At 42.4% G+C, this 121,896-nt stretch overlaps 1 protein-coding gene across 12 annotated transcripts; it reads right to left on the bottom strand.

Moving 5' to 3' along the window:
• Window positions 1-317: 317 nt before the first annotated feature.
• TRIM67 (tripartite motif containing 67) lies at window positions 318-74,319 on the bottom strand. 12 transcript variants are annotated; one of them, XM_048486573.1, is made up of 13 exons: window positions 73,952-74,218; window positions 73,206-73,894; window positions 46,682-46,777; window positions 44,393-44,515; window positions 35,536-35,646; window positions 30,084-30,237; window positions 22,699-22,856; window positions 21,189-21,327; window positions 19,802-19,811; window positions 19,131-19,144; window positions 18,148-18,451; window positions 13,359-13,521; window positions 318-10,513 (listed from the first exon to the last, which is right to left on the bottom strand). In XM_048486573.1, exons 1-13 carry the CDS (start codon window positions 74,166-74,168, stop codon window positions 10,448-10,450), a joined length of 2,244 nt encoding a protein of 747 aa, XP_048342530.1. In that variant the 5' UTR covers window positions 74,169-74,218; the 3' UTR covers window positions 318-10,447. The 12 variants fall into 12 exon arrangements, with proteins under 12 accessions (XP_048342530.1, XP_048342515.1, XP_048342548.1 ...); XM_048486558.1 differs by lacking the exons at window positions 19,131-19,144; window positions 19,802-19,811; XM_048486591.1 differs by lacking the exons at window positions 19,131-19,144; window positions 19,802-19,811 and having other exon boundaries at window positions 18,202-18,451.
• Window positions 74,320-121,896: the final 47,577 nt, after the last annotated feature.

Genomic DNA, 121,896 nt, shown 5'->3' with positions numbered 1-121,896 from the left:
TGACAGCAAAAATATGTAACTGATATAATAGGGGTTGCTTAGATTCCAAGTTAAGGGCTCCTGCACTTTCCAAATTACATAGAAAAAGGAATTTCAGGCAGCTTGCCATTATGTTGCTGAACTTTGACTACCTACAGCTGCCAAATTTGTTGGTCACCTTCCATTCATGGATATTCTTACCAGAGGATTGAGTCCATTATCCTTAACAAGAATCAGTGCCATTCAGTAAATTCTACCATTGACTAAACCCATTTGCAGAAGACACAAACATCACTGCATTTTAACAGGAAAAAAAGTGAGGCAACATCACTGAATTTGTTGGCAGTGTAGTAAGAATTTATTTAAAATCTGCAAAACATCATAAACTCAGACTTTATGTTTTCCAAAAGGGGAATACACAAAAGTTTGACTTGGAGACAATAAGACAAAAACATTTTGATTCCAATTCAAAAAATACAAACTTTGCTACAGGTAGAAAATTAGAAAAAGTTCATTTTTTTCCATCCCTGCTTGATCTGGTGACAAAGAGATGTACATTCCACCAGACATAAGGATACAAATGATGATACATGAGGGGGGAAATCCTAAAGTGTCATGATTAAGGAAGGAAAACTGAGAAAATAATATTTTTCTCTTACATAATCAGACATGAACATAACCTGTGAATATCTTTCCAAGGGTTTTTTTGCCAACAATTATTGTCTTTCATGCTTTTTATAATAACTCGAGAAAAAACAGCAGTTCTACTTCATGCATTAAATTCTATAACATTTTCATCATACTGTGTCTCCTGGCTGTGCTTCCATTCACTGTTTTTAACAGCTTGGTATTTTTATTGACAGCATTTATACGATGCAGGATAATCAATTCCTGCAACACCCTAAAGGGTTCCTCTGTCTTTAGTAGCTGCATGGCGGTAAAAAATTCCACTGGCTTTCCTTCCCTGTCAGAGAATCCATGCCCAGTGACCTCATCCCCACTATCCTTAAATGCAAAAGTTTATCTTTCAGCTGTTGGCAAAGCTAAGGAAACAGTCATGTTCCTGCATTACTTTTTAGGGAGTAATCGCAACCAGTATAAATATCACTTAACACACATCCCTTCTTCTCAAGGAATGAACCTGGCTTTATTTGGACGTGCTATCTTCCTGATCACATGTACATACCTGTTCTTTCCTGGAAAAGACTGGGTGGTCAAAGGGAGAGAGAGGTACAAGTCTGGGATTTCTGTTTAAAATGTAATAAGTGCATGAGCCTGTTTCTGAGGCTAAGACCGGATACTCTTAAAGAGTTAGTACAGTCATAAAATCATTCATAATGTGTTGCAGGTTGTTGTTTTTTCTTTTTCAAAAAAGGTGCTTGAAGCCTTCCATGGAGGAAGGACTTTCATTTTGAAGCTTGGTCTGCTCATGGTGATTTATGATGTCATGGTCAACACCAGATTGGATGTTATTTAAAAGCCAGCTGACCACCTCCATGTGAAAATGTTAAGATGCAACAAAAGACTGCAGTCCCTAGGTAACACATTTCCACTGGAAGACAATTTTATAATTGCTCTAAAAGCATCTGAAAATGTTTCCTCAGAAAATGGTCCTCTGTTCAGTTGGTAGAAGTAGTTATTCACTGTAATTTCTTCCAGTTAATGTGAAATGCTACTTGGTAAATAAGGCTGGATCAGAGGATTATGGGTGCCATATGCAGAAACTTATTTTAGAACACTTCCCTTGATATGTATGTCACAGACTCTCCTTGACTACACTGAAATAGGCACATGGAAGTCATTGTATAAATACATACAAATAGCAAGATATTTAATAGCAGGTATTTTCTAAACTTCAGATTTTAAAAGGTGTCCTGTGTATTGGAAAGTTGTAGACTCCTTTGCTTGAACAATTTGGTCACAATCTGTACTACTCTATAGTACACTGATTTGACTATATAATTCCTCTACTGGGTCCACTGAAAAGGTTTTTTTCAGGGTAGTGCTCCATAGCAGAGTGCAAATTTTGAAATTTAGTTACCATATGGATGATGCTAATTATATGGAGAAGCTCTGCATGAGAAGTATATGGTATGGGAATGAAAACTGTCCACACAATTGGGCCATCCTGGAAGATGGATATGGCCAATCATGTGACTCTTTCCCACCTGACTGTTGCCCTCCTTCTCAACAGGGTTTTGATCATGTGAAATTAATGAGAACCTTAGCGACCACCTCCTCCCAATTTGGGATTGTTCTGTTAGGATAAAAACTGTGTGTACACAGGCTAATCCAGCCCCAAAGTAAATCCTTTTAGATAAAACCTGTCTCGATCTGTCCATATTGTGTGAGAATGCAGAACCCTTGGTTATATGCTCTCTGGAGTTTTGCATGGATTTCTGGCTTGAAGAAGCCTGAATACATTTATTGCATTGTAACAAATTTGAGCTTGAATTTCCTGTTCTTTTTTTATTATCAAATAAATATTGTCAATAAAAATAGGCAACTGCCTTTTAAAAATAAAATAGGTTAAATGTGAGCAATAATGAGCTGTCCTTTCACCTCCCACCTCTTCTGTTATTTGTTGGAGTTGGTACTTAAACTTTGGAAAGACTCACTGAAATTACAAAAAGACTGCATTACTACATTCATCATACTTCCTCTGTTTCCCACTGAGGGCTACTTGACATGTAGTAAAGGCCACAGTAAGGCTACACCACAGCTCTGCCCCACCTGCATGTTTCAGTCTCCCCAAGTGATCCCCTCTGCATGCTAAAAGGAAATTGTGCCTTGCATCATTCCTTTGCTCCATGTGGAGACCTCTGCCTTAAAACTTTTAAAAAAGAAGAGTGAAAGTCATGCCCGTTTATGCCTCAGGGTGGCAGGTGTTAATGCTAAATTATGTGTCCACCGCACAGAGGATTGCCTGTCTGATAAATGCACAAACCCGGTTTGAGTGTTGCAGGTGAAGAAGAGCTGTGGTTTTATGTGTCTGCAATACCCTAAACTGCAAGAGCAAGCAAGTGACAGGGCCTTGCATTCCAATAGGCTGCTGAGTCTCAACTGTTTTCAGAATCATTATCCATATTTAAAAGAGGAGGATGAAAGTCAAAACAGCACATTTCCTCTTGTTCTAACGTCTAAGAAATTTGGAAACCAAGTGCTCTTTTTTTTTTGCTGAAACACATTTTTAAAAATCTACAACACTACAATGGAACCTGACCACAGACCAATAACCAACTACAGCAGTACATTACAATGCATTATTTACACGAAGATGGATTGGTATGTATACATCATACATTACATTACATATTAATACTTCTCCTCTTAAACTGATATATCTCATTTCACTTTTTAAAAACTGAAGCACAATCTGATGCAGAGCTTGGTATGATTAGAACCACTGGGATCAGTGACTTCAAGCATACCTCACTGTTGGATTGTAGCCCTCGTCTATATATTATTTGCATTACACAGTGGTAACTGACACATCCTTTGCCTGTATTTTCTAAATTTGGAAAATCCAATTCGCATGCAAAACCCACTGTCATGTTTCCATTAAAATTATTCTTTCCCCAAAAGAAAACCAATCCCTCCCACCCCCCCACCCACAAATAAATCAGAATGAATGACAGACTGTCAGATAGAATTACATCAACAAATCATTTTAGGCTTAGGTTTTGTTTTTAATCAAAAGAAAAGAAGCCACTGAGCAACTGCATAGTCCCACGGCCTGTCATACATCTGTATTGTTTTCCCCGCTTGGCTGCACCAAAAATAATGTGGGGCAACTTTGTTAAGGAATTAAAAGGAAGAATGATAAAGGATAGTTTTCTATACTGCAAAACAGCATGCTGTAAATGAATGATGTCTTAAAATTTTCCAAAACATATCCTTCCCCTCTCACACCTCAGTGGTAACAGGAAATCTAAGGATGTGACTTTACCATTGAAATAGTTGGAGGGTTGGTAAGGAAGTAGCCTAAACCTTCAAAAACCTCTTTGCCTCTTTACTACTGAATTCTTTCGAAATCTACAGTGTGGCAGATGGAATTAAGCAGAGCCCCATACTGCTTAATTTGAAAGTGATCTATGGAAGTTCCGTAACAAGAGAAACCCCACAGGAAAGCATTGTCCCTGGGAAGGTTCTGTTTGTCACTGGATCTACAGGACATCCAGAGTAGCAAGCTACAGTTCCTAATCCAATTCTGCCACCCAGCTATTTGTTTTCAGAGACACTCTTCATGTTTCTTGGCCTGATTTGTCTACAGGAGGAGCTTGGCAGTACTGCACCTCATTCTGTGGAAAGCTGAATTCAGTTCCATTTCAGTTCTCAAAAGTTTATGCAAGAAATGTCTGGAGGAGGCACGTGATTCTGATGGATATTCTTTGATCCTCAGAGGTTACAATACAAAAATAGTGGAGAGCATTTTAAGGGCCATTTCTAAAATTAAAACTTCATTACACTGGTAAAAAAAAATCAAGTAAGGGAAACAAGTAGATGAAGGTGCATAATTGTAATACCATACAATTGGGTTACCCAAACACCAGAGAAGAAAACAATCAAAACTGTTCGTTGTTTTTGATTTGGATTCCCAAAGTTTGGTGATAAACCTGCTGTACTTCTGGGCTCTATCCCTGCTCAGACCCACCTAATGGCTACAATATTTCAGATCAAAAGTTGGCAATCTTACGATCTTCTCAAACACACTTGAAGGTCCCAGTATCATAAGGCTGCATGTCTTTTGCCCTTTTCCCAACACGTTTTTCCCAAAATATAATAGGGAATGAGATCAAAAGCAGGCAGGGCCTGTATCCAACACAAGATCTAGGGGAAACAGCCTGCGGGGCTTAGACTAAAGGACTTGGGTTGTTTAACTGCAGTTCAGTAGTCTTTCTCCAACTTTCTTGGGTGATACTGACTCTAAGTATGTACAGGTATGCGCTTCATAGACACACCTGAGAATGTGGAAAGGATGCTCAAGCAGCCTGATCACCATGACCCAGCCCAAAGATGCTTAGCTACCGTCATTCTGTGAGGATGGCAATCTACTCATTTAAACCTCTCTCCATCATGACTAAAAAAATCTCTCTGATCCAGTGCTTATTCTCCGTCATGTTTTATGGCCACGTTAGCAGTTTGGTTTGATTTTATTTGATTGACTATAATATTTTCTTGTGTCTCAGTTTTTCCCTGTTCCTACATATGAGCAATAAGGAGCAAAAAAACATAGAGTGAAAAATGATCCACAGATTGGTACTACTACTTGCAAATAAATTTACACCTGGCATGATTTGTGCTCCTCCAGCTGTCTGGATATAAAGCAGTGTACAATGAAGCTTAAGGGACGCAATTCTGTCCCAACGTCATATATCAGCTTGCCCACTGAGGCTGGGAAATGGAATCCTCATTGGGGTCCCCTCCCAGGATAAGGCACCGACTGCATTTATTCTTTCGGTTTGTAGCTTGGGTGATACCAAAGGGTGAGCATCTGGCACAAAAAGCCATACTCTGTGCCTCACTGCTATATGGCTTTTGAGCTGTTCTGTTCCTGACACCTCATTATTTCAGGCAAACAGCTGAGTCACACGATAATTTTTATGCCTTCTGTTAATCTACAAAGACTTCTTGTATTTTCTGCATAGACTGAACATGTATTTATGTCAATCAGCTATCAAGGGCACTGATCACCATCTTGTGATTAATGAACAAAAATTCCACACTTCTCCATGTGCCTTCAGGGGACAAATGCTTTTTGGTACCTTTCCCATTAAGGTATAGAATGCAACTGTCTGACAACACTCGTGTGACCCCAATTGTATAGATATGAAAGAAAAACTGGGGGGAAATTATACCTAAAGATAATCGTGTTCAAATATAATATTCCTAACTTCTTTTGTTAGCACTTGGACCTATTCATACATTGTGTTTTACTGTACATCTATTGTTGTTTAAAGCATGTACCTAAATATTTAAAAAATATGGCAGAAAACCTGAGTGTCATACAGGTAAAAATGAACATATAAAATTCCTTACAGTGACACTAACTGGTCCCTCTAGCTCAGTAGTGTCTATTCTGCCTGGCAGTAGTTTTCTAGAATCCTTCCTAACATCTGAGGTTCTTTAACAGGAGATGTCAGGGATTGAACCTGGAACCTTCGGCATGAGAAGTACGTACTCTACAGCTGTACTGATTGGACAGGTAGGATATAAACATTGTAAATAAAAAGGAGAGGTTATATGAGTTGGCTGTGGCTGCCTGTTGGGTGCATGCTCTGTGACAAATCCTCTTTTGTATAATGTGTGTTAAGGGGCTGTTGGATTTAGTGAAAAATCACATGATGGTGCCCAGCATACTGTTTCTTAAAATTAATATTAGGGGACCATTTAAAAGTTTCTCCACAACTCCAAGGAATTCATGGTCCCTTGCTTTTGTTTCTAAACATGTATCTTCCTCATTAATTGACTAGTCCTAGTGCAAGCACTAGCACACAGAACTCTAAAAGCAAAATACAGCAAGAAAAACATGAAAAACACAAAGAGCATAGCATGATACAAAAGAAGTTTCAAAATTCCTTTGTAATCAGATAGCAATGATCTATGTTGCCAGGGGATCATCTGAAACAGAAGCTTTTTTTACGAAATCTTCAACCAACTATATTGCTGTCCTCCCTTTCGCAATTAAACACTTGCTGGTGTTAAGGTATCTTTAATTAAACACTGTCTGGTATTTTTAAATAAATATGCACAGTTTGAATGTGACAATCACATTCGCCAGTGAACTCAAACTTGCTACTGTACACCTCAAGTACAAGTGAAACACTCTCACTGTGCTGTCCTAAGCAGTGTTACACCCTCCCAAGTCCACTGAAGTTGATGGACTTAGAAGGGCATAACTTGGTCCACTGTCTGGAAATCACGACCATATCACTAACCCCTCTTACGAAGAACTCCCAAGGCCAAAATTATCGCTACATGTTCTGAATTAGTAGAAGGCAAATTCACAGTGAGCCAAGTCTATAACATGCTAAGTGAGGTAGGCTTGTAGAAAACCCCACAGGATTTAAAGACAAAACAAAATGGGACAAAATTATCAAACAAGAAAGGAAAGAAACAGAACACTGTCCTTTGCTGCTTTCAATGCAAAACAGTTATATGAACATTTTCAAATGAAATTACTCTAATAAAAATAGCTAAGTGATACAAGAAAGCACCTTTGCTTGCATACTTAACAAGGGGAATATTTAATTGCATCCCTGCTATTCTCTCTTCGTGAGTCTATGTAGAAAAAGAAGCAGCTTCTGTATACCTCTTATGTGAATGGAGGTGGTAGAGGAGAAAGCAGGGACTGGAACAGAAGGTGGTGGCAGGTGTTGCATATTCTTAATCAGTTATGTTTCCTCCCATTTCTTCACTATTGGGTATCCCTATGCTGCACTTTTAAAATTTCTTTCCCCAAACTCTTTGTTAAAATGGCACTTTTTCCATATGTAAATTTAAGTTCTACATGAAGTGGTTCAGTCAACCAATTCTTGTGACGTGTCTTTCCGTAATTAAAATCCTTGTGTGAAGTCCAACCACTGGTTTGTATCCAACCAAATCTTCATGGAGAGAAGATCTCATTGAGTGGGACCTTCCCACTAAGCCTTCTAAAACTGTGCTTCTAGGGACAGAATAAGACACATAGTGGCAGGGGAAATCAATAGAAATCCCCCCTTCCAAAAACAGAAATCAAGCTGTACTATACAAGCCATTGAATCCTTTTGGCGATATTAGCATTGCAATCACATGTGCTTCTGTCTCCAAACAGATGTATGCAATTGTGTGCCACAGATTTCCATGCAGCTGAACATGTGATTATGAGCATGTTCAGACCAAGAATAATGACCAAGACAGATGACTGGAGAGGAGAATGCCTGTCATGCAGTATGAGCTTTGCTGGACAGCAAATGGATATATAAATTGACATGCCTGGTTGCCATGATTCTGAAAGGCTGATTCGGATAGTATGCTACCCAAGCAGAAGTTGCCATTGCACTTCAATTTCTATGAACAATACAATATTTGGGCCAAGAGCTAACAAATCTCAGCCTATGGCATCTTCCATTATCTTTGATGCTCAGAAATTGCATATTTTTAACAATGCAGATGTAATATGATTCTTGCAAGTAAAAAAGTCTCCCAGCATTTTCTATCTGAACTATCCCAAAGTCAAACCAAGATAACATTCTGTATCTATAAGTAAGATGCCATGCAAGACAGAAAACTGAGTTTGTTATTTGTAAAGTTCCTGGGCACACACGCATACATACACATAGACATACAGCAGAAGCCCTGTGTAATGCATCTGTTACTGGGCTGCAGGTACAGGACTGAATATTTGAATGCTATCAGGTATAAGATTCTAGGCTAGCTTTTAGCTGACATGCCAGCTTTTTAAAGAGTATTTCCAGTAGGGAGCATCCAAGCATTCAGTCTCCTTCACATGAAGCCTGAAATAGTCCAGCACAGCATCAGACACATCATGCAAACTTCCACCCATGTTTTAACTTTCATCTGACAGGCTACATATATGCATATACATGTGTGTTTCCAAAGTCTGGCATATCTCAAAAGCATGTGAATAAATAGGAAAAAAATGCTAAGAAGGAAGGTATGATGAAGTTAGATAAGTAATTGATGGTACAAGGTACTACATTAATTCTAAGAAGAATTTCTTGACACCAAAGTTTATTCACACCCTTAAAGTTAAGGGTATGAATACCTTTTCCTCATGTGCTCAGAGCAGGCCACAAGCATAGTTCTCGAAATGCAGCAATCCTGATTTAACTAATATGTTCATTTTGCCACATTGTTGATGATATTTCCCACCCTCATTCCAGCTTGAAACACTTTTTTTTTTGCTACACAAGACATCAACTTTTAATTGTTGCTGATCAGAATGTATTCTTATTATTGTTTAGGATGGTACTGATTGGAGGCTCGGAAAGCCATAAAATAACCCAGCAGGGCTGAAGAGCCATCCATCAAAGCAATTCAGTGCACCTTAACATTAATCCTGTGAATAATATTATTGGACCACTGGTACAGCACACATCCTTAAATGTTAAGCACTTGCTTACAGGTGTACTCCTTTAGGGGGTATCTCCTGAAAAGTGTCTCCTCCTGGGAAACACTATTTACAATTTTCAGCAAATTCTGGATAGAATGGCTCATCAGTGTTCTACTTCTCAGTTTAGTTGTGGGTAAGTGAATTCCTTGTTGAAAGTGTGTTAGTACCACAAAGTTCTTTTCTAGGAAGAAGGAGGCACTTCACATCAGCACAAACCATCAGACTATTCATGAATACGACATGCATCATAATTAGCCACTTTGTCAAACTGGAATGAGAGGTTGGAGGGTGGGTTGGCACCATGACAAGAAAGCTAAGAAGCAAGAAAATGGGGGAAATGAGAGAACACAGAATCATGAAAAGAGGTCTGGGATACATTATTATTCATTACATTTGAGATTTATGCTTCAGTTATTCCATATATCCAAGGCTTCCCTACAGTGAGTTGACCTTTGGTGACATTCAGAGATCTGCTGTACCTGCTAATTATTTGCTTTAAAATGGCATATCAGCCACTAATTTAGCTCCCTTGAAAAGCCATGAAGTTATAGCACCATTGTATGAACCTTATTCGCATGTTGCAAACAGATATACAGGTACACACATTTGGGATTAGGGTATTTGTAATCAATCCCACAACCCCTAGAACTATCCATTAATAATAGTTTGATGACTACAGTATATATTACTTTTTAAAACTAGAGCTTTTCACAGTGGAACCAGTGAGAGTTATGCTACTGACAGCCCTCAATAGGGTCATGCCCATTTCTGTTTTTTGTTCTACCATGCCCATGGTAGGAAAACAGAGGGGACCGACAGGTCACTTAGTCCAAATGGCAGGTATCCTACCTTAGGACAGAGCCAGGTCTGCAGCTTAAGGGCAGAATCCTCTATATGCTGTTTCACCAGCCCATAAATTTGTGGAATGTGATCATCCACAGTAGTTCATCACAAAGACCACACTGGAGTAATGTGTAACCACATTTGGCTTAATCCAGAGAAGGTTAAACTGTAGTCAATAGATCTCATGTACAGCTAACTTCCTCTGGTTTTTGCCACACAGGAAAACTGAAAAAGATTTGGGGGATTGGTTGGTTTTTTTTAAAGAAAAGTACTTTTATGGTCTAATTTTGTACTCTGACAGCCGAAATGCACAGGAAGTTCAGTGATGTAAGCACTCTTGAAACCATGTAAAAATTTAAAGGCATGTAGAAAGAAATCAACGAGTATCCTAAATCTAATAATCAATTTTGATTTTAACCTAAATTAAGGATGCTTTAAATAAAACCAATTTATGTCCAAAATCTATTTAGAAATATTACAAAATCCAGCTCAGACTTAGGCAGCAGGAGCTCAATTGCTTGGCAACTTTGGAGGTCTTACAGTCTGAGGTATCTCAAGTCCTGTGTGGAGAGTCACCTGCAAGAGGGAAAAATGATGTAGAATGTAGAATCAAAACAGGGAATCCTCAGCCAGCCCATAAACTTTATAGCATTTGTTAAAGTGGAAGGATTTTTTCAGTCGCTTCAGAAGCAAGACTAGAACTTACACTTACTGTTAAAGAAAACATTTTATCTTGTTAGGAATTGCAAGTGTCTGTCACAATCCTGACAAGAAGGGGTTAACTGTGTGTATGTTAATTAGCTAGTGAGGTCAGTGTCTTGCAACCAGTTCATTGATTAGTCATTGGGCAGTTAATCCGACATCACCTGTATAAAGTTAATTGATCTTCTTTGTCTCACTCAGAGTGAGCACACGGCCACAGAGCATGCCCGCAGACGAAGTTTTCTTTTGTACCTGTAACATGGTTTCACCTTAAGGGGTGAATGCCTAGGCCGCATGTGGTCTCACATGGGCCTAAGTCCTGTAACTAAGTTTGTACCAGAATAGTGAGGATTTATTGTTTTTAAACTCCATGTATCCCTACCCTGATTTAGTTAAGTAAAGTTTCTTCCTTTTATAATCACAGCAAAAGTCTCTTGGTCTCTTATTTACTCTGCTAATTTTTCCAAACAGGGAAGCAATTTCCCCAACATATCTCATGCTGAAAAACTTGTTTGGAGCCTTACTGTTGCCTTCCAAGTACACCTGAGATCTGTTAGTCTGGAGTGAGGTTAAACTGGATTGTTATCCATTTTAGTTTTCAAATATCTTGTCACCCTTTCAAAGTAGAATGTTTTGTCCCAAGAACAGGTGAAAAACTGACATTATCTAGGCTGTTTCCCAGACTTGGAAGTCTGACATTTCCAGAGGAATCCTAAAAGGAGATACCTGGAAAGCTTCACAGACTGAAAGAGCTGTGCAGTCTTCCATGTAAGCCCTCAAAGGAAAAGCTCCACAGTCTTATCTAGGAGGACAATCCTGTTTCCATAATGGAAACAACAGAAGAATCTGGCCAGTGTCAGACAAGGAACTGTACAATCTATTACTCAAGTAAAGGTATTGATGGCAAGGAGGCAGGCAGTGACGTAAGTATAGATTTTTAATGGAGTGGGTTTGGGGGCGTGGTCACACCCCACCCATGCCTGCGGGTGTGGCCATGCCTCCCCAAGCCTCACCCCAGCCTCAGTGCTTATAAAAGAAGCTCTCTGAGGCCAGGGACGGCAGACTCCCCTGCCCCACCTGCCCCCTCCAGCTGGACTTCCAGCTGGCAGCCAGCAGTCCTTTCTGCCCTCCTGTCCGGGCAGAGGCGTAGCTAGGGATAATGGAGCCCGGTGCAAAATCTGAGTTTTGGGTGGCCACTGTGATGCTGGAATCCACCCCCAAACAGCATCACTTTAAATGGTGTTTAAATTAGGGAGCCCAGATTCTCCTTATAAATCCACCTTAAAGGGAGAATCTGGGGTCCCCAGTTAAAACAACATTGAAAATGATGCTGTTTTGGGGTGGATTATCCCCCACCATGAAACAGCATCACTTTCAATGTTTAAACTGGGGACCTCAGATTCTCCCTTTAAACCCATGCCGAAGGGGGTAGATTTAAGAGGAGAATCTTGGGAAATTTTGGGGGTGCCTGATGTCAGGGGTGAAATTGTTAAGCTAGCAGCACCTAAATTTCAGGGTATCTTTAGGAGGCTCTCCTGATGATACCACCCAGGTTTGGTGAAGTTTGGTTCAGGGGGTCCAAAGTTATGGACCCTCAAATGTGTAGCCCCCATCTCCTATTAACTCCCATTGGAAACAATGGGGGAGGGGGCACCCCCTGTGGGAGTCCATAGCTTTAGTCCCCCTGGACCAAACCTCACCAAACCTGGGTGGTATCATCAGGAGAGTCTACAAAAAAATCCCTGAAGTTTTGGTGCCTAAAAGCTGCGCCCCCTACAGACCAAAAACTGGAAAAAAAACACCAAAAATACAAAAAACCACAAACGGGACAGATCTTTGGAAATGTAATGGGGGGTTGGTTGAACCTGGGGAACCCCCCCCCCCTTACCTACATCCTTGGGGGCAGGGACCCTCTTCAGCCTCAAGTCTAACATGCGCATTTTATGCTGAATCAGGCCACTGACCCATCAAGGGCAGTACTGTACATATTTTGACCAACAGCATCTCTCCCAGGTCTCAGATGGAGGTCTCTCATGAAGCCTAATATTTATTTATCTGTTTGTTTGTTTGTGTGTGTGTTTGGTTATTAGACTGCCACTACCCCTCCACATAGACAGCCTTGGGGCTGTTTCCAACATAGTTTCTAATAAATACAAGAAAAATAACAACATATAATAATCAATCATGGTGCCTTAAATAGAGTATAATCCAATGAGGATGGGATGGTCTAGTTTAACCTTTTTTAGCTAGAAATTCCAGGGACTGAACCTAGGGACACCTGTATGCAAAGCAGGTGTTCTGCCATTGAATATGTCCTCTCCCCTGGGGTTGTCATCAGAATATAAGAATGTCCACGCTTGTTCAGACCAAAGGACCATCAAGCCCAGGATTCTGCTTCTTACAGCAGCCTGTCCAGGTAGCCCACAAGCCAAACATAAAATCAAAAGCACCCTTAATTATTTTCCCCCACTAGCTAGTATTCATTGGTGTACTGCCTCTGAATATGGAAGCTTCATTCAGCAATTGTGACTAATAACCACTGATAAATATACGTGCCATTAATTTGTCTAATCCCCCTTTAAAACCAATTCAGCTATAATTATGCGTTGTGTGAAGAAGCATTTCCTTTGACTACAGAAAGAAAATTGGAATGTATTGTCTGGTCTTCTCTGACTGTAACTTGTTTACTACAAGAAGATCTATTAGAAAATAATTTTACCTGAACATTTCGGTTTAGGCTTAATGCAGGCATGAAGACTCCCTCCACGTTTTCAAATGCTGAAGGTCCTTGCTGCTTCCCATTTATGAAAAAGGTCAGGGTGTGTTTGTTAAGATCCAGAAGAACACCTACAGTTGCACCTTTCGAAACACCCCCTTCTGTCCTAAGAATCAAAGAGACAATAACATTGAAGTGAATTATCTTAAGGTCCTACATGGTACATTTTCATTCTTGTATGAAAGTGCAAGAGCTGTACTGCAAAGTCCCATCAGCATTATTTGGCAGAGATGAAAGACACATTTGTGCATGCCAGACATTTATACTTTTTTTCACAAAAGGATGACAGTAAATTTGGATATTAATCAGCCATTTCCTGGGCCTTCTTTGTGGTAGAATGCTGTGTGGGGGGTTCTAGTGCCTATGTAGTTCTTCTAAGTAGGCATTAGAACCACCACCACCACCCCCCGCAACCCGGCAGAGCATACTACTACAAAGAAGGCCCAGGAAATGGCAGATCATATGCAAATTTATTGTCATCCTTTTGTAGAAAAGAGTTGTTTTGTAGCAAATTTTCTAAATCGGAAACTATGGCATTCAAATGCTCAGCTTTCAATCATCTTGAATTTCATTGCTGAATATCAACTTTTGCATAATGTTTGGGCTTGGGTTTCTGAATACTGGCTTTGTATGGGCAACCAGATGTTTGTTTGTCTGTCTTCTAGGCCACCCTTCCCCAAGCAAACTTAAAGCAGCTTACAGCAAAGAATTTATATGATAAATAATATCATAATAAAACCCATAAAATTACCATAAAATTCTAATAATACCTTGGCAACATTAAATTTGAGGTTAATCAAAGCAATATTCCCCACCTACTATCTTTAGTAGTCATCTCAGGGGGAGGGGAAAGGGAGGGCCTGGCAGAACAATTCCACCTTACAGGTCCTGTAGAACTGATGTTAGAAATGTTGTTAAGCAAGTAAACCCCCAGTATGATGTCATTCAGACCTGAGAGAACTGCATATTGTGCTTTGTTCAGTATTTTAATTTGCCTTGTTTATTATGGTGTTCTCTCCAGAAAGTGTGAAAAGGCTGCTACTGTGTGTGTGTGTGTGTGTGTGTGTGTATTTTGCAGTAAATTCCACTATTTCAAATTTGAATTATATTCAGTTGAGAATTTAGCAAATTAATCCATAACACAATATAAGCACTGAAGTATTCTTCAACTTCACAAACAAACTTTTGTTCATAATCTGAATGGGTCTCTAAGTCTTCTACACTTTGAATGTGGATTCATAATTCATTATTTGTATTTGAGATTTCTATGCTGCCCCTCCAGACTACATGCTCAGTTGAGAAATCTTCTGATCTAATGGTAGTTGATTTTGACAAGCTGCCTTGAACCAAGAGTAAAGGTGGGATACAAATGTTTTAATAAACAGATAAATCACAATTTGAGTGCCTTAAAAATTCCAATTTATAGGAACACAAACTGGGATTCTAAACCAAGATTTATTCCTTGAAAGGACACCAACTTCAATTTGTTAACGCAACAGATCCAGCCCTCAAAACAGAGTTAGATCCAAAACCTCTTCTAAGAAGAATTGTTAAATTATGGTTCCACATATGCGAGGAGAAAGGTAGAGGAGGAAAGGAGCATGTTAGTCAGAGGATCTCAAGCTCATTCGTCTAGCAAACAATTTTTGGCTTATTTATGATATTTGAATTAGGGACTCACTTGGAGCATTGGTTCAGCTCTCCCAGTTTTGTCTATTCTTGACTGACAACATTTATCCAATACCTCAAGACCAAACTACTAGGTATGGTAAAAGATATGGTCAAGTCTTCCACAGTTTTAAAAGGTGTAAAAGCAACTGTTGTGATAAGAGTATGGTTTGGGAATCAGGCACTGTAGGAAAGAAGTTTTCAATTCGTTCCACTGCACCAATTTCTAATTCCTTCAGGGAGATACTGTGCATTCTGAAGGTCTGGGGTACTGTTGGGTAACTGTATTTCAAGACACGACTGACCTATTTTTTAAGAGGGTTCAAGCTGCTCTTCACCCAATTACTGCAACACCAATGGAAGTCCCCCTTGCCCCTCTTCTAAAATATAGTTGTTCCAACTGAATGTTATATAACACTTCTGTGATTTAATTGGAGGTTGAAAATATTTTATTCCGTTTAAGGCAAACACAGAACATGGCATGTACAAAATAGAAATTTATATGAAATGGGAACTCAGAAATTTTGCAAATGGTTTATGATGTATCAATGTTTGTTATTATTAATCCTTTTTAAGTAAAGGTGACAGGAACAGCTGCTTAAATGACAGGATCTAACTATGATTATGGATTCAGTGGACTGCTATGTGCAAGACTAATCTGACATTAATGCACTTTTCCTTAGGGCAGTTAGGCTAGCCCAGTAGTATGGTATATAAAATCACTGAGCCAGAAAGCCATTGAATATGTGCATTGACCACAGGCGCTTTAAACTCGGTTAATGTCACTGGAGCTTTGTAGCAGAATTACAACCTGTCATGCAAGGCATAATTTTTGCATCAATTTCAAACTAGTCTACAGCAAAAAGGCAAAACAAAACACTTTCAGTTACTAAATATGGATGAAGAGCAAAATTTTCAGTAACACAGGATACCCAGGATTGGAATCTTCTGAGGGGTTATTTTAGTTTAAAACTGCTAGGATGAGGGGCAAGAAGAACAAATGGGATCAGAAAAGTTGTGCTGATGGAGGAGGCATTTGACACCCACCATTTTCTCTGTCTGTATTATCACATTCCTCTCCACCATCCCTGCTGCTATTTGCACCAACAATAAACAGGCAAGATACTTTAAGATGTTATTATGGAGGTGCTGCAACAAGTATCTTATCTGACCTTTATCAGGAACTAGGAGATATACATCCATCTATCCATCTATCCATACACATACATAATGTAAAAACATAAGAAGAGCCACCTAGTCCAGCATCCTGTTTTATGAGGTGGCCAACAATAGATTACAGAGGCCAAGGTTTACCCCAGTATTGCCTCCTAGCACTACTATATTTGGTGAAGGCAATCAGGCCTAGATATATAATACCTGTATTAAATAATACTACAATACTATAGATATAATATCTACAGTAATGGGATGTTTCTCAGGACCCAGTGGGAGAATTAAGAGATTGTAACAGGATAGGATGGACAAAATGTCAGGCATATTATCTGTGATGGGGTAACAATGTCATTTGTGCTGTAGCATTATATAGAAGACCATAAACAGATACAGACAGGATTGCCAACAGCCTGGAGAAAAGGTCTCACAGGGTGATATTAGCTACCTCCATTCAGAGGTGGGATCCAACCAGTTTTCACCACTTCTCTAGAAGTGGTTACTAATTTTTTCTGAGCGCCGAGAAGGGGTTACTAAAGCAACCTCCCTGCCCAATAGGGACTGGAGGTGCGTGTGTGCGGCGGCGCCACTGTCTGAATCCCACCACCATCGGAACCTGTTATTAAAATTTTTTGATCCCACCACTGCCTCCACGCCATGATAAGCTTCAGGTGCCCATTTCCACACATGCTTCTATTAAAGGAACGGGACAATTTTTTTCCTCCTGGCCATGCAAAATAGCAAATTTTTATTTACATGGTTAACTGAAAGAAGGATTAACATAATGGTTATAATCATGAAAGACAAAGGGAAACAGATGAGGAAATAGAAGCTGCAAGCTAATGTATTTAGTGACTAAGGGTAATGAATCAGGTTAATGTTACCTTTTCTAACTATGGCTGTTAACAGAGATTGCAAATGCCTTAGCAGACCAGGTGCTCGGGAGCAGCAGCAGCAGCAGCAGGCCATTGCTTTCACATCCTGCATGTGAGCTCCCAAAGGCAACTGGTGGGCCGCTACGATTAGCAGAGTGCTGGACTAGATGGGCTCTGGTCTGATCCAGCAGGCTCTTTCTTATGTTCTTATATTCTCACAAAACATGGAAGGATCTAAACTGTTTGGGAAAGAGGCATTTTGGTGAGAGAACCTGTACGTCCCCACACTTGCCTCAAGTGGCTTCTCCCACTTGTTCTTTTTAAAGGCAAATTCACTTCAGGTATCTTGAGCATGTGTCACTAGAAGAGAGACAGTGGAGAGGTAAGCAGTGGCCCCCGACTCACCTGGAGAGTAGAGCAAGGACAAGAAGGGGGCAGTGGCTGTTTATTTTATTTATTTATTTATTTATTTCTCAGTCTTATAGACCGCCCAACCCCCGAAGGGCTCTGGGCGGTGAACAACATAAAATAACAGTTACATAATAGACTGTAAATAATTTAAGTTAAAATGCAGCAATTAAGAACGACTAATAACAGCAATGCCCACAACAATCCCTGTTAAACTCTCCCAGAAGGGGAGAAAAAGAGTGGGCCCATAGATGGTAATGTTTGCAGCCCAACCAATCATGCTGCTTTCCACTAGCCAAAGAGGGAGGAGGGCAGAGTCTCAGGCCCAGAACTCACAGCATGGCCCACACCCCTTTACCTATTTGAACAGGCAGCTCCTGCCACTTTCCCTGAGTTACCACTAGCTCTCCAACCCTCCTTCCCTTAAGTTTCAGTTGTCACAGGCTGCATTTGTCACAGCTTTGGCACAAACCCATTGGATGTTGACAGAAACCAGCATTTGTGAGGAGAGATCTTGTAGTGCTGAAAGGGAATGGAGGTTTTCTCAAATCTCCTAGCCTTAAGAAGGAAAAAAATTCTTACTTAAGCAGACTAGTTTCTTGAAGGCTTACCTATTGGTATGAGAATTGCAGTGCATGAACCAACTGCGATTGTTGTCAACATACATAGCCCACGCCTTGTCATCCTTTCCTAGCATCATGTCCTTGACAACATTAATTCTAGCAACTCCAAAGGCTGGATCTGGATGGTTATCATAACGGTCTACATGCAGTTCCCAATAGTGGACTCCCTTTGAGAAAGCAGCTGTGCCCAGAACAACACGGTCATCATAGCTGCTGCAGGTAGCAGTCTGGTTGTCATTTGACAGAACTATGTCTCTATGGGCTGAAGATGCATCAAAGGTAAACCAGGCCACTGTAGAGAAGGAAAGAGTTAAGTTAGAAGGATGAAACAACAGAGATTGGTTTGCTCTAAAGCAGGGGTAGGGAACCTTTAACACTCAAAGAGCCATTTGGACCCATTTTCCATGGAAAAAGAAAACACTTGGAGCCGCAAATAATTTTTGACATTTAAAATAAAGTTTACACTATATATATATATATATATATATATATATATATATATATATATATATATATATATATATATATATATATATATATATATATATATATATATATAGGGTGTTTTTTTTACCTTTTACTCCGTTCATTCTGAGAAGTGCATGGATGTGCCCGCCCTGCTGCCTGCAGGGCGGGCAAGGATGAAGCCGGCGGCTTGGCCTTGCCGGCCGCCGGGAAAGTGCCCGCTCCGCTCCAACGGGGCGGGCGAGAGGGGAAGCCCACGGTGCGGCCCAGCCGACTGTGAGCAGTTGGTGCGCCCGCCCCTGCTGCCTGCAGGGCGGGCAAGGATGGGGCCAGCGGCTCGGCTCGTGGAGCCACAGTGCAAGGGCAGAAGAGCAGCATGCGGCTCTCGAGCCGCATGTTCCCTACCCCTGCTCTAAAGCATCATTGTACTATCACATGAAGAATGTGGAACATGATCCAACCAAATGTAAGCACATTTAAATACCACCAACCTCAACAGTCACAACATGCAATCAAAGTTCTAAGGAATCATTCTAGGAGAACACACTGGCAACCAAATTATTCCTGATCAAGAAAAGAAGAAATTCTTGTCCCACATTTTCCAACTATAAGGAGTCTTAAAGCAGCTTACAAACTCCTTCCCTACCCATCCTCTCTCACAACAGACACCTTGTGAGGTAGGTGGGGTTGTGAGAGTTCTGAGAGAACTGTGACTAGCCCAAGGTCACCCAGCAGGCTTCATGTATAGGAGTGGGAAAACAAACCTGGTTCACCAAATTACAGTCCGCCACTTATGTTGGCAAGTGAAGTATCAAACCAGTTCTCCAGATTAGAGTCTACCATTCTTAACCACTGCACCACCACTACACCAATGTTTGCATTGGGTTGGATCCAGTATCTCCAATCCACTGCTTGATTGAATGATTCCCTTCTGTTGTCTTTTTCTCTGCAGGTGACTTTCTCCAGCAGAGGAACAGATAGCATAAAGGCATCATTGAATCTAGCTTATTGGAAAAGAATTGTTGGATCTAACTAATGTATTGTAAAATGTGTGGTATAATATACAGTAAAATGGTTATCTGTACATTCAGTAGTTGGAGCATAATGATAGGCAGCACAAATGCTACTCTCAGGCTGAAACTAGATGTTATACCTCCATATGACTGTCACTGAGAACTTCACATCTCCTTCTCTGCTCTTTCCCATAACATACAGATGAAGTGCCTTAGATGATGATGCCCCTGGCTGCATTTTGTGCAGGCAAAGAAATTCCTAGTAGAACAATTTTACATATTGTCTTATTAGACTATCAGGAACAAGATGTGGTCCTGCTGTTTTCAGCAGAGCCGCAAGTCTGCAGTGATACCTAGTTCTGGCTGCAACCACTAGATTTGTAGTATGATTCTGATTCAAAATCCAGGTTGTGTTATATAAATAACAAAATTGATTTATGCTTAGAAGTAGATGTTTGTTAAAAGTTATTTGCACTGGGGATATAAATCCAACCTGTCTTTAATTCAAACTGGATATTTTACTCCACTAATGACCAGGAATATTACAAATGAATACTAGTCCCCATAAGCCTTTCAGGAAAGGGTCCCTAGGAACAGATGATTTTCCTTGATATAGTTTAGCAACATAAATTTGAAGAGAGAATCTGATTACTACATCTGCTTCATGATTCATGACTGCAAAGTAACATTAATCAAAATTAATTTCTTGGGTTGCCCATATGGGTGTCAAGGGTAATTACATGGAAGTAAGGTACGAATTAGCATACATATTTTATAAGAAATTTCTTGGAAATTATTTCCATGGAGGAAAAAATGTAATTAAGTCCTGGAATGTATCATTGATTATAGAATGGGCAACTTCAAATGCAATGCCCAGCTCCCTGAGGGTCTACTTCATGTTATTGATTTCAAATCTTTTCCAAAAGCACATGAAATGAGTCTGGAGGAGAAATTCCTTGGAACTCATTCCATCCTTAGTCCTGCTACAGAAAGCACAAGAATCTCAGTGTGAGATCTTACTAAATATAATCACAGTAACAACAGAAAAAATATATCAAATTCTTATGTACATATATATATTTGAAGCTGCCTCCCACTGCCTCCAACCGAGTCATTGGCCTATCAAGATCAATCTTGTTTACTGTGGGTGGTAGCAGAGCTCTCCAGGGTCTCAGGTAACATCACCTTCTACTGATCCAGATGCCATGGATTGAGCCTGGAACCTTCTGCATGTTCTTCCACCATATTACTATTGGTCTTTCCCCAGATTCAAACTTTTAGGACCTACCACAGTTTTGTAGGCACCAATCCCGAAGGAGGCCATATAATTTTTTTTCAGTATCACCATCATTTTTCTTGGACCTGAGATGTTTCCAGGGTTTTTTTTTTGAAGGGTTGCTAAATGAGTTGGAAACATTAACTGATAAGATTAAAGTTGTTTCACAGGGTAGCTGTGTTGGTCTGCAGTAGAACAGCTAGATAAGAGTCCAGTACAACACTATTAAAGTGAACCCTGTGGAAGGAACTGTTCATATTCTTAAAGTTGCTCACCATCAGAAGTCTGTAAAACAACAGTCTTGCTGTAAGGGCCCACTCCAGATGAATTAAAGGCTTTGACTCTTGCATTGTAGGTACTGTTGAAATGAAGGCCATCAATAGTGCATAGGGTCTCCTTACCAACATACACTTCCTAAACAAAAAAAAAAGGCAAGAACAGAATTCACTGAATTCATTTTAACCAATGAACAGGTGTGAACTGTGAGTAATTTCCTATTGTCCAGCAGTTGTTACTCTCAACAGAGCTATGTGAAAGTTAGGATATATATGTGATTAGAATAGAATCCATAATTTCCTTTCCTTTCCCAAAGGAGCCATTTCTGAGTTACCTATCTGAAGTGGAGTTGCCACTTGTCTGATAAGGGCAGAGTATTTTCTGGTGATACTCTCTGCCCCCGCCCCAACCTCACTCAGTAGAACAACAAGGGGGAATGAGGGGAGAACACGGAAGTCACTTCCTGTTCCAGAACAGGAAGTGATGTCATGGCAAGCGAGAAATTTCAAAATATATATCTAAAAACACTGAGATTTTTAAAATTCCCAGAAATTCTGATGTTAATTCCTGAGACAGGAAGTGGCATCTAAGAAGTCTCCATCCCTGATGCTTCCAGGGATTTCCAGCTAGGGGCTGACATCCTTAATTGGAAACTTTGAAGTATATCATGGAAGGATTGAAATGGAAAGAGTAAAGAACTCTCCCACTGGAAGAAGTAGCATATGTCCATATCCCATCTTAACTTTTCAAACAATTAACACATGTAGAAGCAATGTGTAGGAGTGGGGAGCAGGGCTGTGGTGGCGAGGGCTTTACCCTGGCCTGGACCCTTTTGTAATGGAACCTATTAGTGCATAAACTGTTCATAAGTTCTACATGTGTAATCAAGAACACTGACAACTCCTGCTCTGCAATCAGGAACCTTACTGCTGCAATTCCGTTCTTTCCCCTCCTTATGCTTTATTCAAATTGTTTTCCCCACTGTCTTCAATTCTTCTTATATCTCTTTACCATATTTTACTGAAAGCACGCTAGGGATGCCAACCACCAGAGGGGACCTAGGGAACCCCCAGAAATCATGGTACCCACTAAAGACCTGGTGTTCCCCAGGCTCTATCTCCAAATCTCCAGGAGTTTTCCAACCTGGATCTGTCAACCCTAATGCCTCATCCACCACTGGTGGCTAAGGGGAACCTGGCAACCCTAAAGCACACACCCAAGTGTGTTAAAATGCTCTACCAAACAAAACTCCATTTGGTCTTCCCCTAATGATACTAGTTACAAAAGTTCTCAAAGGAAAAAGAGATCCAGTGCTTAATTCAGCTATCCCTCCTTCTCCTTCTGTGCCCATTTCTACTAAGTGGCCCTTCTGTCCCTGTTGTAGTTACTGGCCCTTTTGCAGAACTGGCTTAAGACTTCCATCTCTTTCCCATTCAATAGCAGGCCCAGGTTACTCAGGCATTTGTCCATGAATGTCAAAAATAAAGGAACAAGGAACACAGGTCTCACTCGAAACTGGCCACCATCTCCATCGTCAAGTTCCAAGATGTAACCCTCCACTGGGTTGTGACTAAAAGGGGGCATCCTCCAGGCTAGGGTCACACTGTTGTTTCGGGTACAGCACTTCTCCAGCTGCAGTAGTGGAACTGGCGGGACTGAAACAGGAACTAAGCACAGATTAGTGAAACTCTGCCCTTTTTGATCAGATTGTGTGACTAACAGTTCGATGTATTGTCAAATATTTGCGTGGCCAGAGTCAACTGGTTGTTGTGGGTTTCCTGATCTGTGTGACCATGGTTTGGTAGTTTTTGCTCCGAATGTTTCAACCGCATCTACGGCTGGCATCTTCAATGCAGACAAAACATTAGGAATGAAATCTACTAGACCATAGCCACATAGCCCAGAAAACACACATCAAACAGGACAATATTCAGCCATGGCAACTTTAAAGGAGCCAAAATCACTCAAGCTGGAGCCCTCTTTCCACTCAACTGTCCATGGAACATTTGAAGCAGCATCCTTGGAACATGGTTGGTTAATTCTCCTGGTAGGTTCCCATAACCTTTTCTGGCATGGTGAGATATTCTTAATAAGACATGAACAATAAATCTGCATCAGAGGTGTCACTGGAGAATATCAGCAGACTTTCAGTTTGTTTAGTATGCCAGCTCTTGGACACAATCTGGGCACATGATTATGCAACCTGACAACAGCTTTGTTGTGCATTCAGCAGTCACTGCACACATCCCAATCCATATTTTAAGGAACATATCCAATACCAGTCTACTCCCATTGTATTTCCCAGCTCCCAGGAAAAAGCCTCAGTGTGCTACACAGTCATGGATTTCAACACATTAAACAGCCTGTAACCCTGGCTCATTCCGCACATGCAGAATAATGCACTTTCAAACTGCTTTCAGTGCTCTTTGAAGCTGTGCGGAATGACAAAATCCACTTGCAAACAGTTGTGAAAGTGGTTTGAAAACGCATTATTTTGCGTGTGCGGAAGGGGCCCCTGATTGAATGACATATTTTCCACTGTACAGAAAGTTTGATTTCTCTCATTTAGCAAATATCTGGAACAGCACTTTTATCTGTGACAGCACAGCTTTTACTAGTTGGCTATGAAGAAAGTGTCACCTTGATATTGAGCCAGCCGACATTCCAATGATATAAAGAAGTGTAGTGGAGCATCCAATAACATTCACTTCTGTGTGAAATGCTAACTTCGTGAAAACCAGCAGAAGGTTAGCATTTAATGTAAAAAAGTGAGTCTTAAATTGATGCTGCTGTGCACAGATACTATAGTCTTCTCTTCTGAAAATGTTCTGCAGTAATTCTATGGGAGAAGCCTGTTGGAAGACTAACTGTAGTTTAGAACCAGAGTCAAGACTGTGCTGCATATTAGGAAACAGGTGGGTAGGAAGATGTCTGAGAATAAACAGGTACAGCAGATGGTAAGGACAGCAGGGTATGGGATTGTGGATTAAACTGAAGCTAGCTAAAGGCCAATTAACAGTCCAAATCACAGAAAGCTGGGAAAAATACTGAAATATGAATTGCCTTACAGCTTATGGGTTGGATGGGGATCCCATGGACAATCTCTGCTGATTTACTTTCTATACCTATACTTTTTTTTAGCACCATCCCATGGTGTCCACCTAAAAACAGAAAGTCATTCCTCCAAGGAAAAATGTAGCAGTCCTCTGGTGACATGAAATAGGACATGAAATAGAACAGACATATCTCTGACAAAGGAAGTCTGGACCAGACTGAAGAGGCAGACAGGAGGAAGTAGGACTAGAAATGAGATATGTATGGGTAATCTTAAAGCAGGTGCAGGGGGGAGGGGGGAGGTTGCAGGCAGGTATGCCTGTGAACACAGAACCTCTGATCCACACACAATGAGACAGAATGTCCAGCAGAATTTTATCTTGCCACCTATATTGTTCAACAACCATCATAGGGAGAAGTCATTCAGAACTGAGAGGAATGATTCATCAACATGTTGGTGACACACACGATGCTAATTCTTTTCACAGCAGGTGATGCAGGTGATACCCTGAATAGGTGTTTGGAGATAGTAATTAGCTGGTTGAGACAGTAGTATTGGTTGATGATATAAGTAATCAAGAAGTGAGGAGTCAGCCATTGCGTTCCTTAGAGAGCCTAGGAGAGCTATTACATCTACTTTAGCTTATAAACTCAAGCATCACCTGGTCATTAGGACTTTTAACCAGTGCTGGCAGGTTCAACTGCAGCATTTTATTATGAAATGAGATAGGGAAAGAGACAAGATTTCCTTGGGGCCTGCAAGAGCAAGAGAACAGCCAGCATAGTAAGAGTATTCTCATCTAAAAGCCAGTCTAGGAATCCATGACCACTCATTTTAACCCTTTGCTTTACTAGAAAAAGTCAAATACTCTCCCGCAGTGATATTGTACATAGACTTATTTTCCAGTTAAACAAAGAGTTAAATGGGTGATCATAGATAACTAGAAAGGTTGCTCCCATCTCATTTCCATTCAGGATTAGAAAGGTCCTTCCCTGCCTTTTCTCTTTCCCTCCCATGTGAATAGGAAATAAATCTACCTTATACTGAATCAGATCATTCAACTGTCCAACAAGTACCATTTACTGTCTAATTCTAACGCTGCATTCAAGGTCCAAAACCCTTCCTGCTGAAAATATTGGAGATGGAACCTCCTCAACTCTCGAGTATATGAAACAAGTACACTATCGCTAAATCGTGGGTTCTGGTCCCAGTTTATATAACATAATTATCATAATATAGTCAACTTTATCCAAAGTGGGACTGTCCTTAAGATGGTGTTTCATTGCAGGAGGGAGAAGCTCTCACAGCTCCATTACATTTATCATTCCTTCTTCATTATGGAGCCCAACAAATATGATTAAAATGTCTCCAAACTGAGAATAGATTCTTGTGCAAATGTATGCTTGGAGAGGCATTTTAAATCTTTAATTTTCCTCTCTTTTTTCTACTTGCTTCGTGTTTTTCTTGATGTTGCAGTTTGCCAGTGTGCTTGCAGTAGCTTCATTAATATAGTCCATTTAGCTCAAGATACAATACCCTTTTGGGGAGCAAATTTTTGCCTTTAACTAGTAATTTAAATTCAGGCATTTTTTTTAGTTGTTCCTCCAAGGATTTAGCTGTCAAATTAGCTGGCCTAATTGCTTCAGATTGAGCTTTTTGAGTTCAGAATGAAGCCTACTGAAATCAAATGAACTCTGAATAGGAATCCATCATGGTTTATTAAATATTCTTGTGGAGATGAATAGTAAAATGCAGCTATCTATAACAGGGGTCTGCAACCGTGGCTCTGGAGCCGCATGCGGCTCTTTCAGCCTTATTCTGCAGCTCCGCATGGCCTGGAGGTTGGAGGGTAGTGTGGGCGTGTCCCTCCAGCCCTCCAGAGCAGCACTGGAAGGAAAGGTGAGTGGAGGGGCCGAACCAGAGGCAGCTCCATGTGGAGCTACCTCTCTGGCTCGGTAGATCTTTGGGGCCATGGAAAATGGGTCCAAATGGCTCTTTGGGTGGTAAAGGTTGCCGACCCCTGATCTATAAGCTATACAACTGATTTCAACAGTATAATATAATGACAGGAGTGTCAGACTAGGACTTGGGAGACATGGGTCCATTCTGCATAGCACAAATAAAATGTCTGGAGAATGTTTTAAAAAGAGGCAACCGGGGGGGGGGGGGTTGTCTGGACAGCACAAATAAGATGTCCTGTGGATGTCTTTTAAAAGGCTGCCTCTTATTTTTTTTGTCTGGACAGCACAGGTGTCAGAGGAGAAAAGAGACTTGTTCCCATATGACAATTAAACTCTCTGGTCAGTTTTCTCCTATGTGCCTAACATTTTGTGTGCTGAGGAAGGGATCCTCCCTGCCTCCATTTGCTGAAGGTTGCCCAGGATGTTTGTTCTGCAGGCTCCGAGCTTGGGCATCTTTTCAGCCCAAAGAGCACATAGGTGTACTCAGCACATCCTGCCAATTCTGGAAATCTATAGTTTTCTTATTTTTAAAAAATATTCAATGAGGTGTCTGCAAAGAAATGCAGACATGTCATGTGAATCTTAGCTAATTGGAGGACTGGTCTACCTCCCATTGAGAGGCATTGGGTAGACTTATCCTCCGCAGTTCCAATGCTTTTCAATGGGCAGTAGACCAATCCCCTGAGCAGCTAAGATTCTCATGTCGGGTCTGCGTTTTTTCACAGACACTTCATCAATTTTTTTTAAAGGAAAACTATATATTGCCAGAATTGGCAGGATAAGTACAACTATGGGGCTGAAAAAGTGCCAAGGATTGTAGCCTGTAGAGCAAACGTCCTGAGGGAACCTTCAGACAATGGAGGCAGGGAAAATCCCTTCAGCAGTACACAAAATGTCCGGTGCAAGCTGAGAAGGAAACTGACCAGAATGCTTAACGGTGAGATGGGAAACATAAGATGCCTCCTGAGCGCTGTACAGCAAGGCAGGAGATGACTTGCAGATGACTTGAGGGAACAAAAGTCAACCTTTTAGAGTCTTCAAAATAAGAAAAGCTTGGGCTGAAATAAGACATCCTGAGCACACCTTGGGGAAAAAAACCTGTGTGGAGTTCCTCCCCAGGACGCCTTTTTTGTGTGTGTCCTCAGGACATCTTCTTTGTGCTGTGCAAAATGGACCATGGTCAAGTCTCCACTCTTCCAGTCACTCTCAGCCAGTTTACCTCAGAGGGATACTACAAGGGCAAAATGCAGACACAGCCATTCACACTGCCTCAGTGGCGGAGCTACGATCAACGGAGGGGTGCGTTGCACTGGGTGCGTTGCACTGGGTGCATGCCTGGGGCCGCGAAAATTGCCCCTCGCCCCTGCCCCTGCCTGCCTTGCCCCGCCCCATTTCACCAGGTCAGGCCCAGCCCCACCAGCCTGACCCGTTTTCAGCCGGCAGAAAGCTGTTTTCTGCCGGCTGGAAAAGGTAAGTGGGGGGTGGGGGCTGTGGGGGGGGCTGTGGGGGGAGGGGGCGCAAAACACAGAGTGTGCCCCAGGTGCACTCCTGCCCAGCTACAGCCTTGCACTGCCCTGAATGCCTCAGAGAGAGGGAGAGGGATAAAAATAGATTAAAGTCTTCTGTGTTTCATTGAACAGAGGATCCACACTATTGACTCCTCATTGCCTTCCATTTCATTTTTAGTTTTGTTCCTTTGTTATCTTAGTCTTTTATTAGCTTAGAGTTCTTGCAATACACGGTTTCATAAAGAGTTCATAGAATGACAACGTGATGGGAAGTGAAAAGGAACACAAGGGAAGCTGGACTATCTGCTCCCTGCTCTTCCAACCAGTCGGCTTTTATGGACAGTGTTTCTTACAACTTCTGTTTAGAACTGCAAAGAACTATCTTTTCAGCAAGGTAATAAGGTTTGAACTAGACACACCATGCAAGAATGATGAGAAAATTTGTAGAAATTTCTAGTGGCTTCTTTGGGGAAGGTAAGGGTTGGGGGGAAATTTGTTTAACTCTTTCCTCTCATACCACTTTAACCATCTCCTCAGGGAGTTGTGTCTGGCACTCTCACTCTCAATCTTTAGTAGACAGTTGAAGAAGATTTTATTCCTACCAATCAGTAGGTTTTTCCCTACCTATCTGTAGTTTTAAATTCTGGTTTTCATTCATGGCCTTTTGTATGTTTGATGTATTTTTATGTTTTAGGCTCTGTTTATATTGTAAACTGCCTTAAATTCTATCAGGTAGAAAGGAAGCTAATGCATGCTTTAAATAAAAAAATGTTTTAAATAAACGATTGACAACTAGAATAATTTATTTAAAGCTGCAATTAGTTCTGCAATAGAGATGGGTACACAAGATGTATAGCTCTTAAAGCTATGATATGCCTATCATTTTAAATACCTTGATATATTAAAAACACCACCTTTTGTTAATCATCACTATCATCATCATCATCATCATCATCATCATTATTGTAGATTTCACAGCTGCCAGATCTTTAGCTGGTTGTTGGCCTTCATTACAATTTGAGCCTCACCCAGAGGCCTAGGAAGTTGTAATGTATCGGCGTAGTATTAGTGCGGATCCCAGCAGGGCTGCCTTCTGAATTTGACAGATGTTAATTTTGTCAATTCGAAGATGTTTCAAGCGCTGCCCTAGTATTCCCACCAGTTCTTAGCTGTTCTTATGTTGTAATTCTTGCATAAATTCCAGTGGATCATCTTGGCCACTGAGTTGTGTCTCTGTTTGTACTCAGTCTGGGCAATCTTTTTGCAGCAGCTGAGGACGTGATCTACAGTTTCATCAGCTTCTTTGCACAATCTGCATTTTGCATCATCTGAGGATTTTTCAATTTTGGCCTTGATCGAATTTGTTCTAATGGCTTGCTCTTGGGCAGCTAAAATCAGGGATTCAGTTTCCTTTTTCAGAGTTCCAGTTGTTAACCACAGCCAGGTCTTTTTGCTATCCACCTATTATTATTATTATTATTATTATTATTATTATTATTATTATTATTATTATTATTATTATTATTATTATTATTATTATTACTACTACTACTACTACTACTACTACTACTACTACTACTACTACTACTACTACTACTACTACTACTACTACTACTACTACTATGTGCCAAACTGAGTTATCAAGCCACTAATCTTTGTTATCCTGCATTTATAAAGAAATAGCGCTTGGCTTTTCTGAAGTCTTATTATAGATGACATGTTTTATGTTACAGAATGCTTGTCTAAGGCCTATTCCTCAGAGAAAGCCTGTGTCTGAGCTGTTTCATAATAGACTGTAGCAGAACACAGTTGGACAAAAAAATCCTCCATATAGAAAACTAGATGTCAGGGAGAAGAGTTCTAGCTGAACTTCCTACTGCGTCATTGAAAACTAGCCTTTGTATGGCATTCTACTCCATAAAAACTACCCTCCCTGTTAATGATCTAGTCCATGTTACTCCAGAGTTTATACTTGGCACTCTGTCAGGTGCTGGTGCTCTCTCTCCTAAAAAGAATGTGTATTAACTTTGGAAGTCCGTAAACATAATTGATTTTAATTACTGACAATGTTGATCTATTGTGCTCCAACACAGAGCAAAGCTGTTTTAATGCAACGGTTATATTAGCAAACTTCTCTGCTTCAGAATGGAACAGATGGTATCAGTCAGCGGCATTTTATCTTCTCAGATGTTTACCATTATTTAATGCTACTGTCTGAGCTTGTTAGGGTCATGGGAGGAGAACTGGTAGCTCACATCTGGATAAGAGACACACATACCCTTCCCAATTTTTGTTCACTGTAACTTGAAGTCCTGGTACGCAAAAAAGAGGGGTGGGGAAGAAAAGCAATCTACAATAGCTCACCCCTACATTTCATCTGAATGAAGTCCAGCTGGTGAATGGACTGCAACAAAGGATCACTATCCAAAGTCAGATCAAATTCAGCAGAGACTTTTGGTTCCAGAGCTCCTTTCACCCACTGCTCCTGAGAAACTTGAACACGTTTGATTAAAGCATCTGAAATCTGAAAGGAAATCACAGAATCCCTAAGCATACAAGACAAAGGCAAGAAACACTTTTGAATCAGGCAACGTATGGAATTTCGTGAATGGAACTGAAGAAGTATAACCTAGCTCTAGAAAAGCAGCTGCAAGGGATGAGGTGGGGAGTTTGATCTGGATCAGAACCAGAACTGAGGCCAGCAAACCATACAGGCAAACCAGACAGTCATCTTTAAAAGGCGTCAGATAGAAGTCAGTTTTGTTTCTCTGTTAAAAATATGAATATATTACATCTTACATTAAAAATATCATATACTAGCAGGGCACCCGTGCTTCGCTACGGAGATTATAAAAAATCCTCTTCCCTCCCCGCCCTTGCATGCCACTCCTCACTCCTTCCCCTCTCCCTCCCTCCGCTAGGGTGGGTGGGCCATGTCCAGATGCCGGGAGGCCTCCCCTCCCCTTCCCTTGCATGCCACCCCTTACTCCCTCCCCTTCCCTTGCATGACAAAAAAACTGAAACTACTGAAAAATACTAAAAATATGAAACGTATGTGATAAAATTACCCTTGAAGTTTGAAATGGCATGAATTCATAAAAATATACATACTGGAAAAATACTGAAAATATAAAATATGGCATAATAATACCCTTAAAGGTTGCAATTTAAGGAATTCATAAAAATAAAGATCCTTTAAAAACACTGAGAATACTAAAACATAGTGAAAATATAAAAGTTGCCTGATAAAAATACCGTGAAAGTTTCAAATGTAATGAATTCATAAACACTATTAACTATTTACAAATTCATAAACACTATTAACAAATTCATAAACACTATTAACTATTTACAAATGAATTCATAAACACTATTAACTATTTACAAATGGTAGGATGAGTTTCTGTCACAGGATAAAACATTAAAAGGCAAATAATCACCACCCCTAGCTTTTTGGTCTACGTAGCCATACTAATAACTTGTTCAGCATACAGTTTTCATTTCTCCGTCAGATTAAGTGCTCAAAATTTCCCTGTAAACAATATTCTTGGTTTTTCTCTCTGGTTGAAGGATGACCAAGCTGTCAGGTGAACTAACTCTGGAGCACTCTGAATGTCTCTCTCATTGTTATCATCTCCAACAAAGTATATCTGAAGAAATGACGACTGCTGATGGGGTCCCATCATGAGACTTCCTATCCTGTGGTAGACCTGACCCTGCACTTTGAATGATGGCATGAAATTGCTCTCTTTCACCTCTCGGGCTCTAAAAGACGTCATTTGGAAGCATCCATTGTATATCCAGGAAGCAGAAAGAAAGTGTTCTGCCATTGGATGCTGATGAGTGAGAAGGCTGTGAAGAGGTTCAGGGTAGGGTTGAGTGGCAGGGAGCTGAACTTTAACGCCACTGGGGGCTCATCCCGCCACTTCAGAGCATGACACTAAGCACAGGGTGATCGAAGTCCGAGATCAATCACCTTGTCTCCACAGTAATCAATGTGAGATCCATATTCAAAACCCGACAAATATTTTTTAGTCCAAGGTGATAATTTGATTTGTAATCTTTTTTTATTGTATTTGGCTATAGCTGTCTGGTTAACATGAGGGTTGTTAGAGGAATATTTTTTCACAGCCTCTCTATGAACTTCGGGGTGACATTCAGCATACCTCATCACAGCCTGTCTGTGAACTTTGGAGTGACATTCAGCATACTTCATCACAGCTTCTCTATTAACTTTGGGGTGATATTCAGCATACCTCATCACAACCTGTCTGTGAATTTCGGGGTGACATTCAGCATACTTTTTCACAGCCTCTTTATGAACATCTGGGTTGTTTTTTGCATATTTTGCAGCAGCTTCCTGTAGTTGTCTTTTTAAAATCGAATCTGTAAATCGCTTTCTGCGTTTAATCCTTCACCTCCCTTTAGCTGTTTCACCAGAAGGAACAGGTTCTTATGCGGTGAGGAGGTCGGTGGTAGAATCCTGTTGGGCCACCATTGGCTCAATTGTGCTTGTTGTTTGGTGGGCATTATCAGAACTTGTTGATTTGATACATGGAAGTAGAGCGTCAACATGCCCTTCATTAAAATCTCCTGTGTTGCATTTTTTTTACTCCCCATACTGCATTTTTTTACTCCCCATACTGCATCCTTTAGCTTGGCAAGCAGGTTTTTAACTGTCACCTTTAGAATGTTAGCACAGATGGCCAGAGTTCAACAGTAAATCCCCCCAGGGGATGGGGCGGTATAAAAATCGAACAAAATAAATAAATAAATAAATAAATAAATAAAAATAAATAATAACTCGAGTAAAACTGAATATTTTGAAAAATCCTTTCTTAGTGAGCACCTAAACCACATAATGAACCGGTGTGCCAAATTTCAACTTCGTAGGTTTGGTGGTTTTTTAGTTCTTTTGATGAGTCAGTGAGTCAGTCAGTGGTATTTCACGTTTATAGATATAGATTGTACTTCCCTTTTCCTCAGCATTGAATGTGAAGAGTGGGCCTCACCAAAATAATTGTTTGCTCAAGAAACAAGACAGTAGCATCTGGCTGTGGGTACAGCTCTAGTTAAAGGGTTCTCCTGTGTGCGAATTCTCTGATCAGCAGTAGCTCCCTTCTTTGGGTGGTCTTAAGACTCAGGAGGAAAAAAGACAGGCATAATGTAGTAACCTGTCCTTTTTCCGACTGGGCCTTAAAGTAGTCATCAGTCTGAAAGGGACAATTTTGATCAGAGAAATGATGCAGCAGGGAAGAGTGGCAACCTTTCCTCTTCCAGCACTGCAATCCCAGTCTACAGCAGCCCTTCCCAAGGCTGCTTTTAAGAGATATATTATACTTCTGGAGTCCCCATCACTGGACTCCAGCATTACATATAATTTGACACTAAGGGGTTAAAATGGTAGACACTCAAGGGGTCTAGATACCCTGTGCCAATCCAGTGTGCCCATAATAATTTTTGTGACTACAGGATCCCAGGACTCTCTCACACACCGTCGGAATTCCTTTCTATCTAGGTGGAACTGCACTTTGCAAAGAAAACGTGAGATATCCTAGTGAAGCACATGTAGTAGTAGCAAGGCCCCCTCTGGGGGATAGTCAGCGGTGTGGGGGGGGGGTATGCTTAGCTCTGCCCTTGCTCACAATTTTTCATAGCAAATGTGCCCAAGCCAAGCCACTTAATTTCCCCACACAACTTTGAAGCTGGAAGTAACCATGATCATATGTGAACCAACAGCGGACCCAGCTTCATGAATGCAGTTTTATATGCCTAGTAGGTAAACGTCAGTGTGTGGCTTTCCCAGATTATACATCCTTCTTTTGTAGAGTGGCTGATTCCTACATTTTCATTTTAGTACTGAGATGCTGTAGCACATGGTCTGACTTACTTCTCATCTTATTTGCTTTGTGAGAGCCTTTATTCTTGCATAAACTCCACTTGTGTAATGTTTTTGTTTGGATTACATTAATTAATTTGAATCTTTGGGCAAGTGATTGCAATGAAACAGATTATATGTGATCCTGTCCAGCTTGATTAATTTATGTCAAAGTGCTAGAAGCTTTTTTTGTGCAGATACACTCTAAGGTTCAATCTCTAGTCAAAATTCAGTGAATAGCTTTGGACAAGTCACTATCTGTAACTCTCAGTTCTGCCATCTTTCAAATGAGAATATTCTACTCCTTGTAAATATTTAAAGATAGATGGGACTGGCATGAGAAGTGCAACAGAAGTAGTCATAACAGCCTTGTGTGCCAGTAAAAACTCACTAAGACATATGCCTTCATCTGGCAATCTGTTTTAGGCCTAGGAACTTTCACATGTCCATAGAACTTCCTACCAGAACTTTAACATGTCCATACAACTTTATTTCAGCCGAGGCAGTATATCTGCCTGTGTTTTCCTTGTTGCTCATAGATACATGTTCTCTATACCCTGTTTCACCAAAAGATCAAAATGCGGTTCTGTGTTGCTCGGCAGAAGAGAAAGTAGTGTGCTTTCACTGTAGAAAAAAGTACTGATATTAAAATGGCTGCCTTGGATAGCACCACCTGTATCTCTGGAATCCCTTGGGCTATCACTGCAGTTTTAACTGCATTCTGCTCAGTGGTCCCTGAGGATTCTCCCACACTAATCATTTTTTTAAATTCAGATCCCCCCCCTCAGTTTTTTTTCCAAAATGGCCACTGTAGGTAAAAATGCCTGTATCTCTGGAATCCCTTGGGCTATCACAGCAGCTTTAACTGCATTCTGCTTGGGATCACCCAGGGATTCTTTTCCATCCATTCGTTTTTCAAAAACCCAAACCTTCCAAATTCATCATTTTTTCCTAAAATAGCTACACCATCTTTCAATACAAAGAAGGTCCAGAAAGTAGCTGCAGATTAATTCAACACTGAGGTTTTATCTTTCTGTGGACGAGGTACAGTTCTATAAATAACCAGTTCTGAGTACAAATTTTGAAGAGGACCATGAATCCATGTGAAAACTATAGGTTCTGAATCTGTATGTTATGAGCCAGTCCCTGGGTGATGAGGACTCTAACGTACAGCCTGAAGATCCAGAACTGACTCCTTATGAGGAGATACAGGCAACAGAGCCACATCCAAGCCCTTCCCTGTCAGCCTGATGCCATGCAGCTGGGAGAGCCCTCTGGGGCCTCAGATGAGCAGCGTAATGAGCCAGTTGCATGAAGGAAATAAAGACAGAGGCTGCCGCTACAGTGTGAAAGGAGAAGTGTCCATATTGCTGCTCGGTATGACAAAAGGCTTCGCAAGTTAGAGGCATCTGCATTCAAAGAGGACTAAGTCTCTGCAAGAGTGTGAACCCATTAGCAGAAGCCTCCTACTTAAGCCCTGCCTTGGGCTTAGCTTGGCCTGAGTGCAACAAGTGTACTTCCTCGTAAGCTCCATGGATCTGGCCTTCCTCTGAACTCTGGCTCTCAGCCTGCCTGCCTAACCTCCTGCCTCTTCCTTGACTCTGGACTGCCTGACCACACCTAAGCTAATACTTGCTGGCAGCATACTGTAACATTGTATGAGGGGAGGGACATAGATTGGTCATTGATTGGTCTGCAGAAGAGATAAAACTTGAATATACAGCAGACCTAATTAATCTAATGTAAATCAACCAATCAGATTTAGTGAAGTCCACTATCTGTAGCTTTTTCAATTGATACTGATGCTATAGGGCATGTACAATGTCTGTGTGTGCAGCAGAAGGCATGTGGAGCTTTGGAATGAAGTGAGTAAATGTACTACTTCGAAAGTATCAGTCCACTGTAAATTTTACTCATTTGCCTCAAAACCAAAAGTCAACATACCTGTAGAAACCCAGAAGGGTCATTTTCTTTGATAACTTCAAGACAATATTCCATAAGCCCCGTAGACTGACGCAGTTTCAGAGTACAGTGATTTATCTGGTCCCACACAACCTGCACAAGAAAAGGCTCAGTTAATGGCAGGCAATTTTTGCAGCTGTTGTTGAATTAAATATAAGCAGAAATGAGAAGATGTATTTGTTCTAGTGGTCATATGGGCCCTAGCCCATCTGCATCAGCTTCACTTATTTGCTCTGGATTGTAAAGGCTGATAATTAGTTTGGCAGGATGACATAAATGGGAAACCTCAATTTGCAAAGGAGATTAAACGGTCAGAAACTGTTTCTGTTCATGGCTGAGCAATTTAGAACCTAATGGGTGTTGAATTTGTTGACATCACGGGCACTGAGTTTCAAGCCTTTAAAGAAAGTAACTACATTTCACTGTATAATCTGAATAGCTGTGAAGATTTAATGATGGTATAGCTCAAGTGAAAAGCTCCAAATAAAAATTAAGCATTGTTTTTTTCATTAACCAGCATTAGTTAATTAAAGGAACTTGGATATAATTCTAAAAGTGGTGAATAATTTTGGAAATTTTCATGCACAGGTAAGACAGTTTATTTAAGCAATGCAAACATTTTTAAAGATACAAAAAGTAATCTTCTTCATTCAGAACACGTGTGATCACTATCAAAAAGTGGGGAGTGGCAGTCACTAGAATGCCCTGCTTGTGCGTTTCAGGGAGCATCGGACTGGCCACAAAGTCCTGGGCTAGATAGATCTTTCTTGTGATCCAGCAAGGCAATCATTAGCCTAAAAAATGATTCCTTAAAATCTGTGTTTGGATTTTTTCGGGGGGGGGGGGGGGGGTTAAAAATAATTAAGTAACTGCCATCTAGTTACATTCATCCCAGTTCTCACATTTTTGTAGCAGGATCAGCTGAACAAGGGAGATTTCCCCAATATTAAAATCAGGACACCTACACCTATACTTAAGAGGTTTTCAGTGCGGACAAGATAGATTAGCATTGTTGCTGCCAATGTAACCCCTATGATCAGAATGGGTTGACCCAGAAAGGGGTGGAGACTCTAAGCCGGAGAAGGCTGCAAAAACTGGTGAAGTTGGAGGAAGCAAGGCTACCAGGCTGGGACCTTGATTTAATCCGTTATAAGCTCTTAACACCTTGTTTAAGGTAATTGCAAAGTTGTTGGGAACTAGTGGGAAGGGAGTTGGTTATTTTTGCTATAATTGTAAATGTTAGAATTTATTGTTTCAGGGCTTGCTATGTATGTAATTGATGGGAGTCGTTTGGGGACCTTCATCATCTTGGATCCCATTCACCAAGCCTCTGAAGTCTTCATAAGCCAACCACCAGCAGGAAGAATTGGACGTTGCATTTATCAGTAGTTTGTCAAGATAAGGACTTGAAATGCAACTTAGAAGGACTGTAAATTGTTAATGTTAAATGTAAATGTTAAAGTTTTATTTGTTAAGTAAACCATTTTGTTTTAAAATTTAGTTCTTTGCAACTCCTTCCAAGTTCTGCCCACAGAACCCACAGTTAGAGGTTACAAATTGGCTTCAACCAGCGTGGGGCTTGGAAGTGAGATTACCAAATTGCTTGCAATGGAAGTTTGCAACAAGTTTGAGTTTGATCCCCTATAAAGCGGTCTTGTTATGTGACATAAGTTCAAGAGATGTAAATGAGGATATTCAGCATGCTGTGGAAACTTATGGTGCAATTGCTAAAATGTACAGGATAAAGGGCAGAGGGAAAGAGATGTTACTGTGTGAATTTGAAACACATAATTCTGTTTGCAAGATAGTCAACCAGTGTAGGTATAAACTGTAAGTTGCAAGGGAAATGGGATGTAATTCCTATTGATGCAGAGTTTGCAACAGTCATCAGTTGGGAAGAAGCAAAACCCTCTGCACAGGGAGATAAAGGAACACTGTTTGGCAGTTACATGAAGGAAGGGATCCCAGTTGCAACCTCTACCACTTACCCTTGGTGCAAACTCTGAATTGCAACAGATTCTGGAAAGAGTTTTGCAAACTGCTAGTATAGCTAAGTTTCCAACAAGTGATCTAAGGTTGCAATTAAAACATTTTCTGGTATTTCACCTAAACCAGCTGGGAAATAGAATACTCAGTATGGCCAGTTCATGCAAGAGAATTAATTGCAGATGACAGTGTTCCTGAAAATATTAAAAGAAGGAAAATTATAGAGAGCTTGCTGCCTCCTGCAGTTGCCCTTAGCTTTGGGAGCAGGGAAGGATATTCCTGCAAAACAATGTTTTGCTATTTTGGAAAGTGCATATGGCAATATTGTTCCAGTTTCTGAATTGAAAGCTAAATTTTATGAGACCTATCAGCACATTAATGAACCATCAGTATATTTAAATGGGTTGCATGCTCTGGCTATGGAAATATCAGAAGAAGGAGGGATTAAGGATGAAGAGTTTAAGTTCTATGTTCAGGAACAATTCTTTAGGGATGCTGGCATGAAGCATTATTAACAGCCCTTAAAATAAGGAACATAGGGTGCAGTAGTGGACTAAAAGAAGTTCCATATGCTGCTCTCCTTCATGCAGTGAGGTCTTTAGAGAAAGAAATTCTTTGTAAACAGGAAAGGAAACTGAAGCAAGAGATGCATGAAAAGGGAAAGCCTTTCAATAAAATTGTGGGAGCAATTGATAAAAGTACAGTGACTGACAAGAGTGGTACTAACAAAGAGATTGACTGGAAATCTAAATACTTAGAATCTGAGAGGGAGATGGCTAAACTAAAGCTTCAGCAAGCAAGGGACTGTAGCAATTCAAAGCCTCAGTTCTCCCAGGGTCTGGAGAGAAAGGAGAATGGTAGCCTCTAAAGACCCCAGGGGTGGTGTTTTAACTTCGTGGATTAAAGGGGTCATCTTAAGCGTGATTGTGTCAATCAGCCAAATCCAGTATTGGTTCATCAAAAAATTACTAAATATAGCTGGTAACCAAGAAGAAACTTGTTTAGATGGCTCATCTAAGAGCAGTATAGCAAGCCAATGGGCATCTGGAAGGTGACTGTAGATATGGGTGCAAAGGAACTATTGCAAGGCTTGATAGGACCTGTATGCAATGATTGTGTATATTTGGATGGGGTGAAATGCAGCTGTTTAATAGATACAGGTTCACAAGTGGCGTGCATTTGTGAGACCTTTTATAAAGCCCATTTATCTCATCGGGAGCTGAAACCTATTAGGATTTATTGGAAATAGAAGGAGTTGCGAGGTCAGACAGTATCCTATTTGGGATTTATAATTCTAGACTTGCATATTTCAAATAATACCATAAGAGAGAAATATGAAATTTTAGCTCTAGTGTGCCCAGACCAACGCATGAATCAACAAGTTTCATTATTGGTACTAATGTGTTAAGATGTGTGACTCAGGCCAATATTAATCCAGATGGGATCAGTTTTGCAGCTTGCACAGACTTGCCATATCAAGCTGGGAAAGAAGCTTGCAGCTACTATTTAGAAAGTCAAAGGAAGAAGGCTGAAGTGGAAGAGGGAAGTGAAGTGCTACATCAGGGAAGGCCTGTTCATATCCCAGCAGGAAGATCATGCACAGTGACAGGTGTGTTGCAAACTTCACCACAGAAAATAGGAACAACAGTCCTTTTAGAAGACCCAGAAGTGGCAGCCGGACCAGGAGGGTTGTCCATCTTTCCACAAAATAGTAAAAACCTACAGTGTTAAATATGAGAATAGGGGTCTGTGTCAAGAATTTGACACAAAAGGATATTGTATTGAAGCCTCATACTGTAGTTGCTAAAGCTTATGAAGTAGAATGGACAAGAGCTCTAGCCCTGTCAGGTTTGGACCTCACAAATGGAAATGAATTCCCAGTTTTAAATTTTGAAGCGTCAGCATTAAGTAAGCCAGAACAGGAAAAGAATTTCAAAGCGATAGCAACAGAAACACCAAGGGTCTTTGCAATGCATGATTTAGACATTGGGAGAGTTTCAGGTGTCACCCACAAAATTCATTTAAAAAAGTGATGTGCCCTTTAGAGAGAGAACTAGGCTGAGTCTCACCTACAGATTTTGAAGACTCACCAACATCTAAGGGAGTTGGCTACTTTTAGGCATAATTGAAGAAACCAACAGTCCATATGCATCACCAGTAGTATTGGTAAGGAAGAAAAATGGGGCCCTTTAGGATGGTAGTGGACTATAGGAAATTAAATACTTTAACAGAAAAGGATGCTTATCACTCTGCCTAGAATAGAAGAAAATGTTTGCATTACTACTTGGGATCACAGTGGTTCTCTGTCTTAGATTTAAAAGTGGATATTATCAGGTGCCAATGGACCCAACAGATTGCCAAAAAAGACAGCATTTACCACCCCATTTGGTAATTGGCAGTTTAAGATGATGCCCCAAGGGTTAACAAATGCCCCTCAACCTTTCAAATCTAATGATGGAAAATGTGATGCAAGGCTTGAACCTTACTGAAACTATTGCCTTTTGGATGATTTGATCATATTCTCTACAACTAAAGAGGAGCATGAAGAACGTCTCCTCAAGGTTTTGCAAAGACTTCAGAAATATGGATTAAAGTTGGCCCCTTCTAAATGTAAATTATTTCAATCATCAGTGAAATATTTAGGTCATATCATATCAGCCTCTGGAATAGAGCCAGACAAGAAAGACAGATGCCATTACCACCTGGCCAGTGCCTACAAACCTCAGTGAACTTCGGAGATTTCTTGGGTTTGCTGGATATTATAGGAGGTTTGTGTCAGGATATTCAATCATTGCTAAGCCATTAAATTCATTGCTAGCAGGTAGTTCTAGGGAAGTAAAACTAAAAGGAAACCAGTCTCTCAAAGACAAATGGGATGTAGGCTGCCAAGAGGCCTTTGAGACTTTAAAGTTAAAGTTAACCACAGCACCGGTATTGGGGTGTGCAGGACTGGAAGTTGCCATATAACTGTGCATACAGATGCTAGTCTCACAGGATTAGGTGCTGCCCTGTACCAAATGCAAAATAACTGTCTCCCGTGTCATGCGCTATGCCAGTAGAGGTTTAAGCCGTAGTGAGCATATTGAATTATCCAGTGCACAAATTGGAGTTTTGGCGTTAAAATGGGCCGTGTGTGACAAGTTCCACGATTTTTTGTATGGGTCAGAGTTTAAGGTAATGACTGATAACAACCCAATGACTTATGTTCTAACCTCTGCCAAATTAGATGCTGCAGGGCAGAGGTGGGTGTCAGCATTATCTTTATATAATTTTGAAATAGTCTACAGATCTGGAAAAGCTAATATAGATGCTGACTCACTTTCTAGAAGGCATGAAGAGCTCAATCGAGGATGAGGAAGGGGATAAACAACTAGAAAAGAATTTCTAAAATGCTCCTAAAGATTCAACATGATCCCAATGCACTAAAGTCATTGGGATGCTTTGGAAGTCTGTAAGGCAGTTATCCAAGTTCATAGTGTAATGCTCAAACATCCAGTAGTGCCAAGATTTTAATGAAGGGACCACAGTTATATTGAGACCTTACCTGCCTCTGAGGACAGTATTCCAGAATAATTTGCAAATGAAGGATGCCATATTAAATCCCTCTGATCAAAATGATGAGTTCCTGATTGGAAGAAGTTGCAAAGAAGGGACAGATATATAGCTAGAATAATACACTTTTGGAGAGAAGGCATAAACCCACCTGGGATGAAGAAAGAAAAGAAGAGTATGAAACTAGACTGTACTTGAGAGAGTGGCCCCGACTTTTCTGTTGAATGGAGTTCTATATCGGAAGGTTCAACGAAAAGGAGAAGATGTAGAAGCAACTTGTGATCCCCTTACACTCATCGGAGGAGAGCCTAGAAGGCATTCATGATGAAATGGGTCATTTTGGAATTGAAAGAACTTTGGAATTGGCTAGGGATAGATTCTTCTGGCCTACAAAATGGCACAAGCTATAGAACAGAAGTGCCGTAACTGTGAACGCTGTGTAAAGAGGAGCTTAGAGTAGAAAGAGCAGCTGAATTAGTGAATATAAAAAAACATATGCTCCTTTTAGAGTTAGTCTGCATAGATTTTTTAACTCTTGAACCTGATGAAAATGGCACCAAAAAATATTTTAGTAGTTACTGATCATTTTACCAAATATGCACAAGCATACCCCACTCGAGATCAGACTGCAAGAACAGTAGCTACAACTCTCTGGGAAAATTTTATATGCCATTATGGATTTCCTAGAAGATTCCACAGTGATCAAGGAGCAGCCTTTGAGTCAGAACTGGTTACAGAACTGAGTAAAATTGCAGGAACTAAATCCCATACAACACCATATCACCCAAGAGGAAACCCTGTTGAGAGGTTCAATCGTTCTTTACATGTTGGGCACATTAGAAGTAAATAAGAAATCTAATTGGAGAAAGTACATAAAACCATTAGTTCATGCTTATAATTGGTACACTAAAAAATGATACTACTGGAGAATCTCCTTATTTTAATGTTTGGGGGACAAGCACTACTACCAATTGATTTTTGTTTTTGGTTAAAGTCGGAGGGGCAGGCAGAGGTAGCTCAGCAAGAATAGGTACGAGACTTAAACCCAGAGCTTCGTTATGCATATTATTTGGCCACTCAGGAAAGTGAAAAGCATCAGCAAGCCAACAAACGAAGATGGGATATGAAAGTCATCAAATCAAACATTTCAACAGGAGACAGAGTACTGGTACATAACTTAAGTCCCCGTGGAATGCAGAAATTAGCTGACCGATGGGAACCTGTTGTGCATATAGTTCTAGAGCAACCCGATGAAAACCTTCCTGTATACAAAGTGCAATCGGAAGATGGTGAAAGTTGTTCGAACTCTGCACCGATATGTTAAGTACCATGTGGATTTATTTCCTCCTCAGAGAACATAAGTGATTTGGACAGTCCAGACAGTCCTATTAGTGGTAGGACGAGACAAAAGCTAGCTGATGTCAACTCAGTAGGAGACGATTTTGCATCCACATCTAACTCCCTTCAGACCTCAATCCTATGGCAAGAGAATTTACTCCAAGCTCCCCTTCTGATGAGGTTATTGCAGTTGGAAATCCTTTTCAGTCAAGACAAAAGAAAGACAAAGTTGTGCTGTCAGATTCACCAAATGTGGTTCCACCTAGTACAGGGATCTCTGAGGAAATCAGTAACTCACTTAGACCTCAAAGAGTTAGAACTCAACCTACTAAGTTAGCTGATTATGTTCTAAACTTTTCAGTGGGGTTAACTGGAGTCAACACTCCTATGGTAATGTGTCATTGTTTAATGATTTCAGGGGTTAAGTTATAAATACTGTCGGGACGACAGAATTTTAGTGGGGGAGAATGTAACCCCTATGATCAGAATGGGTTGACCCAGAAAGGGGTGGAGACTCTAAGCCGGAGAAGGCTGCAAAAACTGGTGAAGTTGGAGGAAGCAAGGCTACCAGGCTGGGACCTTGATTTAATCCGTTATAAGCTCTTAACACCTTGTTTAAGGTAATTGCAAAGTTGTTGGGAACTAGTGGGAAGGGAGTTGGTTATTTTTGCTATAATTGTAAATGTTAGAATTTATTGTTTCAGGGCTTGCTATGTATGTAATTGATGGGAGTCGTTTGGGGACCTTCATCATCTTGGATCCCATTCACCAAGCCTCTGAAGTCTTCATAAGCCAACCACCAGCAGGAAGAATTGGACGTTGCATTTATCAGTAGTTTGTCAAGATAAGGACTTGAAATGCAACTTAGAAGGACTGTAAATTGTTAATGTTAAATGTAAATGTTAAAAGTTTTATTTGTTAAGTAAACCATTTTGTTTTAAAATTTAGTTCTTTGCAACTCCTTCCAAGTTCTGCCCCACAGAACCCACAGTTAGAGGTTACACCAACACTTGATAGAGACAAGGAAACTGCTAGCCAGAGTTCGTGGATGTTTGAATGGTGTACTAAGCCAAGGCATAATGTACCCTCTGTTGTTTAAGCGATCAGAAAGGATTTGGGAAGCAAGGAATTTAGGAAGTGAAACCACCGTACACTCTGAATAGGAAAGAGGCAGGTTCCTTGCAGACGCTGGATAGATCTCATTCTTTGGAAACCAGCCAATAGGTTTACCTCATAATGCTAATGCAGGGGTGGCAGCATCTCCAGGGGAGAATCAGCCTATGGAACACTTATGCCCTGCATTCTTATTCTGCCACCAAATCCCCCTCCAGCAGTTTAAAGTCATTTTTTCCCTTCTGAAGTTGGTTTGTCTGTATGGAATAGCTAAAGGGACGGTATCAGGCCTGGGCTGACAATTCCTCATCAGAGGATGGTGGTAAATGACAAAACCATGAAAGACTTTAAGTTGCCTCAGTTGTTTGACACTGAGGAGCCAGTAGAGGACTTGAGACCTCTAAGACTACCAGAGCAGAAACACAGGAGGCTGAGGAGGAGGAGCCACCATCAGAAACTGAGATGGCAGAAGGACCCATAAAGGAAAGCAACCTATGGCCATGGATCCCACAGTTGCCCACATGACTGGCTGCCTAAGGCCTCTTCACTGACCATGAGTGCCACCTGTGAGTGCCTGTAAACTCCACGCTGGTGTTTCAGCTGCAAGGGCTCATTTCTGTAAACAGTCTTACGTCAGCTCTGGCTATGTGTTATCCTTGACTCACAGGGAGCAAACTGTGCTCCCTACACTTGCATTACTTTAGAAAACGCAGGATTGGCAGCCCTTGTTTGGGTAGGTAACTTAATTCTGCCTTCAGCTGAACAGGATTTGGGATAGAACTCAGTGACTGGTATCACAAAGGAAGCTACATGTTAATAGACACTAAAACAGTTTTTCCCACCCACTCACCTTTAATTTGTGCTCACGCTCTTTAGTAACTTTTGTGAGCAGTTTTGCCTTCTGGCGAGTTAAAGCATCAACCAACGCATCACATTGAGCAACCAAACAAGCTTCGTAGTCCAAGCCATTTTCCTGGAATACACAAAAAGCCATATTCACTTGACAGCAGAAAGGACTGGTTCACTGAAGGCACTGCCAACATTTTGTTTTCAAAGATATGGTTTTCTAGAGCATTTGCCTGCCCATGTGATAAGAACATAAGAACATAAGAACTAGCCTGCTGGATCAGACCAGAGTCCATCTAGTCCAGCATTCTGCTACTCGCAGTGGCCCACCAGGTGCCTTTGGGAGCTCACATGCAGGATGTGAAAGCAATGGCCTTCTGCTGCTGCTGCTCCTGAGCACCTGGTCTGCTAAGGCATTAGCAATCTGAGATCAAGGAGGATCAAGATTGGTAGCCATAGATTGACTTCTCCTCCATAAATCTGTCCAAGCCCTTTTTAAAGCTATCCAGGTTAGTGGCCATCACCACCTCCTGTGGCAGCATATTCCAAACACCAATCACACGTTGCGTGAAGAAGTGTTTCCTTTTATTAGTCTAATTCTTCCCCCCCAGCATTTTCAATGAATGCCCCCTGGTTCTAGTATTGTGAGAAAGAGAGAAAAATTTCTCTCTGTCAACATTTTCTACCCCATGCATAATTTTATAGACTTCAATCATATCCCCCCTCAGACGTCTCCTCTCCAAACTAAAGAGTCCCAAACGCTGCAGCCTCTCCTCATAAGGAAGGTGCTCCAATCCTTCAATCATCCTCGTTGCCCTTCTCTGCACTTTTTCTATCTCTTCGATATCCTTTTTGAGATGTGGCGACCAGAACTGAACACAGTACTCCAAGTGCGGTCGCACCACGGCTTTATATAAGGGCATGACAATCTTTGTTTTTGGGTAATTGCTTGTTGTTGGGTATCTACTGGGATACTGCCAAGATGAATTTGTCAAAAGATTGACATCACTATAACTTTTTTTGTATATTTCATTCTCCATAGTTTGGAAACATTTATTATAAAATACTGAGAACCACCCACCAGGAATTTCTGATATATTATGAGAGCTATGTAAACACACAACTATGTAATGCACAACTCTCAACCTTTCACAGATTTTCTTTATTTTTATAAACAATATTTTATTAAATTTTAAAATTATAACACTACATACACATACCATACCCAATTTAAGACAAACAAATACACAATTACCCTTGTACAATTACAATTACATATAGCTTACATAAAAACAAAAACGAAACTAGTCCAAAATCACCCAGTGAGCTTCCACAGCAAGATGGGAATTTGAAATCGGGTCTCACAGACCTTACTCTGAAGCTCTAACTGCTACACCAAAGATTTGACCAAATTGGTTATCGGCATATAGACAAGTGGAAATCCATAAGGACTTGCAAAAGCATCTCATTTTCCCCTCATTTAATTCTTCAATCTCTGCCGATTATGGGTTAGATCCAGCCAGATACTTTGCTCAACCTCACCAAATCCCTTTACCCCATAAGGCTCAATGATTCCCAGTGCAGTCTCTCAGGTGGACAAAGGAAACTCCTTTGCCTGCTTTCACCAGTGGAAAGTTGGTGAAAAAGCTAACCCAAACCCTATGTGTTTTTGGTGTTTTAAACAATTTACTATCAAAATTGGAAAAAGTTTTTTTAAAAAAAAAAAACCCAGACTGACACCCAGATTATCTGGAAGCTATTTAGCCATTTATTCCAAAGAGGCATCAAACTACATCCTGGCCTAATACCCAGTAATTGTGATGAAATCAATTCTGTTAGAGGCACAGTTGCCAGTTACGGATTGGAGATTTTGCAGGCAGAGCTTGAGAAGGATTTGGGGCAAGGAAGAGACCTCAGCAGGGAATAATGCCATAAAGCCCATCTACCCCCAAGCAGCCATTTTCCTCAGGGGAACCGATCTCAGTAGCCTGGTGATCAGTTGTAATTTCAATAGGTCTCCAGCCACCATCTGGAGGTTGGCAACCCTAGGTAGAGGAGTTTGCATTTCTAAAATGGTAGGTGCTATAATCCTATAGATCAAAACACGTGGACCACAGAGTCTCAAAATTAGCTACTATGCAGAATTACGATTTCCGATATTTTTTGTTAACCACATCAATAGTCAAACAGAAAGCAACAAAATATATTTGATCTAGCCAGTTCAAACCCATTCATTGTGTACAATATCCATAATCAATTAATTCCAAAACAGTTGGAATTACATTATTGTTACCTGTATCTGCTGCAGAATGTTTTTCAGCTGAACAAGAAACTCTTTTGCTTCCTTTGCTTTATCTGAAATGCCATTTAAAGCCTGAGACAGTTGTGCCTGTAAGAAACAAATCTAGTGAGTATAAAACAGGTAATTCAGATTTCTCACAATTAACATTTAACCTCAGTCTAACATACACAGGCCATTCTTGCTAGACCTCACATGTCCACTGTAAAATTTAACACCAAGCAACACATTCTATGACAGCCCTTTTCCACCTTGAAAAGCCAAATCAGACGAGAACAACAGACAAGGGAGAAACAGATAGGGAGGAGATACAAAAAGCATTTGAAACCACTCAGAGGAAAAGTTGCCCTGGTAGGAAACAGGTAGTGGGAAAAGGACAGGTGAGACACCACTCCTGTGTCCAAAAGCATCCTGATTTTCAGTTTAAACCAGTCTGCAGTTATGTATATGCATCTGCGTGTAACATTTCTTTTGGCCCTAGAAGACTGAGTTTTTGTTTAGTAATCAGCTTATGGCGTGCAGACTGTCAAATGAAACAGGATGATTTATGAAGTGCTGACACTAAGGCCACCCTTGCCCATCTGGCATCCAAATGATCCTGAAACCAAACAGTTGGTTTCATGCACAAACGCTGCACTTGAAACTAGGGCTGTCACTCAAAGGAAGACATCTCAGAACAAATATAAGATTATGAATACAATAATTCTGAAGAAAGATACTGTTTGTTTTTAAATGACGCACAGCAGTTGGGGCAGTTGCAGAAGATGCATTCCCTCCTAGGTGAGAGACAAGGAGGATGCAGTTTTCAATAAAGTCAATGCCACCCATGGCATCCAGAAGTATATGCATTAAAAATAATTAACAGGTTTTAATATTCTACATCTCTGGTAACTGAAAGCACCTTTTAAATTAATCAGTACATCAATTAAAATGCTCCTGAAGCATACAATAATAAATAGATTGATTGAAATGTATTGATTGATTTAAAAGAGCCTCTCAACTACTAGAGCTGTGGAATATTAATACCCTTTTAAAAATTAGTGCAGTGTTTATAATGGGTGAACTAATCAAACCAAGAACATCAAGGAAAGCATCAATGAAGCAACATAAAACCTATAAAAGATTTCAGGGCATTTTGTTAATCCCAAACACTTTTTTTTAAAGGCACACTTTAGAATTATGACAGAAGCCCAACAGAGATGGTGGAAGGAATGCTTGCAACAGGTGGAAGCTCCACAACCTGGGGACAGCAACCAAGAGGGCTCCCTCTTCAGTAGCCCTGCATGTGGCAATACAGGCTGCCTCTAAAGAGCCTTGTACTAGTCAAGTTCAGATCTTGGGAAGGCCCATAGCTACTTGATCAACTAAACATCTCCACTGCCGCTAGTGTAGTTGAACCTTTATAAACCCACCTCGCAACAAATGATGGAATGAATAATTTATTTATTTTTATTTTTATTTAGTAATTAAATTTATAGGCTGCCTCATCCCCGAAGGGCTCGAGGCGGCTCACAACATAACTGTTTCCAGAACAGTAAATCAATATAACATAAAATCTAACTCATTAATATTCAGCAGCAATTAAAACAATAAATACAGATTAAACAACAAGGTTGTGTAAAAACACACACACACAGGCGCCCGGTCTAAAGGCCAAAGGAAAAGGTGAAAGGAAGAAGTACAGGTGTCAGTTTAATAGTAATCCATGGATGATCATATCAACTGGCCGGAAGCAGATGCCAAAGCCCCTTCACACCACTCCAAATGGAATGATCATTTTGGCAGAAGTGTGCCCCACCGATGGCTTTCCTTAAACTCTCTTCCCAATGCTTAACAACTCTCTGTATCCTGACTTTCTGTTGACATTTCCATGGGTGCCTTTTGATACTTTTCTACATATCTGCAGGCTCGGTGTACTGTCCAATATGTCTTCATGAATCATATTTGTTTATTAATTAAAACATTTATATGCCACCTTTCCTCGTGGTTCAAAGTGGCGTACAATAATTCTTAAAAACTTTTTTAGTTAAGATCCCAAATAAAACCCAAATCTCTTCCCCATCCTTTGCCCCTGAGCCCTTCGGGGAATGGGCAGCCTAGAAATAAAATAAATAAATGAATGAATAAAAGATGCCTGCTATCTTGACAAACAGGCATAATGTTCAAGAAAATACTTAAAACTTAAAAGTGGTGGGATTCAAATAATTTAACAACTGGTTCTGGTGGTGGGATTCAAACAATTTAACAAATGGTTGTTTACAAGCACCATTTTAACAACTGGTTCTACTGAAGTGGTGCGAACCTGATGAATCCCACCACTGCTTAAACTACAAGAAAATATTTAAATCTGCACCCTTATAAAGCATCACAAACATCATCTGCATCCAGCAAGTTCTTTCACAATATTATGAAGGGTGTTTAAAAAAAAAAAAAAGCTAAATGTTTATACTGCAAATTCCATTTTACTGAGCAATTAATAATTCACAACTGTGGCTATTCTGCTAAGATTTTTCTGGATCTGTCAATAGCTAGTATGTAAGGATAGATTCTTCATTGATTCTACTGAATCAGCATTAATTCTAAAGTTCCTTCCCTGAGAATAGGTCATTGTTTATTCTGTATGCAATCACAGCAAGACATTGATATTGATTTCCTCATCTGATCTGACTGTAGCAGAAACAGTTCACAAGCTACTGGAAATGGGAGCAGGCTGCAGATTTAACTGAAGTGTGCTTCTGTGACTGAGAGCCCAAGCGCAGTGGTTTACCCATGCAACCTTCCTCTCATCTGCCATCCCCAGGCAGTCCCTCTATACGAATATGCCTTATGCAATCAGGTCCTTCTATATAAGCACTGTTTCCATGAGGCTTCTCAGATACCTCTAAGGTTTGGCTCATATCAGGGTATAATAGGTACTGCTTGTGGATATTGTTTTTTGTATTTTAAAGGCTGGTCCTAGCTCATTCATAGGGGCTCCATAATCTGCTTCTGTCTAATTCCAAAGTTGCTTGCTTCTGTATGAATGTGGAATGACTTTGTCATTCACCAGAGCTTGGTTCAAAGTTATTTCATAAGAACAGGCATTTCCATATACCTCAGGTTTCGGGCTCTTATCTGATTGGCCAATGCCTTATTTTTTTTATTGTTGTCTAATTGGGGAAGTATCTATGTAGTCAAAAGTGTTTCCATTGGAAGATAATTCTGTGTCAACTATTTATGTGCTGAAATATATGTTTCTTGTTCTGAATGAGCATGTGACTTACTCCTTTTCAAAACAGCCTGAGCAAGGAAAGTTTGAAATGGGTAAGTTTGGAAGTATTTCCGCAGAACAGTAAAATATCATCTTCCAGGGCAAGACGGGAGCATTCCGGGGCGGGGTGGGGCGAAGGACACACCAATGCACCGGGCACTTTCCCCCCTTGCTATACCTCTAGCCAGAAGCCTCACAGAATAGGGACAAAGCTGGCTTGCAAGCTCGCAAGCAAGCCAAGAGGCCAGAGTGCTTACAGACGCACGTTCAGCCACTGAGGCCAGAACTAACAGTCCACCCAGCTCACCTGAACCAGTGAGGCAGCTTACAATCTGCACTCAGCACCAGCTGCACTCTAAAAGAGGCCCAGAGGTGTCACAGGGCATTTCCCCACTCTCGAGGATCCCCCTTATGCTGCGCGCTGCTCTCAGCGCGCGGCATACCTGGCACGCGCCCGGGCACCCCACAACCCCGGGCGTCCCCACGACCCCGCGGGGTCATCAGAAGGCGCCATTTACAAGAGCGCCAGGGATGCCGCGCGCTGAGTCAGGGGCACGACAGCGGCAGCGTTGGGGCGGCTGCGCTGTTGCTGCCCCTGTCATGGGGAGTGCCCTGGGACCCCGCGCTACTTGAGGAGACTAGCGCGGGGCTTAAGGTAAGTGGGGAAAGGCCCACAGAGAATGCTATGAGTTGGCTCAGGATCAAGACTGAGCCATAGCACAGATATATAAGGGATGGCTCTGGGAAGTGGAAGTTTCAGGAGCGATGTTGAAAGCCCAACAGCTCTTTGTCACACCTGCTTGCAGACTGATCACTCGAAACTCAGACTCATACTGGATTTCTTAATCTGACCCACCTTTAACCCTTGACTGCCTCCCCTCAGATCTGCTTTGGACTTGTTCCTCTGGACTCTTTCCCTCTCTTGCACCTGTGCCTGCTAGCAGCTGTCGTCCGACTCCCTGTTCTTCTCCCATCGTATTTAACTACACAACATCGCTGTGAGATAGGTTAGACTGAAAGTATGTGACTGGCCCAAAATAACCCAGTGAACTTCCATAGCAAGATGGAAATTTGGACCTGGGTCTCACAGCCCCTGCTCTGAAGCTCTGACTGCTACACCACAATGGCTTTCATACTTTGGCTGCTGTTGTACAGCAGCAAGCAGCCAGGTCTAGTTGACTCATGGAAGTTGGATAGTATCAACTAACCCAGTGGTTACTGCCAGGCGTACGATTGCCAGTCACCAAGTGGGATCTGGAGGTCTCTTAGAATCACAACAGATCTTTAGACAACAGAGAAAAAGACTGCTTTGGAGAGTGGACTCTAAGGCATTTTGTTTGGCTGAGGCCTCTCCACTCCCCAGACCCTGCCCTCCTCAGACGCCATCACAAAACCTCCAGGAATTTCCCAACCTCTAGACTGGACAACTGCAACTTGTTGTACACAGGGCTGCTCTTGGGTTTGTTCCAGACGCTGCAGTTAGTGCAAGATGCATCTGTGCAGGTCCATTGTGGATGCAGATTCACCAGTGTTCTGCCAGCTGCATTGGCTTTAGATGCAGTACCTTCAAAGCCCTGTACAGTCTGGGGCCATCATATGTATGGACCCGCCTCTCCCAAAAAGCATTACACTCAGCTGACAACAATCTGCTGGTAAGCCTTGGCCCCAGAGCTATCCAGCGAGCGTCAGCCAAGGCTAGGGCATTTTCTGCCCTGGCCCCAGCTCTGTGGGATACTCTGTTGAATGAGACCTGGAGGCTGTGGAACTTAATAAAATTCTGCAGATTCTGCAAGACAGAATTGTCACACCAGGCCTATGGTTGAGGCAGCAACAGTTTTATCACCAAGTGGCCTCCCTCTTTTTTCCAACCCCTTCCCTCCTCTAATCCACTGTTTATGCTGCTAGGACTTTATTGTGTTGTAATTCATGAAAGTTTTAATTTGCCATCTGGACATATTTTTATAGATTGATTAGAATAATGGAGGGTACGTATAATTTTTTTTTTAATCTTATGCTGTAAGACACCCCGAGCCTGCAGGGGGAAGGGTGGCCTACAAATGGAATAAAATAATGTAAATAAAATAAACCTGGAGCTGACAATCTTAGTCAGGTCTGGTCCTAAGGAACCTTCCCTCAAAGGCCAAAATAGGCCAGAAAGGGACCCTGCCCTGCCTTTTTACACACAGAAACTCAGCCAGAAAAGCTGTAGTTGCCTGCTATCCTAAGGCCCTGTTTAGGTTAGGTAGAAAGATATCTCCTGCCCATTAACAGGTCCAGTCAACAGATTTAAGTATCCTCAGATCTGACAAACTTCACTATTAATTATAAATTCCAGTGGCTAAGTAAACAGGGATGATGGCAATTTTATAATGATTTGTAGGTTTTGGACCCTTGGATGGATTGGAGGAATTTTCTTTTCTTTATTAAAATATATATCCCACTCTACCCCTGCCAAAGGCCAGGCTCGGGGCAGCTTACACGCAGTCAATATAGTACAATAAAATTCAGCTTAATATAATTCAAAATTCATCTCTTAAGGAATAATTAGAAACTTGCAAAACTTTGGTGCCATTTCATTCTTCAGTGGGGATGACTAATTTAATAAAGCCTTACTAAATCCAATTCTAACTTTATCACCCTCTAATTTTGATCTGTTCGGTAAAAAGAAAGAGGAAAAGGAGAGAGGGAATGCAAGGAAGGGGAGGGGAGGGGAGGAAAGGAAAGGAAAGAAAAACAAAAAGGAAAGGGAACAGAAGAGGGAAGGGAAGGCCAGGCAAGATTATAGGGCTGTAGCTACCTCAGCTGTAGGCCTTGCAGAATATCTCTGCTTCACAAGCCCTGTGGAACTGTATCACAGCCTGCAGCGCCCTGATCACGGATGTGAAGAGTTCCACCAGGCATGGACCAAGGTGGAAAATGCCCTGGCCCTGGTTTTGGCTAGCTGGACTTCCCTTGTGCTGGGATAATACTTGGAAGGAGTTAAGATAAACAAATTCTACATTTTCCCTGTCATTTTCTCTATATGGATCACACACAAAAAACCTACCACAAAAATTGCTACAAGAGAATATATTAGATCAAACACATAGATCAGGAAGAAGGAACCAAAAAAGAGAATGCAACGACCAGAACCAAAAAGAAGCAAAAATCATGCACCAATGCGCATTGAAAGGAGCTGAGGAGAACACACAGTGACTGGAGAAACAAAGTGAGTAGGTGCAGAATAATATGAGGTGCAGAATAATAATACACCTCTCCTGCTATTCTGAGGTGAGACTGTTGGGCCTGTGCCACCCCACCCCCTAATCAGTTGCCTACCCCACTTCTTGGATTGGGCAGGGTGGGGCACTGGGAGAAAGAAGAGGGAAGGCAGGCAGCAGGGCAAGGAGAGGGTGGCATGGAGGGGGGAAGCATGAAGAGGGCCAGGCTGTTTTCCCAACCAGTTGTGTGCCACTTTTCACATGCCAAGCACCTCTTCCTACACACAGCTCAGGGCTGGGTAAACCCTCCCACAGGCTACATGGAGCTCAGCTGGGCTGGACACATCCTTTCTTCCACTGAGCTGGCCTGGCCCAGACGCAAGGGCGAAGGAGAGGCTAGTGGCCCATCAGGAGCAGTCCTGGTGGCTATAACAACAAATCCACCACAGACTATTATTAGCCCATGTCACACACTGGGGCAGATAGGGTAAGAGAGAGATGGATTCCACACAACAGAAATAGAATGTCCTGCAGATGGTTTTAAAAGATCTGTTTGGGCATTTTGTGTTTCCACAGCACAGGAGAACTCAAGTGTTGCCAGCCAAAACGGATCTTTTTCCCTGTCTGCTGCACAACGCTCTTGTCAGTTGTACCCACCATTTTGTGTGCTGCTGCCGAGATACTCCATGTCTCTGCCTTTGATGAAGGTTTTCCATGGAGGTTTCCTCTGCTTGCAGCTCATCCACATGTGATTTCATTGTAAGAAGTAGATAAAGTTTGTTTTTTCTAAGAATCCCGTGCAAGTGTTGTTTTTCCTTTTGGTTTTTGAGGGGAATGTCTGTGAAGCTACTGTGATACAAACATGCTCATATTGCAACTTCTCTAATCGTGTCACCGTAGCATCACAGACATCCTCCTCAAAACAAAAACAAAAAAAGGAAAAACAACACATATGCAGGATCACTAGGCAAAACCAACTTTATTCATCTACTTTTTACAGAGAAATTGTGAGTGCATGAGCTGCAAGCAGAGGAAACCTCTGTGGAAAACCTTCACAGAGAATCTGCTGCAGCACACAAAATGACAGGAGCAACCTGTGAAAATAAAAGAGGTGTGGCAGAAGAAATAAAGCATTTCCTTCTTGCTTTTGTTTGCTCAACAGATAGGAAACATCTTCAATTTGGGTTGCGGGGTAAAGGTTGCTAGTTTAGTCATTTTTTAAAAACCTGGGTTGAGAAAATAAAATGGGCTGAAGTTGTTTGGGGGAAGAATGCTGTTTGAAACTTTCCCCCAAAATGTATATCCTGTGACCATGGCGATGCCTCCAGGGACAGATGTATATTTTATACATCCTCAGGAGCATTCTAGAACAGAAATGGTCCAGGAAATGGTGGATGAATTCTCAAATCTCCTGTTATCTTTATGTTGAACAAGGTATAGTGAGTTCATGGTAGAAGTAAGATTCAAGCCAGTCTCTTTATCGTTCTGCTACACCAGCTCCAATATCAGGCTTTTGATCTTTCACCTTGATAGTGTGGCTGTTTTTTCAGAAATCTAGCATATTGCTGTAACACCAGTGTTGCCTGTCCATAACTGACAACATAGTCTTTCTTTTTTCCATTTTATCCATTTACCCCGTTTTGCATATCTGTAAGTAAGGTTCAGTTCCAGCTGCTGATGCTGATGCAAGAACCACTCAAGAGACTTTGCCGAGTGGTGGGATTCAAATAATTTAACAACCGGTTCCGGTGGTGGGATTCAAATAATTTAACAACTGGTTGTTTACAAGCAACATTTTAACAACCGGTTCTGCCGGTGTGAACTGGCTGAATCCCACCACTGACTTTGCCCTTGCGCAGTGTCCCATTTAAACTGTGCTGCTTCAAGGGCAACATAGCAGTGCATGAGCATCAAGTCTCACAGGGAAGTTCTTTTGCCCCATAATCACCATATTTAAACACTTATTATGGAGAAGAGACTGTTGTCAAGAGGAGTCTTTCATTTGACTTTTTTGATGTTGGGGTTATTCAAGTTATGATTTAAATTACAAAAAAATGTTTTGTTTTTTAAAATGCAATAGCTTAAAAAGGGAAAAACACATCCACATATTCCTGCTTGAAAGGAAAACAGTGTATTGAAACACTGTTTTAATAAAATGGCAATTTTATTGCTTGGCTTTGATGTCTACTTTGACTCTTTTCCATGTTTTGACTGGGATTAGTGTCCCTTTCGCTACATGACAGACCATCACTTGACACAGGACACCATGAAGAAATGTCAGTGGGAACTGAACTATGATGTAAATTGTGGATACAGTCTGAAGTGCCCAGCAGTTATTCCTGTCATTGCAATGGCTAGGAAAAAATAATATTATGATTGCATAAATTGCTGGATTTAACTATGTGGACACATGTTAACAATTTCTGTATCAGAATGTTTCTAGGAAAGATCCTATGGAGAGACAGAGTGGCTGGGTTGCATATATGAAGCCATCTTTTCATGGCAATACATTTAGAACTGAGGAGTAATGGCAGGGAGCTGGTACAGTAGTTTCCAAATTCCCTATCCTCAGAGAACATTTCCACATCTATTTGTGTATTGATAAAAGTATATGCAGGCCAAACAATACAATTCACCTTGCTACAGAAGATGCCCAGGATGCACACTTGGTTTGTGCGGGGTATTATGGCAAGTCCAGCAAACCAACTTGTTTGTCAAGGGAACTGAGAGTGCAACTTAGAATATACCCACACGCACCATGGCTTTGAATTTCAAGAGAGCACTGGGAATTTCAAGAGAGATCTGGGAATGATAGAAAAGCTGCATTTCTGGCACCATGTCTGTCATTAGTGTTCTCACTGAAAACATGTGATAAGCTTCTGAGGATAACCAGACTTCTTAGGAACTCAGAACCCAAACAATGTGATCCTGGGAAGCATATGAAGCTGAAAAGCATTGTTTTTACTTTTTAAAAGCCAACATGTGGGACCCTAATCTGGGTCCTACCCTCTAAGGGAGGGAAGGTTTAAGCATCCTTCCACACAAATAATACTCCTTTTATTTGTCCTTTTTTGGTAAACATACAGATGTTGATAAAGGACCCAACAGAGAAAACAACAGCTCCATGGGGCCATTTGAGGGAGTGGAATGGCACTGGGGAGAAATAATAAAACCACTCTTCCCTCGGTGCCACTCTCATATTCTGAGCTGGAGTCCCACAGTTAGTAACGGTGAAAGTGGCCCCCTGTCAAGCATCAGCACTGTGTGTACAGGATGGCTTACCATTGCCTTCCCCAAATGTCTACAGTTTACTTCCCATAACCTGGGTGCTCATTTTACTGACCTCAGAAGAATGGAAGGCTGAGTCAACCTGGATCCAATTTCCAACAGGATCAAACTCAGGTTGTGAGTAGAGCTTTGACTGCAGTACCGCAGCTTACTACTCTATGGCCCTTTCTGCATGGGTGGGCGAGGGGGGGAATTAAATAGTTGCAGTTGGTGCACCCCCTTGGGGCCATTTGCACACCATTCTATGAACAGCCCCAGTGCCCCAGAGGCCCATAGGGCTACCTTCACACGGGGTCTCCACTTTTTTCTCCCTCTTACCTCCTCTTGGCTGCCATCGCTGTAGAGAGGCCAAGGGACATGCCCCCGTGACCATGGCGATGCCTCCAGGGACAGAGGCCAGGAGGCGTATCCCCTGGCCTCTGTACAGCGACGGCAGCCAAGAGGAGGTAAGAGTGGGGGAAAAGTGGCGGTGGGGAAACGCCGGCTTCAATCGAATGGAAGTTGGTGTTTTCCAAAAGACTCGCTCATTGAGCGAGTCCAAAAAACGCCATTGTGGGGTGAAAACACCGCTGTTGCTGTGCTTCAGTAGTGGTAGCTATGCAATCTCCCCACCCCAATAACGGCATTTTTACTGGCCCCACACCAGTCTAAACGGGCCATGCAGAAGCAGCCTATGCCACCGGGTATTTGAAAGAGACAGAGAAATGCTTTGCAGCTCCATCCATGAGATTGTCTGTGTATCATCTTGTACGAGTCTCATTGTATCAATTTAAATATGAACACAACAGCAAACAATTGTTTGAAATAATTTATCCTCTGCAATATTAATTCCCTTTAAATTCTTCATCTTCCATCTCCTATTACCTGCACCATTGTCCTTACAATTCCAATCTTCCATAAAAGTCTCTTTCTGTTAAAGATTTAAGATCTTGTTGTGACCCTTTGTGCACTACTCATTCATACCTCTATTCTCACAAGACATAAAGTCAACTGAGTAGATGGAAAAGAAACAAAGGGAGGAAGAAAGAAGACATGAAAAAAGGGAAACTATGCCAGATGGCCCTCAAAACTGCTTATTTTTAATGCTACATTTCCCCATTATAAAAAAATCTATACTTTCATAAACCATTCCCCCGCCCCCAGCTGCCTGGTCCCCACCTGCCATCATTCAGGTATCTTCCATTTGTTTGATCCTCATGTGGACTTTTGCCATATTTGTTTAAGAGTTGTCATGGATCTCAAACCCAAAAGAAGTTCTCTTCAAGCATGATGCCCGAGCTCCCAATATAGTTTCCTCCCATTTTTCCAGCTTATGGAATGAAATACAGAAACTGGGCAACAATAAGAGAATGTCCTATTGTTTCCAATCCTTATAAATATGACTTCCCCACAAAGTTTCATTGTTTGTGCAACACTTTTTATGATCTTTGATTTTATTATCTTGACCATCTTTCTATCCAGCTGTGCTAATAGCTCTTACCAGCATTCCTTTGTCTCCCATGCTCCTTCTGGCTCATTTTCACCACTGGGCTACCCTTTCCCCATTTACTTGCCCAGCCACACACTGACCCTCCCCCTCCCCACCCCGAGTTCTGTAGTTTCCCAGACAATTTGCTGAGCCTTCTCTTCCACAGAATATGCTTTGGATTTGAACTTGGGTGCTGGGCTTACTGCTTCTTTTTGGTCTTAATTCTAAGGAAAAGTACTATGAGTGAGTCAAATTTGCAACATATTTATTACAAAAGTTATTTGTCTCTGCCAAGATCAAAGTCCCATTATGAATGGAATTGAAACAACTTTCTTTTATCTTCAAGTTTCACAACAGTTATAAAACTGAAAAGAATTGATGACAATCTAGTCCAATATTCTTGTACTGAGGAGCACTATTCTATCTTACTTTTGGTAGTTTACCATGGCCGATTACGCACAAGGTGTTTGCTGCTTGGTGGAGGCAAATGTCCGTCGTGGCAGGATTTCTTTTAGCGATGTATTTCCTCCAGTCCCACTTTAACTTTCCACTCTCTCCATGGCAAGCAAATTCACTTAAAGCATGATTTTAATTTTGCTTCACTGCCAGAACGGGACTGATTTGCCAGTGAGCACAGAGTTGCCCCAGACCTCTGCCCTCTGCCTGCAGCCAGTTCACCTGGTATTATTGTTAGATTTCGTTTAGAGTCATGGATATGCCCAGTAGTGTGTGTGACTGCAGTTTATAGAAACTTCTCCAGAGACATAAATGTAAAAGGTAAAACTTACATTTATTCAATCATCTTCAGTTTACAACTTTGTTCCAAGAAAAGGCAGATAGAAAGAACCTTAGTCTAAAGAGACTACTTTCCCTATGACAAGTGGGCACAACTAACGCGCCATCACGTGTGTGGAAGTGAGTGGATGCTGCAGTGGCAAAGGCCCCACTGAGCAGGCTGCCATTGACCATGCGCTCGGGTCAAAGGCTAGAGCAGAAGTGAAGCTAGCATGGGGAAGAAAGGAAGTTAGTGGGCGGTCTCCTGGCCCAGACAAGGAGGGCAAACAAGAGAGGCAACATCACAGTTAGAGTGATATACAGCACCCCCCAGTGTCCAGGCATGCAGAAGTCGCTTATTCCAACACTCCCTCTCGACACTGCATGCTTTCCAGGTATACAATGTTCAGTTTGTCAAGGATTTGGGACTTGTCTCTTAGCAGTGGTTTTCTCAAGATGTCTGCTGTCATCATATCAGTAGGACAGTAGCGGTTTCACAGTTCCTTCTGCCTGTAAGAGTCTTACATATTGATCCTTAATTCCAATGTGTTTGAATGCGTGTGCTATTCTTTTCTGAAAGAGAAAAGGCTATACAACTCTGGTTATCTTCTAGCATTTGTACAGGTAAAGTTTCATCAATGCCAAAATCTTCTAACAACATTAAAAGCTATTGTAATTCGCTACATGCCTCAGAAAGTGAAACTAATTCTGAGTCAGTAGATGAGTCAGCAACAACACTTTGTTCTGGCTTCGTAACTTACAGCACTTTCCCCATAGAAAAAACACATAGCCACTGGTAGATCTTAGATCTGTTCTTTCTCCAGCCCAATCTGCATCAGCGTATCCCAATAGTGTGGGATCTTTAGTTGCTGGCAGTTTCAGTTTAAAGTCTAAATGCCTCTTAAGTACCTCACCACTCGTTTAACAGCAGTCCAGTCTCTTGTGGTGGGTGTGCTAACCCTTCTGGACAATATACTCACAGCTGTAGCAATGTCAGGTCTGGTTGTCATTGCTAAGTTAAAGCTTGCCCTATTGCAGTCCTGTAATCATTGTTGTCAGGTAGAAAGTCATCAGGTAGTACTTGTCTGTAGAAATCAGAGCTCATTGGGGTAGGCATTGGATTGACACCTTCCAGGTTCAGACTCTGTAGCAGTTCAATATTTTCTGCTTCTGGCTAAGAAGATATTAGCTTCCATCTGGTTCACGTTCAATTTGGATCCTGAAGTAGAAGCTGGCATCTCCCAGGTGTGACTTCTACTTCATTAGTGGGATATAATCTCCAACAGTCAGTTTCATTTTCATGGCAAATAGTAGGTCATCAACATATGTCAGGATAAATGTCCATCTCCCATTTCTGTGTCTGCTATAAAGACAGGGTCTGCGTGCCCTTGTCTGAAGTCCTGACGAAGTAGCATCTTGGCTAGCTTATCTGACCAAGCTTTAGCTGCTTGTTTCAATCCATGAAGTCCTTTCTGAAGTTTACAGACTAAATGTTTATTCTTTTCATCTATGAACCCTGGTGGTTGCTAATATAAAGCTCCTGTTCAATTTCGCCATGCAAAATGCGGTTTTAACGTCCAAATGCTCAGTTCTCATGTTTCTAGATGCAGCAATGCTTAAGAGCATTCTAATTGTAGAATATTTTACAACAGGTGCAAAAGTCTGATCATAATCTGTTCCATAGATCTGAGAGAATCCTTTAGCAACAAGTCTGGCCTTATATCTCTCAATCTGACCTTCTGCATCTTGTTTAGCTTTAAACACCCATTTACAACCGATAACGTTTTTACCCTTAGGTAGTTCTGTGAGGAGTCCATGTTTTGGTTTTATGTAGTGCAGCGATTTCTTCTTGTGCTGCCTCTTTCCCACTTCTTTGCTTCTGGTTCAGGCGTTCGCTGTAACTCCCAGACCATGAAGCTGGTTCATGCAGTGTGGCGCCCTTGCAAGGTAAGGTAAGTTTCTCGGCTGGAACTCCCTTGTTAGGCGCGATGAGTGCCCTGAGGAGCAAAGGTCTGTCTGCCTCCACAGTAGTCTGTGACTCCTCTGCCTCACCTGTCAGGTCTGGGATTTCCACTGCTGCTCCCTCTTCAGGTTGAGCATTTGCTGGCATTTGCACGGTGATGTCATCCTGGGACTCTGGGCGATGTAGGATCAGCTGGTCGCTATCGCCATCTCCCTCTGAATGGACATCCATCACAGCAGGCTTGCCATCTCTGGGTCGCTCATCAAACTGCACAACTCTGCTTATAGTAATTTGGTTAGTTTCTGGATCAAAAATCCTGTATCCTTTACTTTCTGGAGAATAGCCCAAAAGTATACCTGCTTGCGTAGTAGGGTCTAGCTTGGATCTCTTTTCTTTTGGTATATGAGCATAAGCTTTACATCCAAAGACTCTGATGTGTTCTACATTTGGTTTCCTGCCATGCCATAACTCATATGGAGTTGCTTCTGTGGCTTTGGTTGGCAATCTATTTTGTAGGTAAACTGCAGTCATTGCTGCCTCTCCCCAGTGCTTGCGGGGAAGGCCTGAATCAATGAGCATGCACCGAATCATGTCCATTATATAACTATTTCTTCTTTCAGAAATTCCATTTTGTTCTGGTGAATGGGCGACAGTAAGTCTGTGTTGGATCCCATGTTCCCTCAAGAAATTGTTTATAGATATGGAAATGTATTCACCTCCTCTGTCCGTTTGGATACACTTGGGTTTCCTATTAAACTTATTAGATACCATAGCAACATAGTCTCTTAGTTTCTGTTCAGTCTGCGACTTTTCTCTTAGCATATAACACACAGTGTATCTCGAGTAGTCATCAATAAAAGACAACAGATAGGTGTTATTACCAGTTGATGCTGGTTTGATTGGTCCACATAGATCAGAGTGAATTAAGTCAAGAGGCTGCTTAGAGCATCTTTGGCTTTGCTTTGGGAATGAAGGCCTAGTTCCCTTTCCTCTTAAACAACAATCACACAATTGGTTATCATTGGGACAGTCTTTTATGGAAATACCTGTTACCAAGTCCTTGCTTTTCAGCTTCAGGATGGCCTCTTTATCACGGTGGGCAAACCTCCTATGCCAGAGCTCCAAAGACTGCTGGGTAGAAGTTACCTTGGCTGTGCAGGCTTGTGGTTCCTCTTTAGTCAGTTCAAAGACTCCATTTCTTAGGGTACCTGTGGAATGCATAGCTCACCATCCAGCGTGAGATAGTGCACACATTATTCTCAAAGTGAACAGCAAATCCTTTTTCTGATAGTGTAGGGGGCGGCTGATCAGATTAGCTGCAAGGTCTGCAATGTACAGGACATTTTCTGCCACAATCTCAGTTCCATTACCATTCAGTTGGCAATGTAAAGTAACTTTGCCCTTTCCATTCACTGGAATCTGTTTTCCATTGGCTAAATACACATTGCATCCAGCATCTCTATCTAATTCATTGAACAAAGCAACATCTGAAGCCATGTGCCTAGAAGCACCACTATCAATAATCCAAGGCTTATATTTTTCATTAGTTTGTATCATGTGGGTTGTGCAAAAGTTGAACGATTTTTTAGGAGTAAAATCCTTTGTCTGTGTGAATAAGCAGTGTGAGATGGCTTGCTGCCAGTCTCAGCATTCTTATTGCATTGACACTCCTCTGGAGGTGACAGGTTTATTACACTTGAAACAGATGGGTGGGCTCCTCCTTTCCTGTGGGATTGGATTTTCTGTATCCAAATGATTTAGTTCCAGCTGCCTCTGGCTTCTTGGGCAATGTAACTTGAGCCATTCTTCCCTCTCTGCTCTCAGAGATACTCTTGCCTGCTTCTTGAGGGAATTCCAGACCTAGTTAGTCCTAGAATTTCCTCAAATGTGCAGTCTTGCCATTTACAGTAGAGACAAAAGCTGAATATTTCTCAGGCAATGAGCTTAAAGCAGTCCCGAATTTTCAGTTCTTCCTCCAGAACTGTGCCAGTGGTTGCTAACTTATCAATCAGATTCAGCAATTTCTCTATATGGCAATCAGCATCTCCATTTTTCTTGTAATTTGATTGAAAATAGTTGTTTAAATAAACTCACTTTGCTATTTCTGTCTTGCTCTCCAAAGACCCTTTTTAATGCTTCTAGCATGTCTTTGGCAGAATCTTGTCCTTTAACATACACCAGTTGTGAGTTTGTGAGGGTACTAACAATTAAATTCATGGCCTTTTCATCTGCTCTTTGCCATCTAGTCTCTTCATTTCCACTGTTTGGTTTTGGTGTAGTTAAAACAAAACCTATGCCCTCTTCCTTTACTTGGGATTGAATTCTGTAGAGCCATGAGTTAAAATTCAGGCTTGTAAGCTTCTCAAGAATTACTTATGCAGCTGAGCCATTTTAATGCAAAAAAAAGGCTTTCTCTGCAATCTCAAGTCACACACGAGAAGAGGAAGCAAGCTTTCAGGCTATGCAACCTTTGTTACTTCAGCTGTATATTTAAGAGCCAGGTGAGCAAGAAAACACAAGAACCAAGGCAATGGCTGCTAAGCCATGCAAGGAAAAAAAATCTGCTCCAACTTTAAAACAACTGGGCTTCAAAAATAACCATCAATCTCTGCTACCATGTTAGATTTTGTTTAGAGTCATGGATATGCCCAGTAGTGTGTGTGACTGCAGTTTATAGAAACTTCTCCAGAGACATAAATGTAAAAGGTAAAACTTACATTTATTCAATCATCTTCAGTTTACAACTTTGTTCCAAGAAAAGGCAGATAGAAAGAACCTTAGTCTAAAGAGACTACTTTCCCTATGACAAGTGGGCACAACTAACGCGCCATCACGTGTGTGGAGGTGAGAGGATGCTGCAGTGGCAAAGGCCCCACTGAGCAGGCTGCCATTGACCATGCGCTCGGGTCAAAGGCTAGAGCAGAAGTGAAGCTAGCATGGGGAAGAAAGGAAGTTAGTGGGCGGTCTCCTGGCCCAGACAAGGAGGGCAAACAAGAGAGGCAACATCACAGTTAGAGTGATATACAGCACCCCCCAGTGTCCAGGCATGCAGAAGTCGCTTATTCCAACAATTATCCCCCCACACACACACTCTCTCTCTCTCGCTTGCAGCTTTGCATGCTTCCCCCTCTCCCTACTCCCTGTTGCTGACTACTTCCCGCTTCTTGTCCTGCCATATTATTTCTATTGCCTGTGACCTCTCTGCTACTGCATATCTTTAGATCTTTAGATTTTTGCTCATTTGCTCACAGGAGGTGCTGTTTGAGATCATATTTTGCCTGTGTTGTGCCACCTGCATTGGCTCCCAACTGAGTTCCGAGTCATCTTCAAGGTGCTGGTGTTAACCTTTAAGGCCTTACGCAGCTTGGGACCCTCATACCTACAGGACCGTCTGACCCCATATGTCCCAGTTCGGCCTCTGTGGTCAGCAGAGGCCAATCTCCTGCTGGTTCCCGGCCCCTCAATGATGCGGCTGGCCTCCACTAGGGCCAGGGCCTTTACAGCCCTGGCCCCTGCCTGGTGGAACACTCTCCCTCCAACTGCAAGGCCCTGCGGGACCTTCGTGAGTTCCGCAGGGCCTGTAAGACTGAGTTGTTTCACCGGGCTTTTGGAAAGGCTGGCCGCTGATGGCGCCCCCGCCTTTAATCAGGTGGTCATATTGCATCTATTGGGCCTTCTGTTCCCCTCTCCAGGGTTTTTTTTTAAAAATAGTTGGACGCTGTTTAATCTACGTACGCTGCATTTACTTGGTTTTAGTTATTATTTTAATGTTATAGAGCTATATTTATTTTATATTTTTAATTTTGCTTATGCTGTTCTTGTATGTTGTGTTTTTCTTTATGTTGTACAGCGCCCAGAGCCCTCCAGGGATGGGCAGTTAATAATAATAATAATAATAATAATAATAATAATAATAATAATAATAATAATAATAATAATAATAATAATAATAATAATAACTATATTGATAGATCAATAAATTGATACTAACACTAAAAAAAGTAAACATAATAAGACTAGTCAATTAGTCCAACCACCCAATTTGCCCCTGCATTTGACCAACAACTGGGATATCTCCAGTGTCATTGTTTTATACACAAGCAATCAGTGATTCCACACTACACTGGGAAAATGTCTGTGGGTCTTGATGCCTAGGTTTACAGCACATTGGGAGCTGGATGATTGTGAACCTGGGGAGCTTAGCAGACAGCAGTTCATGTCCTTTTGCAGTTTTCATGCTGCCATTACTCCCCCCTCACTTCCTACCATAAAAGACAATCAGTGTTTGGGCAAAGTGTACAGATGACTTTTCTTTAATAGTTCACCTTTCAAGACTTTTCTTTAATAGTTCACCTTTTTAATGTCAGTATACTGATCTAAATATTGATAGATTGATATATTGATAAGATTAAAGATAACATTAAAGATCATATTAAAAATGAAAGCACACATGAGTAATAGAGAACCCGTGAAATATCGCCCCCCTTGACACAATCAAAAAGCCAGCTCATGAATAAACAGGGTGGTGAGTAATAATGCAGAACATGCCCCAAAACAAAAACTCCCCAAGTAGTTCTCTTTGATATCACGGGAACTTTGCTGTGCATAATCAGCCCATAAAAACTCTCTATCAGAGCTATAAAACCACAGTGTAACACAGAATTCCTTACCACTATGAACAAAGTTTTCCTCTAAAACTTAAAACTCTCAAGAGTTCAGAGGACATGTTAAAAATCAGATCAGTTTCTCAACATTTAAACTGAATGCTACTTTCACATTTGTACTACTGAATTGAAACTTAACTGCTATTTGTCCTCAGTTCCTATTTGATCTCTGTAATTTTGATCCAGTTTTGATCTTGATGCTTCTCTGATATATCTATACTGTGATTCTCTTCTAAAATGCCAATTTTGGACTTTCCTTTGTTCTTTTTATCATGATCTAGGGCATTGTAGTCCATAACATCTGGAGTGCCAAAGGTTCGCCACCACGGATCTAGGGGATTACATGAAGGAGCACTCAGTTATCTCTAGGCTGATCTAATCTACCCAGGCATCCCTGCTTCAGATTCTCTATATGTAAAGATCCTAACTGTGTTTTATGTATACTCCAGATTGTAGTGGACAAGTTAGTGGAGGAAGCTACCTCTAAACAAACATGCCTATAAGGCTATATGTTGGAATAGTCAGAAAATGCTCACTGATCAGACTGCACTTCCTGTTTAAATCCATGTAACTAACCAATTTGGGAATATGGCATCGTATCTTTTTGAAACAGTTTCTAATATATTCAAAAGATGATTTAGATAGGACAAAACGTCTAGCTTCTTAGACATATGGAAAGGAGAAACCCATTTGCAAAATAGTTGTGAGTAGCATGTGCTCATGATGGGTGAGTGTTTTCCTCCCCCTACCACAGCCATATCTACACAGAAAAACATAAAACTTGATGAAATGTGCAGCCCAATTCAGAGCATGACACTTGAATTTATGGTTTAGCTACTATTATGAGACTCAGGAGGCCATAAATTACAAAAGAATTGCTGCATGCAAAAAACTTGCTCGGCCAGTTCAAATATGTGACTTTAGTGTGCAATTTATTTGAAAGCAAATAGACATTGAGGATGTTGGCTCAGTGATGTCATATTTATACCCTGCCAAAGGCATTGTACAAGGATAATTAACACTTAGAAAAGCACAAGATAATCACTATTATCACCAAAAATTAGTTAATTGTATGTTTATTTTTCTCTCCAGTATTTACAACATGAGGATGAAACAGCATTAGGGGAAACATATGCTCCAAGGAACAAAGGGAAATGAAAACATAAGATATATACTGTGTTATAATTAAAATGAACACATTATTTGAAATAAGGTCTAAATAAGCAATGCACTTCAACAAAGTTTTTTATAATGATCAACCATTGTTCAAATTGTAATTTAAATAGTTGGTGGAGCCTTCCAAAACCAATTTACCCTCATTTGATTAATGGCCTTCTGAATCCTAACCATGTATACAGCATTTATTTTTATTCATTTGTCATTATAATATCCTTGTTCAGTATAAATGGTGAAGGTGAGTGAAACATAATTGGTTGTCTGCAAACCTCAAGGTGCAAAAAAGGGAAAGGATTTGAACTAGGGCTGGCCATTTGGGTAAACATGAATTAGAAAAAAAAGTCATGTCATGGGGGGGGGGGGGGTTGAGCCAAAAAAAATGGTCGAAAACACAAAGCCAAATACACCAAGCTGATAAAAAGCAGTTTCATAATTCAGCTTTTATTATCTAATTGGTTGTTTTCCACAGCACTCTCTTTGGGAGCCCATAAAATTGGACCCCCTGAACCAAACTTCACCAAACTTGGGGGTCCTTCTATGGAGAGTAACCTGCAGCTATGTCACAAATGTGGTGCTTCTACTTTGAAAAACACATGCCAGAGCCTCAAACAACTCCCCATAAGATATAATGGAACTGAAAATTTTTTACTTAAAAAAAACAAAACATTTATAGATAAGGATATTTGGGGGTTGAGGGTTGTCTTCACTGAAAATTTTCAGCCTCAAAAACTCAAATTAAAAAATAATGAATTCCCCACCTAGTATGATCTGAGCTTTCCCACATTCCATTACAACAATGCTCAGGTTTCAAGCACTGAAAATGCTTCACAGAAAGTGTCTCAGTAATCTTGGATTCAGTCTTCTAAGGTAAGTTAGTACCGTATATACTCACGTATAAGTCGATCCGTGTATAAGTCGAGGCACCTAATTTTGCCTTGAAAAACTGGGAAACCTTATTGACTCGCGTGTAAGTCGAGGGTGGGAAAGGTCCATGGGGAGGTGGAGCGCTGAGCAGGCAAAGCAGCCGCAGTTGGGGGAAAGGAGCGCCCCAGAAGCCTTTGGGAGGCTTTTTAAGGAGGGGTGAGGTGGGTCTGGGGAGAGGGAATAAGCTAGGGGCCATGGAGGGTGAACGGGATGGGAGGTGGTGGAGGAAAAGGCAGAGGAGAACGAGGCACAGAAAGCGGCTGAAAGGGGGGGGGAGAGAAGAAGGCAGGAGACAGCGAAGCAGAGAAAGCAGTCACTAACTCACCCTTCCCCCCCTCCCCCCCGTAATCTTTGGAGCATTGTCCTTTTAAGAAAACCATAGAGACAGGCTGCCCAACAGGCAGCTTCTCTGAGACCAAGTCTTACAGCCTGCCAGGGAAAAGGGAAAAAAGGGTGAGTTAGTGAGGGGGCCTGCCAGCCGGCAGGAGAGAGCGAAACAGAAAACTAAGCACAGAAAGTGGCTGAAAGAGGGGCAGCAGAGAAAAAGGCAGGACAGAGCGAAGAAAGGACAGGGGGAACACCACACAAGAATTACCGGTAAGTGGGACCCACGTATAAGTCGAGGGGGGCATTTTTCAGCCTCAAAAAAAGGCTGAAAACCTTGACTTATATATGGTACTATCTTCCGACATTGTAGATCTGGCAGCTGAGACCAAGAGATGGTGACTTGTTTAGAGTCATGGCATAAGAAAGTTATGAAAAACTAGGAACTTCCCAGCTCAAAGCTTTGCTGTACTCACTTTCAACATCCAGCCATTAAATCAACTGCCCCAAATTCTTTTTATCTCTAAGCAGATCTTACCATTACCTTAACTGACACTGTTAAAATTAATGATTAATGTTAAATGTTAAGATTAAGATTAATGTTAAAATTAAGATTAATTTTAAAATTAATCTGTCTGAATCTTTGGTAGGGACAAGGACATGCTTATTTCCCTGGGGGAAAGCCCTATTTCTACCGATGTGCACAAGTCAGTGATTCTTGTGACATTATTTATATATTTCCCCCTCATTTCCAGGCATTCAGGTTGGCATACACAGGATTTTCCTGTCTGGGGAATGACAAAACCCAGAAAAGCTTGGCATTGATAAGACTTCTGCATTTTAAAATTGTCATCACAGAACTGCATCTTCTGAATGAAATAAAGCTGAAGCATGTGTATACATTCATTAGTTGATCAGTTTGGTCAAAAAAATACATTGGAATGGGATTGGGGGATCTGTTGAAACTGGAACATTCTGTTTTTACTAATTTAAAACATTTTGATGTTGCCTTTATACCCAAATAGAGTTTCCAAAGAGGTGAATATCAAAACGTTAAAATATTCTGACATTAAATCATCATTTCTAGTATATATAAACAATTCAATAAAAACATATAAACACAAGAACACACAATACCAAAACCAGGGAAGAGGCTCAATAACAGTTATTGGCAGTAGCGCCAATCAAAACAAAAAAGTCTTCATGTGCTGGTGGAAGACAATGATAGAGGGAGAGAGATAAATCTCCCTGGGGAAGGAGTTTCAAAGTTTTGGTACTACATCAAAAAAAAAAGTCCGTTCTCATATTGTCACCATCTAGCTACAGATAATGAGGACACCCGTATGGGAAAAGGTGACCGACATCAGCTCCTCCTACGGCCACTCCCCCAACCTGATGACAGCCCTATGATGCTGGTGCAGCATCCAGTGCCACACTCCAGTGCCAGGGGAGAGCAGCAGCATCCGCACGATGGCAGAATCACCTTCCCACTGGCATAAGTGCACCAGGGAGGGCATTTCCACTGGCAGAAGCCCATGCCACTCCCACCAACAGTTTCAGTCATCCCTAGTTTGTATATTTGGGGCTTTGAATGGGGTTCCAAATAGACAAATTGGGTAGGGAAATAAGTAATAAGTATAATGGAATGGAATTTCTATTTACTTAATTATTCAAAATATTTATAAGCCCACTGTAACATATACAAGCAATTAGGCTTATACAGTCAATGGAATGTTCAGAGGGTTAATGTAGAACTCCACGGGATTGACTGTGAGAGTTGCACAGCATTATAAAGCCTGAGGACAGGGAGTTCTGAAAAAAAGAAAAGAAAGTGTTCTGTTGTGAGAACCAAAGTGAATGGTAGCTCTGAGGTAGCTCTGTTCTCTGGAAACAGAGGGCCAGGTCAGAGTGAGCTGTGCTTCTCTGAATTAGGTGCCAGAAAAGGCAGAGTTCACTAAAGGAATCTGTACCATTGTTCCTGGAGTTAAACATATTAACACTGATTAAAAGGAGAGCCCCACTCAGATATGAAGCAGTGAAGCTTCTGAGAGAAGAGGAGTTATACAGAGAAGTGATTGTGGTGGATTTTCTGGGCTGTGTGGTCGTGGTCTGGTAGATCTTGTTCCTAACATTTCGCCTGCATCTGTGGCTGGCATCTTCAGAGGTGTATCACAGAGGGAAGTCTGTTACACACTGTGTCCAGTGAGACAGAAAACCCACAACAACCAGTTGAATCCAGCCATGAAAGCTTTCGACAATACATTATATAGAGAAGGTTGAAGCTTCCTCAAGGAGAGCGGCCATTTTTCTCTGCTAAGCACTATGTGAGAGAGACTCTCTAAAGGAGAGTTTGTCTTAGTGTTAGTGTCCAAAGAACTGTATGTGTGTGTAGTACTAACCCGAGGGTAAAAAGTAAGATTTTTAGAAAAAGAGCTAAATAGAAAACCAGAACTCCATATCAATTATACTGAAGTAACAGATTTATTTTTTCTAGTGTTAAAGTGACAGTATCATCAGGAAGGCACAAAGGTAGTGTCCTGTCTGTAATTTGTATCAATTGAAAACGTTACTAATCAAAATCTTGTACATAGTAGCCTCTCTAAAGCCAGCTTCCTTTGTACCTATATTTTTTCTCCTTAATGCTTTGCTAGTTTAGCTCTTTTAAAAAAATTTCCTTTAATAAAATCTTTCAATTTCTAGTTTCACCTTTACAAGCCTCTAGTGCCATTTCTTTATTTAGTTCATGACAGAAAGACAACAGGTTATTTTAGTTTTCTTTCAGAATACAGCCTGCCTAACAAACAAGTGTTCTGGAAGAGCAGCTAAAGGCTAGACAACTTCTTAAAAATATATGTGGAAAAACTGAAACTCTTAACTCTTAAATATCCTCTCCATGTTAATAAAAATTTTGTTCTGACAATAAAAAGTTGTTCAGTCAGAGCTGTTCTGTCAGTTAGAGATTTGGGAGGGAAAAATTCCCTCAGAGCACAGGCAGTTGGCAGACGCTTGTGGGTGAGAGAGGCAACCCTTCTCTCTAGCTGAGGAGGCAGGGGGTAATTCATTAAACCCACCTTTCTTCCAATATATTAGAAACCGAGGTAGGTCCTTCATAAAAAAAAAAGTGGGAACTCATCTAGTAACTGCTAGAAGTGGTACTCCTATCACACTTAACTCAAATAATACTCCCTCATCATTAGAATACCACTGCTTCCCTGCCAAATTGAGTTAGGGAGCTGATTCCAACATTTAGAAATGGTATCTATTTCTTCAAGGAACTGTGCCATCTCAGAACACGCACAGCATCATATACTTCTGAATGCATGCCATATAAAACTTCCTAGTCCAAAATGTACACATGAACAAGGTGGCTAAGCTAAGAGCTTTTTCGCAGACATACTAGTTTTCAAGTATAAAAGGATTATAGCTCATAAATGTGTGCACTCTGATAGTTCCACATGTGCATGTCTTAAAATGGTGCAATCTCTTGAGAGCTGCACCACATGCCTTTTCTAAGTGTATGAATGAGCTCCCATTTTTAGGAGGTTTTAATTGCAGTTATGTGGGCTTGAGATGTAGTTTTGTTCAAATTCTGTACAAGCTGTAGTATTCTACACATCCCAAGATCCCTGGGCATACATTACTTAGCAATGAAAAGTACTTCATCAAAGTGTAATATGAATAATCAATAAAGACTTGGCTGCCCTTGCTTCACAGCAAAAACTTGAATGGCCTTAATTGGTTTTCATATTAATCTAAACACCATCACTTTCTACTTAATAATAAAGAAAACCTGGGTCTGTTTAAAATAAACAATACCAGCATCACATTATGACTCCATCCATCAGGTAAGCATCAATCATGCCTCTGTGATGTGATATCAGAATAATATCTGTTCAACTTCTTGATGATTGAATAATTGTGAGATGACTAGCAAATGGAAGCTACAGAATCAGGAGGGAATGCAGTGTGAATGGCCCAAAGCATAAGTCCCCAACACCATTCCCATTATTTAAGATGTTAGCTAAGAAACCATCAGTTATCCTTCAAGCTTAAGACCTCTTGATTATTCACTTGTGACATGGAAGGAAATTAAAACCCAGAAGTTCTTGGTGTGTCAACAAAGAAGTACATATTTTGTGTGGCTTGTTCGGAGAAAGGAATCATCAACATGCAGTTTGGAAAAATTGGGGAAATAGTATCAAATCATCAGAAGAAGCTGCAATTGCTTTAGATAGCAAACTGCACCTTCAGATCCCAAAGAAACACCAGTATCACCCATGGTGGAGCTTCCTTGATTCAGGATAGTCTTTCTGCATGATTCAGAAGGCACAAAGAAGCCACAAAACTGCTGAAAGACGTTTCCCAATAGGTAACATACCTTTGACAAACTTCACAGCAGTTTAGTAACAATTGTCTGGGTGGCTGGCAGCCATGTTGAAGAAAATTGTCTCTGTCTCTCAGTGAGGCAGCCTGGAAGAAGTTACTGTCTCTTAACCTTTGTTCTGCATCTTTAACATGAGGAACAGAATTGTGGCAAGGACACTCTGGCCAATTATACACTAACACTTTGCCCTGCAGTGAGGGTATAGTTTCTGTGGGGCAGAGATTTCTGTACTGATGGCTTTCAAGTTGCAGCACAGAAGATCCAGTAGCCCCACAGTTAGCGAGAGCAGGGAACCTCCGATGTTTCCCTCTCACTTCCGGGTTTCCCCACCTTATGGGGCAGGCAAAGGCTCAAGCCATGCAGTAGACAGTGGGGCTACCTCCATGCAAGGAAGTGTGAGGAGACCTCACTGTGGGGCTAGGAGCAGTGGTGGGATTCAGCAGGTTCATACCACTTCGGCAGAACCGGTTGTTAAAACGGTGCTTGTAAACAACCAATAGTTACATTATTTGAATTCCACCACCAGAACCGGTTGTTAAATTATTTGAATCCCACTACTGGCTAGGAGCATCATGGAAAGTACTCCATGCATAATGGGCTTCACTAAAAAGAGACTGGAAAGAACTGTGCCACTTTAGTTCAGCTGAGGCTGAACCTTAGATAAGATTCCAGGACACCCACTTTATGCAGGTTGATTAACCTCCTTGACATACTTTAAGAACTGATTGAGGGCAGTCAAAAAACTTCAGCAAATTTTTAAAATAAGAAGCACTGAGCTCAATCTAAGGGAAAGACCACATCTTGTGCTGCAAAGAGTTCTGTTCTCCATGCCTACATGTTTGGGGGAGGGGAGGCTTATTCCACATATGCTCAGAGGCATTTTTCACATGGCTTCTCCAGGGCTAAGGGCTGGCATTTAACCTCTCTTTGGTCTGAACTGACTAAGGGCTGCTAAAGATTGATTACTGCACATTGATTATTGCAAAAATAACTCAGAAGAGTGATGATTTTAATAAACCAGGAGAGCCCCACTGGGTTAGATTATTGAGGGTTTGTAGCAGGGGAAAGTTGGGCTCCGAGACCAGGCCCTCCCAGCCACTTACCTTGTGCTGCTTCCACATGGCCCCCAAGGGTTTCACCTCGTGCTTGGCATGTTTGCCTTCTTCCAGGCACTGGTAGCAGACCGGCGTCCGGCAGGTCACACAGTACATGCTATAGTTCTCCAGCTCGTGGTCCGCGCAGGTGGGGGGCTTGCGGGCGGCCCCGGGGGCCTTGCTGGGGGCTGCCCCGCCTGGCCCGCCGCTCGCGCCGCCAGCGGCGCCCTGCTGGCTGGGGGGAGGAACCAAGCGGTGCTTGGCGAAGGGCCCCCGGGACGGGTGGCATTTGACCTGGCAAGCGGCGCAGTAGAGCACCTCGCACTGCTCGCACATGACCGCGGCGGCCTCGGGAGGGCTGCGGTCACACAGCTGGCACTTGGCGGCTGCCGAGGCGGCGGCCCGGCTCTGCTGGTAGCGCTGCACGATGGCCTCTAGCAGCCGGTTGCGCTGGAAGCCGCGGAGGCCGCGGTGGTCCAAGGAGGCGCTGCGGTGGCACTGCGGGCAGGTCAGCGAGGAGCTGGCACCTCCTCCTCCTCCCCGGGGAGCCGCCGCGGCTGCAGCAGCGGCCGCCGAGGAGCCCGGCGGCGGCGGGACCAGCGGCAAGACGCGCACCCCGTTGGGAGACTTAAGGCTGGGGGTGTAAGAGCCGTAGCCGCTGTCGGTCTCACTGTGCAGGCTCAGCTTGTCCGCGTGGTCTACGCCGCCGCTACCCCCACCGCCGCCGCCGCCGCCAGCCCCGCCACCGGCCCCGCAGTCGTAGTCGAGCGGAGCCGAGCCGGCGGCGGCCCCGGGCCCGGGCCCTGCAGCCGGGGCCCGCGGGTGCAGTAGGGCGGGCAGGTGCTGTTCGCTTTCGGGCGTTTGCACGGCGATGGTGCGGGCGCAGGGCAGGCAGACGTTGTGTGAGCAGGGCAGGATGATGGGCTCCCGGAACAGCGAGCCGCACACGGGGCATTTCAGCTCCTCTTCCATGGCCGCCGCCGGCTTTGTGTCCAAACGGCTGGGCTGAGGGGGAGACGCACCGAGATCAGCACAGAGGCGGCCGAGGGGCGACAGGCTTGCGGCTGTTCCTGCCGGCGCCCGGTCTCTTCATCTTCCACAGCCGCTGCCGCTGCCGCCGCCTCCCGCCGCTGCTCCTGCAGCTGGAAAGATGTCGGGAGGCGAGTCAGATGGCAGCAGCAGCAGCAGCACGGCAGGGGTGGGCCGCTGCCGGCTGGGCGGCGGAAGCGGGGTCCAGCACCACGGCGGGGATGGACAGCTCCTCCGGCGGGGAAGCGCTGACGGGCTTCAGCACCGGCCTGTGGGTGGACAGCTCCTGGCTGGGGCCGGCAGGGCAGGACCGGCTCTGCTGTGCTGTGCTGTGCTCGGGGTGCTGCTGTGAAGTCCCGAGCTCGTGGCTGGGGCGTTGGGGGGGGGGGGGGGGGGGGGGGCGGGTCTTCCCCAGTCTCTGCAGCTGCTGCCGCAGCGGGACTGACCTTGCCTGGTCGCAGCCAGAGGGATGGAAGACGGCTATTGTCTCTTGCGAAGGAATGCTCTTGCCCTTGGGCTGTGCAGCCACCCTCGGACCCCGCTTGCTGGAACTCCCGTTGCATAGAGTAAAGGAGAACGAGGAGGAAAGCGAACCCTAAAAGGGGGCGGGAGCAGCTTTCTCGCAGCAAATAGGTGACCGCTTGTTATGTGACTGAGAGGAGAGAGAAGGCTTTATTTAAAGGGAGACGTCTTTATATGTTTTAAAAAATCCATTATTTATAGACAGGATTTAACATACTGGGGGTTTCTTTATTTCTAACAGCTTTTTTCCTCTCAGAGAAAAATGAAGACGCTTGAAAGGAGAGGCCAAACCCCAAACATGTTTGCCTTTCCACATATAATTACCAAGCAGAAGCACAAATCCAAACCACAAAATGTCAGACACGGTTATCCAGAAGGAGGAGAAGAAAAAATTGGTGGTGTTATTTCAGGCGATACATAGGCTGAATCGTGACTGGATGGTGATTTTTCATTCAGTATACAAGGAAGAGGATGAGGGAAGAAGGGCCAGTAATCAATGCACCACATCATCACAGGCAGCCCAATCCACATTTGCTTTAGAAATAAATTATAGCTGACAGCCAAGCATTTTTTGAGTTGGAAATAACCATCATTACAAGATAGAAACTACCAGTGAGAAATCCCCAACTGCATTCCCCCCACCCCCCTGCTCTACATATGATAAAAATGGGTGCAGGAAGACTGGTATGAAAGAGATTATGAAAAGTCACTATTTTTTTATTTAGAATAGATTACAGTGATCTTGTCATTCAGGCATTACAGTGCAGTGGCATCATCATAAACAGAGGTAGAATTTTATCTCTTTGTGATAAAAACACAAAATTTTGTACATACAAAGGGTATTCTATAAAATTCAAACTGTATAGGGAGGCATCTCTAATATTTTCAAAATTCAAAATGATAGCCACTTTGTAACTAGTTATTAATAATGCAGTACCTCAGATTCCATGAGTCCAGTTTGTACTGTGAAGAGCACTAGTCAGGCAGTAAATTGGCAGTAATTATTAATCAGCTCCCATTTTCCTTGAGATGAAATAGATAGCATTATCTAACAGAATGTCATGGAATTTTTGGAGTATTCCTGTAATTATGACTAAAATTGTATGGTTTTTAAAATAATTTTTCAGGTGCTGTAGACTTAGCTTTAAAGCAGTTTTTGAATTTTTGAAATTGGCCTTAAAAAACCCAAGAGAATTGAGAAAGGTGATAGTTATGTTTTGTCACCGTTAACAGTTTCTATATATCTTACTTCATTCCAGGTTTATTATAAGAAACAGCAGCCAACTAGCAACAAACCATGACTAAATTAACCAGTGCAACTGAAGATCCTGGAAATCAAGATCCTAGCAGTACCAGCTGGGAATTATGTGGTGCTTCAGGAAGTGGGCATTGCACATGTACAATGCCCAGTAATGGGCCAATGAGCAGTTATTGGGACTCGGTGCTGCTTTTTTGTGGATAACTTACTAAAATGTGTTGCTTCTAACCTATTGCCAATGACACCAGAACTGAAATTATGACCAAGCCTTAATGTGCCACTTTGCCATGTTTACAATCAATTTAGTTTACTTTCAGTAACAGTGCAATCTTAAAAACACTTTGCTGCAAGTAAACCCCACAGAGATAAATAGGATGTTCCTCTGTTTATTATATTGCAAGTGTCCAATGCTTCAGCTCACATCAGCTTGTTAAAACAAAATAGTGATTTCAAGGTTGGAATGAAGTCAGCATATATCTACATTGCTAGCTTCCCTTTCATCTGCAAGCCCTTCCTTCTAGTTTGAATGGATTTACTGCCAGTGTAAAACTGTGAGCAAGTCCCATGAGACACACACACACGGAACCTGGGGAACAACTGCCATGTTTTGTGTCTCACAGAGAACCTTTCAGTGGTGAAAATAGAAAATCCTAGGACGACAACCACAGTAAACGCTTCCAAGGAAGCCTTTTTGGAAGAAATCTCTCTGTCAACATTTTCTACCCCATGCATAATTTTATAGACTTCAATCATATCCCCCCTCAGATGTCTCCTCTCCAAACTAAAGAGTCCCAAACGCTGCAGCCTCTCCTCATAAGGAAGGTGCTCTAATCCCTCAATCATCCTCGTTGCCCTTCTCTGCACTTTTTCTATCTCTTCGATATCCTTTTTGAGATGTGTCGACCAGAACTGAACACAGTACTCCAAGTGCAGTCGCACCACTGCTTTATATAAGGACATGGCCGTTTCCGCACGGGCAATTAATGGCGGCCTGGAGATGGTAAAAACGCCGTCTCCAGGCCGCCCATTTGCCCACAGGGGCGCCAGCTGCGCGCATAAAGCAGCTGCGCTGCCTCCTAACGTCGCCCGAAGCCGGCGTTTCCCAAGCGCTTGGAGGCGCTCTTTTTTGAAACGCAGCCGCCGGAAGAAACCACTGCCGGTGGCAAGCGGTGGCGGCTTCAGCGGCGCCCTCCACCCGGCACCTTACGCTTGTCCCCGGGCGCTCTGGTGCATTGCCGAGGAGCCTGGGGACACGCCTACCCTGCTTGCCCGCTGGAGCGAAGCGGAGGGCCAGGGCGTGTTCCCAGGAAAACCTCGGCGGACGCGACCGGAGAGCCGAACCCTCCGAGTTGGCCAGGGCATGCGCGGCTCTGCAGCGCCCGGCTGCCCGGCTTGTTTCAAGAACCCGTCCGTAGCGAGGACGGTCCCAGCTTTATCGTCGGGTCAGCATCATTAAGCGCATGCGACCCGGCGACTTCCACCTTCGATGGCGGAAGCTTGGCCCATGACAATCTTTGCAGTTTTATTATCAACTGGGGATGGGGTGGTATAATGATGATAATAATAATAATAATAATAATAATAATAATAATAATAATATAATAATAATAATAATAATAATTATTATTATTATTATTATTATTATTATTATTATTATTATTATTATTATTATTATTATTATTATTATTATTATTATTATTATCCCCAGCATAGAGTCTGCCTTTTTCACAGCTGCCATGCATTGAATTGACTTTCCCATGGAACTATCAACTAAGACACCCAAATCCCTTTTCTGGTCTGTGGCTGATAGCACTGGCCCCCTGTAGCGTGTATGTGAAGTTTGTATTTTTTGCCCCTATGTGCATCACTTTACATTTTGCTACATTGAACTGCCATTTCTTAGCCCACTCACCTAATTTATCAAGGTCCACTTGGAACTCTTTGCAATCCTTTGCAGTTCTCATCACACTACATAATTTGGTATCATCCACAAATTTAGCCACCACGCTACCCACCCCTACTTCCAGGTCATTTATGAATAGGTTAAAGAGCACTGGTCCCAAAACTGATCCTTGGGGAACACCACTCCCTACATCTCTCCATTGTGAGAACTTCCCATTTACACCCACCCTTTGCTTCCTGTTTCTCAACCAGTTTTGAATCCATAGGAGGACTTCCCCTCTTATTCCTTCATTGCTGAGTTTTCTCAATAGACTCCGGTGAGGAACTTTGTCAAAAGCCTTTTGGAAATCCAAGTAGACAATGCCCACTGGTTCCCCCTAATCCACATGCCTGTTTACACCCTCAAAGAACTCTAATAAGTTTGTAAGGCAGGGCTTGCCTCTGCAAAAGCCATGCTGACTTTTCCTCAGCAGGTCTTACTTTTGTACATGTTTTATAATTTTATCTTTAATGATAGATTCTACTAATTTACCAGGTACAGATGTCAAACTGACTGGCCTGTAATTTCCTGGGTCCCCCCCCCCCCCCAAAAAAATCCTTTCTTAAAGATTGGTGTGACATTGGCCATCTTCCAGTCTTCAGGGATGGAGGCTGATTTCAGGGATAAGTTGCATATTAAAGTGAAAAGGTCAGCAATTTCATGCTTGAGCTCTTTAAGAACTCTTGGGTGAATGCAATCTGGGCCAAGGGATTTGGTAACATTTAGTTTATCAATGGCTGCCAGAACTTCTTCCTGGTCTACTACTATATTCGCTAGTTCCTCAGATTGGCCTCCTAAGAAGCTTGGTTCAGGTGCAGGAATTTTCCTCACCTCCTCTTGGGTGAAGACAGATGCAAAGAATTCATTCATCTTCTCTGCAATCTCCCTGTCATCCTTTAGCACACCTTTTGTTCCTTCGTCATCTAACGGGCCTACTACTTCCCTAGCTGACTTCCAACTTTTGATGTGCTTGAAGAACTGCTTGTTGTTGGTCTTGATGCTCACAGCCATGCGGTCTTCATAATCCTTTTTTTGCCTCCCTTACAGCTAACTTGCTTCTCTTACAGCTAACTTGCTTCTCTATGTTAATCTGCTTCCCCATTGCTTCCCCATGTTAATCTGAATGTACATTCATGTGCTTGTGGGGGGGGGGGGGGGGTGTAACACCTACACAGCATGGCATTCTCAACACTTGATATTCCTTCACCTTCATGGTACACCAGCAAGGCACGGAAAGGAGGTGGGGATTTTACAATAGAGAATCCAAAGAGTCTTGTGATGATAGGCAAGCATTTATGATTTAATTGATTTTTCTTTGATTTTTAAAAAAATCTTACATCCGTATGCTACAGTGTTTCAGAAGCAGCTTGCAAAATGGTGTGTGGTGCAGTGCAAACAGAGATCTGAACTCCCTCACCAAGAATATTCAGAACAAACACTTTGCACCCTAACCATTTCTTAGGGTTCATTCTCAGTACTGCTATGGTTACAGTTGGCTCCCCAGAAATATTTTTAGATACTACTTTAAGAAGCTGCCTACATAACTCATTAGTTAACTTACCCTCCTATATAAGTAAATAGAAGCTGCAGAAGACCAAGCTCATACTTGATTTCTGTTAATCTTTATAGAAGTTGCAACTTAGTGAATTTGTAGAACAATGTTCTAAATTAGTGTTTCCCAGCCTGTGGGCCTAACCCAGAAATGGGTCACAAAGCCTATGAAAGTGAGTTCCAGGCATTTGTATTTTATTGAGAGAGAGAGAGAGAGAGAGAGAGAGAGAGAGAGAGAGAGAGAGAGTGTGTTTTTAAGTGGGTCAATTTGAACTTGTAGGTCACCATACCAAAAAGATGGGGAACTCCAGTTTTAAATAATTAAAATAGCTTGCTTGCTCTGAAGAAAGTTCCGTTCCAGCAAGCATTGATTCCCCCTTCCTAAATACTCTTCTTAAACTGGAAGGCACAATAGAGCCATTAGGATTACACTAGTTACACAGCTGGTTCATTTAAACACAATTTGTGCACACACACTCATAGAAAAAGGGAAGTCATCTAGTTCAACCACAATGCAGGGAATTCACAACTACCTCCCCTTCCCAAAGCACCAGTGACCCCTGCCTTATGCCCAAAAGACTTGTATATGTTTGTAGCAACAGACAGATTTTCTTATTTTGCGGGTTGTATCTGGCCATTTATGCACTGTAAATCAGATGTTAAGAGAATGTGGATTAATGCCAGTTGGAGCAGCAACTGGACCTTTTTGTCACAGTTTTGTCTTACACACTGGAGCCACTTTCAATGGAAAGGATCTGGTCCTGCATCTGATTCCAGAATTTGCCACACAGGAATGAGTGACTGTAGAGCATGCCAAAATGGGCCTTTGCAAAAAAAAACCAACTATTCTCCCTACCCACCAGGGACTTCTGCAAGCCAAACAAGCGTGGCAATGGGGATGGAGGCAAAAATGAGGGGGGATACAGACACAGACGAGGGTAAGTGGCAAGGGAAACACCAATGAATTCTGTGCCCCAATTTTCAAACTGGAGTGTCGCACATGCAGGTAAATGCAATGTCAATCCAGTCTCAGTTCAGTTGTGGTCCCTTTTTGTTTTCCACAGTGACATCCACATGCAAAGTGCACATTAAGAGGATCTCAATGGCAATGTTTTTTCCAATTTGCTGAAGTGCCCCCAATCATTTCTCAAACATCATCACTGTAATCGAACTTGTGCATAATTAACAGGGACTTTCTATAGGGAGAAAAGGTAGGGGCTCCTCTCAGTCTGCAGTGGCAAGCGCAAGTTTGCAAGTGGCAAGTTTTCATTTATAAACCCCCCTTTCTCTCCTGCAAGGAGATGCAAATTGGCTTACAATCTCCTTTCCTTTCCCCCCCCCCAACAAACACCCCGTGAAGTGGGTGGAGCTGAGAGAGCTCCTAAGAACTGTAACTAGCCCAAGGTCACCCAGATGGGGGGGTGGTCAGTGGAGATTTCATCATGAGTCTTTCATGTTGTGGTCTGACACTCTAACCAACTGCATGTGCTGTCTTTCCAAAATGAATTCCATCTCTGTTCATAGTTGAGCCCCAGTCTTCTAGTTCCTTTCTGGCTGGTTTTGAACGGCACGCCTAAATGTGCCCCTGAAATAAAACACAACTAATCTTTTTTCCCCATCCCAGAGACATCTTCAGTAGAGGCCAAAACTGGGAGGGGAAAAGACCAAGAGGAAGGTGCACCTCTTTTCTCTCCTCCCCCCCTTTGTGTGACCCATTGAGCTTCTCGCTACACCGAGATAATGGAATGCATGACCAACCGCGAGGAGCAGGAGGAGGTGAGTGAGAGGAAACTGAAACTTAAAAACCTGCGTGCACATCGCTAATTGACCGGCACCTTCCGATTGGCTAGGAGAAATTGCGCCACTGCTGAGGCGGGAATCTGAAAAGTGGATCAGTCGCCCGGATTTATACACCAAGCCAGACTGATCTGGAGTGAAACCGTTTCCTTGGGAAAGTTGCACAAGCAACCAGGTACAGGAAAAATATGAGGTAAGGGGTCGGATATGCGACAGTTCCTGATCAGGAACTGATCCGTGGCACGGGGCTCCACAGTGCATAAATCGCGTGGAAACCGTGACTACCCCAAATAATTGTTCTAGAACAAACCTGCAGTGCGTCAAAGGCCTCTGTGTAGTGACACAGGGGCAGTTGGTTACATCATGGGGCAATCGGCATGGCTGTGGAGGTTCATCTCTGCATGTCTGCGTAGCTACTCATGTGTTGCAGGAATTCTTTTTAAAAAGGCATGACAGCACCCCGGATTGTTTCCTTGGGTTTCAAATGCTTCCTGCACAGAACGCATATGAACAGTAAGCAGGAACACAGGTTCCTTTATCATGACTACATATGCTGTGCAGAATCGACCTGAAATGGACTGACAGTGTATCATGTTTTGTTTCTCATTCCCCCCTCCCATCTAGCTTTCTCAGCCCTGACTGATTAATATTTGCTCCTTGCACACCAGGTAGGCATACAGCGGACTGGTGGCTGGCAGAAAGAGCAGGACCTTTCCTTATCCTCCACAGGTGGTTGCTTTGACTTCATATAAGTGGCAGACGTTTCTGCTTACTTGCTACTCTGTTTTCTAAAGCTGTTTCCTTCAGACAAAGGGACAAACATTTTGCTTACACACACTGGCATATAGATAGGGCAGGGGGATACAGCAAATGCTCATCTTCTCCCAGCCAGATGGCACAAATATTTTTCTTGCATATTCTTGTTTACAAGCAGACATAATTGAACAAAGATGGATGCATGTAAATGATATTTTTCCACCCCAAGAGAGGGCAAAAATACCATATTTCAATAAAACAGGGTTCCTCAAACTCCCTACTTCTCATTAAGAGAAACTCCAGTCTTGTGTGTTTTTACAATTGATGTCTAATATACGTGAATGTTTTTAACACAGGATAGAAATCAAACGAGAGTTATTTTCAGATCAAACCAACGTTATAGCAAATGTTGATTTTATATTAAAATTACAGGTAAGGAAACTGCAAACTGATTTAAGCTTCCAAAACTTTGCCTCTGTTTTGTGGCCACTCTGGGTTTTTCTCACTGAGTGCTTGTGTAGTTTATGACCCTGGAAAGAGAACATATAGTGCAATAAATATATTTTGAAGAAAACCCATCCCTCATACTGTCAAAACTCCCCCCTCCCTATGGTTTATGTTACTGTTCCTCATTCAAGGCTCTTTCCAGAGATTTTAAAGGTCAGTGCTACACATTTAGGCCTTGGCAGAACGACAGTGAAGCCTTAGTGGGATGGAGCAACTTAGCCCGACTCACTCTCTTGCATGTATTTCTTGCTTACTTCATTCTCAAGAGCTTTTTGTTTCCAGCTGCATTCTCACTTGGCAAAATGGGTCAGTGATGGGAGTGCCATGACCAACAGAGGAAGCCTTTTCCCCTTTTGGTGGATGCGTGTACAATTATCAATGAAGAGCTTCAATCCTGTCACATTTAAAGCTCCAGGGGGTAGAAGAGAAACAAATGAAGCCAATGAGGAAGAATGGTCCAAGAAAACAGATGGCTTAAAAAGGAGAAGGCTCTCATACCCTTACTGTAACACTGAAGAACTTCAAAGTAACCTCCTGACAGCAAAATTATTTTAACAGCCAATCTAAGAGTGTGATCTTAAATAGAGTTTCACACTTCTAAGTCTTCTGAAGTCAGTGTCCTTGGAAAGGTATAACTCTGCTTAGGAGATAGCACTGCTAGTGAACCAATTCATGCAGGGCTATATAAGCTAAAGTCCTTTAAGAAACCAAAGCCTTAACTTTGCTTAGGAGATAGCACTGCTAGTGAACCAATTCATGCAGGGCTACATAAGCTAAAGTCTAAGAAACCAAAGCCGTAACAGACCAGGTGCTCGGGAGCAACAGCCGCAGAAGGCCATTGCTTTCACATCCTGCATGTGAGCTCCCAATGGCATGTGGTGGGCCACTGCGAGTAGCAGAGAGCTGGAGTAGATGGACTCTGGTCTGATCCAGCTGGCTTGTTCTTATGTTCTTAAAGCCAGTGGAAGAAAGCAAATTCCTTCCGATTTGTCCATCCCATTGATTAATGGAAGGATGTGTTTTGATTTCTCATTAAAGGCTGAGCTAACCAACCAACTTTTACTGATGGTTCAAGCCAGATAATTCAGAGCTGAGGAAAGATTTAAAAGGTAGACCTTCCTCTTTCCAGTTTGACTCTTTTCACTGCCCCACACCGGATTTTAAACAGGATAGATCCAAGTTTCCAAAGAAATCAATATTTGAGAGCAAAGGAGAAATTAATATTTGTTAAAATAACGCTTTAAGGTGAGAATATTCAGTATCTTCGCTACCGTTACTTCTTATTGCCTTATATCTTGCTGCCTAACATCTTCTAAAAAGCTGAAATGTTTCTAGGTAATTGTTTTATTCTAGAGATGGTGGGTTGAATCCCATAGTCTTTGAGGGGTGCTCCAGTCATGGAATTGAACTTTTCTACCTCTTGTCTACTGTTGTAATTCCCTGCCAAATACTCCCCTGCTGGGCATGATGTGGGGTTGTGAACTGGGAATTGGTGGACATTGAAACTGGCAAAGGAGGGTTCCCTTGTGCCAGAAGAAATAGACCACAGAACCCAACCTAATGTGCCATTAAAATCACTAAGTTATTCAGAGTAGCCAAGCATCTTTTTCCCAACTAGTGCTTTCTCACCCATCACAGCAATGTAACTCCTGACAGCTACCTTCAACATAATAATTTGCCTGTGTGTTTGTTTTGCCATCAAATCACAACTAACTTATGGCAACCCCCTAGTTTTTTCAAAACAAGAGATGTTCAGAGGTGTCTTGCCATTGCCTGCCTCCTGCCACACCACAGTATTTATTGAGGTCTCTCTTCCAAATACTTGCCAGGGTCAAGGCTGAGAGTGTGTGACTGGCCGAGGTCACTCAGCAAGTTTCCATGGCAGAGTGGGGATTCAAACCTGGGTTTCCCAGATCCTAGTCTGACACTTTAATCACTACACCTTGCTGGCTCTCAAGTTACCTACCAGGCTTAAAACAGCCTCATCATTTCCTGGGATGACATTCCCAGTACAAAATGCAAGGGATGGTATCACTGTTCTTTCAATAACCTGTGTGACTTTGTCTCCTGTTTTTTTAAAAAGCTTTGTTCATGTATCTTGCCTGGTGGCTTGTCTTCCAGCAGCCAGGCCTTTGATGCTGAACCTGGAATAGTACCTCCCTATTCTTAGACTGCTGCCACCAGATGAAACCATTTACAATTACACATGCACCCCCTTCAAGACAAAGAATCTAAAGAAAGAACAAGAGAGCAAGAATTACCAATGAAACAAAAGATCAAGCACACAGTAAGTGAAACATTTGTTACTCATGATGCAACATAAAATATCTCAGAAACTCAACTGTCTTTGCATTGTTTCCCTTTATCTCTTTCTGTGTCTTTTAGCACTTCTTTTTGTACTCATCTTTACCCGTAACTATCTTCTTTTGCAGGGGTCTCTTTTTAGCACTTTTTTCCTGATCAATTTTTGTTCATCTTTGTCAGGGCTTTCTCTTGGGCTGACTGAACTTTCCGTGATTTTTGCCGTCTCTTCCTCCACTCTCAAATCCAATCCCAGGTGTTGTGTTGTAACATTTGTGAAAACCTTTCTATTTACCGTTGGACTTTTTTTCACACTAAAATAGATCACAAACACCAATTCTTCAATATGCAATTTGAACCATGTTCTGAAACTCCACACAGACCTCTTGATGGCAAGGTGCAAGTTTATTTAAGAAGATGATGAGCAGCACAACATTGCTAACGTTATTCACACCATCTGTTAATAGAATATGAATGAGCAGCCTTTTACATGATCAACTATCATTAATGTAAAGCTATTAGCATAGACCCATTACCAAAGATTACTTTTTCTTATTACATCAGTCCATCAGTGAAAGCATTAGGCAGGTACAAGATGAGAAAGATGACTCTTGTTTGTGATAATGGCTCCTCACTCACCAAGCAGTTGGAAGCTAGGGCCAGTGACTGAGAAACCTGCATTCTGGATTATTTCTGAGATTCTGAAAGGTGTGGCTATTTCTGGTCACCCTTTCCTATAATGGAACACTTCAGCCCTGACATAATCAAGTCAAAACTGCTCCTGGAGAGCTAGTTTTTGTTCTGCTGTCATTACTAACATTCATCTAAAAGAACTTCTCAGCCTTACCTTGAACCTTTGGTGACCCTCAAAACATCATATGAAGATACCCCTATGAAGTCTCCATCCTTGGAGTGGCCTCAATCACTTTTTGTTGATCCTTCTTATGCAAGCCAGGCCAACCTCCATTACATTGAGAGGAGGAGAAGGAGAAGGAAAAGGAGATCCAAAACTTGCCCCTATTTGTGCCCATGAGGCAGCTCCATCAGATGGCAGGGGCTGATGGGAATTGTAGTCCATAACATCTGGAGTGCCAAAGGTTTGCCACTGTATATAGTTCCCTCTCTTGTATGGGTGTGGTCAGTTGCTGGCCAGATGTGAGTCTTCTCAGTTGTAGCCCCTTTTCTCTGGAACAACATCGAAGAGGGTGCAAAGAAGGCTGCCAACCTTTAAACTTTTCAAACAGCTGAGTTATTCACAAGAATGTTGGGGCTAGCTGAGGAATGATTTAGGGTTATGCACACCAGGATAACTGCAAAGTGTGAGTGTTATTTATATTCACACATATATGTGCCTGTGTGTGTACACACACACATATTCACACATATATGTGCCTGTGTGTGTACACACACACACATACACACAGATGTGCACATACATACACATAATATGATATCAACCGCAACATAATATGATATCAACCGCAATAATAAGTAAACATCTGGCCTCCCGTGGGTTCATAAAAGGGGGAATAGAATAGAATAGTTGAAGCCATCTCTAGTTTAATATTTTATGTATTTTAATTAACTTATATTTATGATGTTTTAAATTTTTATGTTGTTGGAAACCGCCCTGAGCCTTTGGGGAGGGCGGTATACAAATATAATAAATAAATAAAATAAATAAATAATGGTCTTGCTGAAAATCATTTTAGTTGATACACTGAAGTAATGATTCCATTGGTACACTGATTTTATGTTAATACCCATCTTGGGTCCCAACTGTGCTGGGAGAAAGGCAAACTTAGAAACATTTTATGTGAAAAAATTATGAATAGAGTTACAATGAATGGAGAATTCATTACACTGAGTAAAAAGATGTTCAATGCATTGAGACATTTGGTTTTTCCCCCGAAAGGCAAAAGCATTCTCTAAAAGCAGAACCCTGCTTTTTAACAGGACAATATATAGAACTCTTGTCCTTGAAGAAAAGGAAAAGACTATATGAAACTCTTGTCCTTGCTGAAACTTGTCAGACATTTTTTTTACTCAGTTCAATAAAGTCTCCATCCAGCATTCTCTTTTTGCCTCCCTTGCAATTTTTGGTGCTGATCTATTCTTCTTTCCTTTTGTTGGGATGAATGTGTCTGGCCTGCACAACACACATGATGCCCCCGTGCTGCTCTGACTGTAATTGCCAAACCTTGCCTTGTATTCTCATCAGGGTCTATGACATCTGTGATGTCTGGTGCACATAAGAGCATCCAGAGATGTAGCGTCAGTGTAGGCATCTACCATAAAAGATGGTGGCAGAAGAGGAGGGCAGCTCATTTTGGGATTTGGAAAAATGCTATTGTTAACCTCAGAATCTTGAATAATTGTATGTTGAATGTGTATTGTTTGCATTCCCTTTGAAGAAAGCATCATTTGTGTACTACGGCAATTTGTACATTGCATATAACGAGCAGAGCATGCTGCCATGAGCATGTGCTATTCAGTCGTATCTGGGATGCTGACTGTTGGCCGCTTGCAGGGTGTTGTGTTGATGGTTTTTTTTAACTAAAATATGCTGGGCATTTCCCTTTCACAAGCTCCATTGAAATGATTAGAATTGTACAAGTGCACAGCTGGGGATTGTACACATTTGCATCAATGATGGGCACATCCTGATAAATATGTAACAGCTGTAATTCCCTTTTCTAAAAATGCAAGTAATTTAATATTTCCTTGGGGTCAGCATGTTTGGTGGGCAGATACCTTCCTTACATTGCTTTTTACAGAATACTTCTAGCATCTGCTACCCTTGCATGGGGTGAAGAATACAGATGACTCAAATTAAATAGTTACCAAAGAAAGCTAAAGACATAGCCCTTCTATTATTTCATCATGACCAGAGGTCTCAGTCAGTTTCTGCATTCAAAGATAATCTGGACATGCTGTCCTCAGCATGTGCATTATTTAAACATGCACAAATGGATTTCAGGTTGAACGTTGAAGTTCCAGCATTTTCAGATCAGTCATACTTAAATTGGCCCTGCTTTTGACTAATCAGTTCATAGTAAACTAGGGAATCCTCATTAGTGCCACAATTTCATTAAGAATTATGTATTTTTAATATCAAACCATCAGCATTCTTTAGATACAGCATGCCAAGCCATGTATACATTTTCACCAAATCCCACAACAGAGCACAAATATATGTGTATGAATGCACAAAAGTGTTAATGCAGTTTGAAAACTACAAATCCCATGATACATTGTTCCCACAAGAAAACAAATATTGTCATAAAGGAATCTGAAACATTTAACAGTATAATATTGTAACAACATAAGTGTAAATAGAATGGCAGAAGCCCTATGGCACATTGTGGTAAGCTGCACTACTGCAGTCAAAGCTCTGCTCACAACCCGAGTTCAATCCCAACAGAAGTCGGTTTCAGGTAGCTGGCTCAAGATTGACTCAGCCTTTCATCCTTCAGTGGTCAGTAAAACTAGTACCCAAATTGCTGAGGGTAAAGTGTAGACGACGGGGAAAGGCAACGGCAAACCACTCCGTAAACATAGTCTGCCTAGTAAATGTTTTGATATAGCATCATCCCATGGGTAATGACCCAGTGCTTATATAGGGGACTACCTTTACCTTTTAAATAGAATGGACCAAACAAGCAAACTAACTTTCAGCGCATAAACTTTGAGAGCCATTCTATTTACACAGCCCTGGGTTTGAGATTGGTGGATACACGTAAAACCTGGGAGCAAGACTTCATCTAAAGCCACCGTCTCACCCACCCAGGTTTCGGTGACACAAGTCAGGTTCACCTGCTGTGCCCCAAGATAGTCCCGGAGCATCATGGTCTTATAATTAATGGAGCTGGCATTGATCAACACCAAGGACCAAGCAGAGAAAATCCGAGCCCCACTGCCCTCATTCCTCAGGATAGGCTGGAGGTCAGAAGGGGGGCGAGCATAGCCACCCCTCACCGACCTTCTCTCACACGCCCTCCGCCTACCGCCATATCTACCCTGTCCCATTAGTACTGGAATCCCCTGCCCCTGCTCCTAGAGCGTCACTCTTCCCTCACTCTGAACACCCTGTGACAGAAGAAGGATCTTTCCTCTGCCTGGCCTGCCTGCAGCCTCCAGTCATCCATCTTTCACTCTTGGCCTGTGATCTTAACACAAAAATGGACCCTAAAATCCAGGCTTTCTCAGCTGACATCTTCTGCTGATATATTGAGTTCTTCCATTGAGTATATGACCCCTTTAAAAACATTATTTATTATATACTTTATTTATGCTTATGTTGGCCAGGAATACGACGGAATGAAAAACTGCTGAAGGGAAAAGATAAGAGATTTAATTGCTGCCAGATATCATTCTACCTAAAATTGTGTTGGCTGGAGAACTGCTCACAAATCCCTCAAACTTCCCTAGATATGTAATTTTACTGAATTGGAAATGTCTCCTAAGAGAGAAGAGGAGTGGTTTACACCAAGAAAATCCTGCCTGTGCAAGATTGGAGGTTAGGTTAATCCTGAAGTCTTCTCCAGCATTATGAGAGGTTGGTGTAATTTTTTTTATTGCAGTAGAATGACTTGCATTTCTCAAAGACAGTAATGACTAACAGAAAAATGCTGTCCTCAGGGTATGCCAGTGGTTCCCAACCTGGGGTATGATGAGTACCCCCAGAGATACATGCCACAACATTTGGAGATATGTGAAAAAAATTATGTAGTGGAGGAAAAAGGTACATTAATGTCCACAGTGTAGAACAAAATTCAAGTCAAAAGTTGTGAAATTAATTCATTGTTATGACAACAAGGGGCAGTGTGGCTGTTTCCTTTGTTATTTAACTTGGAGAGAAAAGCCTGAGTTCTCTAGCTCTGTTATTTTGGCAAACATATATGCCTCTCTGTGCTGAACATGTGCCCTTCACAGGCTCTCCCTTTCTTCCACTTTGTGAACATTCGAGAGAACAGACTCTGCTTTTGCTCAGTGTTCAGTGAGATAGTTATTCTGAGTTTTCTTTATGAACTGCATTTTTTCTTAGTTTTAAATTAAGGTTAAATTACTTTTTCAATTCTAATTCTAATATGGAGATACAATTTAGGGAAATGGGCTGCCAAGTGATACTTGAGTGAAAAAGTTGGGAACCACTGGGTTATGCCATTAAGGGGTGGGAGGAATCCAGTGTAATGAACAGGAAGCTGGCACAGCTTTAATTTTTATATGGGCAGAACTAGAGGAATATAGGAATCTGGTGAAAGAAAAGTAGGCCTTAGGACACTTTCGAACATGCAGAATGATGCATTTTCAATCCACTTTCAATGCACTTCGCAGCTGAATTTTACTGTGTGAAACAGCAAAATCCATTTGCAAACAATTGTGAAAGTGGATTGAAAGTGTATTATTCTGCCTGTGCAAAAGTGCCCATAGTTGAAACCTTGTGCTAGCTCAAGTGTCAGTCCCCTCCCTGTGATAGAGTAGCATACAAATGTAAAAAAAGCCTCATAAGTAAAAACTTATTAGACTTAATGCTTCAACTGACCATCCTTGTATCCTGCCATCCAAGTTAGAGCAACAACTGACTGCCATACTTCAACTCCCCTCAAAAATCAGTCAGGGCATGAATAAGGCTTCCAGGAGCCAATGGGTAGTGGGACTTCTTTAGGGCCCACACAGCTTTCAGATCCTCTCCTGCAGCTATTGATCTTTGCTTCAACTGACCATCCTTGTATCCTGCCATCCATATAAAAGTCTATTTGGAAACATTATCCTGCAGACAGATATAGTATATAGTATAGTATATGTGTATATAGTATACACAAATTTAAATGTTTCAATATATTCACATTTTTTAAAATTCTGAATACAGGATTTGTTTATACTCCTGAATATAATACAGGAAGAGAATTTTGTCTCTGTTCTCTGCTGGTATAATAAATTTAGAAGTTTACAGTATAATTCTGCTCAATTCCATTTCCCTCCCCAGATGTAGCCCTAATATGGCTGTCTTCTTAACATTTCTTTCTCACTGTAACTTCTTATACACTATAAGATGTCTCCTTCTTGACCCTATATAGGTGGAATGACCCCATCATTTAATTGGCACTTGATTCCCTGGTTCCTTCTCAGAATTTTTCCTCCAACTTAACCTTTGTGGCCTCTCAAATGCTCATTTTCTCCTCATTTCCCTTCCCATCAGTCATCACCTTGATCCTTCCCTACATCTTGTCCCTTTGAATCCTATCAAAATCTTCTTCTTTTTTTTGCTTGGAAAATACAGTTTAATGTTCTTTCTGCTGCTCCTCAACTCCACTACTCAAGAAATTAAACTATCCTCAGCTCATTCAGTATTGGAAAAAGATTTCTTACCCTAAAGGAGAACAAAGAAACTAAGGGTTGGAGCCAGACTCAATTTTCCATCTGTGGAATGGAAGTTTCTTGCCTTCCTCATCTGACTGTTCTCCATGAAACACTGCTGCTACAGAATAGGAGACCACTGGGAGATCTTACTGGTGTAGTGGTTAAAGTGTCAGAGTAGGATCTGGGAAACCCAGGTTCAAATCTGCCACTCTGTCACGGAAACTTGCTGAGTGATCTTGGGCCAGTTACACACTCTCAGCCCTGACCCTGGCTAGTATTTGGGTGGGAGACCTCCAAGGAATACCAAGGTTGTTATGCAGAGGCAGACAATGGCAAAGTACCTCCAAATGCCTCTTGCCTTGAAAACCCTACAGGGTCGCCATGAGTGATTCCCCACAGTACATTCAGTTGAGCTCAACTTGAGTTCGCCGGAATTTCTCATCATGAATTTGACTCGCTTGTCGTTCCACACAGCAGCAGAGCTCGATCCTCCTTAGCCGAGCTCAGGGGGCGGGATGAACTGGGCACGCCTCCTCTTGCTTCGCATTCGATTGGCTGCCACGAAAAGTTGGCACATGAGCTTGACTCGCCGTTAATCCGCACATTGCTGAGCTCGGCTCTCCTTACCAAAGCTCAGGGGGCGGGCTCGACTCTGTGCGTCATCCACCCCTCTGCCCCAATTGGTTCCCTTTCCCATGGCGGGAAACGTGAAATTCCTTTGATTATGATTGGCTGACCGAAAAAGCGCCGTGATTGGTTAAAGGGACCTTTCCCCGACTCCCCCCTCCCCAAGCCTTCCTGCAAATTGCCTGTTCCAAGTCAACTATCCCTTCTGGAGTAATCATCCTCCAGCCTTTCTGGACGGATGCTCGCATCTGTAAAAATACATATAATAGTATACAAGGACAACCCCCACCCCCCAGTCCTGCTTACTCTGTAAATACATTTGGGGGATCCCAGAAAAGGTATCATGAGTATTATTGTATCTGTGGGGACCCCCTGCCCTAGGCAAAGCCCTTCTGATTTGCAGGGTCTTACTTTGAAAGCACAAGCCATTCCAGTCCCAGAACAGTGATACTAATGCCACAGTCTCTTGTTTTCCTTTGGGGGCTGGCATTGCAGACCCCAGCAGTTGAGCTGACTGGTCCCAGAGGCCACCATTCCACCCTGGGGGCTGTCATGCCAGGCAAAAACAGGCTTCTCCAAATTTGTTCTGCATCTTCTTTTGTGTGCTGTATAGTCTTCAATTAACCCCATGCAAGTCTAGTGGCATTTCTGGGTTCCATTGCTTTCAATGGGCCTTCAGGCATCTCTCCCTTTAGCCCATGCAAGTCTACTGGCATTCCTGGGTTCCACTGCATCCAATGGGCCTTCAGGCATCTCTCCCTTTGTTCCCAGTGGGAATCTCTGTTGTTTGTTTTAACACATCTTTTCCGTGCCAGCTTGCACCCAGCTTGCCACCTTTGCACGCGTGTGAGCTTTCAAGGGGCTTCCTCTCAAGCAAGCGCGCGTGATCTTTGTAAGGATCCTCTCAACCGCAAGCCCCACGGGAGGCGAGAGGTCTCTGTTCCTGGGGGGCTGCAATGCCCAGCATGCAGGAGGCATCCCTCTGGCATGGCAACTCCTGCAACCAGGCGCCTTGAAGGAGGCCGGTGGGTACACCCACCAGGCAACCCTCGCCAACCGTCGTCGTGCGCCACTCCCAAGCCTCGGTCATCCCGTCCTGCTTCAGTGTCCTTGTTTGCCGTCTGCCAGTACCTGAAGCAGGGAGGAAAGGCCCCTGCCACCGGCCTCTCCCCGTCTCGCTCGCTCGGCTTGGACTGCTCGCTTGCAACCCCTGTATGAGCGGTCCAAGTCATGTGAGCAGTCCAAGCCAAGTGAGCGAGTGAGACGAGGAGAGGCTGGTGGCAGGGGCCTTTCCTCCCTGCTTCGGGTACTGGCAGGTGGCAAACAAGGAGACTGAAGCCAGACAGGATGACCAAGGCTGGGGAGTGGTACATGACAACGGTGAGCAGGGCCAGTAGTCACAACTGCAGCTGCAGTCGGCGAGGGTCAACTGGTGGGTGTACCCGCCTGCTGCCTTCAAGGCGCCTGGTTGCAGGAGTTGCCGTGCCAGGGGGCTGCCTCCTGCGTGCCAGGCAGTGGGGAGTAAGCCCCACTGAACTTCATGTAACTTAATTCTGATTGGGTTTTAAGCATTGAAAGCATTTGAACTCTCCTTACAGTAGGTGCCAGTCACCACAGTCTACAGACAACTTATTCCAAGATAAACTAGAGCTCCATAAGTTATTTGAACATCACATTTTGTTTGCGGTAAAGTGTAATATTTAAGAATGGAATAGTCTTGAAAATTATAACAATATGTCCCAGAAACAGGAGACTGGCTACCTCTATGGTACCTAGAGTTGCCCTTTTTTCCTGTGAACAAACTCTTTACCCCTTTAATAACTTGGAACAGGCAAAAATGTAACAGGTGGCATATTTCCTGGCAGGTAGATGCTGTGAAAATATGAAGGAGCTACCCATGCAGAGTTACACTCTTGTACGTCCATTGACTGCAATGGACTTTGGACTGCACTGTAAAATATTCAGTATTCTGGGCAATTTTTTCTTCCTTTGGAGACTGCTCCCTTTCCCTCCTTTAACAACAAGCATATGTTCAACAGGTGCAACTTTTCTAGGCAGGGTGATGCAATAACAGGTAAATGTTCCCCTTGTGCATTCCTACTTGTCACTCAGCTGTTAAAAATGGAGTCTCTGAAAGGAAAGAAGAAGAAGAAGAAGAGTTTGGATTTATATCCCCCTTTTCTCTCCTGCAGGAGACTCAAAGGGGCTTACAATCTCCTTTCCCTTCCCCCCTCACAACAAACACCCTGTGAGGTAGGTGGGGCTGAGAGAGCTCCGAGAAGCTGTGACTAGCCCAAGGTCACCCAGCTGGCGTGTGTGGGAGTACACAGGCTAATCTGAATTCCCCAGATAAGCCTCCGCAGCTCAGGCGGCAGAGCTGGGAATCAAACCCGGTTCCTCCAGATTAGATCCATGAGCTCTTAACCTCCTACGCCACTGCTGCATAGCAGGTGGCAGCTCTGCTGCTAGTGGGGAGGAAATCATGGTGATGCCAATCATCCCATGGATGGGGAGAGCACTAGAGACTGAAATGAATGCTGTCTCTGAAAATCCTCCTCTGTCAGAATTATAAAGTGAGCTGAGTGAGATGCCCCTTCTTAAATGATAGATAGGGATAGCATCCTAAATTTACATCTGCCACAGGAAGCACTTGGCAAAAGATTCCACCTCCATTGCCCTGATTCTTCTTGGTCTTTTCTTGACTGTTGCAGAGTGGCTCATTCATTACTGTGGGATGGCTGTTTCTGGAGAGAATAAGAGATGAGATGTCTCTTATAGAACCATTTGCTTCCAGTATGCTGACATGGAAGGTAGAGAATTCTTCCTGCATTTTACTAATTAGTATGCATTCCGTCCTGCAAAGTTTCAGCATCCTGGTGGGCAACCCAATTGGACAGCAGGTTTAACTCAAAAATTCTAAGCAGTGCTCAGGGAAAGATAAATCACCACCTCAATGAAGAGGAAATGCACTTCCTGTATCAAGAGCTAACAAAAAGGAACTCCTTTGATCACCAGAGTCAGTCAGTGGAGATTAAAATGAACAAGCACCCCAGGAAAGCATTTGATGCAAACAGTTGAGTCTTGATCAAAGTAAAAATAAATTAATTATTTGCCTTCCTGAGTGGGGTCCTCTGATATGACATTGACTAAACAGTACATGAGAATATTTTATCATCCTTGGGCAACCTAAATTGGGAGGAGGGACTCTTACAACGGTGACTTTTCTTATTGCGAAGGCATCTGTTCTTTGTAAATCTTTGAAGGAACTGAGAGCACAAGTTTGATTGACTTTAAAACAATAATGCAGCAGAATCAAAGCCATTATGCAACAACAGTTACCCCACTTGGCAAGACTCCAGAGGGAGCCCCTTACAAGAGGGGCTGTGGCTTAGTGGAGGAGTTTCCACTTTGCATGCAGAAGGTCCCAGGTTCAATCCCAGCATCTCCAGTTAAAAGGACCAGGTCTTAGGTTATATGAAAGACCTTCTACCTCCAAACAATCTACAGACCCACTAAGAAAATTCAACAAATGCTACATTCAGCAAAGTGTAAGAGGAATCCTCTAACCTCTGAGGAGTCTATCACGTACCGTTCAGCTGTGGACAAGTCTATATAGGGACCAGAAAATGCAGCACCCAGACACAAATCAAGGAACATGAAAGGCATTGCAGACTAGTTCAGCTGGAAAAATCAGCAATAGCAGAACACATGATAAACCAAGCTGAACACAGAATGGTATTTGAAAACACAGAAATTCTGGACCACTCTGACAGCCACTACATCAGACTACACAGAGAAGCCATTGAAATCCACAAGCACATGGACAATTTCAACAGAAAGGAAGAAACCATGAAAATGAACAAAATTTGGCTACCAGCACTCAAAAGCACTAGAATCAAGACAATGGTTAGTGAACTCCACCCAGACACAAGATGTCTCCAGTCAGGAAGCAATCAAGTGGATTAAAATGCCAGGCAACTATTATGCAGACACCCTCACTGATAATGCAACTTCATTGTTACTTACATAATATGCTAAAATGGGAGGATTCCACTCAACACATGCAAATCACACTTGCTAATTGCACCCTTTACCCTTGTTCACCAATGCAAATAGTTCTTTCTCCCACCCTGGACATTCCAAAGGTATATATACTCCACTTGCTTTACTACCATCAGATCATCTGAAGATGTCAGCTACAGATGCAGGCAAAACATCAGGAGAAAATACTACTGAAACATGGCCAAACAACCCAGAAACCCCACAACACCCCACTGATTCCAGTCGTGAAAGCCTTTGACAATACATTGAACACTTAGAACTGCTGGTAGCACATGTACTATGACATCACTTGCAAAAATCATAGTTTCTGGCAATTCCTACAGCTAACAGAAAACATCATTTCTGTTTTCTCCAGAAGTAATGTCACAGCACATGTGATTCCAGGCATCCTATATTCCCATACCACCCACCACCCCACCCCGTTCCCACTGGCTGCCAGGGATGACAACCTTAGTAAATTAAAATAAAATTAAAATACTCCTTGGGAGCTGCAGAGCGTACCAAAATACAGCAACCAGAAAGAAAATCCACTAATTGAAACACAATGCCAATGCATGGAAGTATGTAATGAGTTTCCATCTCAGCACTGATGAAACACAGTTTTGAATTATAAAACTTTAAGTGACCTTCAGTCTGATCCTGTTTACATTTACTTGGAAACAAATGTAACTGTGCTCAGTGAACCAAATTTATCTAAATAAGTGTAGATTGCAGCCTGTGCCTCTATAGCCTTTGCCTCTATAGCTGTCCAGACACCCACCCACTCGATCTGATGCTCGTTGATTCTCTATGAAGACTTCCTGTACCATGAGCAAAAACACATAATCTTTGTTTTGTTGTACTTAATAGTTAATCCAGCCATTCAACATTGCCCAAAAATTGTTAGATATTTGGAAGTAGCATTCCACCATTCTGGCTTTACACTCAGTCTGATCCTCTTGGCACAAAAAGGCTCCAATACTGAGATTTTTTAGAACAATTGGAGGCAGAAATGCAGCCATCATTCTATTCACAGCCAAATCTTTATCTCAGCGTCTTTAGGGTGTACACTATAGTGACCAGACATCCCACTTTTGGCGGGACCGTCCCGATTTTTACCACTTTCTCCCGCGTCCCGCGGCATTTTAAAAAAGTCCCGATTGTTGCCCAATCTCCCCTTCCCCCCTCGCCCTGCCAGGAAATCCGAGACAGGGTGCCCGAGAACCCCTCTGCCCGTCTGGGGCGTTCTCCTTCTAAGCGCCGCTTGCCCGCCAATGCTGAGGAGAGCCAAAAGAGGCACAGAGGTGCGGAAGCGGGGAACTGCCGCACTGACTTCTGGGGCGTTCCCTGTTTTCCCACCCTGTGCTCTTCAACCGCGGCACGGCAGCCCCTCCCCGACTAACTTGAACTAGAAGCAGGGGCATAGGGCCAATGAGGACATCAGGGGACAAATGTCCCGGGCGGGACCCCGCCACGGCATGTGAGGGGCGGAAAATCGCCCCTCGCCCCCCCTTCTGCTTGCCTGTGTTGGTCTGGGTGCAGGCGCCGGAGAGCCCGGGGAGAGCAGAGGGCGTCGCGTGCAGCAAGTCAGCCCAGCCCTGGAGAAGTTGAGCAGTTGAAGAGCTGAGAAACCGAGAGAGCCTTCTGACCTGTAACTACTTCGAGAGACAGAGCAAAAGCCTGCAGCCAGGGGAGGAAGGAGGCTGGTACCAAGCAGGCTTCAGCAGCTGCGGGCGGGCGGGCAGTGGTGGCTTGACGAACTTGGTTTCCCCTCCTGTGGCTGCTCTCAGCATTTGTGGAACCGGCTCAGGATGGTCCAGGAGAAACTGTCAAGCAGCTTTTGTGCTTTCTCTTCCTCCTCCTCCGGCTGGTGGATGGGGCAGAAATCAGCCGGATCCTAAACTCTGCCAAGTTGGAAGGAATCCCTCTTGCATCTCAGATTTACTCCCAAGTATTTGGCGCCAGCACCAGAAGCGAGGGCAGCTGCGCTGGGAGGGTGGGTGGGTGGAATTGAGAGAGGATGCAGAGGGAAGCTCCCAGGGGCTTGCATTGTGTTGATTGATGTGACTAAAGACTTCCCCCTTCCCGTGTTGCCTTTGTTGGGCATTGTTTTTTTTTTTCATTGCGTGTATGCTACTTGCAAAATCGCATTTTTTGTGCCTGCAAATCTTCCATAACATCAAGTTGCATTGGGTATACAGCGATGCAAAAAAAATTCCAGGGTTGCACCATGTTGAATAGGCTTATGGGCCCCTCCCCTCCTTGGCAGATTTACATTATGTTTTTGCATTTTGTGCAGTTTGCAGAAGGTTCGGTTTGCATTACATGGTGCACATTCAGAAAAGACCAGCTTTTTTTTTGCCTGGGGAAAAACAGGGGGAAGGGGATGAGTGCAATGGACTTCTTGCATTATTATTGGTGATGCAAAATGGAAGCAAGACTAATTCTGGAACCAGGCTTGTTTACCTCCTTGGCGAAACCTCCTTCCTTTGCTTTGCAATAGGAGTTATCCCTTTTCTCAGCTGCCTGCCCTCCCAGCTCCTCCCCCCTCCTCCCTCCCTCTGGTGCCTCCTGCATCACTTGGATCCTTTTGGGCAGAGATCTGGAACTCCCCATGAAATCTCAGGGCAAAAGGCAAAGGCTAGGTGAGGGCAAAGGCTTCAAAAAGGCTTCCCACTTTCTCTATTGGGCATGTGCTTAGGTTTGGCACGTGCTCATTTTGGGCTTGCCTCCAAGGGGCTCTGGGCGGAGGAAGCTGTCAGGGTCTCTACCAGATCCTAGAAAACCTTTCCGGGGCAGGGGAAGCCTCCCAGCTGACCCACAGCCCAGCAAAGCTTTCCAGGTGGAGGGACTGGGAAACAGCCACGGAGCCTGCCAACAGCCGTCCTGGGCGAGGCGGAGACTCTCATTTTCTCCAACACAGGCAAGAATCTCTGAGTCCAACTGCATTTGGGAGGGGAGCAGGGAAAACCTCTGTGCATCTGCCCAGCCTCCCTTACTCGCGGAGTAATCTCGCTACCTGGCAAAGTGCCTCCCCTGATGCTGGGATCTTGTGGAGCTGCTCGGGGAAAGGAGATGAGAGGAGATTCAAAACTACCATTTGGGCACGGGGTAGCCTTCAGCTGCCCCCCCCATCCATCCCCCAGATCTTGATCCTAAATCTTCCCAGGCTTTCTAGAGAATCTCATTACACAGGGATCCCTTATGTCTCCCTGAGAAGGAGGAATGCAGTGAGGGGGAAGAGAGAGAGAGAGATCCAAGACCTCACTCAGCAACCGGCAGAGCTTTTCTGAAGGTAGCAGTTGGTCCCACATCCCCCCCTCCCTTTATGCTTTCACTCTATTCACCTGGCAAAACGTTGATCAAGGATACTGGTCTCCATTGCGGATTGCTATTTCTTCTGCAAAGAGTGTAATGTGGGGAGAAGTTGCATTAGCCCACCCACCAGAATATTCCATAGTGTGCCTGGGGGGCAGAAATAACGCTTGTCCCCTTTGCTGTGCATGTTTTGAGTGTGTGGTGTGTGCGCTATGCCTCCTCTTTTCCCCTACTGTGGGCAGCAGGTAGTGTCTCTGCCTTCCTCCTCCCTCGTCCCTTGCACACACAGCCACAGAACCAGCAAAATGGCCTTTGAAAGCTCTGTTGCTCCAAGCCTCCAAACCTAATTCTCCTTGACCAAATCATGCCTGACTCTGACATGTGAGGGGATGAAAGGTTGAGAGGTAACTTTAAGAAACATAAGAATGCAAGCCAGCTGGATCCAGACCAAGAGTCCATCTAGTCCAGCTCTTCTACTCTTGCAGTGGCCCACCAGGGGCCTTTGGGAGCTCACATGCAAGATGTGAAAGCAATGGCCTTCTGCTGCTGCTGCTCCGCAACTTCCCTGAAGTCTGCCATAAGGCATTACTAAGCGATCTCAGCAGACTTCTCTCCAAACTAAAGAGTCCCAAACGCTGCAGCCTCGCCTCATATTCTCGTGCTGTCTCTCTCTGTCTCTCTTTCTCTGTGCTACTCAATTTGGGTGACGATTATCAGTAGATGGAACTAAGAATGGATGTGAATGTGTGGGATGATGATGGAGTGATAATGATGTGTGTTACAAATGTGCCTAGTTTCCTGGTTTTAAAAAAAGAAAATGGAAAAAAAATATTTGTGCTTAGTGCATTGGATGCGTAAAGTCACCTTGTCCAGGCTTTATGATGGGAAAAGCATTTTTAGCTTGTTTTTTTGGGAGGTGTTGATCATTTAGAGGTGAATTTTGCATTTTAGTTTTGTGTACCTCTTTTATTGTTCTTATTTAAATATTGGGAATCTTTATGAAATAATAGAAACTACTTTTCACGGGTATGTCATTTTTAAAATATTTAAATATGGTCATTAGGGCAGCGAAATCCTTGGTCAGTTATTTACATTATTTGGAATCCGACCATCACGGAACTGGGTTGTGCTAAATTATTTGCCAATCCCACCACTGCTGGCCCAGGTCTCATGTTCCTGGCAGCAGGGCTAGAGAGAGTGGCTCTCTCCTCAGAGACCAGAGAAGTGGGGGGGGGGGGGGGGGCAGAGGGGGTGACTGGCTCTGGCTTCCTTGTTGCCCCCAGCTGCTCTGCTCTTTGCTTGTTTCTCTCTGCTCTACTGTGCTGGCAAGTGGATCCTGCCAGGTACCCATCTCGATCTGCCTCTCCAGCCCCAGTAGGATGGGGGGAGGTCCCCTCCCTCCCCTGCTGTTTTCCAGTCTGTAACTCATCAAAGAGATGGACAGAGGAGGAGTTTCCTTGACTCCAGCTGTATCCACTGACACACCTTAAAAAACTTTGCTTGTAGGAAAACCTATTTTCAAAGCAAGATCTGGGAGAGGAAAGCACATTGTACATGTTCCAATAGTTCCCTCTCTGATACTTCACCCCTTCCCACCCGTCTCCCCCCACCGCAGCCACCCCTTCTCATCTCCCCAACCCCTATTCACATCCCTTGCTACACCTTCTCCAATCCCTACCAGCTCCTTGCCTCCCTCTCCCCACCCCTAAGGTGAAATAGGCGCTGGCATCGTTTATGAGGGGTGGTGGATTTTAGGAGTGACAGTGCAAAAATCATGAGGATTCATATTTTTTCCAAGCAGGTTTTTGTGCCACTGTCTAATGGTGCCCACAAAACATTGAATGCAGGATTATTGGGTTCAGACATGTGGCTAGGAGTTTCATCTGTGATGTACTAGTGATCTTTGGGGTGACCAAGATTGCCAAAATCATCAGGATCCATGAGGATCCATATTTTTCCAAGCACAGGTTTTGTGTTTGAATGCAGATGAGTATTGTAATATATATTTTTAAATTTCAAACTTATAAGTGCAATTTACAAATATAATACATTAAAATTATGTATAGTATTATTTCTTTTATTCTTTTGGCATATTCTCTCTATTTGGAGTGAATTTTTAGCATTGAGTATATTGCTGTAAATGTCGTTTAAAGGTCCTACTGAAGTACTTTTTCACAAGAATTTGTTAAATTATATTTCACACATAAAATGGCTTTCAAAGTCTCAACACTTAATTGTGATTTTTCTGATGTCCACACTTTATTTACTGTACATAATCCCACTGACTTCAACTATTTTTGCGTTCTATTAAATTTTTTGTTGCTCCATATAGACCAAATTTTTAATCAAGACCCCCCCCCCTCCCCTTCAATAGTGTCCCTCTTTACCAATGTTAAAATCTGGTCACTTTAGTGTACACTTAGGTCTCTTTAAGAACTTGACTGCAGTAGAAAGGGTTCAATCAGTTTTTCTCAGAACCATAACCCTAAATCAGCCATTCTCAACTCCTCAGGGTAATTGTGTGGTGCACCCTGGGGATTGCCAGTGGAGCATGTCCCAGGGGTACAGTGGCAACATCTAAGCCGCCCCCTCATTTTTGTGGTGTCTCCCACTGGCGCCAGCAAGGACATGGAGCTGGCCCATGGGGCAGGGCCTGCCAAAAGGTCAGCACCCACCACCATCCCCAGTGCTTCCCTTCACCCTGGGAGGGGAAGGTGGGGTGTGTGGCAAGCAGGGGCAATGGGAGGGGAAGGTGGAGGGTGGCGGCAGGGGTACTGTGAGATATGAAGAGTGAGGTCAATGGAACCCTGACCTCGAAAAGGTTGGGAAACACTGCCCTAAATGCACCCCAAATGTTGTGCTTAGGCAGGAGGCAGACCTACAAAAAGTAGAAACAAATATCTGGTTGATTAATATAAACAAACTACTGGTTGAAAATACACCTTAAGACAATTGGACTTTTATCACAATATCTTTCTGCTAAGCCTTACCACACTGGTCTGTTAGGTTAACCCAAAAACTACTTTCAATAGGCCTTGACCCAGCACAACTGCTGCAATTGGGGCTGGGTAGGGCTAAATCCCTGATGAAACAACGCTTTTGTGATATTGAATTGCAGACTGTCAGCATTGCTTCCTAAAATGTATAGGGATTTAATATCTTGTGTTAGGAGGGGCCTGGCTTCCTCTTTATCTAACAATACTTCACCTCAATTAAGATGGGCTTTTTCCAGAGCCTGATTAGATTCTGTCCTCTCTGGTAGATTTCGCCATCAGCCAAGTGAGATGTGCAAATGTTGATTCACAGAGGAAGTGGTGGACTCTCTGTCACACAATCTCATGCGCTGTGAGTTCTACACTGAGATAAGAAGATTTACTATCGATACTTGGATGCATCACTTTGACTACTTAAATCACTCTTTTGCCAATGAAAGTTTAATTATTAAATTAAGCATTAAATTAAATTAATAATTATGTTGCTGATATGGCCTGGTGAGCCTGGTGTGGGCTTGAAAGTCTACCACAGCCCACTCCCAATCTATACTGGTGGGCCACCAACGTTGTTAACGCAAACCGTAACTTATTATTTTTATTTAATTTATTCAATCTTGTTCCCAAAATTGTTACAAAAACCCGAAACCTAAAACTGACCATAGCCCTATTCTCGGACTGCGCCCTAGAACTCAACTCAACTAAGGCAAGCCTGAGCCCCTTCTACATTTTAAAAGGTACATTGATGATTTATTTTTTGTGATCTCTGACTCATCACTAGTTGTTCCTTTTTATGAATGGTTAAACACTATTCATTCTTCCCTCAAATTCACTGTCACCATGAGTGAAAATTCATTAACCTTTTTGGACCTGGTTGTTTCTTTTTCAACTTCCCATAAATTACATGTTTCCTTATTTAGAAAGGAGACAGACACAAATTCATATCTTCATTATAATTCATTTCATCCCTAGCATTTAAAGAACAATCACCCTTTTGGCTTATTTTATTCAGTCATAAATTGATCTCAAATTTGTAACAAAAACCCGAAACCAAAAACGGACCATCACATTAATATTGGACTGCGCCCTAGAACTCAACGTAACACTAAGGAAAACCTGAGCCCCTCCCCTTGCCTTAACCCTAACGCTAAGTTATTATTTTTATTTAATTTATTCAGTCATAAATTGTTCCCAAAATTGTAACAAAAACCCAAAACGTAAAACGGACTATAGCCCTATTCTCGGACTGCGCCCCAGGACTCAACGTAACACTAAGGCAAGCCCTAACCCCTGCCATTGCCTTAACCCTAATCCTAACCCTAGTATATTATTTTTATTTAATTTATTCAGTGAAAAATTGGGCCCAAATTTGTAACAAAACCCCGAAACCTAAAACTGACTATCGCGCTAATATTGGACTGCTCCCTAGAACTCAATGTAACACTAAGGCAAGCCTGAGCCCCTGCCCTACTATTAACCCAAAACCTAACTTATTTTTTAATTTAATTTATTTTTGTTACAATTTTGGGAACAATTTATGACTGAAAAAATTAAATAAAAATAATAGGGTTAGGGTAAAGGCAAGGGCAGAGACTCAGGCTTGCCTTAGTGTTATGTTGAGTTCTTGGGTGCAGTCCGAGAATAGGGCTATGGTCAGTTTTAGGTTTCGGGGTTTTGTTACAATTTTGGGAACTATTTATGACTGAATAAATTAAATAAAAATAAAAAGTTAGGGTTTGGGTGCAGGCAAGGGCAAGGGCAATGGTTAAGGCAAAACCCTGAAACCTGAAACTGACCATAACACTGTTCTCGGACTACGCCCTAGAATTCAAAATAACACTAAGGCAAACCAGAGCTCCTGCCCTTGCCGTAACCCTAACCCTGACTTATTATTTTTATTTAATTTATTCAGTCATAAATCGTTCCCAAATTTTAATAAAAATGCAAAACCTGAAACTGACCATAGGCCTTATCTCGGACTTAATGCTAACCCTAACTTATTATTTTTATTTAATTTATTCAGTCATAAATTGCTCCCAAAATTGTAACAAAAACCCAAAACCTAAAACTGACCATCGCGCTAATATTGGAGTACGCCCTAGAACTCAACCTAACACTAAGGAAAGCCTGAGCCCCTGCTGTTGCCTTAACCTTAACTCTAACTTCTTATTTTTATTTAATTTATTCAGTCATGAATTGTTCCAAAATTGTAACAAAAACCCAAAACCTAAAACTGACCATTGCGCTAATATTGGACTGCGCCCTAGACTCCACGTAACACTAAGGCAAGCCTGAGCCCCTGCCCTTGTTTTAACCCTAACCTATTATTTTTATTTAATTTATTTTTTGTTACAATTTGGGAACAATTTATGACTGAATAAATTAAATAAAAATAATAAATTAGGGTTAGGGTTAAGGCAGGGGCAGGGGCTCAGGCTTGCCTTAGTGTTTCATTGAATTCTAGGGCGTAGTCCAAGAATAGGATTATGGTCAGTTTCATGTTTCAGGCTTTTGCCTTAACCCGTGCCCTTGCATGAACCCAAACCTTAACTTTTTATTTTTATTTCATTTATACAGTCATAAATTGTTCCCAAATTTGTAACAAAAACCCAAAACCTAAAATGGACCATCGCCCTAATATTGGACTGCACCCTAGAACTCAATGTAACACTAAGGCAAGCCTGAGCCCCTGCCCTTGTTTTAACCCTAACCCTGATTTATTATTTTTATTTAATTTATTCTTCCAAATATTAGTCCCAAAATTGTAAATAAAACCCAGGCTCATCAGTCCAGGCAGCCACCCTCCACCCCACCGTTTCCAGTATGACTTGGCAAGCCCCCTTCCCCTGTGCTGATCAGGATTGGTGAACCTGCTGGGGGCTAGCCAGATGAGGCAGCCACCCAATCCAGGCCCAACCCAACCAAGTCACATTTATGCTGTATCGGGCCATTGTGCGAAATGAGTTTGATCTAATTGATTCCGAGATGGATTTTTCAAGAGTGGTCTCACCACATCCAATACTTAGGGACAAGTTAATAATATTCCCTACGTCAGCATGACATCCTTGCTGGCAGTGGTGGGATACAGCAGGTTTGAACCACTTCGGCAGAACCGGTTGTTATAATGGTGCTCATAAACAACCAGTTGTTAAATTATTTGAATCCCAGCACTGCTTGCTGGCCTTCATCAACCAGAATTGATATGGATCTCAGAGGAATGTGGTAGGCTTCTCAGCTCGCAGGACTCTGTTGACATTGTCTTGGGAGAGCTGGCTGTAACCCTACCCTTCATACCCTACCTTATGGAAATATGGATTTTATATAATTTTTCATACAAAATATATAAAAGCTAACAGCCATAAATGTGTGGAGCAGAGGTCCAAGCTATAAACAGGCCAACAGTGCAAAAGAAGATCTGCCAGCACACCAATGAAAGGGTTAATTCACTCAGCACCTCCAAAGGCCTCAAGGACTGTATCTTGAATGCCACACCTTGCCATGGCTGCAGCTATGCAAATGCTACAGGAACACCCTGCCCTGAGATTGTGGTATCTCTTTACCTCTAGCAACCATCAACATTTACAATCTTTCCCTCCCTGATCCACTCAAAGCCTCAGCCAAAATCTGAATATTGCACATGGGCAGAGGCTCCCAAGAATTAACTCTGCATAAGCCATTTCAAGGCTCTTCTGATTCAATCAAGAAACAATTGGCGCTAACAACCTGGTACTTAGAAACAATAGATGAGCTACTAATCAGCTCAGCCCAGCGATCCCAGCATGGAAACCCAGAAAATCCAGGAATAGAAACTTACTTTCTCTCGCCCCAAACTATGCTATGGGGTATAAAATACAGCACATCCCAAGTTCTTGCTGGCTCTTTACTATAGCGCTAGCTGGCTAGCTAGCTAGCGCCTAGTGAGCTCGTTGTCTCGCTCCAGCCCATTTTACTGGCCTAAACCTCTCCTGGTCAAGCTGGTTGTGAGATACGATATCGTCCTTCGCTTGGATTTCCATGCTGGCATAGGAATCCTTGCCTTCTTCCAGAACTTCTCAGCTGAACTTAGGTAACATATAGTCCCCGTTGCTTCCCTTTCCAATCTATCATCCAAACCTATTTTTCCTCCCTGCTTATAACACTTAGGAACTGTGTGTATGCTTCTCTATGCCTCACTGTATGAATGTTTGCACCAAAAACTTATAAAAATATTTAAATTCAATTCAGTCTCTTTGTATTCTCTGTGGAACGTTTCAAGCCATTTTTCCGGTATAGTTGTTACAAAGATCCCACCGCTAGCCTACCTCTCGCTGCCAAGCCGAGTTATTTCCCCATTGCTAAATGTTAAAATGTTCTCATACTGTTAACATAGTCTCATACTAGCCTAGCGTAACATGGCTGAAATACAGCCAAGCGTCCTCTAGTTCACTTACTGCATTCAGTTCACTTACTGCATGGCAGAGAGGTGCGGGAGGAGTGATAAAGTCCTTTTTAAAAAAGCTTGCAAAAGCCTCACCACTAATAACAAAATTATTACTATTTTGGGGTCTCCTAGACCAGGCCGTCAAATGCCAAATTACCCTAAATAATTGAGCTGGGTGAGAGCTCACAGATGTTGCAACGTTCACTGCAAAAAAAAATCTCTTTTTGCTGTTTTCACTGCCATCTCATAGGCATCTAAGTGTTGTCATGCATGCACACAGAGGTGGTACTCAATAGTCAAAATCCAGTTCAAAGATCAGTACATACAGTTCTTATAAGCATCAAATCAAAGCAGAGGTAACACAACCAACATGAATCTAGAAGTCCAGGCCAAGATCAGAATGAAGAATACAATATGCACACATGGCTACGACGGCAACAACAAGCAGACTCATTGCTTCCACACAGCCTCCTGTTTCCCTGTCTCTTTTAACAGGATGCTGCCCAAGCAGCTGGAGATAGCCTGCATCTGGCCATTGTGTCAGCTCTGCTCCTGCAAACACTCCTCTTTGCTGTTGAAGGTGGAGTGGTGCAGGACTGCCAAGTGTGCACTATACCTCCTGTCCTGCAGGTCACTATGCACCCTTCATCTATGTGGCTCACAGGGCTGAGGAATGTGGGGGCGGAGAGCAAGCTGGGTTCCCTGTGGCCAGCTTGGCATCAGGAGATTGGTGAGCTTCTCAGCAGCTCAGTCTCTGACCCCGCAGCCTCTGAGTTGGTTTCCTGTTGCGACCCTGGGTCTGACTCCATGGGGGCTGTCTCCTCCAGCAGCTCCACTGCTGTTGACTGGGAGTGGAGAACTGTACCACCACTGGGATTGTCATCTGAAGAGCCTTGTGAATCCCTGGGCTCAGCTGAGCCTGGCTGGGCCATGACAAGTGTCCTGTAACAGGTTCTTACCATCTTGCCACGAGATCTTTGCCAAACTCACTCCAGGCATCTCAACTCTCACTTTTTCCTCTTCAGCTCCAGTTTGTATCACAGGGAGCAGGAGTGGGAAAGTAGGAGTGGAGAGGGCATCAGGGCATGATCTCATTGCTGGGCTCAGGGAGCTAGCCATACTGATCTTCTCAAAAGTGTACCTAGGGTGGGGCAAGTCAGGGCTCATGCCCCGGCATTGCTGGGGGGGGGGGCAGGCATCCCAGAATCCCCGAACCCAGAAGTCCTGTCTCCCACTGTTGAACTGTACCCCTGCGTCAAACTCCACATGGAATTGGGGGTGGAGCATGCAATTCAAGTCTGGGTTCACCTGGGTCTAGCTTTAAACTGTGGGTTTTGCCTCAAAGCCCACAGTTTAAAACTGGACCTGGCCAGGCAGAGGCTAGTCTTGAAGGCAGGCTCAGCATAGCTGGTTCCAGCTTTGTACTGCTGGCTTTGAACCCAAAGTCCACATGTCTATTGAGAAGGATTAGGTATGCCTTAATGATCCTTCAAGGCATAATGGTCTGACCATGGCACTTGAATAGAATAAATCCACATCTAACCCCATTCTGAAAATTAAATCCATGGTGTGGCCTACTCGATAGATAGGACCTGGTATAAATTGGGAGAGTCCCAGTGCTGCTATGGATGACATTAGCATCTTCCTCTATCACTGTTTTCTGTCAGCAGATAACAACTTTTCGGTTTTGTTTGGTCTTTCCTGTTTATGTGTTTGTGTATCTGTTTGTGTGTCTGACTTACAAGAACAAATTAATATAAATAAAACACTTAAAATAAATTGTTTTAAGTGTTTATGTATATTGTATTTTTAATTTTATTTTTATGCTGTGGTGGTTTGCTGCCTTGGGAACTTTAGATTATTTGGAAACATTAAATTATTTGGAAAGGTGGCATATAAATGTTTTACAAAAATAAAAAAACACATGAAAGGAACTCAGCTGCTTATGAAACCATGGTTTGTGTCCTGAATCTTGAGCCCCATTTTTGCTGTTTGATGGTGCAAATGTCTGCACTCATGTGCCCGGTTCCTCCATTGTCATATGTGAATATAGAAAGTTGCATTGTACTGAGTTAGACTGTTGGTTCTGTCATGGTCGGTTTTGCCTTCCCTAACTGGCAGTGGCTCTTCAGGGTCTCAGGAAGAGGTCTTTCATGCCCCTTTCTACCTTATCTTTTGAACTGGAGGTGCCAGGAATTGAACATTGGCTCTTCCGTGTGTGAAGCAGATGTTTGGACTCCTCCTATCAGTCACGGATGGATTCAGCATATCCTTCAGCACTCTGTACGCTACAGGTGCTGGTCAGCATTATATGGAAAGCATAATTTTATGCTCATTGATCTTCCAACTGCCCACCACCAGCTGCCTGGCTTGGACAAGGATTCCCTTGTTCTGCCTTCTCTCCTGCTGCCTCTCTCAGTGCTAGTCCCTGCTCTCAGTATCCAGCTGCTTGCCAGTTCTTTTTACTGTCCATCTGTAGCTAGACTCTTCCTCCCACCCCACCCCCACTCCTGAAATCTAATAAAGGTGGTGGTGGATGGGGGAAGCACACGTGTGAATAAACAAACAACAAAAGCCCTCTCAGAGCTGCAGATGGGGCTTCTGTTGCTCAGCCATAAATCCTCTTCACAGTGAATCTTGGAGCAGCAGAACAAGAGCAAGGAAATCCTTTAGGGGCTGGCCTAGCCAAAAGCTGCGTTCCTGAACGGTTTTGATGCTACAAAGAACAATGTCTGTTTCAGCAGTAAAAATCTGTCTTTCTTCTGTGATAGGAAGGAGAAAAAAATGTTTTCTTGTGCACATGATACAGGCAGTGCAAATAGACTTACTGATCCAGGAGATGGGAATTGATTTTTGCAAAATGATTTCAAGAGGGGGAATTGATCATTGATCTTGACACCTTGTTTGGAAGGAGAAAATGGAATCTCTTGTACACTAATGTATAGATTTCTGTAAGCGTGCCAGTGTCGATTTTATTGGGCCAGGAGATTACAGCTGTGTGTTTGTGATGGATGGGTGATGAGGTGGCTGGAAGATGGCAGAGCTGAATAGGAGAAATATTTTATTTGTGTGCAATAATTTCCACGTGACTCCTTGGAAAATTTAGCGCCAAAAGAGCCACAGCAGCTTTATTGGAAAGCATTTCTAGGAGAGATATGCAGCAGTGGGAGACGGAAGGAAGAGATTTTTTTAAAAGGTTTTAATTTTAAAAATTCAACAACATGTCTAGATTTTAACTCAGGAAAAATATCAGTAGGGCAGATTGATGGCTTTGGCTTCTGGCAGCTGCAGCCTGCTGCATACAAACCAGAACCTGGCAAATGTTGTTAAATGCTAAACCTGCACATACCCATCCTTAAAAGAAGCATCTCACCATTCAGGTTAAACAGAGACTAATGTGGTTAAGACCCTGACCGAGATGGCTCAGGCTAGCATGATCATGCTGGATTTAGGACACTAAACAGGGCCAGCCCTGGTTAGTGCTTGGATGGGAGACCACCAAAGAAGTCCATGGTGGCTATACAGAGGAAGGCAATGGCAAACCAGCATCTAATCTCTTGCCTTGAAAGCCCTACCTGGTTGCCATAACCCAGCTGTGACTTGACAGCACTCTACGCATACATACTGTGGTTAAGAGCAGTGGTGGGATCCAAAAATTTTAGTAACAGGTTCCCATGGTGATGGGATTCAAACTGTGGTGTAACGCCAATGGGGCTGGGCGGGGCACGAAGGGGCGTGGCTTGGCATTCCGGGGGTGGGGCATTCCTGTGCAGGGCTGTGGCAATGACATAGCCGCTGTGCCGGTCCTTGGGCGGGAAACGAATGCGCGCAGGCTGCCATGCACGCCGGTGCACCTCCTGCTAGACTGCTTCAAGTTCTGCACGCTACTGCTGAGAGGAGGGGGCATAACTAAGGCAAAAATCACGTGGCAAAATCACCAATTAGTAACCCCTCTCGGCACACACAAATAATTAGTAACCTACTCTCGGGAACCTGTGAGAACCTGCTGGATCCCACCTCTGGTTAAGAGGCATTGTGCTTTGCCTTCACAGGTTGAGTGTTCCAGAGTAAATAAAACAGAGGACATTTTTCATTGTCCCATTTAGCAGATTCACTGGGTAATCAGTTTCCATGAGTTCAGTAGGATTACTCTCCAAAAACAGTGTTTAGGTTTGCAATCTTTCCATCTATACAAAATAGCTCAGAATCTGAAACTGACCATTCCATTAGTATTGTTGTTTCCGTCTATACCCCTACTGACCTTTTTCAGTACTCAACTGGGGAGATCTTCATCCCCTTGATATCATTCACATAATTGGTCCATGGTTCCCATTTATATTTATACGTTTCAAAAGGTATTCGTCTAAGTTGATGGGCTGCCCTATCCATCACACATAAGTACAGTACCTTGTCTCTCCACTCTTCAAGCGTGGCCACTTTATCTGTTTTCCACATATGTGCCAGTACAATTCTTGCTGCTGCAGCCATATGATAAAATAAATGTTCATAACGACTTGGGATCTCATTGTTGGATAAAGCTGGATTTCTTGGTCCTGGTCATGGCCATGGAGAACTTTTAGTATAGAGAGTCTTGACCCAGTTCCACAGGCCCTACAAGGCGGAGATGTTCTGCCAGGTCCATGATTGAGCACAGCGATTGTAATACAGCTTAATCTGGTCTTCCTTCTTCTCCCTCCATTCCCCTTTCTTTTCCCTTCCCTTTCCCTTCTCTGTTTTGCCATTCCTCTCTTCTTTCTTTTGTGTTTTCCTTGTTCTGTTACTCTCCTCTGTTTTCACCTCTTTGAAAGAATGAAATCAATGCTGGCTGTTGGCTCCTATTGTCAAACAGGTTCAGTAATTGAGTAATTAAGGTAGTTTTTATTATTTTAACTATGTTTTAAATTTTGTATTGATATATATGTGATATTAGCTGCCCTGAGCCGCTAACATCACGTATTATTTTATGTGAATGCAACTTGCTGTAGCTTTCTTAGAAAAAGAACATTTGGTTTCTATAGCCTGCTTTCTCTACCATAAAGAGTCTCAAAGTGACTTACAATCAACTTACCTTCTTCCTCACACAGCAGGCATCTTGTGAGGTATGTGGGTCTGAGAGAGTTCTGAGAGAATTGTGCGACTGAGAACTGTGACTGAGAGGTCTGAGAAAACTGTGAAGGTCACACAGCAGGCTTCACATGGAGGAGTGTGGAACTGAACCCAGATTTCCAGATAAGAGTCTGCTGCTTGTGTCGAAGATCAAGGAATCAAACCTGGTTCTCCAGATTAGAGTCTGCTGCTCTTAACGACTGTATCAGACTGGCTTTTTAGAAAATAATTTGGTGTATATATATTTAAATCAATGTGTAAGTATTCATAATCTTCACAGTCCACTTCATGTATTTGATGACATACAATTCTGTTTTCACAAAGCTGATGTCATAGTAAATGTGTTAGTGTTCCTAGACAGAGATTCTTCTTGCTTTTTAATGCAGTTATTGGTGGTCATTCAGTCCACATTTCTATACAGTAATTGTGGATTGTCAGTGGCAAACCTGTAGTGTATGGTATGCATCAGAGGACATTCCGAACTAAAGAGGAAAAAATCCCCTTCTTGATAAAAAAAACCTAACATATAAAAGATCCTGCATAAGGAAACTGTATGCATTCTAGCATTTATGAGATTATTTTGTAAACTCTTCAGGGATTATTTTCATATTCAGTGCATTAAAGATCTCATGAAAATGCAATTCACAGATATCATGCTGTGCTTATGCTGGAAGATAACAAGTAAAAGCCACAAACTAGCTTTTGTTTTTATTAGTCCCCTAGTGAAGCCCCATGTAAAACTGAAACTGCAAGATGATCTTTTCTTTTCTTTTAAAACTTACCAATGCAGTTCTCAGAAGGGCATGCAGGATCTCTTCTCCACTCTCCCAGCTCGGCTGGCTCTATCCCAGCCATTTCTCACCTCCCTCCCTCATGAGGCAAAATCAAAACTGAAAGTGAATGAGAGCGAATGAGAAGAAGGCTCATTTGCATGCAGGCTCTGAGGAGGCTGGGGGACAGTTTGGGGAAAATATCTTTTTGGAGAGGCAGAAAAGGATGAGGGCAAATTATAAAATCATTATTTGAAATTTTGAAAATTATTGAAAATCATTATTTTCAGATGCCCTGAGGATGCTGGGAAACTGTGTAAAATGAAATTGGGACTCACCATAACTGGAAAGGTTCACGGATAGTGGAGACATTATTACCCAGCTGAGTGAGTTTTTTAATACAGAGGGAAACAGAGAAGGAAGATGAGCAGGCAAGGAGGAGCAAGAGCAGGAGGATGAGGATGACTGGAGAGGGGGCAATTGGGCAGAGGAGAGGCAGGGAGGAATTGGATGATTCCCCCACGACTCCCATGGGGAGCGCCCTGGTCAATTGTCCCTGGATGTCCCCATGGGAGCTACGCCTGTGGTAGACAGTGAAGTGACTGTAAAATAGGAGTATGCCCCATCTAGCTCCCAAAAGCTGAGCTGTGGCATTCCACGCCACTGGATTTTCCAAACTGATTTTGAGATCTAGGCTGGAATTTTGAATTTGCAGGGAGTATTTGAACAGGTAAAAATGTACCTGCATCCTACCTGTTGCCTGATGAAGTACAGTCCATTCTATTGCTGCATTCTGCTTTAGGCAATCTGTGTCTTGGGGTGAACGAAAGACTGTAGGGTTGCCAAGCCTCCCGCTATGGAGTACGGGAGAAAAATAGACAAAAAAATTTACATCAGGCTGAAAGCATGACATCACTTCTGAGGATCCAGAAGTGATGCCATGTCGTCCCGGATGGCACCCCCCTCTCAAATTCCTGCCCCACAAACTCCCATCAATTGCTGGTATATGCCTGTCAACCCTACTAGAGTCAACTCTTTTTGCCTTCCTGGTAACACTTGGAGTAGAACCACAGGAGGGGAGTGTTGAGCTGAAATTGCACTGAAATTGTGAATTCCTTAAAGAGAGTAAGAAATTTGCCCAAAATGCTTCAAATCATGTATGTGTGGGTAAATAAGATGTCAGTGCTGACCTATGGGACTATAAATAACAAGAACAAAATATTTTCTCCTGTAATGGAATCAGAGCCTCCAAACACAGGAGCTTTTAGCAGGCGGAGCCTAGAGAAGTGAAGTGTCATTGACACATGATGTCACAGGCACTCTTATGCTACTCTAGGATTTCCCCCAATCTCAATGTCAAAGATTACAGTGGGTGCTCTGATGTCACTTTTCTCCAGTGGAAGTTATCTCTGGAGATCAGTTGTAATTCTGGGAGATCTCCAGCCCCTCCCCCCCCAAGGTTGGCAACCCTAAGTCCTCATGGACGGTGTTTAATTCACCTACCTGCTACATGCATTTTTGCGCAGTTGTATGTGGTACAGTGGTTTGATTCTCTGTTGTAAATTATTATATTTCAAATTTATAATAAAATATTTTATCTGGAAAACTACCTTCAACATTTTTCTCAAATCAGCTTCATGGTTGACTATAAGCCACAAGGAATGCTATCATTTTTAGGGGCTGTAGGTCGTTGGCAGAGCACTGGCTTTGCATACAGAAAGTCCTAAGTTCAATCTTTACTATCCTCAGCTAATGGGATTGGGTAGCAAGTGATGTGAAAGACCTCTACCAGAGACCCTGGACAGCTGCTGCCTGTCACAGCAGACAATACTGAACTTGATAGATGGATGGTCTCACTCAGTTTAAAACAACTTCATGTGTTCCTGTGACTTGAACCATCCTCCGTTCTTCACTTGAAGTAATTAGGAGAGGGATTTATGCAGCTGGAGTTCTGTCCTGTTATACATGAGCCTGAGAGGATATTGTAGACATTTTTTCCTCAAACAATAGTGCTGCCCCAACCAGCTGCATTTGAAACTGAATTTAAACGCAATTTGTAATATGATATGGGGATCAAAGGTCAAAAATTCCAGTGGGCTTCTACCAAAACTTTCCATAAATTTAAGTACTTATGTGGATTCCATAATTTCTCATTACTTAGTTTAGGTGCATTTTTATGCCATCCTTCTTCAAAAGAGCTCAAGGTGCTTTAATGGGAAAGGTGGTTATAAACAAATTAAGTAAATGTATTTTGTCCTATATCAACTACGCTAACTACAATAAATTGTGCTGAGAAAGACTGACTGGCCCAAGGTTACCCAATGAACTGGGTTACAAGGGACTTGTACACAAGGGAACAAGTTGGGTAACAAGGGACTCGAACACAATACAGAATTCAAGGGACTGGCCTCCAGAATTCAATCTCTAAGGTGGATCCTGGGATTCAATTCTGCAGTACGGCAGTCCCGTCCTCAGTACAAAGAGCTTCTTATGCTCATGGAAGTTTTCTTGTGCCAGAGAAAAGCTTAGCCTTTAGCATAAAATTTTAGGCTCCAAACCTATATCTTTTTAAATAGTATTGTAGGGATTTTCTTTTTTGTTATTTTACAAATGAGAATACACACAGCAATAGAATTGCTGGGAAGAATTAGAATACAAATTAATCCAATAGCTGCTTAAAAAAACCTTATTGGTGATTCAGTATTTAATTCTCAGTATTTTTTTAAACAAGATAAAGAATTAGGCAGTGGATGTAAAAAAAAGCCTCCCAATAACAATTTGACTTTTTATTAGAGCTGAGCATCACAGCTGCCAGATTACTACCAAAAAAAATACTTTCGTCTCTCAACATTATTTCCTGGGTAAGATTAGTATTTAGCACTTCCTCCACTGCCAGATCATTTATTTTTCCACTTATTGTTTTTGACATCAATGAGAGTGGGCTCAAAAATGTTGCATTCTTGCTGTGAGATTTAACACATGGGACCTGGTTTAAAGCAATCAGTCCATAACGCTATTGCAAATTGAGATGAGAGAAACTGCCTAAAGGGAATTGAAATTGGTTAGGCCCTTCTGCTGTGGCCGCCTATGTAAACCTGAAGAGGGAAAGCCAGGAGAGGTATACCAATGTTAGCCAATCCTGCCAGCTGAAACTCACTGCCAGAGGCCTTCTGGCCCTAGCTGTACCCCTCCCCCATGTCACATTGCAGCAGCTGGCTGGCAGATCACTGGGATTTGTGGGGGAGGGGGTTGGACAGGAGGTAAGAATAAAGACCATCGCAGATAAGCCTACTTTTCTCTTTTTCCTTCTTACCTTTCAGACTAAGGTGTAACCACTGCAGTTGAGAAACAAGTGTCTAAATTTTAAGCATAATTTTTTTGCATTTTGCCAAAAGGGAAGCTTCTTCATCAAACTACACAAGATTGCCAGCAGCAAATGCATACAGAACAACATCTGGGTTTTGTTCAGGCCTGGAAAAAGATATAGTCAAATTAATACCACTGATGACAATAATAATATTGCACCTTTATTGTGCAAAGTGCTTTGCACTTATTCCTCCAGTAAATAATAAAGAGGATTAATATTATTCTGAGCCTCTTAAGAGGTCATTACAGGAATTGCCATATACATGGAATTCAGTGGCTTGTTGAAAAGCCAAAAGGGTTAAAGTCTGTATTGCTGTAAATTGCCTTGAATGCTTGTTAGAAAGGCAACTTTATTTGTACCCATTAGTTCTTCCTTCCTTCCCTTCTTCAAAACAGCAGCCAAGCTTCTGATCTTAGTACACCTGGGAAGTATTTTACATGGTAGTGACATTTAAAAAGAGGCACAAGACACTGTGTTTGTGGAGAGACCAGAGCTGTTAAAATGGTTTTATTCATGTCCCCCTTTCCACAATAGGTCTATTGAAGTGAGAATTTCTATCAGTTTCATGGTTTCCCCATCATTCAAAGAAGAGTTCATTTTTATTCCCCACTTTTCTCTCCCTTAAAGGAGTCTTAAAGCAGCTAAAGGAGTCTTAAAGCACCTTCCCTTCCTCTCCCCACAACAAGCACCTGGTGAGGTAGGTGGGGCTGAGAGTTCTGAGAAAACTGTTGCTGTCCCAATGTCATCCAACAGGCTTTATATGGAAGAGTGGAGAAACAAACCTGGTTCACCAGATTAAAGTCTGCCGCTCATATAGAAGAGTGGGGAATCAAACCTACTTTACCAGATTAGAGTCTGCTGCTCTTAGCCACTATGCCACACTAGTTCCATGCTAGTTGTGCAAATTACATCTAATAGCATTTTCCCTTTAGTACATTTGGTACGCCCACAGGTGTACTGGCTTGACTTGAATAGCCCAGGCTAACCTGATTTCATCAGAACTTTGAAGATAAGCAGGATCATCCCTGATTCATACATTGAGGAAGTCAACAGTTCTTATGCAGAGGTGTGCTTTGGCAAACCATCCCTGAATGCTCTTGCCTTGAAAACCCTAGGGGGTTGTCATAAGTTATCTGCCACTCCAGTCAGTTTGTATACTAAGAGAGACAACAGGATAGAAACACAAGATCAGTTTCAGACAGGATGGAAAAATACATGGAACATAAAGACACATGTTAGTTGTGCTTCATGCTATTCGTACTTACCACTTCCAAAAGCACTCTAGTGAAATAAACTTCCTTTTGCTATTTTGCTAGCCTTTATTTGATTTGATTTTTTTACCCCACCTTTCTCCTTTAATGTACGATCCAAGGCAGCTTACAGTAAGAAAACTCTATTAAACAAGCAATACAATGCAATAAACACCAAAAACCTCTTGCAACTTGGATCAAGTGAATCAGAGTCATTTCCCCCAAACAAAACTTATTTCACAGCCTCAGACACAGAGGAGGCTGAGTCTGAGTAGCTGGTTTCCCTAAGCAGGGCCCAAGCATTATTTTGTTGTTCATAATTTAAACTCGTAACATGCCCTCCCACCTGACACTGCAATCTATCATCCCATACATACAATCTCATGAGCCATGAAAAAATTGTTTTAATTCTGAGATTACTGTTCTATAATCTACTGTTCTGAAAAATGCCCATCATTCCTATTTCTGTTCAATAAAACACCCTTCTTGTGAGTTCTACAAGATTGCTGAGTATTATATAACTTTTTAGAAATTAAAAAGGGATTATTCTGTCAATGCCTTGATTTTTTTAAATAAAATCCAGTGGCCAAGGAGGCTGAAAAACATTGAGCCACTTAATGTTAAAGCTTTAGTTTTTTGGCCTTTTTCATTACAAAATCATGAATGAGCACTTACCCATCCTATCCTGGTTAATGTGTTTTTCACAGTCACACTAAGTAGCCCAGAGGTCCAGTGCCACTATGAAGATTAACATTGATCCCTTTGTGTTGAATGATCAGCTCCTTGTGCACACGTCCTTCTTGCCCCATTGTAGATTGCCTGATGTCTGTCAGGACTGCTAGTTTGCTGTAATTTCTTACAGCTTCTGCATCAGTCCCTGGCAGTATGCAAAAAAAAAAAAAAATCCACAGGCCTATATGTGGATTCAGTCTCTGAACTGAAATAATTTTCATTTTGATCTGGATAATCTGCTTCCCTAATTTGTATGTCCTTGCCCAACTGCAGAAAGACCTTGCCTGATTTTTAAAAACTGGATGGCAGATTGGTTTGCTGTCCTTTATCTTTTTTTGTTTCTTTTCTTTTGCCTCCTTACATTCCTGGCTTCCTAATTTGTATTTATAGCCACCACTGGGACTGCATAGCAAGGGGTCTTGGTTTGCTCCCAAATAGGGAAAGGAAAAAAGCAGAAAGATGTGTTAGAACTGACGTTTTAGCTCTGAAAAAACACAAGAGGGGGAGCAAGATAGGCCAGCTAAAAAGTTGCTCTAGACATCCATCAATTTTGCCAAGAAACCTCTTTACAACCCCTCTCTGTGCTATATTCTTGCACCCTGTCAATTTGTGCCCTCATGCAACAGCACTACCAATCTGCATGGTGTATGAGTTGCAAACAGTGTTGTGAGTCTGTGTGAGACCCAGAGACACGCCCCCTCTTGCTAGAGCCCCCTCTTGCTCCAGGTCACATCTCCCATAAGCTTATGTGAACTCTGCGTATCAGCCAGCAAAGTTTGTGGGTGAGAAGAGGATAGGAACTGGACAGGGATGGCTGTGTCAGTCTGTTACAGTTTCTTGCACCATTTCTGAAGAGATGAACAGCAATGCAGGAATGCTCAAACTGAACTACATGCCATCAGTCCTTAAAGGTGTCACGGGAGCTGTGTTGTGTGGCACCATGAACACTAACAACATTGATCCCTTTGAGCTGAATAGGGCTGGCAGCTACATGAGCGCGCGCACACACACACCCCACACACACATACCAACTGGGCTGTTAAGATACTTATTCACACATATTCTGGTCCTGAATTAACTGCAAGAAGAAGAAGCAGCACTCATTCCCACTGTCTTATGGTGCTTTGTTTTGCCTTTTGTACCAGGTATCCTTCCTGCCTAAATCCCAAAAACTCTGGGTTGGCAAATTCTTGGAGATTTTGGGGTGAAGCCTGAATAGGGTGAGGTTTGGGGAAGGGACAGACAGACCCCACCAGGGTATGATTTTATTTTTATTTATATTTATATTTTAGATTTATAGGCCGCCTCTTCCCCGGAGGGCTCGATGCCATAGAATCCACCCTCCAAGGCAAACATTTTCTTTGGGGAAAAGATCTCTGTAGATCAGTAGCAATTCTTGGAGATCTAAGTACCATCTGGAGGTTGGGAACCCTACTCAATATGCTAGACCATGTCTAATAGAGGGAAACAAATCTTTTTGCCTTTCCGTCTCAGTCCTAGTTAATTGCACAGGAACACTCTGTCTATTTCAGAGAAGGGCCTTAGGCCATCAGTTTGGAACTTTGTGTGAGATTGCTGTCTAACACTGCATCTAATGGACTTCAGCTAATCTCACAAGAGATCTGGACGACAGATACACGGATATAAAGAAATAAGTTTCCACAAATATCCTAAGGCATGATCTACAATTTATCCTCGAGTTTTCTCATGGTAATGACAGTTACCGCCTGTGCCCCTCTGGACCTCCAGGTCCTCTCATGTGGGGTCCCTGTCTTTCAGCTTGGACTGGAGTTCTCAACTCCTCTCTGGAAGCATCAGGATCCTAGAGCCCTATGCTCTCATAGTACCTCACCTATGAGGAGGGCAGAGACAAGCAGAGGGGTTTTTTTTGGTCTGACTGGACTTCTCTCTTCCCTCTATCATATGGGCAAAAGAACCACCAGTGCTAAATATGCTTCTAGAAACAAGCCCATTATAATATTATAATAAAGGATATTGCTCTGAATGACTTCACTATTTATTTCAGCGGCCTATTTATAAACTGCCTCACCACCACTACCACAAATTAATCCCATGATAGCTTGAAATAAAATCAACGATAAAATAGTTACTATAATCAGATCAGTAAACAATTTAAAACAAGAAGTAGTAATAAGCAAAGGCCCTGGACACACTTGAAGCCACAATTTGCAGCTTTGGGGGAGCGGAAGCAAGTTGGAAGGTCATTTTTGCATGTTTCATGCTGGCAGCAGAAGATCCAACTGGGCTGGGAGCTTCACAGAAGCCCAAATAGGCCAACTGGCATCCCTGTGGGCAGGATGGAAGGGGCAGAGATGCAAACAGACCTAGAGCATTGGGGTTTTCACTCAAGTCTGCCCTGCCTGTTGCTGGAGTCTTGCCCTTCTGATGATCTCTGCTTTCCCACCCATCCTCCCTCTTTTTGCATAGTTATGGGTGTTATTTGCTACTCTAGTCACAGCTATTATGGTGGTTTAGGCATTGGGAGAGATCCATTTGTGAGGGGAGGCTGCATCTGCTTGCCTGCCTCTCCTACTTTGACAACCCCTTTAAGAAGTATTGGGGGTGGAGCCACCACCAGTATGCTCAGTTTAGGAGCTATCAGTCAGCTATCACCACCAGGAGGCAAGGAAACCACACAGCAGCTTGTGCCTATGTAGGGTCCTGAGGCTTGCCACTCCAGTTTCCCCCCAGCAAGTGGGCCGGAGGAAGAGAGACATATCAGACAGCAGGCTGAATCTGTCCCCAGGCTGTGCCAAAACCCCTGCAATTGTATTCAGTAAAAGCTGTGGCCTCTCTTCTTCTTCTTCTTCTTCTCCTCCTCCTCCTCCTCCTCCTTCTTCTTCTGCCCCAATCAGTTCTGCTTGTGGTTTTCCCTCTCTATCCTTTGCTCCCCCTGCCATGCCTCTGAGCCCACAAACATGTGTCAATGGAGACTCTATTTTGTTGCTTCAGTGCCTAGTTAAAATCCCTTTTCTTTCTCATGAACTCAGTAGTTACGGAATGCAGGTGTCTGTTAACTGGGAATGAATGTGTTGTTTCTCCAAGATCATATTGCTTGTTAGGAAAATTAGGGCATCTTCATTAATTTCGACCAGCTGTAACCAGTCAACTAAGGGGCTAATTAGATTAATTCCAATTCAGGAGGGAGGGGTACTTTCATTTAGAACTTTCTCATCAAGGTAGTCTCTGACTAGATTATCAATGATCATTTGACATGGCCAATCAAGACTTTTTGGGCAGCTTCTCCATCAACCGTTCATCAGCTAGGCAACTGCTTGGCCAGGTCACAGGTGCCAAACCAAGAAAAGAGGGGTGAAGAGAGTTTTCAAAGCGATACGTACAGGTGCTTGCAACTGTGAAAGCATATGTCAGCTCCAGTAGCTTTTTTCTTCCATTCTGTGCAAACACTTGTCCCTTATTCATGCCCTAAGTAGCTGCCCAACTTTCCTTTCAGTTGCTTTCTCTTCCTCCTCCTCCTCCTCCTCCATTTTCAAAAGGAATTTTTAAATTTTTTTCTCTTTGTCATTGAATTAATGATGTAACCGTGAGACAGAGGTATAAACTAGCACAGACGATTAATTCAGCTTTATCAATTCCATGTGAGCTTAAGGTTCAGGCAGAGATACAAAGTAGCAGGGTTGATTGGATCAGCTTTGTCAATTTCATATTGAATTACCAGTGTAATTTAGGGCAGAGAGCAATTTTGTAGCTGGGGGTGATTGAAAAGTGTACGAGAAGTAATCTCTATATGTAATTGGGGACTGCTGTATCACCGCAGCTCTAATTTGGCACAAAAAAAATGGTTCGGGGGGGGGCGGGAATTGGTGAGCTATGTGTTTCTATTTCTTCAAGTAATGGCACCTGCTCCAGGAGTTATTTAGGCTTCCATTTTGGGTTGGTAGTTCTCAGTACTAGAAATGAAGACTCAGACATTTTTGAATTGACACTTCAAAATGCAACTGTGCAATAACGCCAGAGCACCTGCACAAAATAAAAAAAGGGGGGGGATTGTTCTTCTGCATCCCATATGAC

Source organism: Sphaerodactylus townsendi, linkage group LG01 (genome assembly GCF_021028975.2).
Source record: "Sphaerodactylus townsendi isolate TG3544 linkage group LG01, MPM_Stown_v2.3, whole genome shotgun sequence".
In the NCBI taxonomy this organism is placed as follows: Eukaryota; Metazoa; Chordata; class Lepidosauria; order Squamata; family Sphaerodactylidae; genus Sphaerodactylus; species Sphaerodactylus townsendi.
The sequence above is the reverse complement of the archived record's forward strand: the minus strand, read 5'-3'. Positions and strand labels throughout refer to the sequence as shown.

What these genes read in the sequence shown, in the direction of transcription:
- TRIM67 (XM_048486615.1), bottom strand. Translation starts at nt 74,168, where the DNA reads ATGGAAGAGGAGCTGAAATGCCCCGTGTGCGGCTCGCTGTTCCGGGAG. An exon ending in AGCGTGAGCACAAATTAAAG is followed by an intron (nt 35,647 to 44,392) that starts GTGAGTGGGTGG and finishes TTTCTTGTGCAG; the next exon opens with GTTGTGTGGGACCAGATAAA. An exon ending in TGCAATTCTCATACCAATAG is followed by an intron (nt 13,522 to 18,147) that starts GTAAGCCTTCAA and finishes TTTGATTCTTAG; the next exon opens with GACAGAAGGGGGTGTTTCGA.